At 46.9% G+C, this 116,414-nt stretch overlaps 1 protein-coding gene across 2 annotated transcripts; it reads left to right on the forward strand.

Moving 5' to 3' along the window:
- The first annotated feature begins 1,209 nt into the window (after nucleotides 1-1,209).
- Nucleotides 1,210-111,799, forward strand: DNAAF9 (dynein axonemal assembly factor 9). 2 transcript variants are annotated; one of them, XM_053253607.1, is made up of 37 exons: nucleotides 1,210-1,575; nucleotides 18,894-18,973; nucleotides 29,755-29,874; nucleotides 30,279-30,403; nucleotides 34,624-34,720; nucleotides 40,471-40,577; nucleotides 41,450-41,527; nucleotides 45,911-46,009; nucleotides 46,489-46,544; nucleotides 48,293-48,428; nucleotides 51,129-51,210; nucleotides 52,151-52,187; nucleotides 52,624-52,711; nucleotides 54,240-54,316; nucleotides 55,819-55,863; nucleotides 58,499-58,544; nucleotides 59,990-60,101; nucleotides 61,775-61,845; nucleotides 64,496-64,546; nucleotides 65,097-65,184; nucleotides 67,004-67,107; nucleotides 71,212-71,358; nucleotides 72,708-72,796; nucleotides 74,382-74,480; nucleotides 74,904-75,021; nucleotides 75,834-75,922; nucleotides 76,469-76,627; nucleotides 82,825-82,950; nucleotides 83,743-83,780; nucleotides 87,044-87,176; nucleotides 88,313-88,399; nucleotides 90,387-90,493; nucleotides 93,595-93,669; nucleotides 96,625-96,830; nucleotides 100,531-100,596; nucleotides 102,327-102,420; nucleotides 105,025-111,799. In XM_053253607.1, the coding sequence occupies exons 1-37, from the start codon at nucleotides 1,487-1,489 to the stop codon at nucleotides 105,135-105,137; spliced, it is 3,534 nt and encodes a 1,177-aa protein (XP_053109582.1). In that variant the 5' UTR covers nucleotides 1,210-1,486; the 3' UTR covers nucleotides 105,138-111,799. The 2 variants fall into 2 exon arrangements, with proteins under 2 accessions (XP_053109582.1, XP_053109584.1); XM_053253609.1 differs by lacking the exon at nucleotides 30,279-30,403 and having other exon boundaries at nucleotides 1,217-1,575.
- Nucleotides 111,800-116,414: the final 4,615 nt, after the last annotated feature.

The following is a 116,414-nucleotide window of genomic DNA, read 5'->3' on the forward strand; positions in this document are numbered from 1 at the left end:
CAGTCATGGTCCCGCTAACCCCGTGTCTCCAATAGATTTTAATGCCTCGCCAACCGCAAATTTGCTGTTTTGCCAAGGGACGACTGTGCTTGCTCTCCATGGTTTTCTCTACTCCTCCTTTAAAGTCATCTAAGCTAGTGGCTATCACTGTATCTTGTGGCAGCAAATTCCACACACTCATTAGGTTCCGTGTGAAGAAATATTTTCTTTTCTCTGTCCCTGCTAGCTGAGTCAAGACAGAGGCACCTTTTCTGTGGTGGCTCCCTCATCATTAGCAGAGGGAGAGCAGCTGTCCCTCTTCACCCCTGTGTACAGTCCCCGCAGTGGGTCTTGCTGGTGTCAAAGAAATCTCTCTCTCTCTAAGATGGAGAGCCCTTTTGGGACAGGCAGCCATCTTATCCCCTTTCCTATCCACACCACTTGAGGGTGTTTGGTTTTTTAAAAAACTGTTGTATACATATTCTTAAATCATCATCATCATAGGAACATAGGAACCATCATCTCTTACGCATAACTTTTACTACCCCCGCCTCCAACTTTAGAGATATTGGAAAGGGAGACTCTCTCCACTTTCTGGCCATCACTGTTGAGATAAAAGTACAGAAAGAGACAAGGAGCTCGATACCAGAGTTCTTAAACTTGGGTGTCTGTGTTATTGCACTACAACTCCCACCATCCCTAGCCATAACAACAGCCTTTTGGCTGGGGGTGATGGGAGTTGTAGTCAACAACTTCTGGGAATCCCTGTTAGAGGGAATGCTGCTCCCTGTTATTGGAGTACAACTCCCACCACGCCTAGCCATAACAACAGCCCTTTGGCTGGGGGTGATGGGAGTTGTAGTCCAAGCTTGAGCACCCTGAACCCCAGGTCCTCGACCAGGGAGCGGGAATTAGGAACTAATATAATTCGACAAAGACATAATAACTGGTTTCCTTGGCAGGGGGCGCACACGTTGTTGCGGGGTGCACGGGGCTTATCCACCCCGCAGCCAGCCAGCCCCTTAATCGGCTCCCCGCCGCCGGCCGGGGAGGGGGCCTGCTGCCAAGAAGAAGCCAGCCGCGGTTGCCAGGGGGCGTTGCTAAGGGAGGCGCTCCCCCGCCTCCGAAGGGCCTCGCGAAGGCGCTGTTGCTTAGGGGCGGGGCGCGCGTTGCTCGGCAGCGGTTGCTACGGAGCGCTTCCGGCTCCCTCCCCCCGCCTCTCCTGGAACAGCTGGCCCTGCCGGGCTGTACCATCGCCTCCGACCGGGAAGGGGGGAGAGCCAGGGCTGGCCGGGGCGTGGCAGAGCCTCCCCCCTCGGAGCAGGCCCTCCTCGAGACAGGAGAGGGTGGGAGGCGAGAGGCGGCTCGCGCTTCGCCTGGCCCTCTGCTCCCCCCTCCAGCTGTTGGGCGGTTGGTACGGCCCGCTCCTGCCTCGGTGCTGCGGCGGAGTCAGGAGGGTGCTGCCGGCCGGGAGGGTGGTTGGTCGGTCGGTCGGTCGGGCAGGACAATGGCGCTGCTGCCCCCCTCGCGCACCCCGCTGCTCCTGCCCCCGGCCCGAAGGGGGCGCGCCAAGGCTGCGGCCCAGCCCAGCGTCAGGTGAGGGGGTGCTGCCCTGGTGCAGAGCATGGGGGGGGGTTAATATGGGGGGGGTGAATGAAGGCTTGGGGAGTGCAGAGCTGGAGTGGTCCGAGTTGGGGGTGCAGCGGGGTGGGGCTCAGGATTAGGGTGCAGGGGGAATAGCCCTGGCGCAGAATGGGTGTGTGTGTGTTGGAGGAGAGCTGGCCTTGTGGGGGGAGGCCTGGGTTGTCCCCTTTGCTAAGCAGGGTCTGGCCTGGTTCTCATTTGGATGGGAGACGACATGTGGGAGCCCGGCGGGATCTTCCCCTTAAGGGATGGAGCCGCTCTGGGAAGAGCCTCTGCAGTCTTGCACGCAGAGGGTCCCAAGTCCCCTCCCTGGCGGCCTCTCCCAGGTAGGGCTGGGAGAGACTCCTGCCCGCAACCTGGGAGAAGCCGCTGCCAGTCTGGGTAGGCGCGACTGAGCTAGGTGGACCAAGGGTCTGACTCGGCAGAAAGGCGCTTCCTCGGTTCCTTTGAGGTGGTGGTGGTGGTGGTGGTGGTGGTGGTGGTGTGAGAGCTGGCAGGAGGAGTGGTGGAGGAAGAGAGGGAGCGGAGAAGTAGATGTGGGCTGGGGAGAAGGGGAGGGCTCTGAGCAGTAAGGGGGGGGGAATTGTAGGGGCAGGGGTGAGATGGGTGGGGGCTGCCCGGGTGTAATAAGGGGGGGATTAGAGGGGGAGGGGCTGCCCTGGTGCAGAATGTGCAAAGCGCTGATAGCAGTGAAAGGAGCTGGGAGTTGAGGGGCTGGGTTGGGGACTTGAGCTGTAGTGGGCTGGGGTGATGGGGGACGTGAGGTGTGGCGAGGGGTGTTGGGGGCTGCTCAGTTCCACGGTTTGTAGGGGCCAAGAAAATTTGGGAGGCTGGAGAGTAGGAGGAGGGTGGTAGGTGTGGGTCCAAGCCAGCGAGGCCTAGGAGGGAAAGTGACTTGGACTACAGAAGAGGGTGTGGGGAGCTGCCCCAGTGCAAAATACTTAGTAGAGGATGGAGTGTAAGGGGTAGGTCGTGGGTGTGTGTGTGGGGGGATGGGGCACACAGATGTTAGGGTGGGAGTAGCATAGGGGGCATAGAGGTCTTGGGGCAGACGCTTAGGGAGAACAAGGAAGAAAGAACTTCGGGAGACCCAGAGAGTGAGAAGGGGTATAAGTATATATACCCAAAGTACGAATAAGTATCTACCTTCTGCCTTTTCTGTGACACTCGGGTGGACTCTGTGCCATCTCTGTTTTGAAACCAAAGCATGCAAACGTGAACTCTAAATTAGTATGCTTCCACAAATGTTTCATTAAAAACCCAGTTCTAGCTTGTTTTTTAAGCATGCTTGGCTGGTTTAGGTGCTACCAACTTCACTGGCGCTTCCGGGCAAATAGTTTAGATTGTAGGTCAGATCCCAATATCCTGTCGACCTCTGCAAAACTTATTCTGACCACTAAGGGCTGGGGTGAGGTGGGGGGGGCAGGCTGATAAGCAAGTTGGAGATGAAGGGACAGTGTGAAAGAAGGGGGCAGGGGTGGCTATTGAGATACAGGAGTGGCAAGAGACAGTCTAGGGTGAGGTGTGAATGGCAGGAGATCCCTGTTGGGTAAGACACTCCAGTCTATCTGAAAGTGGTGTAACAAATAAGAGGCTGAAGAGAGATGGTTCTGGTTGGGTGCTGGAGGTGCTGGAGGTGGGAGAACTGAAACCCTCTGAGTGGCATCTCACAGGGAAGGCAAAAGGAAAAAGCTTAGTGTTGGTGCAGGGCTGGAAAAAGCATCTGGAGCGCGTGGTCTCCTGGGTGCCTAGAAATGTGATGCAGGCACTTGGGAACTGGAATTCCTTTCTCTTCCTTCTGAGGAGGTGCCTCGAATCCATGAGCAAGAGGAATTGAGAAAGACTGTCTCTCTTCAGTGGTGGCTATAGGAATTGGGGGGGCATGTGATGAACAAATGCTTTTATAAAATGGTTCCTTTGAGATGGTGGACAGGTTTGAAAGGTGAGGCAGTTTGGAGCTAAGCATGAAGTGGTGGCTTGAGGAGGATGTTTGCAGGAGAAGGAATTACAGAGGAGCAATGCTGCCTGTGTATGCCTTCAGGTAGGTGTGTTTGCATAGCGAGGATGCAGCAGGGATCCAGGGCTGGCTGCTTCTTCACCACTGTTGACGTGACCACTGAGCAGTTGGCTTGGGAATGTGTTGGACACTGAGGTACTGAGACCCTGCACAACGCGTGCCAGTCATATAAACAGAATAAAATGGGAATAAACAAACCTCCGTATTGTAATACAACATTGCTTTAGGTCTTGCATGCAAAATATTTTCGTGCAATGCAAGTGTCTTGTGTCTGCATTAAGCCTTCTTTCTTTCCCCTCTTCATAGCGAAAGAAAGAAATGAGAGACGAAATGCTAATTGGGCGTGTGTGCGCGCGGTGGAGTCTGCGCATGCCTCCTCAGCCCTCCTAGGCAGGCACAAAGAATAGTGGCCTTTCTGTTTGCAGTGTATTTACATGGCTGTCCGCGTGAAGGTTAAATTCCTCTTCCTTGTGCAGTGACAAATTAAATTAGTCACAAGGAGTGGGGTAGGGGGGAGTGGTAGCGGGGAAATAGCCAGGAGCAAAGATTTGCAGCAGGGCTGTGTTCTGCACCTGTTTGGCAAAGCAATGTTTGCAAATATTTCTTGGTCTTAGCAGACACCTCCCTCTCTTCCTCCCTCCCCTCCCCCCCACCCCAACTTGGGTTCTGAAATGTGTGTGTTCCAGTGACTTTAGTTGTCTTAGGTTTAAAAAGAAACCTGTGCCGTCTAGTGGAGCTTTTTAGCTTACAGGAACGGATGACCTTGGAGTCAAAATGAGGTAAGCCCTTATGGGCTTAGCACCTGTATATCTTCAGAATCATCTCTCTTGGCCAGTTGTATCCCTCCCTGTGAGGTCTTCTCAGTTGGCCCTCCTTAGTGTCCTGGGCCCTGGTGTAGTGCGCAGTGCCTGGGCCCATAGGAGGGCCCTCTCTGTGGCTGCCCCTCTTATTTGGAACACCACCACCACCCTGATTCGCTCAACCTCCTTTTTAGTGGCTTTTAAGGCCCTTCTCAAGATCTGCCTTTTTCGCCAGGCTTTTGCCCTTTAATTTTTTAAAAAAATTATTGCTATTGTTGTTCACCACCTAGAGTCTTTGCAGGAGGCAGTATACAAGAAGTTTTAAATAAATAAATAAATGTATGTATGTTTCAGAGCTGCCTTGGGCATTCCCTTCTTCAGAAACATCTGTAAGCCCTGAGCTCCATACCAAGTTGCCCACATCTTGTAACGCTTCCCCTTAAATTGTCATCTGCTCATAGTCTCCGGCATTCCGTTCCAATTTGTTTAACTTAACGGTTCTTTCCAATTCAAATGAAGCAAAACAGAGAAAAGAAGCCGTTGCTGCCTAGCAGTGAAAGTACTTCCGTCGGGTGCTGTATGGTATTTGAGAGCTGCTTACCAGATAGAACAAGTTTGCACAAACCGAGATGGAAGTGGAGCGGGTGGGGGGGAGGGTAGGGGGAAAGAACATCCCAAGATAACTTTTCTTGGTCCCCTTCCAGGCACTTAAAAACGCGTGGGCCGAACCAGGGTACTTGGGAAGCTGGCACACAACATCCCAAATCCTGGCTATGTGTCAAAGGAAAGTAACATTGCCAGTGCTCCTTAAATAACATTCACGATTAACCCGCGAAATGCATGGAGCTTGACCCCCTCTACAGCAACTTGCATTGTTTGCATTTCCCATGAAGTCTGTGTTCGTATGAATGCATTTTCCATTGAAATGAACATTTGAAGGACTGGTACAGTGATTTCTCCTGAAGGCAGCACAGACATCTAGTGCCTTGGGGGATGTTTAAGTTGTGTGCCTCCTCCCTTTGATCAGATTCTGATTACCCCCTTCCTTAGCCATCTTGCCTCTTGTTAGGACTTGCCAAGCTCTCTCGCTGCAGTGGTCTTTCTCACCTGGCAAACCCATCCACGCTGGAGCACCCTGCTTGTGTCTCGCCTGCCTCCCGGATCTCAGTAGGCCGTTATCTAAACATCGGTGTCTTGCTGCCTCTCTTTTCCTTGCGGCAATCCTTGGTCCTGGTGGAATGGTGGGTTTAGTGTTGGGTTTGGAGATGGGAAATTCGAGTTCAAATCCCTGCTGAGCTATGGAGTTCAAAGGTTCCTTTCTCCCTGCTCCATCTCTCAGGAGCTAAAACAAGATGAGGATTTGCTGTCGATTGGATAGAACAACTCAGCCCTCATTCACTCAACCTGTATCTCATTTCCCTACAATGGGGGTGTGAGCTGGTCCTGAGGGTGTCTCTGTGCTGCCTCTTCTCCTTGCTGAATCTCTCCTTCCTCTACAGCTCCTTGCATTTTTCCTTCCTGTCAGTCTCCCAATAGCCTACTAAACAGTTGCCTGAGCATGCCCTCATCCTGAGGTCCCAGACAGTGGTGTAGCAAGGTTGGAGGGGGCCTTGGGGCCAGATGTGAAGACAGGGGCCCCCTGCCTTCAATGGGCAGCAGTGGTGGGGGATAGTGCCTACCTATTGGGTTGTGAGCAATGTGTTCCCTGTAACAGGGATCTCCAGATGCTGATGACAACTCCCCTAATGGCCAAAGGCCATTGTAGTCAACCACACCTGGGCATCCCTGTTCCAGGCAACGCTGGACGTGAGCACTTCTGGCCACGTTGTTGGCCTTGCGGGGCCCTAACACTGCAGCAGCTGCTCTCTGGTCGAGCAACACAGCCTAATGCCACCACTGAGCCAAGTCCCGGCTTGGGAGGGCAGGGCTGCCCCAATGCCAGTGAGAACAGGCCAGCCTTAAAAGGGCTAAGGTGGAAGTTGGGGCTGAGTGCCCAGTGCAGGGGTGCAAGAACCCTCATCACCCTGGGTGTGGGGAGGCAGCCTCCAGACACTCCCCTCCTCCCACACACAGTGGCAGCCATGCCTCTGGGCTCAGCTCTTCCTTGCCACTGATATTGGCGTCTGTGTGGTGCTTGATGGTCAGTCCCCACAAGTGATTCATTCCGTGCCAGGCTTCCCACAGGATGCTGTTCAGCATAAACAGGAAGAGGCATACCAGTGACTTCACACTCCTTCACAGCCCAACAGCATCCCGGTCTTATCAGGAGACTGAACTTTACAGCTGCAGAGACTAAGTAGCCCCTTCTTGCATAGGATCATAGGAAGCTGCCATAGGAGACCATTGGTCCATCTAGCTCAGTATTGTCTACACAGACTGGCAGCAGCTTCTCCAAGTTTGCAGGCAGGAGTCTCTCTCAGCCCAATCTTGGAGATGCTGCCAGGGAGGAAACTTGAAACTTTCTGCTCTTCCCAGAGCGGCTCCATCCCCTGAGGGGAATCTCTTGCATTGCTCACACTTCTAGTCTCCCTTTCATATGCAACCAGGGCAGACCCTGCTTAGCTAAGGGGACAAGGCATGCTTGCTACCACAAGACCAGCTCTCTTCCTTGTCCGGTGTGTGTAGAAAAACAATGTGTTTCAGTGCCACAATTGGAGATGAAACAAATAACTATGAATACGACGAGTATTTATATACCGCTTTTCAACCAAAGTTCCCAAAGCGGTTTACATACAGAAATTAATTAATTAAATGGCTGCCTATCCCCAAAGGGCTCACAGTCTAAAAAAGGAAATATAAGGCAGATACCAGCTACAGCCACTGGAGGGATGCTGTGCTGGGGTTGGAGAGGGCCAGTTGCTCTCCCACTGCTAATTATAAGAGAATCGTCACTTCAAAAAGGTGCCTCTTTGCTCAGCAGGGGTTAGGATTGAAATGAAAAGAAGCCATGTCTGGAGAAGACTGCATGTTCTCTGCACTGGGGTGGGTGATACCTAGTGGCGCGTGTGACCACTGGTTGAGGTTTCGTCAGAAAGGCACACCCTCACTGCTGCTTGTGAACAGCAAGGCCGGGATGGTTGTGGGCAGGTCTGAGGGCCGGTGGTCCAAATTGAGTTAGACCTTGGGCTGTACCGTGGTGGATGATGCTCTGCCAGCGCTGTGTGGCACCATTGTGTCCTCCCTCAGCATGGGCAAAGTTTGGTGCCATCCAGGGTTGTGTGTGTGTTTAACATCTGTACCCGCATGTACAAATCGAAGTTTTCAAGGCAGCTGACAATATATTGAAAATGAAATAAAACAGCCAATGGGTTTGTAGGGATCTTTCACTGGGGGGCCCCAGCTGCCGATGAATGTCTGTCTCCAACAGAAGAGCTGGTCGTGTAGTAAAGGTAGAGTGTGCTGTGGAGTCGGTGTCGACTCCTGGCGACCACAGAGCCCTGGGGTTGTCTTTGGTAGAATACAGGAGAGGTTTACCATTGCCGTCGCCCACGCAGTATGAAATGATGCCTTTCATCACCTTCCTATTTCTCTGCTGCTGGAGAGATCTAGGAGTTTCCCATATTTTTGTAGGAGTTATGGGAAACTCCTATATTTTGAGAAAGACACCAGCTGAGATTTGAACCAACAACCTCCTGCTCCCTAGGCAGTTTGCTTCCCTGCTGCACCATTAGGTGACGCATGAATTGTTACCTTTACTAAGCTGGGTCTGCCTTGTTTGACATTTGGATGGGAGACTAGAAGTGTGAGCACTGTAAGATATTCCCCACAGGGGATGGGGCTGCTCTGGGAAGAGCATCTAGGTTCCAAGTTCCCTCCCTGGCAGCATCTCCAAGATAGGGCCGAGAGAGAGAGATTCCTGCCTGCAACCTTGGAGAAGCCGCTGCCAGTGTGTGAAGACAATACTGAGCTCGATGGACCAAGGGTCTGACTCAGTATATGGCAGCTTCCTAGGTTCCAAAGCTGTGTACAAAACTCCCCTGGTCCCTGGATGGTCCAGCTGCTGCTGCTGCAGTGCTGCTGGCCTGGAAGGATTTGAATACACCTCTGAGTACTGCTAGAAGGAGGTTCAGGCTGGGACACACCTTAGCCAATTTTGTGGGGGACCTACAATGCTTTTGATCATTCTTGGGGGAAGGGATTGGGGTGCGGGCTTGCCAGTGGTGCTTGCTGTGGCATGTTGGCTTACTTTTGCAGCAAATGCTGTGCCTCTGGGTGGCAGCGGCCAGCTGCCATTTTCCCCTGGAATGCCATGGGTAATCATGTTCGCTGTTCTCCAGGGCATTCTTGGTGGGGGGTGGCAGCCAGCAGTAGGAGCCGGCCGCTGGGAAGAACAGCAGTAATTCAAATGCTGCTGCTGCCGCTTTCAGAGGCCCAGCACTGGCTATAAAAGAAAGGAAACACACTACCACCATCGCCACTCTGGCAAGCTCCCCATCCCTGAACATGCATTGAAAACGGGCGGGGTCTCCCCCATGAAAGTGGCCGCCTCTTGTCCATCGTCAGCACCTGAGTGAAGTGGTCAGCATGTGGGGCAGAGGGGGCTCAGACTGGCACGAATGGCAAATGTAGCCCTGCTCCCTTTGGTGAGAAACCACTCTTCAGGGGGCATGGTGCCACTGCGTCCCCCGGCCACTGCAGCCTGGAACTCCCATAGTGCCAAGGCCCGGGGTGCCCAGCCTGGAGTCCCCAGATGGTGTTGGGCTACAGCTCCCATCATCTCCACCCTCACTGGCCTTGGGCTGGAGCTTTTTCTCAGCATCCTGTAAGTCAGTGTTAATTGCATGGCCCCCTGGCACCCCTGGCTTGCCTCCCCCCTCTGCCACATGTAGCCCCTCAGCCATTGTGCCAGGTCTCTCTCCTCTCCCCCCCTGCCCTCCTCCTCCTGCTCTTTCTCACTCCCCCACTGCTTGTGCTGCCGCCACTGCACACGTTCTCTCTCTTGCTCTCCTCCTGCCCCCTTCTCTCCCCCCCTGCCACTGCATTGGCCCACACACACTCTCTTGTTCCTCTCTTTTCTTTCTTTCTTTCTTTCTTTCTTTCTTTCTTTCTTTCTTTCTTTCTTTCTTTCTCTTTTTCTTTCTCTCTCTCTCTCCCCACTGCTGCCGCCTCCTGTGGCCACCACCACATCCTCCCACTTTTGCTCTCCTCGTCCTCCTTTCTCTGCCTCCTTTCCTCCCCTCCTCAGAAAGAGCCCTCTTGGCCACCGCCATAAAAATAGTGAAGAAGCCTGCTGTGAGTGCTTTGACTACAGCTGTTTTTCTGGGCATCTAACACCCCACCTCTCCCATCACCAGGCTTGCATATATACAACTGAGACTCCCATTTACAACTGTTCTTTTTCAGGGCCTCTTATCCTCAAGGATATTAAAAGGACTTCTCTCTATCATGCTTCAGCCTTGTAGATAAAGGAACAATAGCATGTTGTGTACATACTGTTCAAACTTGGCAAACACGGATAACAGGCACAATACACAGGACCTTGCACAAGATGCTAGAATCCTGCCTTTCAGAAACCATTCCTGGCATGGAAGGCGCTCCTGTTCGGGGGGGGGGGATTCCAGAGGACCCTGGGCACATCGAAGCAACTCAGATAGGGGGCCGGGGGTCGGGGGTGTGTGTGTGATGATGGGCACAAGAGTTTATGGCAATGGTTTTATTAGCTGAGCATTCCAACTTCTGTACACAAGTGTTCTCCCAGGCAAGGAGTTGAGAATAAAATTTAATGGATAATGTGTGGCTTCGGATTCAGGTTTAGTGTCTGTCATAACAGTGGCTCTGGGATGATGATACTTCAGCACAGGGGTTCCCAATATGTGGTCCTCCAGATGTTGCCAAGACTACCACTTCCATCACCCCCAGCCTTTTTTTTTGGTGTGGCTATGGGTGATAGGCATTGTATCTGGAGGACCACAGGTTGGGAACTCCTCCTTTAGCAAGAGAGTGTAGAATAATTGTGTACGGTATAAAAGAGCTGGAACAAACCAGAGAGCAGGCTACTGAAAATAATGTGGAATATATTGGTGCAATCATACTGGCAATAGTTTTTCAAATCTGTAACACAAGCTATGATATGAAATCACGTCCAAAACCATGATCCCAAATCATGGTGTGGTATGGCGCTCACACCATGGTTAATGGTAGTTATGAGGATGTTATCTGCAAGCTGAAATTTGGGGGTGTCTGCCTTAGAACATTATTTTCAATACTGAGACCTCTGAGTTCAGGAGAGTTTCCAAAGCAATACTCCGTTGCTACCTGAGACACGCTGGTTTATCAGCTTCTTACCCATGAGATCGATTTACTTGAATCCTGACAAAATTGACTGTTTTGTTTTCCTGGGTCAGTGAACTGCCCTGAGCCATGTTTGGCCACTATGTAAAAGAAATTAATAATATTAAACAGAACAGGCTATTACTTCTGCAGTTGCACAAGCGTGCATTTTGTGCTGCAGGTCTGCTGTGCATTGACAGTGGAATTCAGCTCTGCGATCCAGGCAGGAGCATGGTGCGTGTTGCTTTGTCAACAACTACCTCTGATTTGAAGCAGTCTTAACACCAAGCCAGACCATTTTTATTCCAAGGTGCAGTTTGCTTGACAGGATAGGAACAGAAGAAGCTGCCATATATTGAGTCAGACCCTTGGTCCATCTAGCTCAGTATTGTCTACCCAGACTGGCAGCAGCTGCTCCAAGGTTGCAGGCAGGAATCTCTCTCAGCCCTCTCTGGCAGATGCTGCCAGGGAGGGAACTTGGAATCTTCTGCACGCGAGCACGCAGGTGCTCTTGCACTGAGCTACGGGCCCATCCCATAAGGGGACTTACAGTGCTCGCAGATGTAGTCTCCCGTTCTAATGCAAACCAGGGTGGACCCTGCTTAGCGAAGGAGAGAATTCATGCTTGCTACCACAAGACAGCACCTTCTCCCAAGATATTGTGATGGCTGTTCTTTTAGATGGCTTTAAAAGGAGGTTGGACCAATTCATGGAGAACAAGTCTATTGCCTGCTAATAGCCATGATTGCTCTGTGGTGCTTCTAAAATTGAAGGCAAAATGCCACCGAATACAAGGTAGCTGGTGGGAGTAGTGAGCTACAGCAGAGAAGGGCTGTTGTGCCTTCATGTCCTGCTTATGGCCTTCCTAGAAGCAACTAGTTGATCCCTGTTGGAGGCTGGGATTCTCAATCTTGGGTCCTCAGGTGTTCTGGACTACAACTCCCATCATCCCCTCCCACCATGGCTGACAACATCTGGGGATCCAAGGTTGAGAACCCCTGGTCTAGAAGGACCTTTGGTCTGATCCATACCTATGTTCTGGACAACCATCTGTTGGAGATGCTGTTATCTCTGGATTTCCTCTGAGCAGAGGGTTGTATTACTCCCTCCAGTTCTGTGTTCTGGCTGCCCTCACTCCAGGCCACCATCATTCCAACATAGCAGAGAGAGGTACAGGCAGTGGACCTGTTGGCCAAAGTGTGGTTGAGTGTTTGTGGCCTGCCATTTGTGAAGGAGTCTTTTTAGACAAAATCCTTGTGAAACAACTCTGGAAATGATGCTTGCTAAAATATGTTGATAGGTATCCTCATGGATTAATTCAATGACCCACCCTACTACCAGAATAGTTGACCTGGAATACTCACCAGACCAGTGTTCCTCTCAAGTTTTTGAGTGGGGAGCTTATAAATTTAGACTCCTTTCTGGAGGGCTCCAACCCAAACAATCTGTTCCATAGGTGAATGTTCAAAGAATGCTCCTTGCATTTACTAGTATGCATGTAACTTGCTGACACATGGAGAACGTTGCTTGAGCTAGTAGTCCCATGCTGATATTAGAAGAAGAATGCAGTAGCCTATCCCTGACCTTCGCTTAAAGCAGGGCTTCTGCAGATGTTGGCCTGCAATTCTCATAATCCCAAGCTATGGGCCACTGTGGCTGGGGATTATGGGAGTTGTAGTACAAAAACAGCTGGCGGACCTAAGTTGAGCGCAAGGCAGAAACTCTCTCTGAATTCCTTTCTTCCCAAACTCTGGTGGGATGCTGGGGCAGTGAGTCATCTCCAAGAATCCAATGTAGATCAGTGAAGGTCCATTGCCAGGGAATTCTCCACACAGCAGGCTTTATCGGGAGTTTTCTGAGAGGCTTTACAGAGAACTCAAAGTTTATCCCAAAAACCTGACACAAGAAGTGGATTTTTTTTAACCCTGGATATAAATCGCACCCTAACACGCAGTGGAAAAACCCAAATTGTGTGTGAAGTGCTCCCTAATAGCTACCAGGGACTTCGGGGTAAATCTGCCCAATATCTGAACGCACCCCCTCCATTCTGGAGGAGATGCAAGATGAAGGGCTTTAGAAGCCCTGTGTGAAAATCCTCCTGGGGATATGGTTGGTCTAAGTCTTGGCCGGTGGAGAAATTACCATCTGCCTTAGAATGCTGTGCCTATCTGGGACTTCATTTTCCTTTCCCCAGGCGCCTTGAAGAACTGCTGCACTAAGGAATGTATCTGTTGTCTGGTGACTCTTTTATGTCTTGTTATATTACCTGTTTGCAGGGTCGGCTCTTACCAGTAAGCAGATGATGCACCGCATCGGGGCGCAGACTGCAGGAGGGCATTGAGCCAATGAGTTGGGGCCTTCGCTTCCCAACTGTGAGGCGCACCTGTGCAGTTAAGTCTCTTAACTGCACAGGCATGCCTCGCAGTTGGGAAGCAATGCCGAGCCAAGCAGCAGGCCACGACATTGCTCTGATATCTTCTGCCATCCGGGGCGGGGGGGGGGGCGGGGTAGAAGGACACACACGCAACCCCGCAGCCTTCCCCTCAGCCGTGCGGCGGCTCGAATTGGTGGGAGGTGGCGAGAAGAAAATGGCCCCAGACGCAGTGATGATGGAAGAGGGAGGAGGAGAAGGAAGCGGCCTGAGGCCTCATAAGGGAGCCTGGCGAGGGGTGGGCGAAAATGGCAGGGAGGGAGGGAGCCCGGTGGGGAGAGAAAGCGCTGTCAGGGGCGGGGGAAGCTGCCTCTGGCAGAATGTGGACAGGGACCTCCAGAACAATGGGTAACTGACTCTCTCTCTTTTTCTTGCCAAGAATGCTCCATTCTCTCTCTCTCTCTCTTTCTCTCTCTCATTCAAGCCAAGACTGCTCCATTCTCACTCACTCACTCAAGCCAAGACTGCTCCATTATCTTAAATACCCAGGGCCTAAGCTGTGTAGGGCTTTATAGGTTATAAGCGGCACCTTGTATTTTGCCCAGAAGCGTATTGGTAGCCAAATAGCTCTTTAAGTATAGGAGTAATATAATTATAATTATATTATATACATATTATGTACATAATTATATTATATACAATGTTATGTACATAATTAAGTAAAATCTTTGTGTATTAAATTTTGAATACACACTAATTGTAATTATTTTGAATTTTTATTTTTTACTATGTGTGGGGGGCGCTCAACAGAATGTTGCATCGGGGCGCCAGATCCCCCAGAGCCGGCCCTGCCTGTTTGGGCCGGTGAGTTGTGCATTTCCCAACTGCCTTGTAAGTTGTCAAACTGTGGATTTTTATTTAGAAAGAACCTACTATAAAATTCAATGCACAAGGACATTTGCCTCATTTAAAATGGAGCTGCAGAATAGTAACCCTTGTATGAGTCCGAATGAATGTTTGTGTATTGGCAGCCTTTCAGGCATTCAGAGCTTTGCCTTGAGTTTCAGGAGGGAGGTCAACTCAACTGGGTTCTTGCATGTCCAGACATGCCTGCTTTGCTACCTGGGGCTGCTTTGAGGTCTGTCCACCAGATTACATTTCATTGTGTTCTGCCCAAAGGAGAGATGCATAGCAGGTCAGATTTCTTGACTTCCAAATCTGGGACTAAACTGTTTCTGGAATGCTCCAAGTGAAGGGCGGTTCTTGGGACCCCATTTCCTAGCACAGTACACTTGCTGGAAGCCCATGCTATTGCTATGGGGCTTACCATGAGATCTGGCTCGTGCACAAATGTGGATTGACGACCTCGCAATCATAAAATCATAAAATGGTAGATAGATAAACTTTATTGCGGTCTTTGACCAGTACAGAAACAAACAGAAAAAACATATCATACACATACAGTACAGCAACAGCATAGCTTTACGAATATACAGTGGCATGATCAATCATTCCATCACAGTGGTGATTAGTTGTTGTATACTCATTGTTAAACAAAATTTTGCCACGTTACGAGCAGGGTGGATTTGATTTAAATCAAACTGATTTAAATCACTAGCAGGGTGGATAAAAATAAAAAAAATCCGATTTAAATCAAAAAAATCGGATTTTTTAAATTTAAATCGGATTTTTTAAATTTAAATCGGATTTTTTTTATTTAAATCGGATTTTTTTTATTTAAATCGGATTTTTTTGATTTTTATCCACCCTGCTAGTGATTTAAATCGTGATTTAAATCAGTTTGATTTAAATCAAATCCACCCTGGTTACGAGTAACGTGGGTTTGATGATCTGATAAAAGAAATACAACGTATGCTTCATCTCCTCTGCCTGGTAGATCCTTAATCAAGGGTAAAATTAATGATTTGCGTGAATCCCTGTAAAAATTACAATATAATAAAACATGACCCACATCCTCTATGGCCAGTAGGGATAGTAGCGTTCAGAGTAGGGAGTCCCACCATATCTGCCATATAGCACTGCTGAGGGCAACACATCAAAGCGGGCCAACGCAAATGCTCTGCGATATTTAGAAACTATTAGGGCTTGACAGTAATCAGCTGGCTTGGTGCTAAAGGCATGTCTCCATAATTTAAGTTGTTTTGGGGCCTTGCTCAACTCCTGTTGCCATTCTGTGTCCAATATTCTTTCTTTAACAGCCTTTTGCACTTGCTCATGGCCCATGGATTGCAGCACTTCAGGAGAAAAGCCACAAGAAGTGAGCTTTTATTTAACAGCTGACTTCCACTGTGTCTGAAAACGGTCTTCAAGCATCAGTGGGGCCAGGCCCATTGGTGAGAATACCACCTTGAGCCAGTAGTTAAGGGTGGTAATGCATACTCGGGATTCCACTCGCGTGACCCCCAATTCCAGTCTTAATGCTGTATTGGAGATGCATTTGGGGACTTGCATAATGGATCTTAGAAACTTAGACGGCATTGCCTCTGTCCGGGTAAGGTTGGAGTAAGGGCCCAGTTGCGCACCATTTAGCAGCTGCACCATTACTTTTGCCTCAAATAATTTCAAAGCCGCTGGGACATATCGCCCTCCCTTGGTGTAATAGTAGGACATGATGGCCGAGGCACTCCTCTGTGCTCCTTGTGAAACGTAATCTAGGTGTGCATCTCTTTGGCTTGAAGAGTGAAAAGCTATTCCTAGATAGTTAAAACAGTGGACCTGGGCTATTTTGTTACTTATGTACCAGCCATTATCTTTAACTCTCCTGGCAAAGGTCATTATTTTCATCTTTTGGTAGTTTATCAGCAACTTTTCCTCCTCACAAAATTGCGCAAAAGATTTTAGGGCTCTTTTTAGCCCAATTGCAGACCATGAAAGAATAACCATGTCATCGGCATATAGAAGAAGTGAGACATGCCTATGTGCTAGTTTAGGCAAGTGGAACTCTTTTTTTATCAAGGCATTGAACTACTGAGTTGATATAGTAGTTAAATAGTAATGGGGCAAGCACGCACCCTTGTTGAACTCAACACCTTGTAGGGATTGAATCAGTTAATTGTCCCTGAATAGAACATCTAACTCTCAATTTAGTGTTACTATGCAGCCTATATATCAGCAATAGGAGTCGTTTATCGATATTGGTTAACAGTAGTTTCTTCCATGACCTCTCTAGTGATGGAATCAAAAGCAGACTTTAGGTCTACAACAGCAGTGTGGAGTGGAATTTTAAAGCCATATGCATATTTCTCCACTAAAAGTTGGAGAATCATTGCTTGATCTATTGTCTGAATCCTGCTTGCTCTTCAGCTATAATATTGTTGTCTTCTATCCAATCATAAAACTTTGCAAATAGATGTTTTGTGTAAAGTTTGTTGGCCACATTCAGAAGACTGATTGGACGGTAATTGGCAGGATCTTTCCTTTGTCCTTTTTTATAGATTGGAATGATAATTGCCATACTCCAGTCTTCCAGGATATGGGTGGATTTATCAATATATGTTAAAAGGGCTGCCAGTACTGGTGCCCACCAGTCAATATTAGATTGGAATTCCTCATCAGGAATAGAATCATGTTTCTTTTCAACTACCCAATTAACTGTTTCACCTCCCCAATAGATACAGGTGACCAGTTTGTTAGTATCTACATAGATGGCTCTGTCTCTAGGGATATATGGTCCACTAGAACCATATAGTGCCGGGGAGTGGTGTATAGTGAGTGGGAGTGAGCTTCCGATACAGCAGCAGATATATGGCATTCCAATTTACTGCCTGATCTTTGAGTCACACTGTGCCAAAATGTGCGGGAATCTCTGGATTTTACAGCCTCTGTCAGCTGCTGCCAACCTTCTTTAGTTGCCTTCCCTTTTTTTGCTAAAAGTAGCTGCTCATACTGTCGTGTTTTTAACAAAAGGGCTTGTGCATTTGTGGTATCTGCGGTTTCTATATAATGCCTGTAGGAACTGATGAGGTGTTATGTGGCCTGTATACACTCCTGGTCAAACCAGGATTTCAACCTTGGACCCCCTAATTGCCTAGTCCTCACTTCTTTATTTACCAGGAGCCCCTTCAATTCATTAGTGAGACTTGTAAAAAATTTCTAGCTTGTTAACGTTATCACTCATTATATTTGCCTTAATTTGTTGTAACCTGTCTGATTGAACTAATCGAGTAACTGCTTTGCTCACTTCTGCTGTCCATTTAACCCACATATTAGCACGTTCCCCTTCCAGTTCAGTTTGATAGTAACTATCAAGATGTACATAACCTTCAGGCAATTTTAGGCTTAGAAGTTATTGGGAGATGGTCGCTTTTGGGGCGGCCCAATATCACCTGGAAAGAAGACGATAGATGGATCATGTTATGTGTGACAATCATATGATCAATTGTGCTCATCCCAGCCCCCCATAAATATATTCTGCAGGGATATCACCATCTATTGCCCCCATTGAGAACGTACAAGTTTGAGCAATAGGCCAACTGAGCCAGGCAGTATCCGGCAAAGTTTGCAACATTATCCTTAAATTGGCGCTTCGGCAGGAAGTTCATTTCATGTAAATCGGGGGAGCAATGGTGCATATAAGTTCATTTATTTAACCCCATTCTTGCATTAAAGTCTCCCCCAATTAGCACGTAAGCTGTGGAAAATTCAGCCAGCATTCTATCAATATACTTTTTAAAGTTCTGCCAGTTACTCTTACATCAGGCTTTTAGCTGCTGTGGGGGAAGGTAAACATTAATAAGCAGCATGTTGCTAATACCTAGGTGAATAAGAATAACACTTGCCATTTGCTCACACACTGGAAGAGTCTGGACTGCAGCATGTAGGGATGTGGATACCTTTATGCCCAAACCCACCCACCCCGCTAGCTCTGCCTCTCCTTTGGCTGGGTGTAGCATTTACTGTATAGGTATTGAACCCATGGCAGTCAAAATCCTTCGTCATCCAGGTTTCTTGCCGCAACACTATATCACACATAGTTAAGATATTCATGAAGCTGGGGTCATATCTCTTATTGCCCCATCCAGCCATACTCCAAGAAATAAGTTGTAGGGGGTGCTGGGTTGTAAAATGTCAATCCAATGAAAGGGAGGGGTCTGCACAGTACGGCTCCAGCGGTGAGGTATCAGCATCCTTGTCAGGAGGGCGATTAGGGACCACTGACCCTTTGCTATCTGAATCGATACAGGCAATCTGTGAAGTGATGACCTCTTGGGTTTGGCATGTCTCTGGGACCTGTAGGCAACATAAGGTGGTTGGGCTTTCCAGGCTCTGCGTCAGCCCAGAGGTTGTTTCCAGAGTGACCAAGGGCTCCTCACTTGGCGAAGCTGATGGATTATTTGAAGCCGGGGGTGAATCTATGACAGTCAGCAGAGTCATAAAATGGTGTTCTGCTGGTAGCTTTGCTGCACTTGCAGTGTCTGAAGCCTGCCTTAACAGGTACAGTGAACTGAATGAGAGGTGCTCTGACTCTGAGCATGAGCAAAGGTGGAAGACAAGTTGGCCCAGTTCACGGGCACGTTGAGAAAGTTCATGCAGGTGGTGTAGACAGAACCTTGGATGCAGAAGCTCCATGGAAAAACTGAGGGGGAAGCAGTCTGGGAGGAAGCATTTTGCAACCTGCTGTGCAAGGAAGACCTGATCATTCGTGCCAAGGGTATGCAAGTGCTGAGAATTTCAGAACAGCTAATACTGTATTGCCGGGTGTAGTGACTTTCCGTTGGAGCAGACTTGGGAGCTTTGAACTGGTACCCATTTGTAACGTCTCATCTAACTTGTCTCTCACTTCTCATTTCAGTTGCAGCCGCCTTCGACAAATCCAAAGCATTCTGATGCAGAGCAGCAAATCCCAGCCAGATGGAATACTGTGTATTTTGGGTAAATTATTTTTAGTTGTTAATATGCACGGGCAATGTTACAGAAATGTGCAAACTAGGTCCAGAGGCCTGTGGAATTTCAGAAACTTCTTCTGTATTTAAAAAGTTAATGAGGTGTGCAGATATGTTAAGAAATTCAGCTCGCCCATTAGCAGCTGGCATGCACCACTGAGCTAAAGGAATAGGCATAGTCTCTCTTTCGGTCTTTGACTGGCATAACAGCAAAATAAACAAAAAACAGTTAAGACCATCTACTCCTACAAAGTAATAAGGGATCTCTATAAAATTACCTACAAACATAGTATAGTGAGTAGGAGAAGCTAAAAGTTAAGACTATGAATATAAAACCATATGTAAAAATTAATCAACACTGGTATCAGAATGACACTGAGTATAAATGAGGCAAGACAGCAAAATTATGTAACTAATACAGAACGGTGTTAAATCTCATTCCATATTGTATTCTATACTATGTATGGCAACAGCATATCCAACAAGTGAATGCAACATACATCCAGGCACTAAAATGTTTAGTTCTTATTAAACTCTAAATGAATTTTGCTAACTATGGGGCGGAACGTGGCCGCATTATAGGATCTAAAGTCATTCTGATCTGTCAAGAGGAAATCAAGATAAAAAGAATCAGTGCAGTCTGGATATGCCCTAATATAGGGGGAGATAAGTTTATGCCGAATGTCACGATAGTACATAGGAAGCAGCCATATACTGAGTCAGACCATTAGTCTATCTAGCTCAGTATTGTCTGTACAGACTGGCAGTGGCTTCTCCCAGGTTGCAGGCAGGAAGCTCTCTCAGCCCTATCTTGGAGACTCTGCCAGGGAGGGAACTTGGAACCTGCTCTTCCCAGAGCGGCTCCATCCCCTGAGGGGAAGATCTTCCAGTGCTCACACATCAAGTCTCCCATTCAAATGCAACCAGGGTGGACCCTGCTTAGCTAAGGGGACAAGTCATGCTTGCTACCACAAGACCGCTCTCCTCTCTACTTTGAGCAACTCTGCTTCTAGCTGTAGAACAGCCCTAGGCACGCAGCTGGAAACCTGAAATAGATTCTTCAGGAAATTGGATGTGACCTAAAAGCAGAGCCCCTTAGAAATGGATGAAGCCAGGGAGTTGGTCCCCCCCGTGCCGCCAAGAGTGGCCTTAGTGGACATCCTGATACTGATGTGCAATTTAAATCTGTCATAAGTTCTTTTGGACTAGGATCAGTAGGATGCCCAGGATCAAAAGTATGCCTAAGAGGAGGCATGCTTATTTCAGATGATATTTTTATTTTAATTGCCCACCTCCCCTCCTCACCTTCCAGTTCCTGGGCTTGAAACTAGATTTTCCTCTGGTCCTTTTGTGGGCAAAAATGTGAAGTAGAGACCAATGTTTGCCTTCATCCAGAGGGCCAAAGGCCTCTAGGCTGTGTACGTGGGTCTGGGGTATGTTGTTTATATTGTTGCTGCAGTCCTTTGTAAGCTGCCTTGAGGACCAATGGAGCAAAAGGGGTATAAACCTTATGAATACATAAATGTGGATGAAACAAAGCAAAGAGGTGCCTCATAGAGGACAGGACTCATAGTGGGCAGGATCTCTGCCACAGGATGTGGGGATGGCCACTAGCTTGGATGGTGTTAAGGAGAAGTCTAGATCAGGGTTCTCTCTAGTTTTTTTCCATCTGTGTGCGGAATGAGTTTTGTTTTGTTTTGAATGAGTTTTGTTCTGGGCGGCAGTATGAAAGCAGTGTGTGCGCACATGCATTCAGAGTGGGGTCTTCCTGATTCAATCTGAGCGGGATCTAAAATTAACTGAGCGGACATCCAGAAACTTGTGAGCGCACGCACATGCTCATGCCTTAGAGGGAACACTGGTCTAGATAACTTCATGGAGCAGAGGTCTATCAATGGCTACTAGTTTGGTGGCTATAGGCCACCGCCAGCCTCAGTGGCAAGATCCCTCTAAATACCAGTTGCAGGGGAGCAACAGCAAGAGAGAGGGCGTGCCCTCATTGCTTGCCTGTGGGCTTCTCAGAGACATCTTGTGGGCCACTGTGGGAATCAGGATGCTGGACTAGATAGCCCTTGGTCCTGATCCAGCCGGGCTGCTCTTATGTTCTTCTGGCTTTGAATGTTTGTTGTATAACATTGACATGAAAATCCTGAACTGGCCCAGGTGTGTCTGCAGGTAATCTGCAATTGTTACAGGAAGTTGAGCCACTGTAGGCTGATACCCCAAACATAGTTGGGGAGAAGTATTGAAGCTAGAACCACGCTTGTGCTGAAGGTGGCGCTCCCAGGTTTTGGTGCTTGCAGCTGTTGCTGCTCTCATTTGATATGCATACTCTCAGGCAAAGCTATGGCTGCTCCCTTCCTCTCTGGGCAACCCTTTTGAGCTCTTACCGATAGCTGTTCTGGCCTTTCTGTCATAGCACAGAAACCACAGCTGGGATTGGGCCCCTCTCTATCTTATGGCTCTTGTGGCTGACAAGAATTTTATTTTTATTTTATTTTATTTTATTTTATTTTATTTTATTTTATTTTATTTTATTTTATTTTATTTTATTATGTAACACATTTGTGTACTGCCCAAAAAGCAAGAATGGCAAAGTGTAGCTGGGTGATGATCATCTGTGCATTCTCATAGTTTTGGGGCTAAAGTCTAAGTGCCGTCTACTAGAACAAGGCTGCCCAACATGGGCCCTCCAGCTGTTGTGGGATGATAACGCCCATCATTTCTGATGGGAGTTGTAGCCCCACAGCAGCTGGAGGGCCCAAGTTGCGCAGCCCTGTTCTAGAAGCACCCTATTTGCTTGGCTTCTTCCTTCAGCAACGCCTGATACTCCAACCCTTCAAAGAACTCCGCATGATGAGAATTCTGGCAGTGGGTTAAGATAGTCCTTGGTGTAATCTTAAATTGTCCTCCAATACCTTAAGGCTGAGCCACGTGCTTTTGATGTGGTCCGAATCTGTACCAGACAAGCTGGATGGTACAGAGCAACCTTAGTTGCTGCAAGACTGATACTATAGGAAAGAAGAGATCTCTCTGCGCCCTTAATAATGCAGCTGGCTTTTTGTCTGATCCTAAGAGATTTCTCTCTAAATATAGAGGCAGCAGACAGACTGGTTGTGCTTCCTGGACTGCTCTCAGTAAGGCTGGTGGTAGAGTGAGATGTGATATTCCTGTCGTTCCATCTAAAGTATATCACTAGGAGGTCTGTTTCTCTCTTGCCCTCCCCACCCGACCCCAACCCCCTGTATTTTGGTTTTGTAAGATTTTTGTGTTCAGACTTGTATTGCATTTAATTCTGAACAACCACTGAGGACAGACCACATGAAAAGGCCCCAAATACAAGGATTTAATTAGTTGCAACTTGGAAAAACATATTCATCGTTTCTCAGAGCACACAGGATATTATCCAGTCCTGAGTCAAGGGGAAAGCTCTGTAGTTGAAAAACAGTTATATATGTGTGTGTGTGCACAGAAGCAGCAGCAATTTAGGAATGCTTCTGGTGACAAGAGGGAAGCGGTCTGAACGGACCCTGACAAAGCAGTCTTTCTCTGTCTGGCCCACAGGCCCTGTGTGGCTGAGGCATCCCGTTTCTCTGGTCTGATAAATGATATGGAGAGCACCATCTCTGCCCTGCCAAAACCAGAGGCAGTCTGCAAGTTCTGCAAAAAGAGCACTTGCCAGAAAATATGGGTTGGGGAGTGAGGCTTGCTGGGTCCCTTCCCAGGGAGGAGTTTCAGTTCATCTTCATTACGGTCAGTAACCAGCAAGCCTGGGGAGATGTGTAAAGCATTCTCTGGGGATTTTGCCTGACTCCTTGTAGCCTTTCCTGTATCCTCCCACATAGTATTATCTATGTGCATAGTTCATCCACTGTGTAACAACAAAGAGGAAGGCTATTTATTTAAAAGATTTCTATACTGCCCAAAACTTGCATCTCTGAGCAGTTTACAATTAAAAGGCTAGAGTGGGAAGTCAACCACATCTCTAGTATTTGCTCCCCTCAACTTTGACTGGGTTAAAAAAAATACATCAAGATTTAGTAGCCTGTCTTTAGGAGACTCTTGACAGTATCAGCGGATATGAAGACATGAAAATAAACGGAGCTGCAGTGTAGGAGGCGTTGCTGAATATATGTCTTTGATGGAAATATAATTAAGGCAGAGCTGTCGTGGCAACGTTTCAGAAAGAGTGCTTGGCATAGATATGTGGGAACAGTTTAATTACCTCGGTATTATATTAACTGTTCTTTAATGCTTTTATTACTTGGATTTCGTACCTTAAATTAAAAATAGCGTACCTTAAATTAAAAAGCATCCTTAGAAAATCTGTAAACATTCTGAAACGCAAATGTGAAGTTTTAGTGAAGAGGTTCTAGATAAATAAGTCCTCATTAGTCTAGGCCAGAATGTAATCAACTGAAATAAGAGGAGAAAGAAGGGGTGATATTCTTTCAATATCTATGTATGACATAGCCCCCAAACTTTGCCTAATGTAGGACTGCTAAAGTTCTTTCTCCTAAAGGCAGGTGGCAGCCGGGCAACATGGAGGATGGGATTTTTTTCCCCCTGCTGCCCAGCAAGATAGACATAACCTGCCCCCTTGTTCTTGCTTCCTCCCTTACAAAGCACAGGGATACCCTGCGTTCCTTTTGTCTTGCTGGGAAGGATCTGTTGTCTGCTCCCTTCCTGACTTGGAGGCAGGTTTTGCTTTAACCCCAGATCAAAAGTATGGCTGGAAAATATTCCAGATTCGTTGCAGTCAGTATCGGGTGTCTTGGCTCTTGGACAACCAGGTGCCTGGGGGGAAATCCCAGAGCTGAAGTGATTGCAGTCCTCTAGGTTGGTGGTTAACTCCTGCTCCTTGCCTGAGGTGACCAGCCAGGGAAGCTTTGCACAACTAGATTCTTGGAGATGACATTGGGAAGCAGGTTAGTGTGCTGACTTGTGGACCTATTGACTAAGCGAACATCTGAAGTTGGAAAGTAGTGTTGAGTTTCTGCTGCCCTCCCCAACCAGTGTTTTTGGGCTTTTCTGGCTCAGCTGCCTTACTTTCGACATAGCGGATGAGACCGCAGCTCAGTGGTAGAGCATCTGTTTTGCTTGCAAAAGGTCCCAGGTTCAATCCCTGCCAACTCCAGGTAGGGCTGGAAAAGATCCTTACCTGAAAGCTTGGAAAAACCACTGCCAGTGAGTGTAGACAGTAGTGAGCTGGATGGACCCCGAGGGGTGGGTGGGTCTGATTTGGTATAAGGCAGCTTCCTATGAGACAGGAGACCAGACAACTAAACTGTTTCTTTTCCTTACTTCCTATGTAAAGTGGGTGTTGGCTTTTCAGAGCCATAAGAATGTTCCCCCAGATCCCAGTCATGAGCAGTGAGTCTAAAATATCACTAGAAAACTACTACATTCTATAAGTGTGGGTCAGGTGGCATTACAAACAATGGAAGCAATCCTGGCGCTTTTATACCATCATAAAACTGGTAGCTAGAAGCCATTATTTCCCCCTCTCTCCCCCACCCCTACCATTTGTAGCCAGTTCTTTCTTAACTGTGATTGAATCCATCCCTCCCCGAAGAGAGGGGGAAAGATGAAGCTTTAACAATGGAGTGAAATGCATCCTGCTTATTCTTTCTCTCTCCACCCCCACCCAACACATTTTAGCTTCTGCTCTCTGCTTATGAGGCATAGAGGGTTCTGTTTACTCTGAAATGGCATCTTCGGGGGGGGTGGGAGTCAAGACCTCTGGGTCTCTCTCCCAAGCCCATGGTTCTCACCTTGCCTCTCTGCTCTTGGTGGTATTTTCTCTTTTTTCTTGATATATGCATTCTACAAATTGGCAGATTCTTTCTTGGAGATCTGTCAGCTCCCTGTTACAATGACTCAGGGATTTGTGGCATAATTCCTATGAGCTGATGTTTAATCATAAAGCCTGCAGTGGAAGAACTGGGTCACCAGATTAGCTTATTAGGAAGCTTCAATCAACAGCCTATCAATTAGAGAGAGAGGCATTATTTTAGAAGCAGATGTGTAAAGGGGAATTACTGTGAGAAGATACCCTCAAGTTCTGCATTCTGGTTTGGACAATCTGCAGTATTCTAGCCCTCCACTGTCTAGGGAATTAGGCCAGAGATAGGATAGGCAGTGAATATTTCAACACATGTATCCTGCAGATGATAAAAGCATGGGGAGAGCGGCAGATCATGTGTGCATTGAAGAAGCACTGCAGTTGAGGGACTAGTTATTTGACCTAGTTGTAGGTCAGTGGGGGTTTCTCCCATGGCCAGAAATGCATTTCCCAACCTCAACTGGTAACACATCCCTTGGTGACACTGCATCTGGACTCCTGCAGTGCATTCAAGGTTGCCTTTTGAAAAGTGTTTAACTGTAGGTGGTCCAAAAGGCTGCAGTCAGCTATTAACTGGCGCCATGTTTGAGGAGCATGTTACTTGTCATCTTCACTGATTGCTGGTCTCTTTGGAGCCTAACTCAAAGCACTCGTTCTGTTTTTTCAAACTTGAAGTAGTTTGGACCAGCGTACTGCCCTCTTCCATATAAACCTGCTTTTAAATCTACTGGGGAGACTCTTCTCTGCCTCCCCTGGGACTCTGAGGTTTGTGTGATGGGATGCAGCAGCAGGCCTTCTCTCTGGCCATGGCTAGGCTCTGGAACTCGCTTGGCTGAGAGGCCCATCTTGCTCCTTCCCTGATACCCTTTCTCTGCCACATGAAGACATTTTTATTGAGGCTGGCTCTTAACCTGCCTCTTGGCTGAGAGATGTTCTGCCATATTCGTTGCTGAATGGCTCTTGACTGCTCTCTTCTCCTTTACTGTCTTGTTTTGACAGTCTTCTATATAATTAATTCCTGTAGAGGGGATGCTTGGGGATGTGGCATGCTCCATCCCCGCTGCAGCCGTGACCAGTGGTGGGCTCAGAGGGAGTGACACATGAAAGAGTGGGAGGGAGGAGCATGCGCCAGGAGCCAGTTGGGGCGGTGCGCACCAGGAGGAGGTTGGGGCGGTGGGCGAGAGGACAATGGGAGGAGGACAGTGAGGCAAAGGGAAGGCACTGGCGCCGCCCTGAGGAGGAGGGCGAGAGGATAGCAGCGGCGGGAGGAGGATGGGTGGCGGGCAAAGCCCCGTCACCCTGAGGAGGAGGACAGCGAGGTGGAGGGAGGCGGTGGCAGCAGGATGGCCTGGCCTTGGCCCCCCAGGATGAGGCGGCAGCATGGGGTGGGGACAGCTGGGCCCAACTAGAGGTGCAGATGCTCGGCGCCCGGGTCCTCTAGTTGGTTTTTTAAATTTTTAATAAACCGCCTAGGACATTATTTTATTTTATTTTTAAAATAAATAACATGTCTGGAACCTTGTGGCCTGAGGCCAAGAAAGCTAGATCTGATTTGGATGATACTACTCTGGCTCACACAGACAGAAAAGGAATGCAGTGTGAGAGCACAGCTATCCCAATGCCCACCTGGCACGTCACTTGATTGCAGGGACGGACCTTCGTGGTTGCCACCCTGAGACTCTGGAATGTGTTGCCTGATGAAACAAGAGCCTCTACAACTTTTAAAAAGTCTTTAAAGACTTGTTTTTTTCACGCAAGTCCTTTAACTGGCCTGTGGTTTTAAATTATTTAGTTTTTCATTTTAAATCTTTTTATGTGGTTTTAAACCACCCAGAGATGGAAGTTTAGGGTGGTCTACACATTTGAAAAAGAAATAAAATTGAAAACATGCACCCATCCCCCACTGAGAGGCCTGACTTTGAGATACCTTGGAAGGGTGCTGAACGCTGAAGAACAGCAACGTGAGCCATTCATGGTACCAAGATTTTTAAAAAGATGCCCACCTCCTCAAGGCAAAAGTAGGGCCCCGAATGCAAGGGGTGTTCCTGGAAAATGGGAACAGTTGACAAAATGTATCCCCATTGGAACTAAGCCAGTCTTCAGAGAAGATGAAGATACTAACTCCATGCATCAAAACAAATCTATAATCAAAGCTTTTAGCGACAACTAAATGTAATTTGATGGGTTATTTATGCATAAGGAGAGGTTTTTAAGGTAGGATTTAGAGCAGTTCTGTTCTTGCAACATTTTTAAAAACTCCTTGGTCCTCCTCTTCATCTGTTTTGGGCACCATCTGTCACTCACACGCTCATTCTCCAGCAAAAGCGACCTCTGAGCTTCTTTGGTTGCCCTTGTTCTTCAGATTAGTGTATAAGACAGCATCATAAAATCCTTGATCATTCCAAACCATGTGGGGGCCAGAGATCATCCAACATAAGCAATCCCCTTCTGTTTGGGTGTGTGTTGTGGTGTGCGTGCTGAGGATATATTGTCTGTCGTAAATCTGTACAGTAGTAGCCTGTCATTCAGTGCATTAGCTTCTAGGCCTCACAGCCGGGTGCAGATGTCTCTGCAAGGATCTCCACTCTTCTGTTCACCTTGTTTTCAATCCCTTGTTTTGGCCTAAGTAAATATCCTGTCGGAATTTTTTCGTTTCTGTTATGTGTTGCACCTTTTGACTGGTACAAGTCAAAAGGTGCAAAAAAGAGCCCAACTTCACATATATGCTGAATCTGAGCTGTTGGTGACTGACCAGAAGAGAGATCTTGGGGTTGTGGAGGACAGCTCATTGAAAGTGTCAACTCAATGTGTGACAGCTGTGAAAAAGGCCAGTTCCATGCTAGGGATCATTAGGAAGGGGATTGAGAATAAAACGGCTAATATTATAATGCCCTTATACAAAAGTATGGTGCGGCCACACTTGCAGTACTGCATACAATTCCGGTCACCATATCTTAAGAAGGACATTGTAGAATTGGAAAAGGTGCAGAAGAGGGCAACCACGATGATCAGGGGCCTTGAGCACCTTCCTTATGAGGCTAGACTACAGCATCTGCGGCTCTTTACCTTGGAAAAGAGGCAACTAAGGGAAGACATGATTGAGGTGTATAAAATTATACATAGAGTGGAGAGGGTGGATAGAGAGAATCACCCCCCCCCCGCGCATAACACTAGAACCAGGGGTCACCCCATGAAATTCAAGGTTGGGAAATTTAGGACCAACAAGAAGTACTTTTTTGCCTAGCACATAATTAATCTATGGAATTCTTTACCGTGGGATGTGGTGATGGCCACCAGCTTAGATGGCTTTAAGAGGGGTCTAGATAAATTGATAGAGCACAGGTCTATCAATGATGACTAGTCTGGTGGCTGTGGGCCACCTCCAACCTTAGAGGCACAATGCCTCTCAATAACAGTTGCAGTGGAGCAACAGCAGGAGATAGGGCATGCACATACCTTTTGCCTGTGGGCTACCCAGTGGAATCTGGTGGGCCACTGTGTGAAACAAGATGTTGGACTAGATGGGCTTTGGGCCTGGTCCAGCAGGGCTGTTCTTGTGTTCTCATAACAGCCTCTTGAAGCCTGTCTTTTTTTTTTTTTTAACCAAAACAAAATCATTGGCAGAAAATAAAATATACATTTCAGCACAGGCTTCAGCCCTTGGTTGAAAAGAAAATGCTGTGCAGTCCTGTGCTTCATATTTGAATTGTACGATGCCATTTGGATTGGTTCACCTTAAAATGCAGGAGAATTTCCCTAGGTCAGAAAGGACCGAGAGCAAGTGTTTGTATGTACATTGGCTGTAACAAACATCAAAAGATTTAGTCATGCTGGTTTGGCAGCTGCGAAAATAATTTCTTGTCACCTGTTGGGTAAATGGAAATTCAGCTTCTGGTTATAGCTGTATGTTGCTTGGCCACAGTAATGTGATGCAAGGAATGCCCTCCTGTTTCTGTGCTTGTTTATTGGGCTTAGGAATATAGTTGAATGGTGGACAGACTGGCCAATATTTGGCTAGTCAAGTGTGACGGTTGCTTCAACCAGGGTCACGTAGTTCATCAAGCCAAGCTGTATTCTTTATTGGCTTTATTGAGGCAGCGCCCCAGATTTCCAGCTGTGAAATGCTACTCCCTATAGTCATGGGTACAGATGCTTCATGCTGTCCTCCCAAACCTCAGAGTGGCCTATTAAGCTGTGTGCCATTTAAGCTGTGAGAGCCAGCGTGGTATAGTGGTTAGAGTGCTGGACTAGGACTGGGGAGACCCAAGTTCAAATCCCCATTCAGCCATGATCCTTGATGGGTGACTCTGAGCCAGTCACTTCTCTCTCAGCCTAACCTACTTCACAGGGTTGTTGTGAGGAGAAACTCAAGTATGTAGTACACCACTCTGGGCTCCTTGGAGGAAGAGCGGGATATAAATGTAATAATAATAATAATAATTTTGAAAGAGCATTGGTATCCTGAAATTAAGTGTGTGTGTTTAGACTTTGAAGTTAGACTTTGAAGTTAGACTTTGAAGATTAAATACTCATTGTCAGGGAGGAGAGTTGGTCTTGTGGTAGCGAGCATGAATTGTCCCCTTTGCTAAGCAGGGTCTGTCTTGTTTGCATTTGGATGGGAAACTACATGTGTGAGCACTGTGAGGGAAGGAGCAGCTCTGGGAAGAGCATCTGCCTGCTTGCACGCAGAAGGTTCCAGATTCCCTCCCTGGCATCTCCAGGACAGGGCTGAGAGAGACTCCTGCCTGCAACCTTGGAGAAGCCGCTGCCAGTCTGGGTAGACAATACTGAGCTAGATGGCCCAATGGTCTGACTCGGTATAAGGCAGCTTCATATGTTCCTGTCGTTCATTCCGAGACTTTGAATTAAACAGCTTCCATTGTTCTTTCTCTGGGATTTTACAGTGTGCACCTTCTTTTTTGCAGGAATTGATAGCCGGTACAATGAAGGCTGCCGGGAACTGGCGAACTATCTCCTCTTTGGCTTGTATAACCAGAACAACAATGAATTTGAAAGATCAGGGTTTCCTGAAGAAGTCCTTGATGGTAAGCCAGAGTTCAGAGCTCTGAAGACTGTTGCGCCTGCAGTTGGGACAGAGCTCTTTTCTTCTCCTCCTTCTTTTAAGTGAATGTTACGTTTACAATGTCTTGTCTATTTCATTTGATCTCCGTTATTCCCCAAATAATATTTTTTTTAGAGAGGAGCATTAACATTTAGGATGAAAATGCTGTGAGCCACCCTGAGCCCACAGGATAGAGCAGGATTTAAAAATTGGATCAAATGAATAAAGCAACCTTTGATCTCTGTAAAGGGGGTGGGGGGTAGTTATATGACCTGCCTCAAAAGCTGTGTAGTGAAGAGCGAGTAGATTAGTATTGCAAAAATAAAAGATAGTAATGCTAGTGAGCGTATTGCTTGCTCTAATTCTGGCTACTTGCTCTTCTTATAGATGCGATCTTACTAATAAAGCCGGACAGTGTCCATCTGTACTGCAACCCTGTCAACTACAACTACCTTTTGCCATATGTAGCGTTTTGGAGAAACTTGCATTTCCATTGTATGACTGAGAGCGAGGTGAGTGAGCGAGCATCAAACTTAATAAAAATCACGTTTCTCCCCCCCCGCTCCCCACCCCCTGACACTCCATGAATGTTGTGGAGCTGTGACCCTTCTGGCTTCCTATGAAGGACTTTAGCTTTATGACGAGCCTCTTGCTCCTTTGGAATCCTGTTGTACTTGCAAGCACTGTATTGCATCATTGGGTGAGATTCTGGCATGCTGATCTGCCTTATCGCCTCCCTGCTCTTTTGCCAAACAGAATAATTAAAGCTAAAGTTTGCCTGATCTTAAGATCAGTCTGTTGACTTTGGAAGTGTCACTATGATCAGTGGGGTTTCCTCTCAGTTAAGCATTCCTAGGACCATTGCTTTATATAATTCTTATATTGAGATATTAACAAAAAGCAACTGAAGACCTTGCTGGTGGTTCAGGCCTTTGCCACATAGGTCTCTCTGTTCTCTGGTCTCTCTATTCTCCTCCTGCTTGCTGTTCTGTCTGTGTTTAATGCTTTGTTTTGCTATTAGTGGTGTATTCAATGTGTCTTTTTAATGGATTTTCCTGTTGTATTTGAGATTTTGCAAACTGACTTGAGATGAACTTTACGATAGGCAGTAACTGTAGAAACAAAACTGTATATCCAGTTCTGTGCATGCAGTTAGTTCTCAGTGTTTGGTATCTGGATCATTTTGTGAGAATTAAAACAACAACAACATCATCATCAAGAGGAGAGGAAAAATGAAACAGGCTGACATTCTGACTGGATTTACTTGAGGAAGTCCCATTGAAGTTCAAAGGACACGTTAGGCATGCCTAATTTAATCGGCATGTCAGCTACTGACTTCTCAGCCGGGATCCTCGCCGATGCTTTTTAGACTGTGGTCACAGGATAAGTGCAGCAGCTGCAGGAGAGACTGCAAGCACAGTCTTATCCGATGCAAGTTGGCAAAGCATTCTGGGCCTGCATCAAAAACTCCCAGGTGGTTTAGGATGGTCTGACCTGCTAAAGGGAATCCCAGTGTGGTAGTTAAAGGAGTTGCTCTGAGTCTAGGACTGGGTACTTGCTGGCTGGGCCAGCAATCAAGTTCACTAGGAGCTGCTGAACATACACAGCCTCTAGGGACCCTTGTAACCTGAAGAACAACCCTGGTAATTGGTTGCTGGGGCCTGTAAAGAAACCTTTCTGGAAGAGAGCAGTTGCCAAATGCTCCAAGTGCATTCGTGGGGTTCCGAGGCTCATGAGGAAGTCCTAGCATGGATGGAGTTGTGCACAGGCAAAGGAGCTTGCTGGATTGTGGTCCTAGTTGCTCCTTCCTCTTTCCCTTTGGAGAAGGGATTTTGAGGCTTGATGCAACTGGATTAAATGCATAATTTAACACACACACCCTCCTTTGAAGTTGGATGGTTCTGGATTGGAAACGACTTGGTGGAGCCAAGCTCATTTACTTTTGCTCCACTGGGTGAAACCCAAAGCCTCTCCAGATGCATTGGTGCCTAAACTCCCACAGACTTTGGGAGAGCCGGGGAGTCGCTCTCCGTTATCTGCATATATTGTATCACTGCCTTAGTCTGGCTTGCCTTGAATTACTCACTTGAGCGGAGACTCCCTCGAAAATGGCCGGAGCTGTTCCTCTTGTTCTTGTGCACTCTGGCTGGGCTGCTCCGAACGAATGCCCAGCAGTTTCTGCTCCAGGCATGGTGTCTGCTCTGCTCATCAGAGCTAAAGCTCCTGCAGAAGTATTGTTAAGCCATGTTCTGACCACAGGCTTGGTTTTGAGTGATGGAATATGTCACGCTCTTCTCCGGGGTGGGTGATTTCTACTTTGAGGCCGGCGGGCCTCTGAGAATGTTTGCAGCTGGGACAGTGGCCTCCGAAAAAGGGTTTGTTAAGTTCACAAGGCTCCCTTGCTCCCCTACTGTTGACTGCCAGCTTGCCCAGGGATCACAGGGCTCCGTTGCCTCTGAGCCCTCCTGCCTGGCCGCTTTTCACGGGCCACCTGCCTGTTATAAAGCCCCTGGCAGAAGGGGCAGTCCTCGTGAGATCCCAGGCTTGGCCGAATTCTCTGCTCAAAGTGCTGCGAAACTTTCCCGAGGTCTTGTGATACGCCTGCAGGACCTCTTCAGGTGCCACACCAATCTTGCCAGTCCCCGGACAGGCCAGCACAAGAGGCCACAGGTGGGTGCTGGTCGTGACTGGGGTAAGCAACTTTGAGGGTGGCTTCCTGTGGCCGAGATCAGCCGATGGTGTTTCCAGACTCTCTGCCTCTTGCTCCGTAGCTTCCTGACAGAATATTCCAAGAGTTTATACACAGTTAGGAATTGTTTAAATGGTTAAAGTTTATTCCATGCTTCTCCAAGAAACTCAGGGTGGCCCAGGTGGTCCCCTTCTTTTATTCTCACAACAACCCTGTGAGGTAGGTTAGACTGAGAGGAACATAAGAAGCTGCCTCTAGTGGCTCGCCAAGGTTTCCGGTGGGAGTCTTTCACAGCCCTAGCTGGAGATGGCACGGATTGAAGCCTGGACCTTCTGCATGCAAAGCAGATGAGGGGGGATTTGAACCCAGTTCTCAGTAGTCCTAGTCTAATACTCTAACATCTCTAATCTGACTTTCAGTTTTGGTTTTTGCCATTGAAAGTGGCCCTTCTGGATTTGTGTCTTTGTAGGGCACATCACAAAATCCAGAGGACTTCTGGCCTGAATCTGAAAATTGGGGCGTGAAAGACCCAGTTCCAAAATGCCGTGCTTTTGTCTACCCAGTAGCAGCAACTATTACTCATGCACCTGACTAAAGGCATGGACCGTAAGCCTGTCCTACGGGCTCAAGGTGCAGGCACTTTGTGAAGCTTTGCAGGTCTGGGTCTGGTCAGTGTCGGTGCCTGGGTGGGTGACCACCTGGGAACTCCGTGTAAGTTGCCTGGCGCTCCAGGATGGAAGAAGTTAAACTGAGAGGGGAAGTCAGGCTGGTAAAGAAGGAGGCTTGCCAGGCTCTGCCTCGTGGGCCCTCTGACCCAGCACCTCTCTGGCTTGAAGCACACACAGTCCCAATGAAAGAGATGGCTTGTGGGCAACTTGGGTGGAAGGAACAACTCGGAATCCTGCCTTTCTCTCCCCCCGCCCCGTTTCCCCATGCTTTCACTCTTGGCTTCACTTGCCATCATCTCTTCTGCTGTCAAACATATTATTAGAATCTCTCTCTCTCTCTCTCTCTCTCTCTCTCTCTCTCTCTCAAAGCTGTTCGTCCTAATGGGTTTCCACAGAGGCCTTTATGGAATTCCTTGCATCTGTCAGCTGCTTCCTTTCCCATTCTAGCAGGGGAGCAGCTGGAGGGGCTGGGAGCAGAGCTGCAAGTTCCTCCCCCACTTTGTCCTCATTTCTCTCACTGCAAGTTGACACCAAGAAGATTGAAATCAGGTGGCCATCTCTATCCACCGTGGCAGAATTGCTCCACTGGGTCTGATAAACCAGCGAAATCTCTCCCTCTGCGGCCCCTGAATTGGGGGCTTCCAGAGCCTATTCAGCTGAGCAGACGGGACCAGTCTTCATATTGTATGTCTTGTGCAAGGCTTTGTTCTGAAAGCATGTGAGAAATTAGAATTCATATTGCTGTGTTCTGGGTGTCCTATGTTGTCAAATGGGCTCTCATGTTGGTTGAACTGGGACTGATGCTTGCAGCAAGAATATTTCCATTGTGTCTCTCCCTTCCCCTTTTCTCTCTCCCTTTCTCGCTCTTTTCTTTGCTTTCCCACATGATTTTTTTCAGTGGGCAGACTGGATTGTAAGAAAATGAGCACAATAAAAATGAGTTATTTCAAAAATCTTTGGTATCTGTTTAAAGATATTGGCCGAACAGTAAGCATGTGGATGCAGTGCTCCTTAAGAACCTTCTAGGATCACCACCCCTGCCATGACCAGGAATAGATTTTTTTAAAAAATTACGCTTCTGAGGGTTTGTTGGCAGAGGCCTCTTTTTCTTAATATAACACAATGAAAGGCATCACATGATAGCCCTTTTCCTGGTACCAAGACAGCCTTTCTGTGGTGTCGTGTAACTGCCGTATCCCCAAAGACACAGGCTTTTCCACAGGCCAAGTGCAGTGCTTGCGCTGACAGTGTTGGGGCTTGAAATCATAACAATGTGTCTGATGTAATCCATGTTTAATGGAAAATTCTTCCTGTCTTTATGCAGCTGTTATGTTGATTATTCTTCTAAACAAAGTTTTTCTATCTGTTTTGTCAGTATGAAGATGAAGAAGCTGCCGAGGAATTCAAGATTTCCAGCTTTGTAGACATGGTCCGTGACTGTAGTCGCATTGGCATTCCCTTCAGCTCACAAGGTGAGTTGAGAAGAAGAAAGAAAACCCCAGACTGAGCACACATGTCAGTCGCCGACAGCTGTCGAGTTCGCAGAGCTGTGCTTCTGAAAGTTCCCCACTGCAACCTCACGGGCACATCTGGTGGGGTGGGTAGAGCCTTGGAGGCAGGTTCCGACCCTCACGAAGCTTGAGCTGGAAACGGGGCTCGGTTTGCCGTGTGCACATGCCTCGAAGTGCACTTTAAAAACTATTCCCCCGTCGAGAGGGGGGTGCTGCTGGGGAGGGACCCTGGCTCAGTCACGGAGCCCCTGCTTTGTAGGCAGGAATCCCCAGCTTCAGTCCCAGGCGGCGTCTCCACGTAGGCCTGGCTGCCTGGGAAAGGCTCCTGTGTGGAATCCAGGACAGCTGCTGCCAGTCAGTGCGAGCGATACACTGAGCTAGATGGGCCAACGGTTTGAATGGGGGAAAGGCCGCTTTCTGTGTGAATCGAAATGGTAGATAAAGAAAGAGAGGAGCAAGGAGAGGGAGAAGGGGGAAACACACTGATGATGGACAGCTGTAGCTTTGCTCCACAAACCCGCCATTTTGAAAGGGTGACACTGCGGTTGCAGGGTGGTAGAGCCCCACCAGCCCCACTCCCCTTCCCCCTGCAGATGGCTTTCTGTGTGAGCTCTGGCTTTGACCCACCCAGTCTGTCCTGCGTCGTGGGCATGTGCCGGAGCCTGGTATGGTGGCACGTGGTGCAGCAGCTTGGCTGAAGCCAAAATAATCATGGGGCAGGAGATGACAAGTATGAGCCCTGTAAGATCTCCCCCTTAGGGGATGGGGCTGATCTGGGGAGAGCAGAAGGTTCCAGGTTCCCTCCCTGGCAGAATCTCCAGATAGGTCTGGGAGAGACTTCTCCCTGAAACCTTGGGAAAACAGCTGCCCATCTGTGTAGACCGTACTGAGCTAGATGGACCAAGGGTGTGACTCGGTGGAAGGCAGCTCCCTCTATTCCTAGGTGAGGAAAGGCCTTTGGACAAGACGAATCGATAGTCTGACTCTACGCAAAGCCGCTTCATGCATCCCAATAATGCTTTAACTCAATTTTCATTTATTTATTTTATTTTATTTTATTTTATTTTATTTTATTTTATTTTATTGTTAAATTTATATACCGCCTTTCATTAAAATAATCACAAGGTTATTATTCTATTAACACAGAAAAAGTTAAAACAAGACTATAAAAATTACACAATTAAAATATGCTAAAATATAAAAACAGATCTAGTTTTTTAAAATTTAAAATAATACATAAAAATAACATACAATATACAAAGAAGCAGCAATGGAGACAATCACATAAAAGACTGAGTAAAGAGCCAAGCCTTCACAAGTTTTCTAAAAGCCATGATGGAGACTGAGGAGCGAATAGCCACAGGGAGAGCATTCCAAAGTCTGGGGGCAGCCACAGAAAAGCCCCTGTCCCGCATGCACAACAGCTGAGTTTCCTTCATTGTAGGGGAGCAGAGCCCCCTCAGATTACCGCTCCTATCAATTTCAAAGGCCTTTCTTGGCTGACACATTACAAGAGAGCAACACCACATCGAACACAGTATTCAGCATGCAAGTCTTCACAAGAAAAAGATCTCTGTCTAGTGAAACAGTATCAGCCATGAGACTTGCTGGGTGACTCTGGGCCAGTCACTTCTCTCTCAGCCTAACCTTCTTCACAGGGTTGTTGTGAGGAGAAACTCAGGTATGTAGTACACCTCTCTGGGCTCCTTGGAGGAAAAGTGGGATATAAAATGTAAAAATTAAAATATATGGAACACAAAATGCGTTTTCAACACAATACCCATATTCCTGGCTATACAGCTGGAGGCATTTGAAGGCCACTCCCTTTACCATTATCAAAAGCAACTGCCTTACTCAAGAGTACCAAAACAAGTTGGGTGCATGCTGAGCTACGTTTGTGTTGTGAATAACAAAAATAAAAACGGAGAGGAGCTCAGAAGATATGGCATGTGGCCATAACCAGGGTGGTTGTTGGCCCCCAGAGAGTGGCTGTTGCTGGGAAACCCACAGTTCATAAAAGTATAATGTGTTGCTTGCTCTACAATGTTTTTTAAGAAAACGATTAGAGAAAACTGGCTTGCAGCTTTCTTGCATCAGCTCATTTGTGGGGTTATTCTCGGGAAAACAAGCCAAGTTTGCTGCTTGTATCCTGGCTTTGCATCATTAACAGGAAGTCACGAAGTTCATTCTATTCTGTTCTAAATAGGGAAACCAGCATAACAAGCAAAGTGCTGCTGCTTTCCGTGCATAAGAGACTATATGAAAGTGGCTCTCATCTGCATCGTGGTTAAGAGAAATTATTTCTGCGTCCAATTACTCACTGCAGGAACGCAGCAAGTTTGGAGGGGGCTCTGGGACAAACAGTGAAGATGGGCCCCTCCCCATGCCCCCCCTCCTCCTCCAGAGCAAAGTGCAAGTTGTCACCCAGCTGGCAGGCCCACCCCCCTGGGACATCTGCCCCCCTCGTTCAGCTATAGCTACTCACCTCACTCACCGGTCAGAGGAAACATGCAAGCAGTTTTCTCTGGCACACAAAGCGAAAACCCTTCCATTCTCCCTCCCCAAGAAATTCCGACTGCAAAACAGAGTTGCACACTTGAATGAACTTCATGACAAACCAAAGTTCATCCTCAGTTCTTTCGGCTTGGTATGTATAAGGCACAACACTTCTTATGGAGTGCACAGCCACAATATTGGATTGCCAGCAACATGCACAACCAGACAGAGGATAGAGAACATAGGAAGCTGCCATATACTGAGTCAGACCATTGGTCTGTTTAGCTCAGTATTGTCTACCCAGACTAGCAGTGGCTTCTCCAAGGTTGCAGGTGGGAATCTCTCTCAGCCCTATCTTGGAGATGTTGCCAGGAAGGGAACTTGGAACCTAGATGCTCTTCCCAGAGCGGCTCCATCCCCGGAGGGGAATATCTTACAGTGCTCACATACATCAAGTCTCCCTTTCATATGCAACCAGGGTGGACCCTGCTTAGCTAAGGGGACAAGTTATGTTTGCTACTACCAGGCCAGCTCTCTTCTCCTGAGGATATCCTCCAGCTCACTGAGGATATTCCTATGTGTTTCATCCAAACTATATTAGCAATAGCAATAGCACTTACATTTATATACCGCTCTATAGCTGGAGCTCTCTAAGCGGTTTACAATGATTTTAGCATATTGCCCCCAACATTCTGGCTACTCATTTTACCGACCTCGGAAGGATGGAAGGCTGAGTCAACCTTGAGCCCCTGGTCAGGATCGAATATTACACTGCTGTCCTGCTTTTCTTCCATGATGGGACTCAAGGCAGCATTCCATCATGGTCTTCCCAGCTGGTCTCCCATCCCAGCACCTACAGACACTAAATTTTGCATACACAATCCTGCTACTGAAACTAGCTGAATGAACTAAATGACACTGGAATATGCTGGGGGGTGGGAGAGTTCTTAAAAACGTATTTTGTAGCAGAAATTCTGAGTACAACAGTCAGATTTGAACTGTTGCTCTGAAGAGATTATTCACGCTCAATAATCGGAGCAATAATTCAAAAACAACATGCCGCAAATAAGCAGAAGATCTTTCTCAGATTCAAATTTACAGTTGTTCACGCTTACCATATATGTTAATCCTCTCTAATAAAAGCCTTGGTGTCCGTCTGTGGACGGACACCAAGGCGTGCGTTCGTGCCTCCCTGGCCTGTTCTGGGCATGCGCAAAGTGCATGCCCAGAACACGGCAAGGGAGGCACGACCGCCAGCACCAGGCGGCCATGTTGGGAAGCCAGGGAAGAGGCGGCGGGGGAAACGGCGACAGAAGAGCCCAGAAGCAGCCGCCGCAAAGCCAGGGAAGAGGCGGCGGGGGAAGCCGGCCGAGGTGGCGCCGCTGAAGCCGAGCGGGAGGGAGACTTTGGGGCCGAAGCCGGGTAATCGGCGGCGGAGGGGAACTGCGGCGGGGGAAGCTGGCCGAGGCAGCGAACCAGTTTGCACATCCCTACCTGCCGATTCTTCCTTGGATAGTAGAAGGGCATGCAGCGGGGCACGTCAAGTGATCTGAGTGGGCAGCAGTGTTCCCTCTAATAGTGATCCTCGGGTGTTGCTGACTACAACTCCCATCATCCCCTGCCGCAGTGCCCTTTATCTGGGGCCTATGGCAGTTATCATCAACATCATTTGGGAATCCCTGTTACAGGGAACACTGGTAAGCAGGCTCAAATGTGTGGTGATGTGGTTAGTGTTGGACTAGGACTTGAGAGACCTGCATTCAGATCCCCAGGCAGTGTGACCAGTTGCTGTCCCTGCTTAACCTACCTTACAGGGTTGTTGTGAGGATAAGTAGAGAAGGGGAAGGATGAATTATGTATGTTCCTCTGTGCTCTTTAGACAAAGAATGGAATATAAATATAATTAAATGTGGGAGGGAAGATGGTCCATATGGTAAATATCCTGGACTGAGCCATGGAGGGCCCTAGCTACGATAACTAGCACTCTGAACTGAACCCAGAAACTGGCAGCAGCCCCCTGAGTTCCCCAGGCAGAAAGCCTGCACCAAAGGAATTTCAAGCTAAGAGCAAGACAAGAGAGAACCTTAATTCAAAACCTGGGTGTGCGCTATTGTGGCCTAAAAATGCTATAGCAAGCCAAAGAGTACTGTTAGAACAGGCTTTCATGGATTATTGGATGCATGACGCGGCAGGGGTATGTGCGTGCGCATGTTTGCAATGTTGGCGTTGTCTTAGTCCTTGTGTATTTGAAGTGGGCTCTAGTTCAGAGTCTTCAGCCATGGGTCCCCAGAGTGTTGATTCAATGTGCAGCAGCTGTGAAAAAGGCCAATTCCGTGCTAGGGATCATTAGGAAGGGGACTGAAAATAAAACTGCTAATATTGTAATGCCCTTTACAAAACTATGGTGCGACCACACCTGGAGTACTGCATACAGTTCTGGTCATCACATCTAATGAGGCTAGGCTACAACACCTGGGGCTATTTAGTTTAGAAAAAAGACAACTTTGGGGAGACATGATAGAGGTCTATAAAATCATGCATGGTGTGGAGAAAGTGGAAAGAGGGAAATTCTTCTCCCTCTCACATAACACTAGAACCAGGGGTCATCCCATGAAATGGATTGCCAGGAAGTCTAGGACCAACAAACAGAAGTACTTTTTCCACACAATTCCACTTGTGGAATTCTCTGCCACAAGATGTGGTGACAGCCCAAAACCTGGATGGCTTTAAGAGGGGTTTGGATAACTTAATGGAGGAGAGGTCTATCAACGGCTACTAGTCGGAGGGCTATAGGCCATCTCCAGCCTCAAAGGCAGGAAGCCTCTGAGTACCAGAAGCAGGGGAGCAACAGCAGGAGAGAGGACATGCACATACCTGTGGGCTCCCCAGAGGCATCTGGTGGGCCACTGTTTGAAACAGGATGCTGGGCTGGATGGGCCTCCTTAGGCTTAATCCAGCAGGGCTGTTCTTACGTTCTTATGTTGGACTACAGCTCCCGTCAGCTTCAGGTGCAATGGCTGGCCTTTGTGGCTAGGGATGGTGTGAGTTGTAGACCAGCGTTGGGAGACTCAAGGTTGAGAACCCCTGCTCTAGTCCATGAGACCTTCTGTCACAATGAATCTGTTAGCCTCTAAGGTGCCGCAAGACTCTTAGTTGGTTGCTGCGAAAACAAGAGTTATGGCTACCCCTTGATTTAAATGTTTGGTTTTCTTCAGGTCACCTGCAGATATTTGACATGTTCATTGTCGAAAAGTGGCCGATCGTGCAGGCTTTTGCACTGGAGGGGATAGGCGGCGATGGCTTCTTCACCATGAAATATGAGGTAAGCATTGCCGAGTTGAAACGTGTGGTCTAGTTAGGCTAATCCCGCCGAGCTCTTTTCTCCAGCTGTGGCTGGCCAGGTGCTCCTTGAAAGCTCATGGGGCGGATGTGGAGCAAGAGAGGCTTCCTGTCGCCTTGATGACCCCTTTATGCCCAAGGCCATCCCAGTTTGCTCGGTCATAGTGCAGCAGCCCTTGTTTCAAACACCAGCACTCCAAAGTGTCTTTTTAGATGGAGATTTCAAAAAAAGTCTCTCTTGGTCTCCTGTGGAAGGAGGAAGCTCTTGTGTTGCTCTGTCTCAGGATGCTGTTACTTGAAGAAGAACAACATCGCAACACTGCACAGTGTTAAAGAACCGTCTTTCCTTTTGCAAACCTGAACTTCTTTAAATTTCAAAAAACTATAAAACGAGGTGATGATTATTGTTACAGGTGGTGTGATAGTTAGGTGTGATTTTAATTGTGAGCTGCCTGGACGCGCTCTGCAGAGCTGGAAGTCAGGACATGAACCTCTCTAAACACACGGGAGCCTGGTGTTCGTGGTACTTCTCCCCAGCCACAATGGCATATTGTTAACCTTCTCAGCTGAAAAGGGTCTGTGTGAATGGGGATCGTGTCATATGGCACCACTCGGCCCCAACTTCAGCAAAAAGCAACGGCGTTATTTCTCTATGTGCTTTTGGTCAGCACTGAGCTTTCTTCCTGTGCATTTCAGCAGCCGGCCAGAATATCCTGGCACTTCTGACTGCTTGCTCTTTTGACATTTGTAAGAGCCATACACCCACAGATTCCTGTTTCTCGCAGTGCATGAAAACAGGAGAGGAAAGCCCCCTCTGCATTCATATGCCTTGCAGAACTCTGCTTTCTTTTTCAGTTAATGGATGTCAGTGTGGATCTGTGGAAAACATATAGCAAAATGGACCCTGTTTCCTTGGAGAACTTACTGTATGAGGTAATGTGTTAGACCTCTCTTTGCCTTGTGACTCAGTTCACAGGAAAACCCACAGAGTGGGACTTAAACTTCTATTTATGCTGCAGTTGGGGAAAACTGGTATTTTCTGGTTCCTCATGCTGTGGTTTCCTTTTTGTTCCCTGTTCAAAAACTAAAATGACTTTCTGCAGTGCACCATTTGATGGAATTTTCAAGCTTTTTACACTCAGAGTCCTGGTGTCCTTTGGGACGGACATTCTTGGAGAGTTTCTGACGTGTCTCGAGTTGCCAGTTAGTTCATACAGATCACCAGCCAGGTCTGTTGGGCACCTGCAGGAATTGAGACTCCCACCCCAGAACACCCTCCTGTTTTGCATGTTACAGGGGACATCAGGCTCTCTAGGCTAATATCAGGGCAGCTTGTCCAGTTACTCATGCTCTGACTGAGGAACTCCATGGCTCCCCTTGGGATGCCAGGCCATTCCCATACTGTGGCATGGGGTTTCTTCTGATTTTGGCACCATTTTAGCACCGTTCTTTAGACTGCCTGAGCATAAACAGTTAGGAATCTTGGAATGAGTAGGACTTAAACAAGAGCATGGAAGGAGATGTCACCAAGGATTTTGCCCCCTTGTTTCAAAAAGATGCTGATATGACTAAGGCTTTCTTGCTTCTCAAGTACTGCCATAAACTATGCTCTGGTGATGTTGGGCTTAGAACTCCTGGACTTACTATGTCCAGGAAAAGTTGCACTGTTCCTTACCTTAATTATGTGTGTGGGATAGTCCATATCCCTTCCTTCCTTAGCAGACAAGGGTAGAGTATCTGTGGCTTTTTAGTTTGGAAAAGAGGCAACTGCAGAGAGACATGGGAGTGGTTTAGAAAAATATGTATGGAGTAGAGAGAGGGGACGGATAAATTTTTCTCCCTCTCTCACAACAGGAGAACCAGGGGTCACCCCATGAAACTGAAGGCTAGGAAATTTAGAACCAACAAGAGGAAGTACTTTTTCACACAGCGCATAATTAATCTATGGAATTCTCTGCCATGGGATGTGGTGGTGGCCACCAGCTTGGTTGGCTTTAAAAAGGGCTTTAAAAGGGGCTTAGATTCATGGAGGAGAGGTCTATCGATGGCTACTAGGCTGGTGGCTATGGGCCACCTCCAGCCTCAGAGGCAAGTTCTTTCTTTCTTTTCTTTCTTTCTTTTACATTTTATATCCCGCTCTTCCTCCAGAAGGAGCCCAGAGCGGTGTACTGCATATGTAAGTTTCTCCTCACAACAACCCTGTGAAGTACTTCAGGCTGAGAGAGAAGTGACTGGCCCAGAGTCACCCAGCTAGTATCATGGCTGAATGTGCACTTGAACTTGGGTCTTCCCGGTCCTAGTTCAGCACTCTAACCACTACACCACGCCTCTCAATCCCAGTTGCAGGGGAGCAACAGCAGAAGAGAGGGCCTGCACATACCTCTTGCCTGTGGACTTCCCAGAGGCATCTGGTGGGCCACTGTGTGAAACAGGATGCTGGACTAGATGGGCTTTGGGCCTGATCCAGCAGGGTGGTTCTTATGTTCTTATGCTTGTGTAAATCAAGAAGCCCCTAGAAACCCTCTTTCATTTCTATACGTTTGTTAAGATACTTGAGTTAGCGGCACATGAAAAATGGGCCCTCATAAAACTAAATAAATTGGATAAAAGGTCAGAAATCTGGAACAACTTCCTCGAGCTGTTCTTAGAATAAAAACCCCTCTGATCTACCCACACCTACTAGTACAACTGTATCTCTTCTCCTCTTCCTTCCCTCCCTCCCCTTCTGCTCTCCTCCTTCCTCTTTCTCTTTCCATCTCTCCTTTCTTTTCCCATCTCCCCCCCAGCCAGTGCTGAAAGGTTGGGCTCGGGGGTGGGGTGCGGGAACTGGGCAAGATGCAGTAAAATACAAAATGTAAACGAAAACATCACATTCAATTTTTAAAAGGATACAGATCTTAGTAGGTGGTTTGTACCTGTATGATAAGACAGTGCCTGGTTGGAAAACAGATCAAGGCTGCCCCCTGGTGCCCACTGACTGAATTTTCAAACATTTGCCTCCTTCCCAGTTTTTTTAAACAAGCCACATTCCCACAGAGCTGTGTTAAGAGCCTTGATTGCTAGCACAACCTTCCAGGACTCGTTGCCTCTCTCCATGATTTCCATGGAGTTGCTAAGGTTGCAGGCACATATTTGGGGTGGGGTTGGAGGGGTCAATCATGTGTAGCTGTGCTGACCGATTAGGGAGAAAAAACCCAAAAGCCACTATAGGGCCATAGCTTATTTTAGGACTAACTAGAATGTCACAGAGGTAGTGAGCAAACTTTTAGTTTCTCCCGAAATCATCTTCAGGCTGGATATTAAGCAAAGCAAAAAATGGGGTGGGGTGGGGAAGCAAAGTGGAGATTAAACCATCGTGCCCAGAAATCTGCAGTCTTGTAATAGGGGAGGGATTGCAGCTTCGTGGAAAGAGCATCTGTGTTACATGCAGAAGGTCCCATGTTCAGTTTCTGGCAGCATCTCCTGTTGGGGCTGGGAAGGACCTTCCACTGATACCCTGGAGAGCCTCTGCCAGTCAGTGTAGACAGCACAGAGCTAAATGGACTGATGATCTGAATAGGCAGCTTCCTACGTAAGTCTTAGGATGGAGTGCAGGAGGTATTAGACCAGGGCTTCCTAGATGTTCCTAGACTACAGCTCCCATGATCAAAGGCCATTGTGACAAGGGATGATGGGAGTTGTAATCAGCATCTGGGGACCTCAGGTTGGGAAGCCCAGGGAGGCTAGGTGTGAAAAGTAGGGATGTGCAAGAACCTGTTCGGAGGCCCTTTTGAAGGCCTCGGAACCGGTTCGAACGAACGACTGTTTGGCCGGTTCGAAGGCGGTGAGGGGCATACCAACAACAACAACAAAATATTTATATACCGCTTTTCAACAAACGTTTCAAATGAAGGGTGCCCTTTGGGCACAAAGGGAGGGTGCTCCTACTCCTCCTGCCACGTCTCTACCCCCCCACACTCCATTTTAAAAGTGTCTGTCAGGGTGGCAGGGCAGTACGCTACCGACTCGATGGACACTTTTGAAATGGAGCGTGGGTGGGGGAAACGCAGTGGGAGGGGTAAGGCCATCCTCCCCAAAGGTATGCCCCCCCCCACCTTTGAGCCGCCCCCCTCCCCCCCCCCATTCCGTGCACATTCCTAGTGAAAAAACTAAGCCCTGCTGGGGCAAGGACATTGCCATGGCAGTTGTTTTAAAAATCTAGTCATTTCTTGGATCTTTCTCCAGCACTAAGCAGAACATAAGGCAGGAAGCGAAAGTAAAGAGAGAGGTGTATGTTTTGACCAAGAGACAAGTCTCCTTTCTCCAGAGCGCATCCTGTTTTGCATGGACTTCTTTATATCCAAACTCTTAACCAGCTCTGTACCCAGCCACGATGGCCTCGGTCATGTACATCATCATACATTTATTATGGAGATGGCCATTTGGAAAGAATATGAGGGAAGTTCCCTGCCCTGAGGGGGTTACAGTGTAGATATTGACACAAGCAGGACTGTCACTAGTCCCAACAGTCGTTTTGCAGATCTTGCGTTTCTCCTTAGTAGGTTTGGGCTGTGAGCTACATTCCTTCTGAGCAGAGGGCACAGCTAGTAGCTGTGTAAAAGGCAGGAGGAGGGGAAGAACATCGGGGCTATTCCTACCCATGGTCTGGGGACAGGATATTGACTGTTGGTGTGCATGCACACAAACACACTCGGTTTGGGGTTTCTGGAAGTCTCATGCTTAGACTAGAGAGCACAATCCACCACCGGGAAGTTCTTCTTTCAAGCCCTTTTGAAACAAATGGGAGTCGTGTAAGAACATAGTCGTGGTTATTTTCTGGTTGTGTAGAAAGATGGCCTTGGTCCAGAGTGTGTGTGTATCCAGTTAATGTTTCTGCGTGAAACATGGCCACTGTGTGGAACAGGATGCCTCATTAAATAGGCATTGGACCTGATCCTGCAGAGCTGTTCTTATGTTCTTAAAGGTTTGTTAGAATGCGCATGTGACAGATGGGTTTATTGTACCTCACCCGAAGCCCTTGGAAAGGGTAAGGCGGTGGGGGGAGAATCTAAGTGCACACACACATTTTAAAATCTCATTAGGAAGACTTTTTCTCGGGTAGCTTGAGCCTTTAAAATATCCAGTACTTCTTTACAGCATTGCTCAAGGTTTAGTTGGGTAGCTCAGACCCTTCTGCCTTGCTGAAGCAGGATTTGACATTTACAGTGAGAAGACTTGCCTGGCATTTTGTGTTGTATTGATTGGGTCACGAATGCAAAGAAAGACCCTTTTGAAGAAATGCATCAGGGTTGACGGTAGATGTCTTTCTTTCCCCAGGATTTGATGACTTTTGAGCATCAGTGGACCAACTTCTTTGCCAATTTTGACACTGAAATTCCTTTCATCCTGGAGCTGTCAGAGTCTCAAGCGGGGGAGGTATGCTTATCACTACATGAAAGGGAAACAGCTTTGTTTTTTTGTTCCGGATTCCCCTATCACACACCGACGTGGATCCTGCTGCACATCTGATTCTTTGAAACGACCTAGTTTCAAGAGCATCGCCCACTTGATGGTAGAAGTTGTTGTTCTTGGAAAAACTGGATCCATCCATGCAGAACCTGTGGCTAGGTGCAGCCCCTTGGAAATGTCCATTGTGCACATGAACATGGGGAGGGGCCGTGGTTCAGTGGCAAAGCTCCTACGTGGCATGCAGAAATGCTCAGGTTCCGTGCTTGGCATCTCCTGGTGGGGCTGGGGAAGGAACTGCCTGGAGCCCTGGAGGGAGGGCAGCCGATATGGGGCCATTGGCAGTCAGATTGCTGATTGGCTAGGCTGGCTTGCTACAAGGCAGCTGTACGTGTTACTTCGCAACATCCATATTTCTTTTTTAATACTGAGTTTCTTTCGCTCCCTAGCCATTCCGGAGTTATTTCAGTCATGGAATGATTTCAAGCCATATAACAGACAATAGGTAATGCTTTTCTTACCTATTCCTGAGCACATTACAGTGTAATACCTAGTATAAAAGTAGCATGTCAGAAGGGACAATTCAAAGCGTAAAAAGCAATAGCTAAAAAGATGATTATGACTGTAGTTGTGATGAATATGTCTTGGTTCCTCTAAGCCTTCAGCTGCTTTGTCCTGGCAACGGCCAAAAGAGCAGCAGCCATGGACTTGGTCATTCGGGAGCAGGGCCTCACGCTGTGGTTGGACTACAGCTCCCATCACTCCTCATTATTGGCCATGGATGATGAGAGTTGTAGTCCAACCACAGCTGGAGGGCCAAAGTGGTGCAGCCTTGGTCTAGGGATGTGCACGGAACCACAGTGGGGCGGTTCGAAGGTGGCAGAGGTGCCACTTTAAGAGTGGGGGGAGGGTGCACTTACCCCTCACGCCGCTTTCCTCCCGCCGGCGTAGGTTTTTTTAAGAAGCCCATCAGGGTGGCAGCATACCTGGTACTTCCGGCAGCATACCGGAAGTGCCTGCCTAACGCCTATGAAGACCAGCATAGGCGTGCATGATGTGCGTATGCGCCCGTGCTGGTGCATGCAGGTGCGTCAGCGACTTCCGGTCAAATCCGGAAGACGAGGGCAACGGGGCGGCAGGGAGGTACGCTGCCACCCTGATGGGCTTGTAAAAAAACTGACACTGGCAGGGGGAAAGCGGCAGGAGGGGTAAGTGCACCCTCCCCCCTGCTCTTAAAGGGAGACCCCCCCACTGTCTTCGAACCAGCAGAACCGCTGATTCTGTGCACATCCTTACCTTGGCCTAGAGTCCAGATCTGAGTCGGGAGATGGTGGTGGGATGCATCCCTAAGAATCATTGCCTTTCCAGCCAGCAGTGTTTCCGGGTATCATTCTGGTAGTATCTACAGATCTCTATAGATAATACCTGATAGTTAACGCGCACTTTGCATTAAAGGTATTCTGCACCAAGGAAAACTGAATTCTGCACCTATATAAATCTTGCAAATTGAGCAACTGTATGTGGATTTTCTTAGTTTGCCTAGTTTTATAGCCATGGAAGGGCACAGGACATAGAAGCCTCACTGCTGACCATTGGGCATTCTGATTCAGAAACTTGTTTGGCTTCTGAAATCAGGTGTTGCTTATGCATTTTCAAGCACATCTTTGTGCCCATCAGGGCTGGGAACATACATGTTGGTTCTCTCTCTCTCTCTCTCTCTCTCTCTCTCTCTCTCTCTCTCTCTCTCTCTCTCTCTCCTCTCTGCTTTTATATATGGAATCCTGCACCTGCAACACAATCTGAGCTTTTCCTGCACTCCTACAAAACCATAGCATTTGTACTTCCTGACTAGTCCTATGAGCGGCACCGTATTTTTCCCCAGAGGGAATTGAATTGCTATTGCCTTCAGTTCTCTCTTTATTTTTAAAAGAGTGGAGACTATTCTTAAAATCCCAGTTATAATTTCTTTAACAAGCAGCTGATGACACTTGGTTGCAAAAGCACCTGTGTGTTCCCAAGTCTTTATCTCTTCATTTGATTGTATTAAGCAGGAGGAGAGCAACTGTCCCTATCCAACTCCAGCACAGCATCAGTGGTGGTTGCTGGTTCCTATTCTGTGTTTCTTTTTAGATTGCAAGCCCCTTGGGGACAGGAAAGCAACTTTATGTATTTATCTATGTAAAATGCTTTGACTTTTGTTGAAAAGTGGTATATAACTAGTTGTAGTAGTAGGTAACTCCATTTTATTATCAGTCCCAGCAGGCAGCCATTTGTGCTTTTCGGCACCCATTCCTCAAAGGAGAATCTGAACTCCGGCAATTTCAATTTTCCGTCTGAGGGGCATCTGGTTCGCAATACGGGCCTCGGTGGGAGCACTGCCAAGCACATGGTAAGTGTAGCTTGGGGGGATTTTAATAAGCCATCCCTAAAGTAACCTTGGAATGCTGCATGTTGTCAGCTCTCGAGCCCTAAGAACCATGCACAAAGAAGTTGAGGGGCAATGCTCCATGAACGCTGCAAAGGTGTGCTTTCCTCCCTGATGTCTTTGGTGCTGAAGCTCTGATGGTCTATGATGGGTTCCCAGCCTTGGGTCCCCAGACGGCGTTAGACTGCAAGTCCCATAATCCCTTTGGTGGTTGTGACTGGGAATGATGGGAGCTGTAGTTCAACAACATCCAAGGATCCGAAGGTGAGAACCCTCCTGGGTCAAGGGCTGTAGCCAGTGTGAACAAATTTCAATACTGCCCAAAACTTACATCTCTGGGCGGTTCACAATAAAAACACAATCAAAACAAAATTTAAAAACTCTTTTAAAAAAGTTTTCCAAGATGAAGAAGCTCTTATTTCAACACGGAGCTCATTCCAAAGCCTCAGGGCAGCAACAGAAAAGGCCCGTCCCTGAGTAGCCACCAGACAAGCTGGTGGCAACTGTAGACAAATGTCTCGAGATGATCTTAACAGGTGGTGGGAATCATAGCAAAAAAGACATTCTCTTAAATAACTGGGGCCTAAGCTGTTTAGGGCTTTATAGGTTATAACTAGCACCTTGTATTTTGCCCGGAAACTTATTGGCAGCCAGGGTAGATCTCTAAATATAAGGGTAATATTGTCTCTCCAAGATGACCCAGAGACCAACCTGGCTGCCGCATTCTGCACCAACTGCAGATTCCGGACTACATACAAAAACAGCCCCACATAGAGCGCATTGCAGTAGTCAAGCCTGGAGGTTACCACCATATGTACTACACAAGAGGAGTCACTGGACACCTCCGCATCAGACACTGCAGTAATTGAAGAGTCTAACTTGACTCAAATGCAAGAGAAGTTGTCCATAAAAAACTCATTGAAAATGTCGCAGCGGGTAACTGATGGTTACAAACACTGATTCAGCGGAGGAGGGGCACATAATAGCCCTCTCACAACCCTGGATAACTCCGCTGAATGTGAGCTTGCAGATGCAATACGGGCAGAAAAAGAATTGCTGCTTTGCTGCACGCATTGCCTAAGCATAGATCTTCAAATGCACTCTATGTTGTAATCTGTCGGGTTAGAGCCAAGTCTTTCTCCATTTGCGCTCTAGTTGTCTACCTTGTTGCTTCAGCCCCCATAGTTCTTCCATATACCAAGGGGCCCATTTTGAAGCATATCGGAGAGGATGCTTAGGAGGGATCATGTCTACTGCCCTGGTGAGCTTGCTGTTCCAGTTATCCACCAGGGCATTATCAGGATCACTGGCAGAGCCAACACTAAATTTCTCCAAGGCTCCTTGGACTCCTATTGGATCCAATAACCTTCTTGGGCGGACCACCCTAATAGGCCCCTCACCCCTGTGATGGTGGGACGTGGTCGTGAGTCCAACCCTAACCAGATGGTGGTCCGTCCATGACAATGAGGAAATCAGAGTTCCCCACCCACAGAACACCACCCTGATCAGAATGAAAGACCAGATCAAGCGTGTGACCAGCAATGTGCGTCGGTCCCAAGACCACTTGGGATAAGCCCATAGTTGTCATGGCTGCTATGAACTCCTGAGCTGCCCCAGACAATGTGAACATTGAATTCCCCCACCACTACAAGCCTGGGAGACTCGAATGCCAAATCCAAGACCAAGTCCATGAGCTCAGTTAGGGATTCTGTTGGGCAGCAGAGTGTTCGGCACACCAACAGAAGTCCCAGTCTATCCCTGGCCCCCAAACTTAAGTACACACATTCAATATGGTCTGACACCTTGACGGATCCTTGTAAGGGAGATATTTTTCTTATAGACAGCCACTCCACCTCCCCACCACCACATCCCCTCACCTGCTCCTCAACAAGAGAACCCTGGAGGGAGAAGCCAGAACCAGACTGGGCCACCAGCCTCCCCTAACCAAGTCTCTGTAATACATACCAGGTTGGCCCCTTCATCCAGAATCATATCATGGATTATTTCTGACTTGTTCTGAACCAACCTGGCATTACAGAAGAACAAAGTGAGGCCCTGTGTGTAGTTGGCACTGCTCCCTAAGGGCAAAGAGCAGTCAGGACAGCCGGAAGGGGAAACAGCTATTAGATTTCTAATTTCCCTTCCCCTGTAACGGCCCACTGGTGGGAACTTTTTCTGTTCCCACCAGCACCGGAATAGCCACCCCATAATCCAAGAATACACCCCATTTCCCCATCTCCAGACAAACCCAGACACTAAAGAAATCTCACCCAGGACTTTATTAAAAATGGAAGCCAAACAGTCAAATGCTCACCCACATGCGAGTACTTGGGCCAGGAGGCCTGGCCCTTGCCCTTGCCATCCCCCAAAGGGGCAACCCCCTTTGGTGCCGCCCCTTCTGTGGTGGTTCTGCCGCCACTGGCAGCGCCCTAAGTAGCCCTGAGCAGCTGGAATCCAGGAAACTGCCAAGTCACCCCCTGGGCCCCAGGCCTGCAAGGCCTCCCCACAGCTCAGCAGCCAGTTTTGGGGGGCAGATAGCAAACGGGGGCAGAGTCAGACAGGCAGTTTCTAATAGTGCTTCTTAGGGTCCAGGCCGGACAAGTGCGTTGTTCTGCTCTTCCTTACTGCCTTCCATTTGTTCCTTTTGTGTCTTCTGGTGATCAGGTGGTGCAGTGTGTCTCTCCTAAAGGACCTCTGGCTTGTTCAAGAACTTACTTCTTCGGAGCCACCCACACTCCTTACCTTGGTGAGTTCTTTGCGTGAACCTGTTGCCTAGCTGCGTGTACAAGAAAACACACCTATCCAAATAGAAACACAGAACAGGAGAAATGATCAAGAGGAAGGGGTAGATACACCAAGTCGTATGTCCTCAAAGCCTGCAATGTCCTCCTTAAGCACAATTGGTTTTGTTTTGGATTTCTGTTGAGTCCAAGTGTCTAAATTTAATCGCTAGCTATGGTGTTCAGAAACCTTTGTGTTGGTACAACAGAGCCCTGTTTCAGAGGGTGCCCAAGAAGTGGATGGTCACAGCCACCAGGCATTCACAAATCTGCTGGTGGCTCAGGGGCTGCTCACAATGACACCCAGCAGTGTGCACTCCCTCTCCCATGCTCTCTTTTGCACTGTGGTTTGGAGAAGGTCAGAAACAGCAAGACTCTCCTATTAGTACAAAATAGCAATAGTAACCAGCAAACGTGAGCAATTTCTGCCTCTCTCCAAGCGCTTTGCACATGGCAGAGGACCCAGGGGAGGGCGTTGGTGGTGAGTGCCCCTAGAAGCTGGCTAATAGCCCTCGGTTGCTTTCCTTGGTCTTTCTCTTTCCTGTGACACTCGTGACTCTGAAAGAGCGAAGTAAAAGCAAATGTGTTGTGCCGGAGCAGGCCGTTTATTCTGGCTGGGGCTGTGGAGAGCTGTACTTGGCCACAGCTGGACTTGTTGCCTATCCCTGTGACCTCACTCTTGTCACCACTTCCCACACTGTGTGGTAAAGAAAGCCGCCACTTGTGGGTCCCGCCTGCTGCCAGATCTGCATGCCATCCACTCTGTAAGCCTGTCTGGATCTTAAGACGCGTCGACCTTTCTCTGCAAAGTGCATTAGCCATACTTGAGCAATATACTGCCAAGATGTGTACGTGACATATATGATGGAATACAAAAATAATGGAAGTCCTTTGTACTTATGACAGGCAATGACAACGAGATGGAAAAGAAAGCAGACCAAGTGTGAGTTGACGTGTGTTGCATTTTTCTACTCCAAACCACCTTGTGCCCATCAGGTTGATACAATTAAAATAGGCAATCATTTATTTTGCTCATTGTTTTTCTATTTGATGGCACAACAGTGAAATATTTCATTTGTGTATTTCACTTTTCAATCCAGTGGGCTAGGTCCACTTCTCAAGTCTGAATGCTTCTAGCTTACCCAGGTAACACCTCAAGTCTCAAGTTCAGTGTTCAGCTTCCACATCCCTTTTCTAATAATGCACAGATTCCAGATCCAACCACTGGTGTATTATGTTTTTTAACCTTTGTGAAGCTTTTCTTTTTGTCTACTCCAACCTATTAAGAAATCCTGGATTGTGTTGGGTTAAAAGTCTGTTTCTTGGTTAAAATGCAATTATTATGACAAGTATTGTATTTGTTTTGCTTTATTTCCCAGGAAGCTGTTGTCCCAAATCTATGCTGCTGTTGTAGAGGCTGTTCTGGCTGGTATAGATGCCTATTCCAAAACGTCCAGTACCACCAAGGTACTCATTCCTCAGTATAACAGCTCTTTGTTTGCATGCATGTCAGGTCAATCGCCTCTACTAGACAGTGAAGGACAGTTTTGTTTTGTTTTAACCTAGGGTGCAGGCTTATTTGATAAGTATACAGGAAAGAGAAGTTCTGGAGCACAGAGCTCTGGGTCCCTCATTCCTTGCCACTTGCTAATCTCCTTCACCAGACTTCGCCCTTAGGGTGATTTGTCTTAGTCTGTCCATGTTGAGAGACGGTTAGGGCATTTCTGGAAGGAAAGGTGTGGAGGGCCTCAGTGCAGAAACAACAAGAGAGGAAACCCCTGAGGTGCACTGGAAATATTTAGTCGAACATGTTTAGAGTCAGTGACTCTTCTTCAGGGGCTCTGGTTAAACAGAGCAGTCTTCTCTACGGTTGTTCCGAAAGGTCTCCTTTCTCTGATTTTGTGTTTGCCTCGCCATCTCTGCTACTCTAGTCATTGGTTTCCCTCTTGGCTGGGGTGGCTTTTCCAGGATCAAGTTATCTTCAGGAGTTATGATCAGGGGCCCCACTTGCACTCCTGCATAAACAACTATGAAAAGATAATTCAGCTTCATTTAGTGGGCTTGTTACATTTTTTTCAGAGTGAGAAAACATTTTTTATTTATTCAGTTTCTATACTGCCTGTCATAAGACATCCCAAGCAGTATGAAAAAATTAAAATACAAATAAAAATCCATAAAGCACCTAAAAACTAATAAAAACCATAGAACACCAAAAAGCAACCATCATACAGAGACAGAATAGCAAAGGAGATAAGAAACCTTGCAGCCCCTACAGGGTAAAAGCCTGAACAAATGAAAAGATTCTTAGTTGGTTTTTTCAAACAGCCACAGGTGTCAAGGAGTGGACATGCACTGGGAGAGCATTCTAGAGCCAGGGGCAACCACAGAGAAGGCCCTGTTTCGTGTACATGACAATTTAGGCTCTCTCAGTGTCGACATGTGGAGCAAAGCCCCCTCCGATGACCTTGTTGGGAGGGCAGAAACTCTTGGGAACACACAGTCCTTCAGCTATCTGGGGCCCAAACTGTTAAGGACTTTAAAGGTAGTAACCAGCACCTTGAATTGGATCTGGAAACAAATTGGCAGCCAGTTCAGCTCTTTCAAAATAGGTGTAATGTGCTCAGAGTGAGCAGTTCCAGAGAGAACTCTGGCATCTGCATTCTGTACCAACTGAAGTTTCCGAATATTCTCCAAGGGCTGCCCCACATAATGCGCACTGTGGTAATCCAGTTGCAATGTGACTTAAGACATGTGACCATGGCCAGATCTGCCTTCTCGATTTCATGATATGGGGAAAAGGTCATTTAAATTATTACAGGTATCTGAGAAATAAGCAGTCCTCCATAAGTGGGACACATGAACGGGGGGCTCAGGACCACAAGAATTGCTCATCTTCTTGCACATCTAGCAGTTCCCTTAACTAGAGAGATTCTGATATAGATCTTGTTCCCTCTTCTTCCCCCCTCTTCCCCCCCTCCCCCCCTTGTCTTGGTAGGCAAAAGAAGTAGCTGAGCAAATGTTCTTCAATATGCTTGATGCCTTTGAACTTACATATTTCAAAACACCACTGCGGTATGTAGGTGTCTTCAGAGTCTATTTCTTCACTGCCTCATGTGCTTTGTTTATAGAGCTGAGGTTTTTTAAATATTTGGGATAACTCTCATGTCTGCAAAATGCAGAGATGTCTTGTCTGAATATATAATTATTCACTGTAACTCCAAGCTCTGAAAACTTCAGAACTGCTTCTGATAAACTGTAGGGCTTCATTCAGTTAGCTATACAGGAGATCCTCGTTATTAGTAGGGGTGTGTACAAAACTGGATTGCCCAGTTTAGTTTGAGACTGGGCATGTTTGGTTTCATGCAACACGAATCCCACCCACCCAGGTTCGGGGGGTTTGTGATTTTTTTTTTTAAGAAAAACAACTCACCGCCTCCACTCCAGGGGGCTTATCTGAGTCCAGGGGGTGGGGGGTTCCCCTCTGTTAATGGCCAAATCTCCAGATTCGAGCAGTCCTCGGCCCATTCCAGGCCTGCCTTCCATGGTGGTGGCCGTTTTGGAGGCCACCATGCATGCCCAATGGGGCATGTCATTAATGGAGGCCGTCGGGGGGCGGGGGAACCTCCAGAGACACACACACACCCCCGGCGGCCTTGAAGAAGCCCCTTGGAGTGGCATCAATGAGATGTTTTTCTCACATACACACACACAATATTTTATGTATTTATTCATTCATTCATTCATTCATTTATAAAAATTTTAACCTAGAGCCCCCGGAACGGGCCAGGGTTTTTGGTTCGATATTGAAAGTGGGGGGGTTAGTTTCAGTCCAATATCGAGCCATCGAACTGAACAGGTTTGATGTTGAACAGGTTCCGAATTGAACCTGTTCACACTTGGCTAGTTATCAGTGGTTTTGCAGATCACGGTTTCATGTATCTGTGCATGGGTCTTGGAGACCCAGTTATTTTATCTGCAGCAGGAAATCTAGGTGATTTTTGCCTATCCACAGTATCCTGAATGGTCATAAATGACTTCTGATGTAATTTCTGGTTGCCATTTTGAAGCACAGAGGCCATTTTTTAGATCTTTATTGCAAAACAAAACACTTTAAACAGAAAAAAAGACTATTTGGGCGGGCATTCCTGGAGAACGGTACTATGCTTTTTTACGCTTCTTGCTGCCCACTTCCTGCCTTTTTAAGTGTTTTTTCAAGCTCAAGGAACCTAAAATACCAATCCTCATAGACTAATATTCGCAGTGGTGTTGTTCACAGAAATTGGTGAGAACAGAACCCCCACAAATAACGAGGGCCACCTGTATATCTATATCACATTCAGAGAGATTTTTGGTAATTTTGCAATTCTTCAGGCTAATCTATTTACATTCAGAATTGCAGCCTCCTGAAGCTGCTTTTCTGTCGCAAAAGCACCTGTAGGTACATCATTACATGTTTCTGCGTAACATGCAGTATGATTTTCTAAACTGGCCTCTGAAACACTATCATTCATTTGAGTATCAGCCATATTTGTCACTCAGTATTCTGCGTCTCATTCTTCCCTCCTTCACTACAGCACCAGAACAGATTTTCAGATTCAAGCTGTGAACAACCATGGAAGGTCAGTGTCTTCATCCTTCTCTTTCTGAGAGCTGAGGGGGGTTTTGTAACTGAGACTGTTTCAAACAAATAGATTTCATCTTTAGTCTGTTTGCCTCCACTTTAAATAAGTGAAATTGGTGTAGAATGAATGATGTTCTTGTGCCATGGTAGCTGTGGCTACAAGATGAAATGGCTTGTCTTATTCCTTAACCATCTTAGTCTCATAAGCTTCAACAGGGCAGATTGATTAGTGCAGTATATGATTACAACTTACAAAAGGGATAACAAACAGTTCTGGTAAGAACTAATTCCCCTGCTTTCCATATGGCTGCCATCTTGAATCAGTGGGCATGATGTAGAGATGTGCGAATTGATTTAGCAGCGAATCGATTCAACTCACATCTGGCTGATTTGAGTTTTTCTCCCTTGAAATTAATCACCCCCAAAAGGGATGGTTTGTTTCAAGGTTGATTCGAAATCGATTCGACCTTCAATGTATGGGGTGGGCGGGGGAGGATAGCCTCATGATGTACTTTAAGAACAAAATGGTGCCAGGGCACCCAGAAATTAATTACCTTTATTCATTGCAGAGCCTGCAGCGGTGACCCAACCTGCCACCATCTCTCTCCCTGCAGCTGCCGGCTGCTCCTGTGTAGAAGATGTGCCTTTAGTACTTTTAACGGCTCCTCTGGCAGGAGTGGAGATATCGGTGGGCAGTTGGCGACTGCACCCACCATCCCTCCCTGCCACTGGTCTGGCCTGCCACTCACTACTACAGAATTGGCAGTAGCAGGGAGGTGGTTATCGGACCGCCATCCCACCCCATGGCCAGCCTCTAGCAATCACTAAAACTTAGTGCCGGGCGAAGCCTCCTTTAAATGCCCTCGGCACAGGCACAGGGAAGCCATTTAATGGGGTAGCCTGTTGTTTCTTCTTCACCGCTGCAGGCTCTAAAATGAGTAAAGGTAATTAATTTTGAGGCACCCCAGCACTGTTGCGTTTTAAAAGTACGTCGTGAGGCTATCCTCCCCAAAGCACAGGTCGAATTGATTAGAATTTGATTAGGAAAAGCAATTCTGAATCAAATCGACCTGGTTTCAAGGGGGTCAGATTCGTGGTTGAATCAAAGCATCTGGTTTTGATGCAACCACAACATTAATTGCAATTTTTGATTCGTGCACATCTCTAGCATGGTGTCAGCACAAACCACACCATTCAGGTGTCCATATGTGGCACAACATCTGTTCTAAATATGGTGCAAATCAGTGCAGGCATTACAGAGTTGGGGGTAGGGGGGCACAGACAGCAAGCAGGGGAATATCTAGGGTGGGGCAGGCAGGGCACGTGCCCTGGGCGCCACTTGAAGGGGGGCGCAATTTTTTAAAATTTATTTAAAAATTTAAAATAGCCACCAAAACCAAAATGGTCACCGCACTTGCTCAAATGGCCTCTGTGAGGCCCTAGGCCATGCCAGGCCTTGCAGAGGCCATTTGAGCATGCGCGGTGGCCATTTTGTTTTCAGCGGCCATTTAAATTTAAAAAAAAAAAAAAAATGGCCACCACACATGCTCAAATGGTCCCTGCGAGGCCCTAGAGGCCAGCGGGGTGAGGGGGAATCTTTGTAAAAAAAACCACCCCAGCCTTTAGGAAGCCCCCCAAAGGGGCTACGGGTAAAAATAATAATTATAAAAATATAATATAAGACACTGTACACATATTCAGATTGGCACAATGTACAGAGAATCAGGGCCTGTGAATACTGAGCTGAAGCTTATGAGCTAAGATCGTATTCATTTGCTCTTACTTTGCTTCTTATAAGTGAGTTAAATATGATGTCTTAATAATATGGCTATTAATGGTGAGTTTGTCTTTGAATCGGTGTGAAATCTTTAGTATTAAGGCCCAATGGGGGTTTCTTGCTCTCTTTCTCTCATTTTAACTGTCTTTCTGAAATACTAGAATATATTCCAAGCAGTGACACAGTTGACTCTGCATATCCTTTAATTATTTTCAGAGTATCTGGGAAAAGTCAAAGTCTCCATTTATTTTTAAAACTTATGTAATAGTGATGCTACAATGCATAGTAGAGAATTAGACAGGCACTTCTGTTTAGTTTTCCAAGTATACCTCCACAGAGTATTTAGGTATTTAATCAGCCCCAGCATACTGAAATTTGTAGTTTCCCAGCATTTTTTGGTCTGGCTATGTCCACTGCTAAATATTTTTTGAAAGGTTAAAAGATTAACGAGCCTGACTTGTATTTTTGAGCTGATATTATGGTAAAGTTATTTGAAAGATGGGTGTCAGATGTTTGGACGGGGGCGCAATTTCAGTGCTTGCCCTAGGCGCTATTTTCCCTAGATATGCCTCTGACAGCAAGGCAGGTCTCATAAGGGTACTTTCCATGCAGAAAGTAGGCTAAAAATGGTTGCACGTACGGTTCTAGACGCCCAACTGCAAAAAGGAAACGCAGTGCTGGAAATGGTGTGAAACAGAGAAGCCAAGAAGGATTTGGGAGCTGGAGTACTTTCACTGTGAGGAAAGTTGAAAGCCCTTGAAGGAACGCAATAGAGGTTTAGAAAATTAAGCAAGGTGCAGAGAGAGGAAGCACAATGTCTCATAATTCTTGAATATTCTCTTTTTCTCCCCTTCAGAATTATTCCACTGGGTAATGAGGATAGCCTCTACTTAGTGAAAACTGTAAGTAGAAAGGCTTGCTGTGGATTGATATACTTTTGTTAGCAAGCATGTGTTCTTGTTTAAACAAGAGAATACTCTGGGCTGCATTTGCAGTCTTGGGAGGTTCTCTGGAATTGAAGGAGGGAAGAAGACTCCCCTTGGACCAAGGAGAGATTCCAGGCAGAACCATTTCACTTGGCTGGTCTAACAGCTATTAGCCAGGATAGCTAAATGGAGCTGACCTAATCAGAGGCAGTGTACCTGTGCATAACAGATGTTTGGGACAAGCTGGGGAGGAGCATACTCTTCATGCCCTGCTGGTCAGTGTCTGAGAGGCATCTACTGGCTTCTTTTGGAAACCAAGCACTGGAGTAGATGGCCCTTTTTGTTCTGGACCATTCAGGCAGTGCTTATGCTTTCCATGTTGTACCTGGCAGTGTGTGGAACTCCTGTTACGGTATTGGTAATCATTCTGAGCATTGCAGGCAGGACAGGGATCACTCTCCGCACAGAGGGAGTCATGGTAATGTTCCCATGGCACTTGTAACATATGCATTAGTCCTTATCTCATCAAGCATATCTGATATTATCTCCTTTTTCATATTATTAAGGGAGGAGAGCGGGTCTTGTGGTAGAGCGTAGGGGTGTGCACAAAAGCATCATGGCCTGGCCATGCAGGGGCCCATTGCACATGTGCGGCAGCCTCCAAAATGGCCACCGCAAGGGGGGAAAGGACTGGAACGGGCCGAAGAACACCTGAACCAGGCAATTTTTGACATAAGGAAGGCAGAGGGAGGGGGAACCTCCACAGACACACACACCCCATCCTCGGAGAAGCCCCCCAGAGGGGATAAGTACTAAAAATGACTCACAACCCACTCATTCACCTCGAATGGCCGGGGGTGTTGGTCCAGGGTTGAATCAAACTGGGGGCGGTTCGGCTCGACCCTGAACCTTTGAACTGAACCGGTTCAATGTTGAACCCATTTGACGCTGAACCGGTTTGCACATCCTTAGAAGAGAGTGTGAATTGTCCCCTTTACTAAGCTGGGTCCCCCTTGGTTTGCGTTTAGATAGATGACTACATTTGAGCGCTGCAAGACATTCCCCTTAGGGGATGGGGCTGTAGCTCAGTGGGGAAAGCATCTACCACTTGGCATGCAGAAGGTCCCAGAGTCAGTCCCTGGCAGCATTTCCAAGTAGGGCTGGGAGAGACTCCTGCTTGAAACCCTGGAGAGCGGCAGCTCGTCAATGCGGACAATACTGAGTTAGATGGACCAATAGTCAGACTTGCTAGAAGGCAGCGGCCTGTGTTCCCTCTCTGTCTGAAGCGGAGTTGCTTCTGCCACTGACATTTGGTGAGCTATGTCTTCTTTTCTTAAGAAATCCTGGGGGTAAAAATGGGGATGTGACCCACACTTGCTTGTTCATTCCTCTTCCCCTCTCTGCTCCACCCTTTGCTGCAGGTCTCCATGACAGTCTATGACATTCCAGATTTACTTGGTGGAAGGGGCTGCCTAGGCTCAGTAGTCTTCTCAGAGTCATTCCTGGCATCACAGATTCTCGTAAAAGAAAAAGGTGTGTTGAAATGGTATTGAATTGTATGAGCCAAATGGATCTAGGATCACAGCCTTGGCAAGTTTTTTGCTTGCCCAGATGTAGGAACCACTCCAGAATGTGCCTCGTCAATTGGTGAATTTTCCTGGGGCCAAAATCCATGAGCAACCAGCTCCTGGCTGTGTTCTTTGTATGAAGAAATGAATTCTGCAAGGGAAATTGCTCCCTGCAGGCTGCTGGCACTTGCCTTTGTGCTAACACGGGGCCCACTGTGGCTGGGGATGATGAGAGTTGTAGTCCAACAGCATCTGGGGACCCAAGGTTGGGACCCATATGCTGATGGATCCATAGAAGAAGGCAAGGCCAGCTTCTCTCCTCCCTCTGTCCCTTTCCCTACTTCCTGGAATTCTAAAAGCCCTATGAATCATAAAAGCAGATCTGTTCACGCTTCTAAAGGTAAAGTGTGCTATCGAGTCGGTGTTGACTCCTGGTGCCCACAGAGCCCTGTGGTTCTTTGGTAGAATACAGGAGGGGTTTACCATTGTCTCCTCCCGCGCAGTATGAGATGATGCCTTTCATCATCTTCTTATATCGCTGCTGCCCAATATAGGTGTTTCCCATAGTATGGGAAACATACCAGCGGGGATTCGAACCGGCAACCTCTAGCTTGCTAGTCAAGTCATTCCTCCACTGTGCCAGCTACACCACATTTATTCAATGCGAGAACTCTTTTTTTGACTGCATGTCCTATGGAGAGGAGAGCTGGTCTTGTGGTAGTAAGCATGACTTGTTCCTTTTAGCTAAGCAGGGTCCACCCTGGTTGCATTTGAATGGGAGACCAATGTGTGAGCACTGTATGATATTCCCCTTAGGGGATGGAGCCACTCTGGGAAGAGCAGGAGGTTCCAGGTTTCCTCCCTGGCATCTCCAAGATAGGGCCGAGAGGGACTCCTACCTGCAAACTTGGAGAAGCTGCTGCCAGTCTGTGTAGACAGTACTGAGCTAGATGGACCAAAGGTCTGACTGGCAGCTTCCTATGTCCTAAATGACTTATATTTGTGCATTTGGAGGTAGATGATACCAGCAGCCTCCACTTTTTTCCATGTCTCGTGAGTTAGCTTCTTGAGTAGAGACCTAGCATATAAAATTCCTCCCCCCCACACACATAACCTCTCTATTGTCCTACAGAAGGTGGCCTCTGAGGGTGGGGAAGGAAACCCCAACCCTTTCTGCTGGAGGCCACTACACATGAGGGCTGAGATTAAATACATACATACATACGTTAACTGAGCAATGTCCCCTGTTACCTGAGCAAAGAGGCATCTTTTTAAAGTGGTAATTCTCTTTATTTAGCAGGGGGAGAGCAACTGGCCCTATCCACCCCCAGCACAGCATCCCTCCAGTGGCTGTTGCTGGTGGCTGTCTTATGTTTCTTTGTAGACTGTTAGTCCTTTGGGGTCAGGGAGCCATCTTATTATTTTTCCTGTTTTCTCTGTGTAAATCGCTTTGGGAACTTTTTTGTTGAAAAGTGGTATATGAATATTCCTTGTTTGCTTGCTAAATACATTCACACTCACACACCTCATTGATAGGCTACCCTGTAACTGGTCCAGAGAAATAGTGCTGCTTTGAAACAGAAACAGGTGAGCCCATGAACTCTGCTGCCGTGTCTGACTGATTTTGCTTTACTGCAGATGGCAGCATCAGCACAGAAACCAGCTACGTCGTTCTCACTGCGGCTATCCCGAGATCAGTTTCTTGGCTGGTAAGTAGAGTGCGATCCCTTTTGAACAGAACACTTTAGAACCCCTTTTCCCTTGGAAACAGAAACGCAGACTGCTGGTTTCAGAACTTGTAAGACTGCCAGGCTCGAGAAGGGGCAGGGAGCAGGAATCTGTTGAGGCTGCTTTAAGTGCCACTGAGCCGAGAGGAAGTGGGGAATTCCATACAGGGGTCCTTGCTCTGAAGCTGTGCTGGGGGAAGCCAGTCCAGTGAGAATGGAGAGAGCAGCACTGCTACCTTGCTCTGCCTCTGTTCAGCCCAAGCATGTGAGAATGTGGTTGAATGGGAAAGTCCAAAGAGAGGACCGTGTCTGAAGTGTCGAGTATTGCGTGGTTGGTGGGCAAGATAGAACAAAACAGTATGTTGCCTATTTGCCTGCCTGAGTGTTTTGCAATTCTTAAACTATTGGGAAGCTTGTTGGGAAGCTTGAAGCTTGTCATTACAGGAAGCTGTTAATTGTAAGCAATTGCATTTTATATTAGCTCACAAACATCCTGTGTGTTGTTGAAAAATACACACTGACCAAACTAGATGTAAAAAAGACAACCCTCCCCATCTCTGTTCCTTCTTAAAAAGCAGCCATGCTGGTGGAGGCATGGGGGGTCTGATCTTGGAGCAGGACTGTGGGGTGGGAGTGGGCAGGGATAGATCCCTTTATTCCAGGGTGAACCCTGTTCCAAACTGCAGCCGTCCCCCAGGATGTTTGTCAGTATCTGAAGTTCCAGAGCTATTGACAGGAGCAGGTGTTTTTTTGTTTTTTTTTAAAGGTAATATGAAAATAAAAAATGCAATTGCTTACAATTAACAGCTTCCTGTAATGACAAGCTTCCCAATAGTTTAAGAATTGCAAAACACTCAGGCATGTCCCCTTAGGGGGACATATTAAACTTAGTAGTTTTCTTCTGAGACTAAGACCAGCTCTAGTCTCTGGGTTGTAAGGGACTGTAACTGTAAGTAGAGAGACCTGCAGGGGTGCAGATGGTTTTAACTCCCCTCCCCCAACCCCCACCTTTGCCCTGATCCAAATAGTCTTCTGCATGTGATAGCTTTTTGAGAGCGGGAAGAAGATCACGGATGGTTCCGATCCTGTGACTCTCATGTAACATCTGCTTTGGCTCTTTGGTGTAGGGCGCGCATGTTGTTCGGACTTTGTACGACAGGGGTTTCCAACCTTGGGTTCCCCAGATGTTGCTGGGGAACAACAGTTCCCATCATCCTCAGCCAGTGTGGCTGGAGATGATGGGAGCTGAACAACATCTGGCAACCCCAGGTTGGGAATCCGGTCCTAGGGAAATACCCCAGTCATCTTGATGCTCCCGGAAGGCAGCCCTGCAAAACTTGTACTTGATCAGTTATTTCCTATAGTACTTCCAAGGGGGCTGACGATTGCTCATAACCACTTCTGCGTAGGCCACTGTTTGCATTTTATACATGGGGATCTAAATATAATGCAATAAAATAAAAATATTTTGAGTATTAAAGGTCCTTCATATACCTACTGTTCTTAGTTCTTAACAGATAATTGCAAAGTTAGGTCAGGATTAGCACCCCAGATTTGCTGCTCTGAGACTTGGGGGGCAAGTAGCTTGTTTTGTACTTGTTTTATACTGCCTGTATCCAGGTCTCAAGGTGGTTTACAATTGTTGGGTTTACTTATAGTAGAAGCACACCTATAAAGTTATGGGTTCATGTTTTTTAGGCACTTATACTGTGTCTTCCCAACATTCAGTGCCCAAGATGGTGTACATAAAATGCTAGGAACAATCAATAAAAGCAGCAAGCAATACTAAAGCAAGCAACCCCTGCTAACTGGGCAAAGAGACGCCTTTTAACGTGGTGATTCTCTTTATTGAGCAGGGGGAGAGTAACTGGCCCTATCCACCCCCAGCTCAGCACTCCTCCAGTGACTGTGGCTGGTGTCTATCTGATGTTTCTTTTTAGATTGTGAGCCCTTTGAGGACAGGGATCCATCTTATCTTATTTATTTATTATTTCTCTGTGTGAACTGCCCTGAGCCATTTTTGGAAGGGCAGTACAGAAATCAAATAAATAAAAATAAGGAACAGTGATTTTAAGAAAATAAGTGAGAACAAGCTTGGTCACAGATTTAAAAGCCTTGTAAAATTTAGAAAGGTCTTCCCTGGGCACTGAAAAGGTGTTGGAGTAGATGCCAGGTGTGCTTCTCTGGGGAAGAGGTTTCCCAGGAAGGGTGCCGTGACCCAAATATTATTTCCATCTCGCCTCCCCACTGAAGGTGGGGGCATTTGGAGAAGGTCCTCCAGTAATGATCATAGCGCATGACCAGGTTCATGTGGAAGCAGATCCTCAGGCCCCAAGCTAAGATTGGGGGAATTGAGGGGTTCCAGAAGTTAGAAGGGTCCACAGTTCAGTTGCTTGGGCACAACACTGGCGGGGAACTGTCAAGTAATAAAGTGGCTAAAAACCATTTCTTGCTCTCCAGATCAGTCCAGACACACTGATGGTCACTGCAATACACTCGTGAAGGGAGAGACTCCTCTCCGTCCAAACAGTTGAATGAATGCAGCATCAGTTCACTCCCAGGGTTGTATACAGGACTTTCATTGCTAAGGCAGATGAGCTAAATTTAAATCAATGGTTGGTTTTGGTTATAGGTTGAAGATAACGAAGTGAAGCTGTCTGAGAAGGCGCAACAAATCCTGAAGGTTTGTAATGTGATTCTACTGGTTTAATTGAGGTTGTCATAGTGCATGGGAGGAGAAGTGGTAGCAAGCATGAATTGTCCCTTCAGCTAAGCAGGATCTGCCCTGGTTTACATTTGACTGGGGAGACTACATGTGAGTACTATAAGAAGAATCCCTTAGGGCAGACCTGCTCAACTTAGGCCCCCCAGCTGTTTTTGAACGACAACCCCCATAATTCCCAGCCACAGTGGTCAATAGCCAGGGATTATGGGGACTGTGGGCCAACATCTGCAGGAGGGCCGAAGTAGGGGATGGGGTGAGTGGGAAGAGCATCTGCATGCTTGCATGCAGAAGGTTCCAAGTTCCCTCCCTGGTATCTCCAAGAGGCTCCTGCCTGTAACCTTGGGGAAGCTGTTGCCAGTCTGCATAGACAATCCTGAGCTAGATAGACCAATGATCTGACTCAGTAGAAGGCAGCTTCCTGTGTTCACTTCATTAAAGGCTACATGATGCTATTTGCAATTCAGAAGGATGGGTAGTGCTGCAATTGTCAGTTTTTCTCCTTGTTTAGGAGGAAGAATCTTTCCTGGGCACCTTCCTGACTGGAGGTGATGGGGCCTACATAGCTTCTAGCAATTCTCTGTGTCGTCCAGAGGAAGGTGAGTAATTTGTCCAGTAGTAGAGCAACATGGATATGCAACACTCGGTGTCTCTCTCGCGCACACGCACTCTCGGATCTGTGTGTGCACATACGCCTGCAATGCCATGTGCTTACGTTTCTTGATTTTTAAAATTTTTGTCCTACACTTTGGTTCCTGTTCCTTTTGTCCTGCAAACACAAAGAAGCTCTGCCTTTTCATCAAATTTGTAGATGTTCAAAACACGCTCCTTGGCACAATATAATCCTGCCCAATCGTGACCAGGATCCAAAGAACTCTGTGACTGGCTTCAGGAACCTAAAGATAGTTGGGGCCTACACACACGTTCAACAGCAGCTTTTATCTCCCCACTCACAATTGATGCTGCACCACAAATGTCTTTTGAAAATGGAGAGCTTCAGATGCGGCTCTTTATAGCTTGGGGGAAGTGAGGGGCTCGTCATGGTCTGCTGTTCCCAAATGAAGGTCAAAAATTGATCATAGTTCTTCAGATCCTGGTCGACACATTTCTGTGCCGTGCTTCTTATAGCCCTCATCTTTCTCTGCTGCATTAATGGTTGCTTTGTGTCTCGAGCATCTACTAGACAATGGACATCCTTTCAGATGAATCCCCTTGGCATTGCGTTTAGCAGCTTCTTTCCTTGAGGCCTAAACTGCTCTCTGGTACTGCCAGTGGGAGGCAAATCCTTCCCATGTGAACCGTGAAAACTCCACAAGCCTCTTTGACTTGAATCTCTCCCGTGTGTGTGTCTGCCTGCAGTGCCATGTGGGGCTGAATTTGCCCCTCTGGTGTCTCGCCTGACTTGCTCTGTCAGGCCCTCTGTGCTAAAATATTCATCCCAGGATCTGAATGAGATGCCCTCAAATGAGAAGGTGACACATTTCAGATAACCAACAGTGCACATGGGTTGCCTTGCCTTGTAAGAAGGCATTTCTGTCCCACTGGCAGCACTTCTTTTAAACAGCTAAGCATGCCTGAATGCTTTTGCTCCAGAGCCGTTGGTTCTAATAGGCAACTTCCTCCGAGTACCTCTTACTTTGCACTTAGCAGCCTTTAAGTGTAATTACTCCTCTGTTGGTCAGAGGCAAAGTTGTGGGGTTGGTTTGGATGATACTTTGCCCACTAGCCCCAGCTCACGTGGTAAGGAGAGGAGAGCACTTGTGTCCTTCCTTGCCAACACCTACACTCTCCGGTGCCTTTCCTTAATCACACGGGGGACGAGTTCATCCAAACAGCCCCTCTGGATATCCTGGGAAATGCTAGGGAGCAGAGGCACTCTTACCCCTGGACTTCAGGGCCCAGGTCCAGGCCCTCCACACCCCCGGGGGCCCCCCAAATCCTCTTCAGTCTGTCTTGCGCGGTGCAGTCGTTGCTTGCCCGAACGCACTGTTCCAGCGGCTGAGTGTGATTGTGACCTGTGTGGAGTACTTTAGAGACAGACCGGGGGGGGGGGGGGGCGGTGGAATATGTGGGTTGGGAGTATGTTAAGTTGCCTGTTGTAATGTTTCTGCTAATGCATATTTGCATAAATATGCTTGTTTTGTATTATTACATTCTCGCAAGTTCCGTTGCAGTTTGTGCCTTCAAGAACCCATGTGTTTAAAATACTGCACATGTCACTGTGTCTGTCTGTAGGGGGATGGTTCTCCACTTGCAATGGGAGTGGAGTCCAAAGGCCTTTAGTTCTGGGCTCCAAAATTGCCTAGGCGCACTTCTGCTAGGGAGGCTGTGTGGAATATTCAGCTCCAGCCAATTATTTGTCTGCTTTCAACTATATTGTATTTAGAATCTCATGTCTCCTTTTCCTGTCTGTTGCAGGGAAACTCTCTTTCTTCTCCGAGGGCATTCTGTTTTGCCATCCCCACTATGAAAGCATTACCATTTCGAAGACCCACATGACATCCATCAGGTTCTATGATGGAGTAAGTGTTCAGCCTTTCCTCTTCCTGTTCTTTGAAATGCTCAGTGAAAGCAGATAAGCCTTCTCTCCCTGCCCCCCCCCCCCACATTGTGTGGGACAACAATGTCTCCCAGAACTCTGTATCAGCGAGGGGTGCCCCAGCCCCCGAGTACTCCGTAGTCCAGATTTTGGTTTTTGCTTGTGTATCGATATCCTGTCACATCTCAGACTCCAAACCATATGATGCAAACAACACTAGAGCAATGCATAATAAAATAAAATCTATTTAAGACTACAGTAGATGATAAAAATCAAGCAGCAGCGTTATTCTCCAGAGGTTATTGCAAGATTTATTCCTGAAGACTACATATGAGGTGTGCTGACACGCGGCCTAGGCTTTTGCTGCTTCCCGCAGCTCATCTTATCTCCATGCAGTGAGGAGACTAGGAGCAGAACTCTTTACCTTTTGCGCTCAATAAGCTGGAGCCTGGGTCAGTGCTTCAGAGTACGGATGGGCCCGGACCGGTCCGGAGGCCATTGAAAAAGCCTCCGGACCGGTCGGGACCTGGGTGGTTCGGTTCAGGGTGGGGGGTAGCTTTAAGAGCGGCGAGAGGGTTTACTTACCCCTCCCTCCGCTTTCCCGCTCTGGCACCGTAATCTTAAGAGTAATTGGGGCGGCAGGATACCTCCCTGCCTCCCCTTCCCCGATGTTGCCGAAAAACCTCCCAGGAGTGCTTTGTGCGCGCGCACGTCACAGAGACGTGAAGTGCGCACACGATGTCTCTGTGACGTGTGCATGCGCAAAGCACTCCTGGGAGGTTTTTCGGCAACATCGGGGAAGGGGCAGCAGGGAGGTATCCTGCCGCCCCAATTACTCTTAAGATTACGGCGCCAGAGTGGGAAAGCGGAGGGAGGGGTAAGTAAACCCTCCCGCCGCTCTTAAAGCTACCCCCCACCCCAGAGCTGGAGCGCAGTTGGCGGTTCCGTGCACACCCCTACTTCAGAGCACTGGGGAAGGGGTTTGTGTTATTCTCCTGCGGCCTGGCTGGTGCCTCCACTCAGCCTCTCTCCTGGAGGAACTGAGTGCCCTTTCTCCTCCTCCTGCTCCTGCTCCTCTGCACAGTCTCCCTTAAATGTGCTTGTGCAGCTCCTACAGCTTTTGAGGTGCTGCCCTTCCTCCCCATCCAAATCCACCCTTTCCAGGCCTGTTCTTGGGGGCCTGTGGTTCTTTGCTCCCACCCAATGCTGCCCACCTGTGTGGGGTCCCGTTCGCCCCGCTGCCACTGCTCGCTTGCTGGGGAGGAGGCTCGAGCACGTTGTGGCGTGTGTGCTCACTGGGCAGGGCCTGTCTCGGGTCCCTCTGTCCCCTCGGGCTGCCACGACAGCTCCGCACTCTGCTGTGCACCATCAGTGGGCCAGGGACTGGCAACCCACCCTGCCTGGCCTCAGGCCTGACTGCTCTGGCTGTCATCCATGTGGGGGCTGGTGAGTAGCACCCCAACACCCTTTCTTTCTTTGAGTCCTGGTTGAGTGGGAGCCTAGGCTGTCTGCAGCCACACTAATCATGGCTGGCACGAAAGGGCTTATCCTGAGTCAAAGTGTGCAGGTGGAATTCATACCCTAGAAGGGAGGCAGTGGTGGCGGCTGCAGTGGCAGTGATCGCTCAGCCTGTGCCCCGTAGATGAAGCAGCCTGAATCTGCAGCCCCTGAGCATGGAAAGGCCGTGTGTGTGCTCCTGCCTTGCGTCTTGGATTGCTTCGGTCCTTCACAATCTGCTAGCACGCTTTCTATAGCCGTGCCTTATTTATCTACGGAAAACAATGCATAATGGAGGGGCTTGCTTCAGCTGAACGTAAAAAGCACCAGAGCCAAAGAGCCCGAGCATCCCTTTGCATTCCTACTCTGCCCTGCTGCCCCTTTGTGGTGTGGCGAGCTGTTTGGGCCCTGACCTTCCTGCTATTGTCCCACTCCAAGACACCCAACTTCCATAAGCCTGTGGCTATTTCTGGGGCTCCGGCTGCTGCTTCTGAACTGCTGCCAGGTATTCTGTGCCTAGCAAAAATCTTGAAAGAATTCATATTGTTTCGCTGACTTGGCAAGATGTGAGGCCAGCGAGCTAAAAATAACTTAAATGAGAGCAAGGTGGCGATTGTTGGGGACATCTGTAACGCAGCAATAATACAGATATACAGGAAAAGATAAGCATTTTAATCTCTAGGCAAAAAAGGACACCAGCCTGCATATTTTGTAAGCAGCCGTGTAACGATTTCCGGTGATAGCCTGGAAAAGTGGGGTGTGGTGGAAATGGCAGTCCTTGAAGTTGGTGCACCTTTCTGCTGCTGTTGCTGTGTGCCCAAATTCCATTTGGGCAGCAGGTGCTCTGAAGCCTTGGGGTAGTTTGCAAAGGAAAAAGAGCTCTGAAATTTCCTGTCAATTTCATTTTGGAGTACCTAGATGTATGTCACTTTCATGTCCACTTCATTCCCGATTTGCCTTAATGAGATGGCTCAGACATCCTGTGAAATTATGGTTAATAGCAATAGCACTTACATTTATATACCACTCTATAGCCGGAGCTCTCTAAGCGGTTTACAATGATTTAGCATATTGCCCCCAACATTCTGGGTACTCATTTTACCGACCTCGGAAGGATGGAAGGCAGAGTCAACCTTCAGCCCCTGGTCAGGATCGAACTTGTAACCTTCTGGTTACAGGGCGGCAGTTTTACCACTGCGCCACCAGGGGCTCCTGGTCCCATGCAGCATCCCCAAACCTTGGAGCACGTGGCCACTCCTGCCCCTGCCCGTGTGAGCCTCCCAGTAATTCTCCTTCCAAAATTAAGTTGAAAAGAAACCTAGATCAGCCGGTCCAGATGTCATGCCAGTCTTAGTTTATTCTAACCAACTTGCCCCAAATAAACCTAGAAATGAACGCAAGGTTTGAAGTGGGCTTTCATACCTTAAGTATTTCAAGGAAGCTGGCTGGAATAAACTAGGATTGGTTATGATATCTGAGCTGACCAGTCCTGGTTTCTTTCCAGTCTAAATTGGAAGTAGCCTCACACAAGCAGAGGAGGCAGGAGCACACCTGCAGCTTGGCTGCGTGGAACCCAGTGTGTGCTTATGTCAGACATGACCAGACTTTAGGCTTGCAGGAGCCACTTGGTTTTTCACTTGAGTCCTGAAGTCTTCCAGCTGGCAGTGCAAAAGAGTGGTGAGGAGAGCAGAGCCGGGTGCAAAATAGTGGTTCAGAGAGTGGGGCCAGTTATCTGCCGCACCTTATGAGCCATACACAGGCATAAAGAAGGTATATGCAGTTGTATAACAGGCATATACGAAACTTCCTCTGAGTTAGTGGTGGCCAACCTTCCCTCACAAGAGCAGCTTGGGTTGACATCATGGAGGATAAGGGATATCTGTACCTTTCCATCAGGATCAGAGGATACCAGGGAACCTCAGTGGGAGGGGGCACTGTCCTCCGCTTGTGGGCTTCCCAGATGTGCCTGGTCCCAAGGCTGAACTAGCTTTGGAGTTCTCTCATCCAAAAGGTGGGTTATAAATGAAGGAAGCCAGTCCAGAATGTGGTGGCTATTGAATGGATGCAACTTTATTTTTCTTGGCATGCATTCTGAATGCATATCGCAAAATCTGCCTTCTCCATCCCATTTTTGGTCATTTGCTTCTGCATAGGATCAAATGGTAGACTAACATCCTGTTTCTAAACTGGAGTGATGGTGTTGTATTTCTGCACCAATAGCTTTTTGAGGCCCTTTTGAAATGGCTGGATATATGCAAAAAGCTGTGGATGTTGCACATATGAAGTTGCCTTTTATGGAGTCAGGCCCTGGTCCATCTAGCTCAGCATTGTCTACACTGACCAGCAGCTGTTCTCCAGGGCTTCAGGCTCTGGGATCTTTGCAGCCCTACCTGGAGATACTGCTATGCTAGAGCCTGAAACTTGGACCTTCTGCATGCAAGGTATGTGCTCTGCCATTGAGCCATCTCACTTCCATGAGGGGCCAACCAAAATGTTAGTTTTTAGATAAAATAGAGACTCCTGGGTAAGCAGTCTGGGGCCCATTCTCTCCCCTTCAGAAATGTGACCTGTCTCCTTCCCTGCTTCCCAGGACTCCACAAGTGTTGTAGCCGCTCTCCTTATAGACTACAAGAGCTCCCTGCTGCCCCACTTGCCTGTCCAGTTTCATACCCCAAGCAACACTCTGATGGTCGCACTCTTCCCAAAGTCAAAGCTTTATAAAGCTTTCTATTCCCAGGTAATGTACACAAGTGATCTTTTCTTTTTGCTCTCTCCAAGGGAAAGTTTCCCGCTTTTGCATTTAGTCTATGTTTGACACAGAAACAAATTAAGGTGCCATAATGATCGATATCTCTCTCTCTCTCTCTCTCTCTCTCTCTCTCTCTCTCTCTCTCACACACACACACACACACACACACACACACACACACACACACACTCTCTCTCTCTCTCTCTCTCTCTCTCTCTCTCTCTCACACTCCCTCCCTCCCTGGAGTAGAAACACAGTTTTCTCTGTTATGAATGAGTGTTGAGCACTCTTCTGTCCTTTGCTAGTTTTTCTTCCTCTCTTTGATGCCATAAATTTTAAATATAAATTGTTTTAAGGTTTACATGTTTGTTTGAATCTGCTTTATGTTATTGTAAACTGCCCAGAGACAGCTGTTTGGAGCTCTCTTAGAAATGTGATAGGTAGATAGAACACGGGTCACCAGCCTTGAGTCCCCAGATGTTGCTGGCCATGGTGACTGAGGATGATGGGAGTTGTAGTCCAAGAGCATCTGGGGACCCAAGGGTGCGGACCCCTGCCAAGAAATAGGTTGGAATACTAAATAAATTTGGAAGAAAACCAATGCCATATTTCCTTCCCAAGCTGCTCCTAGCCCTCTCGGTTGCTGCTGCCACCGCAGTCCTCCATCCCTTGCTTTGCAACGCTGCTCCCAGAAGTGGCTGCCAGAGGGGACCTATCCAGATGTTCGTTCCAGAGGCTGTTCTCGCATACAGCCTCCAACCGCGTGTCACATTTTTCACTTCAGTGAATAATCTCCAGCCTCCATGGCCATAGCCATAGCGACTGGGAATGATGGGAGTTGTAGTCCAGCAACATCTGGGGACCCCAGTTTGAGAACCCCTCAGATAACCCAATCCAAACCACCACATCTGAAAGAAGTCTATTCCCATGACTGTGAGCAGTGCTGCCGTGTTATCCTGTTCTCAAGAGTGATGATTTAACTACTGTTAATTATGGGTTGGAGGGAGCTTGAAACGTAATTGCATTAACACTGAAGTGAAAAATGGTTCATTTTCCTGAAATGTTTAAATAAAGCATTTAAAGTCTGCCAAGTGTGTTTGGTTTCTCTCTCAGTATTGGGATTTATTATCTGAGATGATATCAGGCCCTAGCTATTCTGGGAAGCACCATTTAATATTTTAAAATGCCTTGCATACTGAAGATTTTTAATTAAAAATTTAATAAGTAACACCCTGTGAACCCTGTGGGTAATCATCAAACAAACGCTTCCTTGGAACTCCATTAGAGGCCATTAAATGCAATATTAAATTCTGTGACTTGGGTTTCCTTCTTCTTAGGTTTTTTCTGCCTGGCAACAGCGGGGGAACTCTGGAATAACGTTAAAGCCTACTCGGGATGATTGCCTGCCTACAGAGCAGAAGCGATTGTGAGCTAATGGCCCAATGCTGCAATACTGTGTGGAAGTTTGAGTCCTGTGGGATTCCGTTTTTGTACTTAGCACTGAAACAAACTCATCGATAATGAATAGCTGCATGTTTAGTATTTACTCTTTGGGTCTCATCAACTATCTATGTGATACTTTGCAAAGAATAAGAGGACAGATCCCTCCATTGTGGAGCTTGAAGTCTCGACAACAGCACAAGGAAGACAGCTGCAGGAATGGGAGGGAGATGGCCGTGGGGTAGATGAGAACAACGTGCAGTTATTTCACATAAATGTAACTCAGGCTTAGTTAACAGTTGTAGCCTGGTCAGGTCCAGAAAAAACCTCTAAAAAACCTGTAGGCATGTTTGTGGGATTGGTGGCAACCAGGAGTTTCTAAAATCCACTTGAATTCAAAACTCTATATTGACACATTGCTACCTGTTTTGGCTTCCATTTCTCAGAAATCCCTGAACCAATGAAGGGACGAGGAGCTTGATGTGTGCAATCTACTAACCTTGAGCTACTCCATACAATTGAAAGTCTAGTCTGTTTTGACCTGCCTTAATGTTCTGTTCAGCCCAATGCTTCATTTTGACACAGATCACTGAGGCTGAATAGAGATTAGGAAGCTGCCTTCTACCAAGTCAGACCATTGGTCCATCTAGCTCAGTATTGTCTCTCTCAGCCCTATCTTGGAGATGCCAGGGAGGGAACTTGGAAGCTTTTGCATGCAAGCATGCAGATGCTTTCCCCACTGAGCTATGGCCTCATCCCCTAAGGGGAATACCTTGCAATGCGTGCACACATGTAGTCTCCCATTCAAATGCAAACCTTGATTAGCAAATGGGACAGTTCATGCTTGCTGCCACAAGGTTGTGATTCTCCAGCCTTACCCTGGGCCACTGGTCTTCAGCTGGTGGGTTGAGATGGAGATTAATTTTCCGCCTCACCTTTCTATCAAAGATTGCTTGCAAGAAAAGTTCAAAACAAAAAAAATGCAAATCTCCAATGTAAAACCAAAAACCAGCCCTAAAAAGTAACCATGTAAAACAGATTGCAAGAACAAATGCAACTTGCAGTGGGCTTCGTTTCACAGTTTAGGTCCGGACCGTGGCTTCTGCCTCTGAAAAGGGTTGAATTTGGCTATCCTGGGCCATCGGCCTTGGGATTGTTGGATTGTGGCCCACAGCTGGGTTCTGCCTTTTTCAAAGATGGGTTATGTCCACATTGCCATGATCATGTTTGGGACTGGGGCTGGAAAGAGGAAAGAAGTGATAGGGAAAGTTGGATGCAAAGAGAGAGAGAGTTCTGTAGTAAGAAGAAAAATATCTCCTGTGCAAACCCCATTGAAATAAATGGGAGGAACAGAAGAGCACAATAGTTCCTGTTCATTTCAAGTCTTATGCAGGATAGCTTCCCTCTGGATCATGCGTCCATATTCTCACATTGGAGGTTAGGGTTGACAGTGGACTTTGGAATACTTTTGAGAAATGGAGGGCTGTGTTTTTGCAATAATGTTGATTGTGAAGGGAGAGAGCCTTCCTAAATCTGAGCCATTTAAGTATGTGTGTGTGTGTCTGTTCTAGACATTCCAGCATGCAGAAACTGTTTAATGTCTTGTCCTATCCTGCTGGGGAAAGATGGAGCCAGCTCAGAATATCAACAAGCCTCCCAGATCTGGACCGGTAAGGCTTTGCTCTTGCAGAAAGTTAGCCTCTTGGCATCTCAGTCAGATAATTTAGTTGTTGCTGCTGCTTTTAGGCATTTCTACCCCAACCTCCCCATCTTTCAGTGTCCAAAGCAGCTCATATCAAAATCACCAATACCAATTATTATATTACAAACAATAAAAAAGAGAAAAAAACAATAGCAACATGAAAAGGAAACAGAAGCTAATTCAGTCACAGAGGTCTGTGTGTTGTGGGGGGAAGAGTTTGGTCAAATGGAAAAGATCTTGGCCTGGTCCCAGGCAAGCCTCCCGGTGGGGAGACAGCACAATTAAGGGAGTGAAGCTAGTTGTACAGGCCACCAGAGACCACCTCTCTCCAAAAAGTAGGTTCCCCAGGAAGCAGCAAGCTACTTTGCCTTTTTGTCTTGTTCTTTCACAGATTTCTGCCGCACTTTGTGGTTGGTAGTGTAAGCCGTGAGCCAGTGATGAGAACCCACCTGCCAACCTTGTTGCAGCAGTCGGACGGCATTCCTGATAACCAGACAGAAAATAATAAGGTGAGGCTGGTGGGAGCCTTTCTCCATTTTTTTTAAAAAAAAGATGATGTGTTTAGTATGAAAAGGGTGGCAACTTGGTTGCGCAATTTTCAGGAGATTGTAGTTTGTCTTCGCTGCCTTTTTAAAATTGACTTTGTCACCCTGATAATAGGCCTGAAAATGTTCGTCTTGAAAATGTTCAGAAATGGGAGTGGTATGTCGAGGTTTCTCGTTGATGCATCTGGGCCGTGGCTGTAGGATATGGTGTTTCTGGTGAACTTTTTGATCCAGGCTTCTGCTGCATGTGCAACACTTCTATCTCCTTTAAAGAATAACCATTAATGTAGAAATAAGAATAATAACAGCAGCAACATTGAGAATAACATTCAGCCATCCCAGGTCCTTGGGAAGGGCTCGATGTCTGGATAAAACAAACCAGTCAATAACACCTGTCTGACTGTGTTAACAAACAATAATAAACACCTATCTGACTACAAATTGAAATGGAAAGGCTGTGGCAGAAAAAGACCAAAATAATCCCAGTGGTCATTAGCACCCTAGGTGCAATTCCAAAACAACTTGAAGAGCACCTCAACACCATAGGGGCCACAGAAATCACCATCAGACAATTACAAAAAGCAGCTTTACTGGGAACAGCCTATATTCTGCGATGATACCTATAACAATGGACAATAAAATTCAGCCATCCCAGGTCCTTCGGAAGGACTCGATGTCTGGATAAAACAAACCAGTCAATAACACCTGTCTGACTGTGTGTAAGTAAGTAAATAAATAAATATAATATAATATGACTCTTTTTTTTCTCATTCAAGGTGGTGATCACTATCTTAACAGGCCTTCCGGGATGTCGCTCAAGTGATCTTAGTTCTTTCCTGGTCACATTTAACAAAGAATACGGAAGGTCAGTTGCTTGGTGGTTTCTCCCTACTCGACACAGGACCCATGTTCCCTGTAACTAGGGTCCCCAGGTTGTGCCGGCTACAGCTCCCACCATCCCCAGCTTCAGTGGCTTTTGGATGGGGATGGTGGAAGTTGCAGTTAACGGCATCTGGGAATCCCTGTCACAGGGAACACTGTACAGGAGGCAGCGACATTTGGTTGTTGTGAAGAAAGGCTGGGTTGGGTGCCTTGTTGGTACCTCTTCTGTGTGACATCTAGTGCTCAGACTTGTTTCCACCTGTAATGGTTGCCCTTCCATTCTTTTCCATGGCGGCCAGTTCTCATGACATCCCACTGGTGGCACAGTCTTCTCTACACAACTGTCTGTTTCAGTTTTTCAACATAGGGAGAAAAACAAGTCTCACTTTTACCAAAGGACTGTTTGGAGGGAGGGTTTTTTCTTTTTCCGTGCTCCTGATTTAGACAGACAGAGAAAGAATGCTGCAGACAATACTGATTTAAAGGAAACAGTAGCCTGACTTGCTTCTCTTCATGGTGTGTGTTTTAGGTGGCTTGTTTATCGCCAGACTATGGATAGCCCTGAATGTTTCAGCGCAGCCCACTTCCAGAAATACCTGACTAGTGTTCTTGACTCTCAGCACAACCGTAGTGCCCGTCTTTCAACTTACAACAAGAAGAAAATGAGGTTACTGGTGGTTCTGCAGGGGTAAGATACTTATTCCACAAGATGTGTGTGAGCTGCTGCTACAAATTTCAGTAATAGAAGATAAATTTTAATTTTTCACAAATAGAAGATAAATTTGCCTGCAAGCTATTGGCTGCTTTTATGCAGATGTTTTAACACACTTTGTTGTTTGTTCAGTCTATTTGTTTAGCGTTGTTGTTGTGCCGTCGAGTCAGTGTTGGCTCCTGGCGACCACAGAGCCTTGTGGTTGTCTTTGGTAGAATACAGGAGGGGTTTACCGTTGCCATCTCCCACACAGTATGAAATGATGCCTTTCAGCATCTTCCTAGATCACTGCTGCCCAATATAGGAATTTCACCAGCGTGGATTCAAACCAGCAACCTCTTGCTCCCTAGGCAAGTTATTTCCCCGCTGTGCCATAGCGTAACAAATATATTTGATTCAGAAATTTAGTAGTTAAAACAATGGCATTAAAAAAAAATTCATGGGACTCTCAAAAACAAAAACATTGACTCAGAATGATTCCAAACACCTAGACAGATAGTCTCAGCATGGCATGTACTTTGATGACAGCAACTAAGAAGTTGGTGACTTTGCTTGTATCTTTGCTTTTTATTGATGAATAAAAAATTTCATAGAACCCCAAAGATCTCCCAGGAATCGCTCTGTGACAGCTGTGGCTGCTTTCAAAACAACCCAATACTTCTTTCTTTATTCGGGCTTTTGCCTCGGGGCTTCCGTTTGCTCAGCTTTCTTGTGATAGTTTCTTTTCAATTGTTTCTTGGTGTTTTATGGTTTTAATGTTGAATTGATTTTAAGATTTTAAATTCAACTTTTACATACTTTTGTTGTATTTTTAAACTTTGTAAACCACCTTGAGATGCATTATGAAAGGTGGTATAAAAATTGAACAATAAATAAAATTGAACAATAAATAAGGACTGAATAAACACACCACATAATAAACCATTGTCGAAATGACAAGAAAGAAACAAATGGAGCTAATCTCCCACTTACCCAGACCCACATGGACGCAGGCAGGCTGCAAGAGAAATTATGACCACATGGCCTGTCAACACAGCAGATGGTGAAATATTGAATCTAGCCAGTGAAAGGGTTTTTCTAAGGCTTAGCTCTGTCAAGTTTGATAAATAAGGTGGTGAGAATGACTACATTTTGTTGTTGGAGTCTGTCATCTCCACCACATAGTAACCCAGATTTGGACCACAAGAGCCTTAAAAGGCCTCTTGGTGTTCGATTATAAAATCAGTATCCTAAAGGGCCTGTGGGTATCACTTGAGAATGGTTAGATGCTTATCATTAAAACTTGTATTCCAGCCTTCTCCCCATCTCCCAAGTCAACCATATTTTCCCCTTATGTTAGGGGAAAGGTTTTTTAAAACAGCCTTAAAATGCATATCCAATTTAGGTCACAGACTTTTAATGTGTTTAGAATTAAGGAAAAAAATGTTGCAAGTGGCCCCAAGGCACCAAATAAAACGCTCTCTGGCTTCTTCCTTCATGCCTAAAGGCACGCCCAGACCATTGTATTTTATCGGAATGGGTAACACAATACAGAAAAGGCTCGGGCGGGCATTGCATGTTTTGGGTGGAGTACCATGAAATCCTTCTCCAAAGGAAGTGTTGTTTTGTCGAAGATCAAGCGTGGAAGTTTTAAATAATATCTTGAGGCACTTCCATTTTAAAAAATTTAAGAAGCCAATGCAAATATACTTTGCCACCTGTCACTTTTAAATGCTAAATGTCCTCTTGAGGGAACTGTCTGTAGCAGCTAAAATAGCAACTTTCAGCGGTCTGAGGATGAGAGGAACACACTGGAAACCAGGAATCCTCACTGCTGCATGGCCTTCTGTCCTTCATCATTGCTGTGCAGCATACATGCATTGTCATTCCAGCACAGCATCTTTTCTAGTGGGCATTGCAGCCTCTGGAACTAGAAGTTCCTTTTAGCTGTTGTGGGGGAAAGCTGTGGGTTGGTCGTTCCTCTCTAAATTTGTCTGATCCCTTTTTTAAAGTCATCTGAGCATAGTGGCCATTACTTCATCTTGTGGTACTTAATTATGTACTGGGTAGTGAATTCATTCTTTTTGTCACTTCTGAACCTACTGCCAGCGGTCAGTTTTATTGAAAGATGATGAATTCTGTGCAGGAGAATTGAATATAAGAACAGCCCTGCTGGATCAGGCCCAAGGCCCATCTAGTCCAGCATCCTATTTCACACAGTGGGCCACTAGATGCCTCTGAGAAGCCCACAGGCAAGAGCTGAGGGCGTGCCCCCTCTCCTGCTGTTTCTCCCCTGCAACTTGGATTCAGAGGCATCTTACCTCTGAGGTTGGAGATAGCCTATAGCCACCAGACTAGTAGCCATTGATAGACCTGTCTTCAGTATTATCAATTGCTTTGAGAACTTTTTCATCAAAAAGTGATAAATATTCTTGGTAGGAATGGAGAGATTCATATTCATTATCTCCTCCCTCTCCCCTGCCACCCTCTCTCTTGGCACTTGCCACATCATTCAAATATTTCTAAGCTTCTCTTAGAATAACTTACAAGTAGTTCTGCAGCTCAGGTGCCGTTTCAAGTTTGCTCTCCTCCTAATATTAACCAAATGTCATCCTGTAACAGATTACAGCCTTTGTCTCAGAGCAGCTCATGTGAAGGGGGGAAACTGCTGAATCATTCCTGGTGAGCTGCCTGGCTAGGTTTCTCCTAAAACTAATCTATATTTCCAGTAGAATTAAAATGTTGCCACCGCCACCACCCCTCTTATCAACAGAGATTGCAAGGGAAACTCTCTTTATTTTGCTGTTGGATAAATACAAAAACCATTCACATGTAGGCTTACACGTGATGAGAAAACTGATAGCTGCTGAGTGTCTGAGGACGCTTTTGCACCCGAGAAATCCCCCTTCCGCTCCCCACTTTTTTCCTGAGTTAAAAACCAACTCTGAGAGGCTTGTAAAAAGAACAGAAAAACAGTTTTATTCAATTCCTACAGACTGCTTCCATCTGAGGCTTCTAGCTTTCTTAGATACACTCAAAAATACTTAGTAGGTTAGAAAAATAGGTTGTCTTAGGCACGCTTAAATGTTTATAGAATCTTTTGCAATGCCCTAGTTGGGTTGAGCATAGGCTTGCAGGTAAACTATAATAGAACAGTATCAGGAATATGCAAAACACGCATACAAAGAAATATAAGTTCCTAACGCCTAGTCTGACAATAAAAACCATTCCCTATGCTGAAGTCCCTTTTCCTTGAACTCACCCAATTTCTGATGAGAATCAAGCATCCTGCAATCCTTTCTTTCAAGGATCTACAGAGTGATTCCATGAGAGAAACCTCCATGCTGGCTTCGACCATGAGGGAGCAAAACTCTGTTGCCCCTCACTAAGCCTTTCTGCACCTGCTTCTCTCCAACAAAGCCCTCCCTTCTTGTTCCCAGAATTCCCAGCAACTGCTCTCTAGGTCCCACCCACCTGGTGTACTGATTGGCTGCCCTGGAGTTTACCAGCCGAGACAAGGGTTCACTCCCTGTTAACTCTTTAGAGGGAGGGGAGGCTGATCACACCTCCCTTCTTGTCTGCATTCCTTATCCTTCTGTCTTCCTACTTTCCCCTAACAACCTTTTGTTCCCTCTTCAAGGCCGTCTTCAACAATGTCTTGGAGCACACACAGTGCCTCCTGACATGGTCTTCTGTCATCCCTCTCCCAGTATTTGCATGTCAGTCTCCCAACCACCTCTGTGTTTTGACTGTGGACCTTCTGGAAGAGTGTTCCTTGGGGCAGAATGCCATGGCTACAGAATACATATTAAGGGCTGTCCTGTTCAGCCTCTGCTTCATTACCTAAGGATGCTCCAGACCATGGATTCTCAACATTGGGCCCCCAGATGTTGTTGGACTTCAACTCCCATAATCAGTTGCCCGCTGTGATGCTTTTAATGAGTTTTTTGTGGACAAAGTCTCTCATATTCGGGTCGATTTAGACTCCACAGTTATCGCAGTGTCAGATGCAGAGGTATCCAGCAACTCCTCTTGTGTGGTTAGACTGGATCAATTTCAGTTTGTGACTCCTGAGGATGTGGACAAGCTGCTCGGAACGGTACGTTCTACCACCTGTCTGCTTGATCCTTGCCCGACATGGCTTATACTATCTGGCAAGGGGGTTGTTGTGGAGAGCCTGGTGGCAATTATAAATGCCTCTCTGAGGGAGGGCAGGATGCCTCCTTGTTTAAAGGAGGCAATTATTAGACCTATTCTTAAGAAGCCTGCCTTGGACCCCTCATAGCTTAATAGCTACAGGCCTATCTCCAACCTCCCATGGTTGGGCAAGGTGATTGAGAGGGTGGTGGCCTCCCAGCTCCAGGCGGTCTTTGAGGAAACTGATTATCTAGACCCATCTCAAACTGGTTTTCGGGTGGGCTATGGGGTGGAGACTGCCTTGGTCAGCCTGATGGATGATCTCCAATTGGGAATGGACAGAGGAAGTGTGACTCTGTTGGTCCTTTTGGATCTCTCGGCGGCTTTCGATACTATCGACCATAGTATCCTTCTGGAATGTCTGAGAGTGTTGGGGGTGGGAGGCACTGCTTTGCAGTGGTTCCGCTCCTACCTTTCTGGCAGATTCCAGATGGTGTCGCTTGGAGACTGTTGCTCTTCAAAATCTGAGCTTTTATATGGAGTCCCTCAGGGCTCCATATTGTCTCCAATGCTCTTTAATATCTACATGAAACCGTTGGGAGAGATCATCCGGAGATTTGGTGCTGGGTGTTCAGTATGCTGATGACACCCAAATCTATTTCTCCATGTCAACATCATCAGGAGAAGGCATATCCTCCCTGAATGCCTGCTTGGAAGCAGTAATGGGATGGATGAGGGATAACAAACTGAGACTGAATCCAGACAAGACGGAGGTAATTATTGTGCGCGGTCATCACTCGGGAAGCGATATTGATCTACCTGTTCTAGATGGGGTCACACTTCCTCAGAAGGAACAGGTACGCAGTCTGGGAGTGCTTCTGGATCCACACCTCTCCCTGGTTTCCCAGGTTGAGGCAGTGGCCAGAAGCGCTTTCTATCAGCTTCGGTTGATATGCCAGCTGCGTCCGTTTCTTGAAGTTCATGATCTCAAAACCAGTAGTACACTTGCTGGTCCCCTCCAGACTTGATTACTGCAATGCGCTCTATGTGGGGCTGCCTTTGTACATAGTCCGGAAACTACAATTAGTACAAAATGCGGCGGCCAGGTTGGTCTCCGGGTCATCTCGAAGAGACCATATTACTCCTATATTACGGGAGTTGCACTGGCTGCCGATAGGTTTCCGGGCAAAATACAAAGTGCTGGTTATAACCTATAAAGCCCTAAACAGCTTAGGCCCACGGTATTTAAGAGAGCGTCTTCTTCTGCATGATCCCCATCGTCCACTACGTTCATCAGGGGAGGCTCGTCTGTGGCTACCTTCATGTCGTTTGGTGGCCACCCAGGGATGGGCCTTCTCTGTTGTCGCCCCGAGACTTTGGAACGCACTTCCCGTGAGAATAAGAGTCTCCCCATCTCTAGTGGCTTTTAAAAGGGATTTAAAGACTCATCTTTTTATCTAAGCTTTTTAACTTTTTAGCTTTTTAACTTTTTAACTTTTAAATTTTTAAACTTTTGATTGTTTATTATTTGTTTTAAATTGTTTTTAGTATTTGTTGTTGTGAACCGCCCTGAGACCTTGGGTTAGGGCGGTATAGAAATGTGTTAAATAAATAAATAAATAAATAAATAAATAAATAATCCCCAACCAAAGGCCACTGGGGCTGGGGATTATGGGAGCTGAAGTCCACAAACGTCTGGGGACCCAACGCTGAGAATCCCTGCTCCCGTCTCATCCCTCCCCCCCATTTCAGGCCAATGGGATGGCTCTGCCCCATCACCTTGGCGGTTGGATATCACTTAAACAGAGTCTTGAAGCAAGAAAGATCACTGTTTTTTATGAAGTGTTCCTCCTTGTGCAGCTATATGACCTGAAGTCCCCCCCCCCCCCCCCGCTGCACAAAATGCTAGAGCAGTGCCACATTTTTCTGCCCAGGGAATGGGACAGCCAGCGCTCTCTTGGAATTGCAACTTACCACACACATGTGATCAGCTGGCAGCATTGTCATTTTAGTAACACCCTGTCACCTCACAAGTCTTTGCTTTGTTCTCTCTGCAGATATACCGATGTGATTGATGTTGTGCAGGCCCTTCAGACTCACCCCGATGCTGACGTGAAGGCCTCCTTTGTCATTGGAGCGGTCTCTACTTGCGTAGAACCACTTAGTTGCTACATGGAACACAGGTACACATTCCAGGCTCTGCCTCTACCGCGTTGGAGCTTGTGCTCCATATATGTTCATGTTGTCATGCTTTGGGAAGACGGATTCTCTTCACTCACATTGAAGTCCAGTTCCTACCAGGGAAGCCAAACAGTGCAAGGTTTTTCTGGATTTCAGTCGGAAAGGTTTGGCATAGATTAGCAAGGAGAAACCTGGATTATTAATAGGTCTGCTCTTAGTCATCTCTGAAGTGAAAGCTCTCCAGATTAAAGATGATAAGCTTCTTGGCAGGCAGCCCCAGATTGTGTGGCTGGAGGACAGGAAAGGAAACTCTGCAGTCCAACTCCTAGACTATCAGCAGTCGTTGACACCGAGCCAAATGCCAGGTGCTTTAAATAGCACGATGCAAGGGCTTTGTGAAGGTGTTCGGAGTTGCCCCTCCCAAGCTGCTGACCTTGGCAAAAAAGCTGGATGGGTTCCTAAAAAGAATGGACAATAGACTGACCGGCAGTGGTGTGCGTGAGGTGAAAGCAGCCATCGGCCAGCTTCTTAGTGGCTCTGTGTTCCTCCTCCCCATCACACAGTTGATGCTGGAGTTAAAGGTTTTGTGAGCATTTGATCACAGGCCCTCGAAAAAGCAAGTGCTTCACTTCCAAGACTTGTGAGCAGGTTTGAGGTGAGCACAGACCTACCTTGGTCCTTCAAGCCACCACTGCCTCCCTCCCCCATCCCCCAAAACCAAGTAGTAACATCTGCCTGCCTTCCTTGGTTTCTTAATAGTAAGTGTGTACATGTGTGTTCTTTGTTTTTGGTAGGTTTCTTTTCCCCAAGTTCCTGGACCAGTGCTCGCAAGGTAAATACTCTTAAAACTTTCCTGAATGAATGAAATGATAAGACCTGTAGAGATGGTGGTATGCGGTACGTTGCTAGCCAATAATATGGCAGTTAAAACTTGACAGGTCTGTGAATGGTAGGAAATTGTTCTTGATATAGTTGTCTCCAGCTCTGTGGGTTGCAGCATAAAACCAATTACTAAATATGCTAATACAAGGCTGTCTAAAACACCTAGGCTAAATCCCTACAAATTTAAATGAGAAGTTAATCAGTCCCTTCCCTCCTGGTCCCTTCCATGCCCTCTCATGGAGATCCAAGGAAGAGAGAGGACCAAGCATCCTCTCCATCTTAAAAAGGGGCAAGATGTTGACATGTGTTTCATTTTAACTTGGTTAAATGCACTCTCCAAGTTCAGGAATTGCACTCCTCTAATGGAAGCAAGTTGCAGTCTGTCAGCTACCCCACTTTGCACAGCAGTTGCAGGAATCAAGATTTTTCTGCATGGAAAAGGCCACTTGTGCAGTGATATGGTATCCTCTAAATCAGGTGTGGAAAGTCGTGGCTCTCCAGGTGTTGAACTACAGCTCCCATGATCCCCAGCCATGTGACTGGGGATTATGGGAGTTGCAGTTCAGCAGTTGGTGAGCCAGGATTGCCTGCCACTATTCTAGATGCACATCTTGGCAATGGAGAAAAGCCAGAGAAGGAAATCTGAGAGATCTTAAAGGAAAACTTTGAGAGTGTCACATTAAAATGGTGGTGTGGCTGATTTGAGGTATAGTGCGTAGTGGGGCAGCCACTAGAAACTTGAATGGAGAGCAACTCCTCACAAGCCAACTGTGTCGCAGAGCCATGGATTTTTAAAATGGTGCCACAAAAGGGAAAACTACCCCAGCTGGTTGGCAGCAGAACTAAATATGTTTCTGTTGGGTGACAAGAGAGATGAAGCTCATCAAAGCGTCCAAATGGCTGATTAGGTGCACCTCCCAGCTATGAATGGGCAGAGCAGAAGAAGCATGGCTATCTTGCATGGCTTGTCCTCTTTGCTAAGCAGGGCTAGCCTTGGTTTGCATTTGGGTGGGTGACTACATGCAAGCGCTATCTGCTGTAGGATATTCCCCTTGAGAGCCAGTGTGGTGTAATGGTTAGAGTGTTGGACTAGGACTGGGGAGACCAAATGTTGTGTTTTTCCAAAGAGAAGTTGAGCCCCGTTCAATAGTCCAGTGTTTACCACTCAACTTGAGAGACAACTTGCAAACTTCCTAGTTTAATTCGGAGACTGCCATAGAGAACAGAATGTTCTCCGAGTAACTGTCTCAAAGCAATTATTCTCATGTAGTGATTTTTATGGGCATGTAAATCAGACCATGGCATCCCTTTAATGGAAGTTTTGAGGAGACTACAGGGCCATCAAAAGAAGTTTTGTGTTGCATAGAGAATTTCATCATACTATTAGCCAAGCTCACCTCCTACATTTATGCATGCAAGTCCAGCCCTGATTAAAAAAAACCTACCACCCATAATTGCCATTGTAAAGTTATGACACTTTTTTTTTTAAGGTAGGAAATACTAACTTGAGAGTGTTTGGTTTTGATTCCCCCACCCCTCTAGCAACGAACCATTTTTGAATGGGTATTGTTGCTTCCAGTCTTCTTAAGGATGTATTTATTGCATATGTTAGCCACCCTTCATCATAAGCTCCCAGAGGAGGGAGGGAGTGATTGATTAAGTGCCGTCAAGTTGGTGTCGACTCTTAGCGAGCACATAGATAGATTCTCTCCAAGGTGATCTGTCTTCAATTTGGCCTTTAAGGTCTCGCAGTGATGCATTCATTGTTGTCGTGATTGAGTCCATCCACCTTGCTGCTGGTCGTCCTCTTCTTCTCTTTCCTTCAACTTTTCCCAGGGTAGTACACAACTTTAAAAATAACATGCAGTAAAATGCAACATCAGTGCAATAAAAGAGATCGCAACATCAGTGAGTCAATAAAACCAGCTGGACTAAAAAAGGCTATCGGTGTTTTTGGAATGTCTGTGCAAATCAGTCTCTGCCTTTGGGAAGGGCGTTCCATAGATCTAGAGCACCATGACTCAGAGAGCCACCTGTCTAGTCTCAGGGGGTGGGACTCTGAAGACCACAAGGCTTGGGTAGATTTTGGTAGTAGTAGTATTACTTTTACATTTATATCGTGCTCTTCCTCCAGAGAGCCCAGAGTAGTGTACATGGTTATGTATATCCTCACAACAACCCTGTGAAGTAGATGAGGCTGAGGAATAGGTGACTGGCCCAGAGTCACCCAGTGAGTTGCATGACTAAATGGAGATTTGAAATCTGGTCTCTTCGGTCTTAGTCCAACACTCTAACCTGGGTTGGGGCAGGCAGTGTAGGACTGGCCCTAAGCCTGTCTGCTGACTCCCCTCCACTTTTAAAAGTGTTTTTAAAGTTTTGTTTTTTTTTAAGGTTAAGATCTTAAAGCAGAAGTTGTCCCCAAGTGGGAGCAAAAAAAGAAATCAAATAGTTCTAAATAGAATTAATGGAACCTCCTTTTTGCTTTTTTTTGTGTGTGTGTGTGAGTAATTTTTATTGAAAGACATGATATGATTTACAATAATTGCCCTCGCAGCATCCCCAACTCCCCTCCCCATAGCCACCCTGCCTACTTCAAGCCAGCCCTCCCCACGCCAAACCTGCCGCCTTCTAACATTACTCTTATCTAGGCCCCCTCCCATGTGTTATGAATTTGGTTTGTCAACACAAGAGTTACAAAGTGCTTTGGCCACCATCTTGAAACATGGCATACAAGAAAAAAAACCAAAAAACCCACCACTCAGTGTCCCCTTGGACCTCCTGTCGTGTGCTATGTATGAATTGATTGGTATCAGACTGTAAATGCAAAAGTTCTTGGAAGGGAACATCTGGAGAGAGACATGGTAATCTGATATGCCTTCCTCCCCTCCGAAAGCAGGCTAAAAATGGTAGCTGCAGAAATGCCCTACAACAATAACAGTTAACAGAAGAGCTGGGGAGACACGACTGCCCTCTATGCTTTGATTTTCTAGTGGGGTAAGAAAGGTGTAACATCACTGCCTTTTGACCTAACCAAGGTGTACACAAAGGACTGGGGAAGTCAGCCAGAGAGAGCTTCAGCTCATCTAATGCCCATCTTTCGCCCTCCTGTGGAAGGGCCTACATTGCACTTTGAAAACCTCTTGATTCCAAGGAAGCCTAATCAATCCCCAGTGAATATTTGACTTTAAATGGTTTTTCGCCTTTCTCATGCAGGTTTGGTGAGCAACGTGGTCTTCACCAGTCACACTGAGCAGAGGAACCCGCTCCTTGTCCATCTCCAGCACCTTATTCGGGCAGCGAACCCTGCGGTTTCATTTATTCTGGCAGAAAGTGGGGTGGTGACTAGGTAATATTGATGTTTTGTGGCAACATGGACAACTTTGTTTGAAGTTGGGGCGTGGGGGTGGGGAACTGAGACCTATTGGTGTTTCACACAGGAATTAAAAATGTGAGAAATTCCGTATCCATTGTTTTGGCTGCCATTTTGCTTCTGAGAAACCTCAGCTGTTGTGTTGACATTTTCCATGCTGTCAGTTCCTCTTTTCCAAACAGATGTTCTGAGACTGAAATTCACTACAGGTTTTTCACTGCTCTCATACATTTAATTGGCTGGAAGCTACAAATACTCTCTCCTTTCAGGACTGAGGGCATGTTAGGCTTGAAATGTTTTGAAGAAGAAACTGTTCTTGGGCTTTGGAGAGTGTGTTGCCTCCAAATTAGGGGCTGGTCCAAGCAATACCATCCCTGCCCACATGATTAGCAAAAGGACATTCCAAGAGCAAGCTCATGGTGACCTATTGATGTCCCAGTGCCCTTCTGGCATGTCCCTTCATCACATGGGTTGGGGGCTGTTCGTCGGCATGGCTGCTCTGTACACACTCCAGATGCTTGTTGAAAGATTTCATTTGGATGAACGGTCCTCCACACACTAAAAGGATGTGCCAGCTGGGCTTGGGACACCTGTGGAAGACAGCACAACTGGCATGTTGCATCGCCACCTTCATTAAGAACATTTCAGCCCTGCTGGAACAGGCCCCCAAGGCTTATCTAGTCCAGCATTCTTTCCCCCCATAGTGGCCCATCCAATGCCTCTGGGAAGCCCACTGGAACGAGTTGAGGGCATGCCCTCTCTCCTGCTGTTGCTCCCCTGCAACTGGTATTCAGAGGCATCCTGCCTTTGAGCCTGGAGGTAGTTTATAGCCATCAAGACTAATAGCGATAGGTGGGGACGGTATCACCCGAACTGGCCCTTGGAGAACTAGGAGCCCAAAGACACCTGCCACAATGTTAAAACTGCAGGCCACAAAGTACTCACAGCAGCCCAGAACTGAGTCGCCTGGAGCAGTGGAGAGAAGGCTTAATCATGCACTTCCATCCACGTGTGACCGTGAGAGCTGCAGGTGGTCTTGGGCAATCTGAAAGGACACTTAAAGAGGACCCTTTTGTTTTCTGCAATTGAAGCCTCCATCTCTCTCCTGCTAGGAATGAAGACATTGAACTAATTCTCTCTGAAAACAGTTTTTCAAGCCAAAGGATGCTGACTGAGCGCTATTTGACGTACCCTGGCTGGCAAGTATTGCTGATTTTGCAGGATATTTGAATCCGATAATAACTAAACACTATTCGGTTTAATTTCCCATCTATTTCATCTCCTGATTAAATCTGGCTGTGAATGAAATGCTACGGTGAGATAAGCTTAAGTCACGTTGCCTTGTGCTTCTCCTGCCTCATTTTCTACTTAGAGTTTTAGCCTGTTGGTAGGAAACGGGACCTTGAAGGCCTTTCGTCCATTGTCTTGGGATGTGGCAACTGTTGCTAGGTCTGTTAACAGCTCTGAAATGGGAGAGATTTTGCCATTTCCTGAAAGTTGGTGGGGAAGTATTTGGGAGAACTCTTTTTTCATGGTGATGGTGGGGGGTGGGGAGTGTGGGTTAGGTACAGGATGCCCTTAGTGAAGGTAGTGATGGAGGGCAGGAAGACAGTTTATGTTTGGAAACTGGCACATGGTTGGGAGGCATTCATGAACTGTGGGATAGCAGTTGAATGGCAGGAGAGGAGAGCGTCCTTTAGATGTGGGCAAGGGATTGAGAACAGCAATGGGATCCTTGGCATATTTTTCTTATAAAACTAGTCCCTCCTTTTCATCCAGCCATGCTTCACGGATTGTTGAAGGGCCCATTGGCCCTCCAGTTGTTGTTGGACTACAGCTCCCATCATCCCTGACTATTGGCTGCTGTGGCGGTGGATGATGGGAGTTGTAGTCCTACAGCTGGAAGGCCAACGTTGTGCAGCCCTGACAGTGCAGTGCCTTGAATGCCACCAATACGACTTCCTAGGGGTGGGGGGCAAATCTTGATTATTCATTATTTGTAATGAATACGAATACAACAAATATTTATATGCCACTTTTCAACAAAAGTCCCCAAAGCGGTTTGCATAGATATAGATGACGGACTAATCTGCCTTTTGCCTCCTGTGAATTCATTGGGTGCCAGTGAAGCTGTCTTATACGGAGTCGGACCATCTACCCCAGTCCTGTCTCTTCTGATTGACAGCAGTTCACCAAGGTCTTAGGCAGGCTTCCTGTTCTCAGCCATGACATCCTTGAAATGGAGATACCAGAGACTGAGCCTTGGACTTTCAACATCCAAAACATGGGCTGTTGTTCTCATGGAGCTGCCATCTTTATTTGATTGATTGATTTAACGTATTTCTATACCACCCAAAACTTGCGCCTCTTATCTTACAACCAGATAAAAACACAAGTAAAACATTAGTTAAAAACAGGAACAAGAAATTTAAAAAACATGATAATTAAAAAGTTTGTAAAATAATATTCTAAAACATTAAAAACAATATCAATTAAAAGCCTTTCCTTTCTTAGGTCTGGTTTCTGTTTCCTGTCATGGGTCTTAATAATCTTGTTGGACAAAATAACTTGAGAATCAGGCTATAGGAACCCCAAACTGTCCTGGTCTTCAAAGTGAGGCCTAACCCAATTCCTGCCTCTTGTATCTCAAATGCAGTGTTCATACAGAGACACAGGGGTTCTCCACCTTGGGTCTGCAGAGATTGTTGGACTACAGCTCCCATCATCCACCACTGCAATGGCCTTTTACCATTGTTGTGGATGATGGGGAGTTGTAGTCCAACACCCTCTGCAGACCCAAGGTGGAGAACCCCTGAGTGAACGGACACCAAAATAGCATGTAGTTCTCTGTTCCAAAGCAGAAACAATTCTGGGAGGTTTTATTATCTTTAACTAGATTCCTCATCTGGGCCTAGAAAAGTGGTGCTTTTTTGTCCTTCTCCAAGCACTTGGGCGAATCCTTGCCCCCGCTCCCCGCCCGACCCAAGATTGCTTTTCCTGCCTCCCTACCGTTTCTGTCCTTGAAAGCTGTCTTGCTGTGAAAGGAATCTGTAGATGCCTGTTCAGGAAGAGGTGAAAAAAACAGCTTATCCAAAAGTGATCCTCTTCCACTATGGGTTCCAGGAGTCCTGTGCATAGCCTGAGTTTGGAGAAGTGATGCATGATCTTTTCCCCACTTTCCTTCAGGTATGATGGCAAATTTCGAGTGGGTTCGGTCTTTCCCCCGATGGTTCAGATCTGTGTGTGGTTTAGCCGTCCTCTAGAGAAAACGCGGTTTGTGTCCAAGTGCAAAGGTAAAGAGTGACTCTCATACACTGCAAAAAGGTTCATTTTAGCATGGCATTCTTTCTTGCAATTGGTAGCAAAGCACTTGTAAACTGAGATTCTTTTATTCCCTTCCCATTTTTAACAAGTTTTAACAATGTTTCACCAATGAAGCCTCAAAGATTGCAACTGAGGACATTCCAATTGTATATTCCAAAACTTATCCTGTAGGTCAATGAAAAAAAAATTCTCTTTGTTGCAATGAAACATAATCAAGGATAGTAATAATATATAGCAATAGCAATAGCACTTACATTTATATACCGCTTTATAGCCGAAGCTCTCTAAGCGGTTTACAATGATTTAGCATATTGCCCCCAACATTCTGGGTACTCATTTTACCGACCTCGGAAGGATGGAAGGCTGAGTCAACCTTGAGCCCCTGGTCAGGATCAAACTTGTAACCTTCTGGTTACAGGGCGGCAGTTTTACCACTGCGCCACCAGGGACTCATAATATATGTGAATGTTACTGAAAAAAAGAAAAATTGCTTAAACATGATAAGATACACCCAATACAGGAGGAAAAGCTGAGGGCACCTTAACCTAAGGATATAAATCTTATGTTCCAAAACAAACAATTCATTAAAATTCGACAAAATAGCTGAAAATTCCTGTTCTTTACCTTGCTGTCAGAAGAAAACCATTTCAAATGCTGACGAGGAACGCATGCCAGTTATCCAAAGTTGTATTTCAGGAGTAAATTTGTCCTTTCAGTGTTGTATTATAATCCTTTTGGTGACACCACCCCACTCCCCAAGCATGAAGAACCCACAATTCTTGGATATCATGCTAGATTCCATATGCTGGGGATATACCCCAATGATAGTTGCAATGTCAATTTGTTAACCTTATGGATTTCAAGCCAAAATAGTGCAATAACCAGACAGGACCAAACCATATGCGTAAGTGCAACTCCAACATCTAGAAGTCTGCAGCCAATCCTCTGTTAAATATTCCCTGAGGTGTCCAGTAAAAGCTGAATAAATGTTTCTGCTGCATTAGCCACAGTTGAGATCCAAGGAGGCATGTTTCACTGCCTTCAAAGCAACCTGCCATTGATTTAATAAGATAGAGTATTCACGGTCCTTGTTTAAAAGATCTTGGATATAATCGATATCAATCTTGTCAATATCTTTAAGCTTCTGATAGAGGAAGGTTCCAGGCTTAGGTGCATTTAATAGATGTTCCAGGTCTTATAATAGAAATGGAGTTTCAGAAGCTGCAATCGCATCAGGCACAAAGAACCGTGATAAGTAAATGCTTTAACTGAATAAACTGCCAGATAGCATTTAAATGTAGGTCAAACTCAGCTCTCAAAGTGCCAAAAGATTTTAAAACCACTTCATAAGAGATCAATTGATCTAGTTTAATGACATTGTGGGAGGTCCAGTTAGCCCAATAAAAAGATTTACGAGCATTCTTCAAACAGAGATTCTCCCACAAGTTAAGCTTTTCATGCTGGAAAAGATCAAAACCATGTCTAGAACCCAAAGTTCTCTATATGTGCCTTGTGACTTTAAACATCAGTAATGACCTAGATCTGCAAACAAATGATGAACCCAGCACCTGCAAAGATTTCATTGGGGTCAAATAATAACTTTCAAGCTGTGCCCAAGGTGAGACCGCTGTGCTCACTGTGGCTAAAACTTCATTTCCATAGCTTTGTGCACATTACTGTGATCTGGCACAAGTGTGGAATTTAATAGTGGGCCCAGACTTGAGCATCCCGAAACCTGAACTTTCACTTTTTAACAGCACAAGTTTCTGGAGCCAAGGATTTCCTACTCGTTAGCTCAGTCTCTTAGGTGATATACCATCTCACCTCTTTGTGAAGAAATTGAGAACTGGGTAGTGGAAAGTGTGATAGGCAACTGAGAAGCCATGAGTTAGATCAGTAAAGAATGTGAGCAGAAACAAATAGAAGTGTAGCCAGCAATTATGTTGGATTTGGAGGGACCACCCAAACAATGGAGCCTTTCACAAGCATTGCCTGACCCTTTTCTAACTTATTCCTACTGCCATGAGTGCTAGAAATGTTTTTTTTAACTAAACTGAGTAAATTAGTAAATAACAAGGGCAGACATCCAGACCAATGTTGCATGCCCAGAAAAATGTTGCTTGCACACATGCAAGAGGGGGAAAGGTGACTTCTGCCCCTCAACTTTCCCTCTGCAACTCTCTGTGGCCCCAGAAAATATGTTCTCAAGGGTTGCAGCATTCATAATTTTGGGGAGGCACAGGAGGCTGCAGAGGGAAGGAGAAACCGGCAAAAATTGCCCCTACTCTGCTGCACACACTGAATGCTTTTCAACATGTTCCACCTTAGTCTGGAGGGAAGGAATGTGAGGTGACAGATAGAACAGAGACATCTTATTTATTCTGAAGGCATTACTTTTCTTCTCCTTTTTGGTTTGTGGTGTGAAAGAATTTTAAAAGATCTTTAATATGGTTTTGTGATGATGTATATCTGTGTAGTCTCTTTTTTGATATTGACCATTTAATAAGTATTACAAAGAAATGCTTTTAAACATTAGTTGAGATTCTTGTGAATCTTAATTTCTGCATCAGATACCAGGCAGAGTCTGAACCCAAACAGACCACAAATAATAAATGCAGATATTGTCTTTCACAAAATGACACAAGGATGTATTATGACTGCTTGCATTAGATCTTTGTGCTTTACTCTTGTGATGTGACTTTGCTACTTATCCAAGGACCTTAAAGACATTTTTTGTTTTAAAGCAGAAGTGGGGGAGGTGAGTGTTTTTGGTTTTTCAAAAAAAGAAACTAGCTTCACATGTCTTGGTACATAGAATATTAAATACTTAAGACAGAGTTATCTTTTGCATAACATTGACATAATCCATTTTAATTTTCTCCTCCAGTATAATCTTCTAACCTGTACAGAATAAATTCTGGGGTGAAATAGGTATTTGTAAATTGACCTTTGACTCTTTTGCAGACTACATCACCCATACCTAATCAAAAACCATTAGGAATAACTCTGTGTGTGTGTGTGTGTGTGTGTGTGTGTGTGTGTGTGTGTGTGTGTGTTAATTTTCAAACAGCTTTGAAGACCTCCATCAAGTCAAGCCCCTTCTCTGGAAACATATACCACATTTTGGGCAAAGTTAAATTTTCAGGTAATTTGCAAGCTGTATTTTCCTTTGCTACTGATTGTATTTCTGATTGTATGTTTAAAACCTAAATTGTGGCTGGAGATTGTGGGAGTTGTAGTCCAGAAACAGCTCGAGAATCTCAGGTTGGCCACCCGGGGCTTGTTGGACTAAGACGGGAGGCGGCAGGGCCAGGGTTGAGTTCCTCATTGATCCCTGAAGCTCAACAGGTGATCATGGGGCCAATTCAGGATCTCTCAGCCTATACTACCTCACAAAGTTGCAAAGATAAGATAGTGGGGGGTGAGGATGGAATCTTGTGTGCTGCTCTGAGCTTTTTGGAGGAAGCATGGGATATAAACGGAGATAATAGCAACTCTATAGTGAAGTCCATTCTTTTGCATGCAGAAGGTCCCAGGTTCACACCCTGGCAGCATCTGCTAGTGGGTCTGGGAAAGACCCTGCCTTAAGCTCTGGAGAGCCGCTGACAGTCCGTGCAGACCAGACTGAACTAGATGAACAAGTGGGCTGAATCTGTACAAAGACAGCTTCGTACATTTCGGGGGAGGGAATGGACATCGGTGCTAGCATCCATCCTCTGCCTATAGAAAAGCCCAGCTCCACTTGGAGCTGGAAAAGGCTGGAAAAGACCCCTGCCTGCAGCTCTGGGGTGCTTCTGCCCGAGAAAGTCGGCAGTATTTGTTTAGATGGACCAATGGGCTGACTTGGTGGGAGGCAGCTTTCTATGTGCTCCGGCAATCTCTCCCCAAAGTCTTTGATGTTTTCGTCCTGCGTCCTGATGTCCTTTGTCCAGAGAAGCTCTCCTCAGCATCTCATCTGGCCCCTGCACTCCTAGCCCAGGGAAGACCATTTCACTTTCCTAGGCTTTTAGCATCTTTTAGTGCTGCCCTTTTTCTGCTTTTTGATGGTTGGTTGTGTATCTTTTGTAGTTTTTCCACTGTATTGTCTTGGGTACTGTGACACACTCAGAATCTCATTCTCTCTCTCCAAACCATGTGCGCTTCGTCACCAAGTTATGGCCTTTCCCAAAACTCCTTTGAAACTGCCTTACAGTGGCTCAGACCATTAGTCAACCTAGTTGTCCATGCCAGCAGACAGTGGCTTTCCAAGATCTTGGGCCAAAGGGAGTGTCTTGAAGCCATTTTGCTGGAGATGTCAGGACTGGGACCTGGGACCTTCTGCATGTAAAACAGGCCCATTTTGCTCCCAACCCATGTGATGTTGCTCGCTACGTGAGCTGTGTAGTCAACCCATTGTTGAAGTGGGCTCTTTTTAGAACTTCGTACTCAGCGTTTATATAGCCCTTTACATTTGTTACCTTATAACAACAACAACAACAACAACAACAAAAATTATATACCACTTTTCAACAAAAATTTCCAAAGTGGTTTTACAGAGAGAGAGAGAGAAATAAGATGGCTTCCTGTCCCCAAAGGACTCACAATCTAGAATGAAACATAAGATAGACACCAGCAACTGTCACTGGAGGTATTGTGCTGGGGGTGGAGAGGGCCAGTTACTCTCCCCCTGCTCAATAAAGAGAATCACCACATTAAAAAGGTGCCTCTTTGCCCAGTTAGCAGGAGTTATAATCCATGTAAGGGAGGCCAACGTTGTTATCCAACTCTGAGGGTGATCTTGCTTAAGATCACTCTTTGCTTAAAAGATTCAAACTAGGGATATCCTGATTGGTAGCACAATCCCTTAGTGTCTGGGCTTCACCTGGGTGAAGGTGGACTTAGCCAGGCAGCTAAGGAGAACATAGCCAAGGAGGTGGCTGAGACAGAGATGGCTAAGTGGGAACCAGGAGGTCTCCACCCATCTCCTGGCTCTACTGAGTCTCACCTTTCACAGCTGAGCCAGGTCCTCCTGTCTCCTCCTCATGAGGTGACCCTACCTCCTGAGGAGACCTTTTCAGGATCCAATTGTGAGCCACGAAGCAAGTGCTCTGTCATCACTGCTGTAGCTAGGCCTGGGCTCTGCAGTGGTGATCCAAGGGGTCTGACAGTGATCTTGCACCTGGGGTTGGATCTGGAGTTCTGGGAAGACGGTCCTCCTGAGGTGGACCTCCTTGAGGTGGCGGATAGGTCTCTGGTTTGGGATCAGGGGGTTGGTTGGCTGAGGACCCTCCCCCAGAGAACTTGCCAGAGTCCCAGTCAAGAGGTCTCTGACATTTAGCTACGTTTATTTCAAATTAACGAAGTGGGTCTGCATGGCCCCATCTCCCTTCCTTTTAGACCTGTGCCCAGATAAAAAGGGGACAGGTACAAGGAAAAAGGAGATACTCGGAGAATGATCTAGCAATGGGGGCGCTTCTGAATGAAAGGTTATTGCCCACATTATCATGCATTAACTGCATTGACAAATTCCAAGAGAAAGCATGTACATTCTAAAATAGCAGCTTCCTTAGAAGTTCAGTGGGAGAAGAATATAGAGTGTAACTACTTCTACAGGGACATCTCACCCCATATGTGCCACCCCCAGCTGCAGGATCTTTGGAGGAGGCACTCTTGAGGGCTCTGCTCCCCCCCACCACCACCACCCAAATTTGAAACACTGGGAAGTGACTAGACCTTGGGCCTCTTCTGTTGTGATGCTGGAACGGTGGTTTGTTCTGCCCGGCAAGGCTCCCCTTGTCCACTCAGCCCTCTGTTCTAGGAGAGTCTGGTCGAACCTGGAAGCAAGTTCGGAGTTTCTGCTTTTGGCTTTGTGCTTGACTGGTGGGTTTTCTCTTAGCTAACGTAATTACATATATTCCATATGTATTAGGTTACCGCTCCTTTTTTAAATTCTCTGCCTCAGAGGCTTAGAGCTTTCTTTTTGCTAAGAAGTACTCCCTTCAATAAAGGAAATCACACTATGGGATCAGTGTGGCTACCGAGATGGGGGTCTCATTAGGATGCAGTTGAGCACCTTTCATCTCCAAGGAATGTTAATGCTAACAATCTCCTTCTGCCTCAGATTCTGATCAGATGATAGAAGTCTGCCACAACACGTCTTCCAACTCATTAAGCCTGGTGCCTGTTCAGGAGGGGCCAACTCCTCCTCCTGATTCAAGAAATGACAGCCGAGACCACAGTGGGCTCCAGGAGTGTTTCCTGGTGTTCATTGGCTGCTCCCTCAAAGAAGGCGACGTAAAGGACTGGCTGCGACAAACGGCAAAGCAGGTGTGTGCTCCCAGGCCGAGGTCAGTAGGGCTTTCCTCTGTTCACTAGTTGGAAGGTCATCTTGAATGGAAGGACAGCTGCTTTCCACCCGGTCTGCAAGCAGCTTGGCTGTTGCACTTCCAGTTCCAGGCTGTGTTTCCAGTAGCCAACCACACCTGGAAGTCGATTGCCTTTGTGCCCCCCGTGTGCGTTTGTTGGAGGCCTGGGGCAGGCCCCTGTTCAGAATGGAATGTGGGATAAGACATTGGGCCCAACTTGCCTCCATGCTCAGCAGCGCTAATGGCAGTTCCGCATTCTAATACTTGACACCCCTCTGTTCTGAAAACTGTCTTTAGCCTCTTTGACTAATCTTGATCAGTTGTCGGGAAGAGAACTTGAAAGCTCTGCTTGCTTTTCTTTATGCTGTGTCTGAAAATGTTCACAGACGCCAGTCAATTAGCACTGTTTCCTAGAAGATGTAGCTGTCGCCTATTCCTGATGTGAAAGTTGCCATTGAGAGATTTAAGCAAATAAAGCCGGAGGGGGGCGGGATTCAACTGTAGGGTGCCTGAGAATTGGCCTCAAGATGCATCTGTTCTCTGTGGGAAGCAGGTTTATTTTGCTTTCCCAATCCTTGCCTAATGAATTAGTAAGTGGACTCCAAGAGAATAGTTGCCTTCATGGCCTGCTTGTGGGCTAGGGTTGCCAACTTTATGTTGGCCAAAACTGGGATACCGAGGGCGGGGGCTGGGGGGGCACCTAGGGGCAAGACTTGCATTCACTGCCCCCCCCCAGGTGGCAGCCGCCGGGCACACTTACCTGCTGGTAGTGGTCACCACCACCACCAGGTCCAGATGGTGGCTGGGGCTGGCGGCTGCTCCTGTTGCTGCGCAGCGGCAGCGGAGGGAGTGCAGGGAGGATGGTGGTGAGAGCTCCTCCTGCCTCCCAACTAGGTGGTGTCAGGCACATGCAGGCTGCTGCTCTCGGACGGGCGCACGGCTGAAAGCAAGGCACTGCAGGCGAGGCTTGGGAGAAGGTGATGAAGAGTCCCTACCCAGCCTGCCTTCTTTCCCCCAAATGAGGCAATCTGGGCGATTTCAGGCTTCTGTGCATGCGGGACTCTTCGCCGCCTTTTCCCAAGCCCCGCCTTGCTTTCAGCCACGCGGCCGCCCAAGAGCAGCGGCAGCAGCCTGCGTTGCCTGACTTCACCTAGTTGGGTCGGGAGGTGGAAGGAACTCTTGCTGCTGTCCTTGCACCACCGCCGCAGAGTAGCAGCTTTAAAAGTGTTTAAAAAAAAAAAAAAAGGCAGGAGAAAACTCGTCCGAATGGGATGAGCATTTCCCCACTGGAAGTCAGGACATCCAGCACAGTGTGGGACAGTTGGCAACCCTATTGTGGGCTTCCCAAAGGTACCTGATGGACCACTGGGAGAAGCAGGATGCTGGACTAGAGGGAGCTTGGTAGTGATTCAGCAAGCCTTTTCTTACGTGGTCTCTAGCTGCCTCCCTGTGCTTATGGACATGATAGTGTGTGGTTTGAGTTGGATGCTGGCTTATTAGTTAACAATTCTGGCAGTAGAGAAATACTGAAAGAGGGGTGGGTATGTACACACGGGTGCGGAGGCCCAGGGCGTAAGATCTATAGCCTATGTTTCAGGAATTCTCAAATTTGAGTCCCCAGATGTTGGACTACAACATCTGGGGACCCAAGTTTGAGAACCCTTGCTATATTGCTTGCAGTTCTTTTCCACAAATTGGTGGAGGGCATAAAAGCACCGTGGACCCTGAAGGATCAGTTGTGCAGTATGGCTGCTTCCTACACCACTCAAGCATCATTAATAAAACAATATATCTTGCTACGTTTCAACCCAATTTGCACATAAAGGATAACATTCCTTAAAAACTTGGCATCTAAAAAAAAATGTTCTAAATTCATAAACAGCACTTGTAAGATCACCACAATCCAGCAGCTGTGACTCAGATAATTAGTGCTTGTCAATTCTGCATTCCACATGAAAATGAATATCTGGGACCTTAATCAAGTTTAAAGCCTGAGTGCTCTACTCTTGATGTGTGCCAGAGCCTTTTGAAAATAAATTATGTCTTAAAAGTGCTTATTTCTCCATTGCACATTTGTGTAAAATAGCTATGGTGTGTTTATTTTTGTTTGGTTGCTTCCCAAGTTTAACTTGGAGTATTTTAAGAGCCTCCGTTCAGTTGGCCCAAATCAGTAAGCATACCGGGGGCTCAGTCAGCCTGGGGGCAAGTAACTTCTCAGCCATGAAGCCCTTTGAGCTGCACCCGTGGCACCACTTTCCCCACCCATAAAACATGAAGAACTTTAAAGAATTGTCATCGGGAACATACTGCCTGAAAGCAATAGGATTTAAGAGTGCAGTTACAGCCTCAAGGAACCATATAGATACTAGCATGTAAACATTGCATGCCTCGTTTGGAACATGATTGTTGGGATCTGTTGGAAACCTGTTCTAGTTCAGTTGGGGGCCTGGCAATGCAAGGCAGGGCTGGATGTAAGCAAAAGAGTCAAGAGGGAAATCTGTGGCCAGGAGAAGAGCCCTACAGGTTGCTCTGACCAATGAGCAGACTTGACCTGGGAACTCTTCTACGGGTCAATTAACATAAGAACAGCCCTGCTAGATCAGGCCCATCTAGTCCAGCATCCTGTTTCGCACAGTGGCCCACTAGATGCCTCTGAGAAGTTCACAGGCAAGAGCTGAGGACACGTCCCCTCTCCTGCTATTGCTCCCCTGCAACTTGGATTCAGAGGCATCTTGCCTCTGAGGCTGGAGGTGGCCTATAGCCACCAGACTAATAGCCATTGATAGACCAGTTCTCCATTAATTTACCTAAACCGCTCTTAAAGCCATCCAGGCTGTTGGCTATCACTACATCTTGTGGCAGAGAATTCAATAAGTTGATTATGCGTTGTGTGGAATTGGTCTTTTTCACAGCTGCCATGCACTGATTTGACACCTTCAACAAGCCGCCCACAAGAGCCCCATAATGGCTCTCCTGATCTGTCACCAACAGCTCAGACCCCATCAGTGTATATGTAAAGTTGGGGCTTTTTTTGTCCCAGTATGCGTCACTATACACTCACTGACATTGAACCGCATCTGCCATTTTGTTGCTCACTCTCCCAGTTTGGAGAGATCCTTTTGGAGCTCCTCACAATCTGTTTTGGATTTCACTACCCTAACCAGTTTAGTGTCATCTGCAAATCTGGCCACTTTTCTGCTTACCCCAACTTCTAGATCACTTATGAACAAATTGAAGAGCACCGGTCCCAGTACAGATCCCTGCGGGACCACACTTCTTGCTTCCCTCCACTGTGGAAACACTCCATGTATACCTACCCTCTGTTTCCTGTCCTCCAACAAGTTAGTATCGCCTGGCCTGCACTGTCCTGTTGAGAGGCTTCCTTGGCTAGTGTGACTCATCTCTTTGAGGTTCCCTCTTTTGGCCTGAGCTGAGCAGTGATACCCTGGCTTGAGTCACCACCTAACAACTCCCAGTTCTCAGTTTCAGTCCCTGTAGTGTAGGCTCAACTCCCAACAGGTGTTTGCTCTGCTGTGTCTTGCACTTCTCAGAGGCTCTGTCCCATTCCAGAGTCCCTGAGAGGCTGTTCTGTTTTAATTATGGCATTTGGTCATGTTGGTGGCATTGAACTGTTTTTTTCTGGTTGTCTCATCCCAACCCAGAAACCCCAGAGGAAAGCTCTAAAAACCCGGGGCATGCTGACCTTGCAAGAGATCAGGAGCATCCACGTAAGTATGAACCACTTTACTGAGAATGCTTCTTTCTTGTTCAGTGGGAGGAGGGCCAATTGATTCCTCTCCAAGCTCTAGGCAGGGCTGAACAGAGCACAAACATACACACTCCTCAAACCTCTCATAAGGAGCTCTTGTTGAAATAAGCAACAGCACTTCTTAGGCGCTCTCAAGTTTTGCTGAGAAAGTGGAGCAGCAAGGAGGGAGTCTATCCGGCCAACCTACTGCAAACTGGGAGGGGTCCCTTGCTGAAAAGCGCACACACGCACACGCACACACACACACACCAGTCTTGGCTGCTCAGAAGGGAGAGGGTTCATTTGCTTCATGATTCTGTGCTTTGGAATTGTGTTCCCCACGATGTCCTGCATCTCCTCTAACTGGGGCTCACTCCAAGAATAACTCTGTATCCTCCCCAGCTCAGTAGCAACGTACTCACTGCTTTATTTTATTTCGCAGCTGGTCATCTGTGCTGGCTGAATATGAAAAGTAGGGACGAATGCGGGCCAGTTCTGTCTCTTTGAGGCACATTGACTCACCCGTCCCCCCTGCAATCTCTTGGTCATGCTGGAGACTGACCAAGAGACTCTAGACCAGGCCTGCTCAACTTTGGGGCCCCCAGCTGTGTTTGGACAACAACTCCCATGATCCCCAGCCACATTGGCCAATAGCCAGGGATTATCGGGATTGTAGGCCAGCATCTGCAGGAGAGCCCTGCTCTAGACACTTGTATGTGCTGCAGCTCTTAAGAAGCCCTCGTCACCCATGTTTAATATTTTTGATTGAATTATTCAAAAGTCCTTGGAGTGGAGATGGGGACAACTGTTTTTTTGTAGCCTTAATATGTTTAGAGTCTTGAGGACCATCAGACATTAAGACTGAAGCTCTGAATGGGGAGATCTTGTTCAAAGAGCTGTATTGTTAGGGGATTTCCTTTGCTGGGCACTGTTACTGATTTTTGAAATGGGAGACTTCATCCCGTGGGGTGACCTGAATTGGTCCCTGAAATATGTGCATATTATTATTAAGAAGGTGAGGAAGGGAACACAGATGAGGCTCATAGCTAAATATGAGTGTTGAAATGATCTTAAACTGGTTTTAATTTTGTTTTAATGAGTTATTTATTTGTTTTAATCAGTTTTTATATTTGGGAACCACCTAGAACTATCTGGGTGAGTCTGTATAAAAATCAAATAAATAACTAAAATTGTGCATGGTGCGAACAAAAGGTTAGAGAGAAGTTTTCTCCCTCTCCCGCATTAGAACCAGTGGTCATCCAATGAAACTGATTGGCAGAAGATTTAGGAGGGAGAAAAAGAAGTGCTACTTTCACGCAACACATAATTAGTCCCTGGAATTTGTTGCCACAGGAAGTGGTGATGGCTGTCAGCTTGGATGGCTTTGAAAGAGTTGGACAAATTCCTGAAGAACAAGTTTATCCATGGCCGCTAGTCTTGGTGGCTATAGGCTATCACCAGGTTGAGAAGCCGGAGGCCTCTGAATTCCAGTTGCAGGGGAGCAATGGCAGGAGAAAGGGCAGGCCTTCATCTCCTGGCTATGGGCTTCCGAGGTCTTCTGGTGGGCCGCTGTGGGAAACAAGATGCTGGATTAGGTAGGCCTTGGGCTGATCCAGCAGGACTTGAAGAACAATACTTCGACAATAATACTTAAGTATTCTTTTTTAAACAGCAATTGGCCCTGAGCAATCTGTTTACCTTTGAATACAGGTGAAACGCCACTTAGATCCACTTCCAGCTGGCTACTTCTACAATGGGACCCAGTTTGTGAATTTCTTTGGGAACAAGATGGATTATCACCCGTGTATCCTTTAAAGCAAACCAACCAGCCCTTTTGTCGGTTGCAGCCTTCTGCTGCATGGGGTCGAGTCATGCACCATGTCCCATCCTCCAAAACATTTTGAAACTAGGACAGTAAAATAGGCCACATGTAAAAACTGCTGGGCCTCCATAGGCCGCTGTGCAGAGGGCTTGTACCAGGGTCTCTGTCCTTGAGCAGCAGCTGGTGCCTGCAGTGGGAAAGGCCCTGTATACTGGGGTTGCTCCCCGCCACCCTGCCCTGCCATGGTGCTGTAGGTACAGAACTGGGCCGGCAGGACCTGACAATCTTGTGGTAGAGATCTGAAGAGTTGTATCAGTTTGACACTGGAAAAGGGGCTGAAAGCGGGAGCACTGGAAGTTGGAGATCCAGAGTGTCCCGGGGATGGCAGAACTGGGTCAGTTCACAGATGTGAACTGATGAACAAGGTACAAAATGAGACTTCCTTAGAAGTGGGGCTGACCAATTTCTTTATCACCTGGCATGCAAGCATTTCCTGAGAACAGCTGATTAGCATTTGACTGTATCCAAGTGTTTAATATTTTATCACCTGCTCTGGGGAGTACAATTTATTCACACAAATGAGCAGAGCACATTGGTTGCTGCTCAGAGAACTTGATCCTCATTGCACACAGGACAAGGTCGAAAACTTCACTTCATGCGAATAAAGTTCAAAGTCATTGATTGATTTAGTGCCGTCACGTCAGTGTCGACTCTTAGCAACCGCATAGATAGATTGTCTCCAGGATGATCTGTCTTCAGCTTGGCCTTTAAGGTCTCTGGGTGGTGCATTCAAAGTACCGTTCCTTTTTATGAAGCCCTTTAAAGTAAGCTTTATCACTCTCTGAATGAGGTCATGAATGAGCTGCAGAGGCAACCTCATCATGATGGGCAACCACTGCGAGTGGCAGGCATTGGGTGCCAGTAAGGGTGATCAACTTACTTACAAAGTAAGGGGGAGCCAGCATGGTGTAGTGGCTAGAGTGCTGGACTAGGACCGGGGAGACTCGAGTTCAAATCCCCATTCAGCCATGAAACTAGCTGGGTGACTCTGAGCCAGTCACTTCTCTCTCAGCCTAACCTACTTCACAGGGTTGTTGTTGTGAGGATGCATGATGCTTTCTGCCAACTAACAAGGATGTTGTGAAAGACCTCGCTAACTAGCTGCAAGGCAAGTTTTAGGGGAATAGTTCTTCTGTTGCCTGTTGTCCTTGCTTTCCCCAAATAATTCCCTTCTAACTGAGCAAAGAGGCACCTTTTTAAAAAGTGGTGATTCTCTTTATTTAGCAGGGGGAGAGCAACTGGCCCTATCCATCCCCAGCACAGCATCCCTCCAGTGGCTGTTGCTGGTGTGTATCTTGTGTTGCTTTTTAAGATGGTGAGCCCTTTAAGGACAGGCAAACCACTTTAGGAACTTTTGTTGAAAGCGGTATATAAATATTCGTATATTTTTGACCAGTGTGTGACCCGGGGAAAGCTTTTGACAGCTGCACAACTATGGTTTGCAAGAAGAGCTAGAACAATATCTCGTCATCAAACAATCAGATCTTGTCTTCATACCTTCTTCAGTTAAGTAAACTTTGATGATTGTAGACAAACCTGCTGTGTGTGTGTGACAAATTCTAACATCCTGCCTCCAGAGGCGTAACTATAGGGGGGGCAGGGGGGGCACGTGCCCCGGGTGCCATCTTTTCTGGTCACATAGGGGGCGCCGCCATGACAAAAAAAATTTAAAAAAATTTTTAAAATTTTTTTTTGTTAATACAAATGTTTCCTGCTCAGTGCAGCAGCGCTGCAGCAGTCAAGGGAGCACGTCAGCGCCCCCTCCCCCATGAGTGGTCCCTTCCGCGCCGCCCGCGCCCCCCCCACATTGCTTTGCTGGAGCCTGGTGGCCAGTCAGTGGCCTGGCTTGGCGGCGGTGGCGGGCGCTTGTGAGGAAAAACCTAAGTATAATGTAGTATGTGGGGGGGGTGCGCGGGGGCGCAGGGGGCGCCATTTCAGTGCTTGCCCCGGGCGCCATTTTCCCTAGTTACGCCTCTGCCTGCCTCTCCTTCAGCAAGCGAAGCGGCAAACTTCTGTTTTGAGGTCCGAGTTGGGATGCTTAGATCGAGGACCTCAGGCCTCCTTTATATCAAATACTAATAAATGATAAAGAGAGAAGAATGCAGACGTCTCTCCTGCAAGCACTGCTAGGTTCTCGAGCCGCTCCAATTCACTTCAATGAGGTTTACGCCAGATAACTTCCCAATGAATTGGACTCCATGTTAAACAGTTTGGGGCTGGGGGGCCTTTTGAATTTCCTTTCAATAGGGAATTAAGAAGCGGGTTTTATGAGGCTGCAGACAGGAGTCTCTCGATGTAATCTCCCATTCAGATGCAAACCAGGGCAGACCCTGCTTAGTAAAGAGGGCAATTCCTGCTTGCTACCACAAGACCAGCTCTCTTCCCTTGCTGTCACCTCAGACAGCAACATGTTTTAAGCTGCCCCGATGAGCTTTTCAAAGTTAATTTTTAAGGCCCGCCTCTTCCAAATGGGGTGGGTCCTCAGCAACTTAGAAGAATTTCTTTTCCTTATTAGTTTTACACCAGTAATGGACCAGTTCATGAACGACTACTTGGAGGAAGCAAACCGTGAGATAGAAAAGTACAACAGAGAGCTGGAGGAACAGGACTACCATGACCTCTTTGAACAGAAGACCTAAACGATGAAGGAGGCCGCTGAAATGCCATGAAGCTTCAAACTAATTGTCAGTGGCCAAGACATGCTTTTTATTTATCTTTGCTGGTTAACAAGAAAGAAGGAAAGCAAATTCATCAGTTTTCAGTTGCTCTGTTGATACTGCAGCTCCGTATCTGTTAAAATCTGGCTTCTGTGCTTGTGCGTTTCCACACTTGCGTGGAGCTCCATGACCTAGAATTCGTTCTATGTCTTTTCGTGGAAATGTAACATATATTTGTTTTTTGGTATTAGTAACTTACAAAGCTGTGTTGCCTGGTTGCCAAGCTGGTCTGGAGCTTGTTCCTTCTGATGTACCATCACATTTGGAGAGGAAAGCATTTGACAGGGATGGGGGCGCAGCATGCAGACTCTGTGTCTGCTTCTAAAACGCAAAATGGGGGAGCACACGTGCTCTCTGGGGAGCTCTTGGTAGCCAACATGGTGGTTTCTTGGGGGGTGTTCCTAAAGCGAGAAATGGGGGAACACGTTCTCCTTGGGGAGCTCTTGGTAGCCAACATGGTGGTTTCTTGGGGGGTGTTCCTAAAGTGAGAAATGGGGGAACACGTTCTCCTTGGGGAGCTCTTGGTAGCCAACATGGTGGTTTCTTGGGGGGTGTTCCTAAAGTGAGAAATGGGGGAACACGGTCTCCTTGGGGAGCTCTTGGTAGCCAACATGGTGGTTTCCTTGGAGGGTGTTCCTAAAGCGAGAAATGGGGGAACACGGTCTCCTTGGGGAGCTCTTGGTAGCCAATATGCTGGTTTCCTTGGAGGGTGTTCCTAAAGCGAGAAATGGGGGAACACGGTCTCCTTGGGGAGCTCTTGGTAGCCAACATGGTGGTTTCTTGTGGGGTGTTCCTAAAGCGAGAAATGGGGGAACACGGTCTCCTTCGGGAGCTCTTGGTAGCCAACATGGTGGTTTCTTGTGGGGTGTTCCTAAAGCGAGAAATGGGGGAACACGGTCTCCTTGGGGAGCTCTTGGTAGCCAACATGGTGGTTTCTTGGGGGGTGTTCCTAAAGCGAGAAATGGGGGAACACGTTCTCTTTGGGGAGCTCTTGGTAGCCAACATGGTGGTTTCTTGGGGGGTGTTCCTAAAGTGAGAAATGGGGGAACACGGTCTCCTTGGGGAGCTCTTGGTAGCCAACGTGGTGGTTTCCTTGGAGGGTGTTCCTAAAGTGAGAAATGGGGGAACACGGTCTCCTTGGGGAGCTCTTGGTAGCCAACGTGGTGGTTTCCTTGGAGGGTGTTCCTAAAGCGAGAAATGGGGGAACACGGTCTCCTTGGGGAGCTCTTGGTAGCCAACATGGTTGTTTCTTGTGGGGTGTTCCTAAAGCGAGAAATGGGGGAACACGGTCTCCTTGGGGAGCTCTTGGTAGCCAACATGGTGGTTTCTTGTGGGGTGTTCCTAAAGCGAGAAATGGGGGAACACGTTCTCTTTCGGGAGCTCTTGGTAGCCAACATTGGGGAGCTCTTGGTAGCCAACATGGTGGTTTCTTGTGGGATAGCCAACATGCTGTTTTTTGCAGTGGTGTTCCTAAAGTGAGAAATGGGGGAACACTTGCAAAATATGTCTGCCTTGGTGGTTCACTGCTGCTCTGAACTCTCCACACTAAAAAAATCTTAGCTATATGATGAACCTTCTAAGCTTGGGTTTGGTACGTTTAGATTTTAGCAGCAACAGATCAGTACACTTCAAGTTGGGGGTGGGGAAATCACTGGAGACACCTTGGCTTCTCCTGCAAGAAACTTCTTTTAGTGCTGCTTGGGGTTGGCTGAGATTTGTTGGGTAATTTTGCACATTTTTCTCTATTGCAAGTTGAACAAAGCTTACTGGTACATTGGTGGAGACACTCTGTCCCTAGTATTAGCAAAGAGCGCTTACTTTTTCAAATGTGATGTGTCTTATCTGCAGAACTTCTGCAGGGTGGGGGTGCCATTCTCTGGCCTTGCACAAAATCAAAACATTGGGGTTCGGTTTCCTTAAGAATAAATAGCGCCCTGCCTTTAAAATGAAAGGCTGATTCAAAGGGACACGCTTCGCAGAACACTAAGCATGCCAGCATGGTTAAAATTAGTAGTATTATTGGCCTCTGTGCCAGAGTAAAAAAATTTAGGCCGAAAGTAACAAAGAAGCAGGAAGCAATCTTTTTTCTGGTGCAGCCTGGGAAACTGGGATTCCAAGCTTGAGGACTGAGATCCAGCTGAACCTCTGGGGTGCTGGCACGCAGGGGGACGACTCGTATTTGTCCCTGTGGATCTCGTCGCTGCTAAGCAGAACTCTAACCATAGAAGAGGTTTATTTGCTAGCTCCTGCATCACTACAGAAATTTAAGAACTAGAAGTCTGAGTTCAGGATTCCCACGTGTCAAAACTCACTGGGATACAAGTGTTGTGTACTTTCCAATGATGCAACATCCCACCTCTAGATAGCCTTTTTTTAAAGCACAAGTGGAATATCAGCAGAACAGCCTCTGCAATAGGAATAAGGCTAAGCTCTTTCATCCCATAGCTTCATCAGACTTGATGCTTTATGGGCAGAGATAAATTCTGGTCTCTTTCTGGCGTCAGTTGCTGAGGTGTCAAGCAGGGTCAAAAAAGTAGGAAGCATTTTCAAGAACGTAATGTGTGTGTCCTGCTGAGCACCATTGGCTGCTGGGGGTCTAGAAGATGCAACCATGGGTGGGAGCTCCAACTTTGAATTCTAGGCAGCGCAGCTTAGATTTTAAATGTCTAAGGTGGCTTCATAGTCGTTTTAAATCTTTTTGCAGGTGTTTGTTATTGTTGCACTCCTTAGGACCTTAATAGGATTAAAGTTATTTCCTTAAAATTGAAAGCTGGCTCTTAGTCACTAAATATATATATATATTATTTTAAGCTTTCTGTGGGTTAGTAACGCCCATATTACCAGTAATAGAATGTCCTTCTGAGGATCATGGATTATCTATGCATGGATGTACCTTAGTTATTCTTAAAATATACTAATAGTGCCTGGTAGGAAAAACATAGCAATTATTTTAAAGGAGCAGTTGGTGTGTTGAAGGCTAAGTTGATTTTGCTGTAACCGGTAAAAACGCAGCTTGTATTTCTCAGATGGCGTGATTTTAATGTGGCTCCAGCATCAGGCATGTGGAGCTCTCTCATGACCTTATTTCTGTACATCCTGAAACTAAGTAGTCCTCTGGGGAAAAGAGGAGCCTCTTCCCTGGAGCTAGGAACCTAACAGATACAGAGCTTCTGATTAAGGGCCTCACGTGTAGCCCAGAGAGCCCATGGGACTCCTCTCTCAGTTGGCCTCTTCCATTTGAAGCCCGTGGGCAACACCGACCCATGGGAGCATAAGAGCTCCTGTCAGAATCTTCTGGTGTCTGATTAATAACAAGCAGGAAATTCTGGCAAATGTGGATCAGTTGTCTGCCCTAGGGTGGCAAGGAATCATTTCCACTTTGCCCTGTAGTCGCTCCGTTTCCAGAGGCACTTTTTTGGGGGAGACAATTCAGGCAACGAAGCCTGAATTTCCATGGTGAAGTTTAAAGTTCACTGCACTCTTGGGCTCCACGCCGTAAAGTCAAAATTTTGAATGTGTGCTTGGTTTCCTACAAAAGGATCAAATGGAGGCAGAACTTTTTTGCCACTAAATTTCATCAGGAAACCCAGGGTAGATTTTTCCCCTCCCCATTTTTGGTGGCATTTTGTGTAGAATAAGGTACCTAAAATTGAGCCCCCAACTTGATTGCAGAAGCTGTCCCAAATCAAGATACCTGAAGGTATCCCAAAGGGGTAAAAGAGCAAAACCTAATGGGCTCAAGTTTGCTGAGAACTTGTTGTCCTTAAGGGGCTTCCATTTATTTCAAGGTGGGTTCTTGGTAGGGGTGGGACAGATGAGAAGTAGGCCATTAATTTGCCAGCCAGCATAACTTAGTGGAAACCCTGGTTGCTCCTTTCTTTGGCATAGATTGTCTAATGACCTGCAAAAGCCATATAATCTAGAAATAATCTTGTTGCTCTCCAGCATCCAGAAGCTGAGGCAAATGGTGGCTCAGATGCGTTGCCTCAGCTTCTTCCTCATAACTATATAGGTTTTAAGTGCAATTGTTGTTAAATAGGTGAAGAGATTGTAGCTTACTTTGCTCCGCTGAACTCTGAAACTCTCGAAAGCTGCAGGAGATGGAACAGCGCCCAACATGGTGAAGGCCACCATGCGGCATGATTCTGAGGGGCCCCTAAGTTGCAGCTAGAGAACATGCCCCAAACAAGCAGGCACCTTGTGGTCACCGCAGAAAAGACCCCAGGGCAGAGGTGGGCAAACTTGGCCCTTCAGCTGTTGTTGAACTACAACTCCCATCTTCCCCTGCCACAAGTGTTGCAGGGGATGCTGGGAGATGTAGTACAACAGCTGGCAGGCCACGTTTGCCCACCCCTGCTCAAAGGGCACCTCAGCCCTCATGTAGAGGATCTGATGCCTCATTTCAGTGCCTCTCCTGACCAGAACAGGGAGGGTGCTCCCAGAGTGGTCCCTGTGAGTTCACGGGCTGGAACTAATGTGGTAGACCAAGAGTTCCCAACTGTGGGTCCCCGGATGTTGTTGGTCTGCAGCTCCAACGGTCTTTGGCCATTGTGGCTGTGGATGATGAGAGTTGCAGTCGAACATCTGGGGACCCAAAATGGGGAGGCTCAGTGGTCGACCCTGCAGTCTGTGGAGGTGGGCTCCTCCTTTGTATACCTCGGACTTCTTTCAGGGGCCCCTTTCCTTGACACCAAAGCGCTGTTCAGGAAGTTGCTCCAAGGATGGCTCCTAGGCCCTGTCGCGTGGCTACCAGTGGCTGCTGGATTAGCCCCTCAACAGCCCACTCCTGCAGTGAACCGTAATTAGTCTTAGATGCTGCGAGAACCAAGCTGTGGTGGGGGACACAACTTACCCCCATGCCAATTTGGTTGCATGGGTCAGAGATTTAGCAGAGGGCCATGACAAAGGCATGGTAGATTTATATGCTGTACTGCATGTTAAGTGAAAACAATAACCGTCTTATGCTATGAAGGCCTTTCACCATCCTGGTACTGCTTAAACTTAAAATATTTTGATATAGGCAAAATTTTTGATTACCTCAACTTGTTAATGCAGAGGTTCTTGAACTTGGGTCCCGAGATGTGGTTGGACTGCAACTCCCAGCATGCCCAGCCACAAGGGCCAGAGGCCCTTGAGGTTAGACATGATGGGCATTGTAGTCCAACCACATCTGTGGACTCAAGTCTGAGAACCCCTGTGTATTAATGATTTAACTGTGATCTTTTTTTTTTTAATGGGGTGGGGCGCGGGGATAAAATAGCCAAAATGCTGAAACTGTAACAGTAGGATCCTGTTCAAGACATATCAGTGCCTTGTTTACGATGCTGCTGTTAACACAATGCAAATTGTAGAAGCAGAGAGCATCGTGGTTCCTAACAATTGCACCCTGTTTTGAAGGGAGAAGACCATTTTGGTGAAAGGACTCTAAATCTAGCGAGGAATATTTAGCACACATGGTTAAGTTCCGATTTTGTGTCTCTCTTTTTCTTAAAAAAGATAAAACTCTTTGAGGACTAAAACCAATGGAGAAATACTTGATCCTGCTGCCATTTTTGGAAGGCAATTGCTGAACTTAATTTAGGAATTGCACCAATTAACTGGCAGCATTTTTATAAGTGGGTGGCGGGGGGGGACCTAACTTTTTTTACACGAGAGGGAAACTTGCATTACTGATAAATATCTAGTTTTGGAAATTTTTAAGCTACTGTAAAACACGAAAATAGCACCGTTTCTAGCTGCAAATATAGAAAGTCAGAAGTGCGATTATACTGTTCTATTCACCGATGCTGTCCAGTGAAGATGGCAACGGTGCCAAGCGTTCAAGCATTCCTCGTGTTTCACGGAAGTGCATCAAGGAGTCCTCAAGGGGTTTCTGTGCTTGCTGACCTTCCCATTAGCAGCTTGTGTGGTTTCATATCACCTGAGAATGAGTGGTCAGAAGTCGCTGAAGTTATACGAAGGGTGGGAGGTGGGGGGAACACAGCCAACTTTAGGAAAGGGAACACTTGCAATCCAAACGGTGCTGTTTGAGTTGCACATGTTCTCTGCGTTTTTCTTCGGAATATTTTTTTTCCTGAATTTTGCACAGCTAATAAGCTTCAGAATACCGTTCAGGTGTTCTTGAAAGGGAAAACTGTAACTAGGGGATGAAAATATGTAAACTGTGAGTTGTTAGAACTGCGTTGCTAAACCTAATTTTAGATGGTTGAAAATGTACCTCAGAAAACTAGTAAGAAACTGCTTTGTCCTTTACCTAGTCGTGAAAGGCTTGCGTAACACATCTTTTTTTAACCAGGTGCCAAAATTTTTCATACTAGTTTTCATACACATTAATATTTGCAACGTTCAGTAAAATGTTATTTTTACAAACTCTACTGTAACTTCAGTTAAACTGAAATGTGTGGTTGAAGCTTTTTTGCTTATTATTTCTATTTATGACATTACTTGATTCAGTAAATATATAAAAGTACCTTTCCCTTTATTTTTGTATTGTTTTACACGTTTATACCTGCTGTTTGTGATTATTATTATTTTTTACACTTGGATGCGATTCTAAAATCCAATAAATTATATCCATCTGTTGACTTCCTTCGGCTTTGTGTTTGTGTGTGTGAGGGGCTGGAGGGAGGGAAGTGTGTGAGCAGGCGGGCTGGCTGGCTTGAATCTTCTTGTGCTTGTTCGCTCTGTAGATAACTTTTAATGGGATGCATCTGCTCTCTGCTGATGGTGTGCGGTGTTCTAGAGTCTGGATTTTTGGTCAACACAGTGGCATCTCTAGGGCAGAGACAGGAGCCCATGTTCACCCCTCTCCCTGACAGCTCCTCAGAGTGAGGGAGATAACGAACAAAATAGGGAGGGTTGGAACTGGCGGGGGGGTCCTTCAGGAGCTGGGTTCTTTGAACTCATCCGCTCAATTAGAGCTACACCCCTGGGTCAACATGTAGCAATGAGTGGATGGTTGCATTTTTGAGCTCTTGATGCAAAAGCTCATCCCGTAACCTTTTAAAATCTCACAATCAGCTGTCGGTTGGGGGGTGGCGGCAGGCAGGGGTGGGGGGCATCAGGTTCCAGGACGTAGGGAGCTGGGACCCAGAGTAGTGCAGGGGCTGTCCAGCTGGTCCAGGACAAGGTGTGTGGTTCCAAACAGGCAGGGGTTGCACTCCAGAGCTGCAGGAGATGATCAGGAAGAGCAAAGGTAGACCCATGATCCAAGACTGGAACATAGGGAGCAGCCTTCTTCCGAATCAGACCCTTGGTCCATCTAGCTCTGCATTGCCTACTCAGACTGGCAGCGGCTTCTCCAAGGTTGCAAGCAGGAGCAGGCACTTGGGCTGCGTCCTCACATGCGGGACCCGATGCTCAAATGGAAGAGCAAGCTTGAGGTCAGGGCTCTCCACAGCCTGCGGGGCAGGGTCTGACTCTGCCGCCTGCCTTGCAAATAACTGTGGCTGCGTTCCCTTCAGGAGACTCAACATCATTTCTTCTCTGTACGTAATGTATGATTAACCAGCTGATTTATTTAAAAAACACCAAAAAAATCTTTGTCTTTTGAGAAACCTCAATGCGTTTGATTATGTAGGTAAGGGGTTTTTTTAAAGTAACATAACCGTATCCTGTTCTTTTTCATGAAGCTAAATTAGGTTTTGAGCACCGGAAGCAGAGGGCATTTCTCAGAATGTGTTACTCCAATTGACACGTCCATTTAAATTTAAGAAAGTTTGTTTTTGTTAACTGTTGTCTTAATTCCATTGTCCTTTAGCATTTGTTCACTTTCTGGATTTGGGCCCCAGATACCCCTCCCTCCCCACCCACCCCTGGATCTCATTCACTGCCTTGAAAGCTGGCTGGTTCAAGTACACCTTAGTTGGTTGTGCCATCGAGATGGTGTCAATTCCTGGCGCCCACAGAGCCCTGTGGTTTTCTTGGTAGAATACAAGAGGGGTTTAGCATTGCCTCCTCTCGTGCAGTATGAGATGATGCCTTTCAGGACTTTCCTATATTGCTACTGCCCGATATAGGAGTTTCTCATAGTTGCATCTTTATTTTACAGAGAGCCTTCAAAAAAAGGGTCTGAAAGAGACTTTCTGATCTGAAGAGAGGATAGAAAATAGTCTCTCAGACACAAAATAAAGAGATGCAATTTCTTGTCCTTGGAACACCCTCCCAAAACATTTTCTTGCCCTTTAAATCCCACCTGGGTGCTTTCCAGGTGAGTGGCCAGCAAAATGCCTCCGTTCAGGCAAGTCGCATTTGAAACGTAAACAGCAGGGGCAGCAGTCTCGCGGAAACTAACAACGCCCCCCCCCCGCAAACCAGCAACTTTCTTACACTGGTTATATGACATCCTCGCTCTATCACAGCAATTAAATTTGAAACACGGCATTGGAAATGAGAGCAGCACCCTGCTGTCCATGTAGGGACTGGTGTCACAGCACAGGAAGTGTGGAAACACACTTCCGAGATACGTGACCCCGTTGCAGGGACTAAACTGGAAAGCGCCCTGCTGTTGAAATCTTCAGCACAATCTCTTTATTTATATACCACCCTTCATCCAAATACCCCATTGCAATTAACAAGATAAAAATAGTAATAAAACTTCAATAAAACAAACCACTGAAACAAAAGCATAGCTGTGTTAAAAATAGAGCCGGGGACCACTCACTGGCCAAGTGTCCGTTTAAGAAGGGCGGTCTTCAGATTCCTCCAAAAGGCTGGGAGAAAGGGAGCCATGTGGATTTCAACCACAAGCAAGTTGCACAACTTGGGGGCAATCACTAAGGAGGTCCTGTTCCATGGAGCAGAGGCCTCCTAGCTGATCTCGCCATCGTAAATTCAGCTGGGGCAGGTACCTCCTAAAGTTACCTCTTAGGAGTCGCCCCAGCAGAGGTCTGTGTATGTGTCACAGAATGCCAGGGGCGTGACTACCATTGAGCAGGGTGGGGGACTAATATCTCCCACCTGCCAGTGACCCAGGGCCTCTCAGGATCCCCCCTCCACAGGTGGTTCTTGTGTCACTGCTCTGGTCCTAACCTCCTGTTGTTTCAGCAATGACTTCTGGCCCTTGGCACCTCTCCGCTTCCCTTCACTCGAGCACCCACTTAGCTGGGTGCTTTTTCTTTCTCCCTCGCTCTGAGTGAGGAAGATCAAGGAAACACCCAGCCGACAAGCACTGGGAGAGGCAAATGGGTGGAACATAGGAAGCTGCCATATACTGAGTCAGACCATACGTCCATCTAGCTCAGCGTTGTCTCTCTACACAGACTGGCAGCAGCTTTTCCAAGGTTGCAGGCAGGAGTCTCTCTCAGCCCTATCTTGGAGATGCTGCCAGGGAGGGAACTTGGAACCTAGATGCTCTTCCCAGAGTGGCAGCTTCATCCCCTGCGGGGAATATATTACAGTGCTCACACTTCTAGTCTCCCTTTCATATGCAACCAGGGCAGACCCTGCTTAGCTAAGGGGACAAGTCAAATTCAAGACCAGCTCTCCTGGTGTGTCTGTGCACGATATTGACTGCGCCCCTTGACTCTCGTGTGGCAGTGTGCCTCTGATGCCAGCAGAAGCAGCATGATCAGGGCACAGACATGCCACCTATTTGATTTTATTCTATTTGCTCATTGGCATCTCCCAACCAACATCCGCTTTGCCTTAAACACTCACTGGCTGGGTGCTTCCTTTCTCACCCTGACTTGGGGTGGGGTGGGGGAGATGCAGCTGGCAACAAAATGCTCACCAGCTGGAAGACGCCAGCGGGCAGCATGTCTGTGCAATGTTGCGGGCTGGCCCCCTTGAAGCCAAAGCATCAGCTTGCCTTTGACCCCAGGGCAAAGAGTGTGGCTGGGATTAGGGCACAGACCTGCCATCCATCAGCCTCTCCGAGCTGGTCTTCTACACACAGTCACTAATGTTTGCAGGGTATGCGTGGGCGTGTGTGTGTGTGTGTCTTGCTACATAATCTGAAGTCCTTGGGAAAGCAATATGGTTCCCAATCTTGGGGAGAAAACCCTACGTCAGAAGCCCCAAACATCAGGTCCCCAGATGATGATGATGGACTACAACTCCCACCATTGGTCTTGCCAGCTGGGTTCTAACCAACCGTGGCAGGCAGGAATCAAGACACAGGAGCCAGAGTCCCCCTTAGCAACTATCCACAGCTCTTCAGAGAGACCCTGCATGAACGCGGAGACTTCTGCCTGAAAGGTGGCTTGAGCCGTGTCCTTACAGAGGTGAAGAGACTGCTTGCCCTGCCCGCTGGCAAGCCTGTCTTCTCTGGGCCCCCTTATCTCCCACGCAGGAGTGCTGCCAACCACCTCTTTGGAACCCTGCTACTGAAATGCTGCTAAGTTGCCTAGGGAGATAAGAAGCTGTTAATAAAGCAGCTGGGGTGAGACCAAGGGGAGGGAAGACCTTGGTGGCACCCAGGGTGGATTGGCTTGGCTTTCCTTCTCCAAGCTGATGGGGATAGGATCATTCTGTCTTGGTAGTGTATACACACTCCTTCCTCATGCCCCACTGGCTTGTCTCTGGGCCCGCATTTTCTTGGAAATAAACATAGGAAGCTGCCTTATACTTATACCAAGTGAAACCATTAGTTCATCTAGCTCAATACTGTCTACACTGACTGGCAGCAGCACCCCCATGTTTCAGACAGGAGTCTTTCCCAGCCCTACCTGGAGATGCTGCCAGGATTTGAATTTGGGACCTTCTGCATGCAAAGCAGATGCTCTGCCACTCAGCTATGGCCCCATAGCCTAAGGGGAATACCCTGCAGCAGACAGTGCTCACGTTTTATTTATTATTATTTATTATTAAAACTTTTATACCGCCCTTCCAAAAGGCTCAGGCTCACATGTAGTCACCCATCCAAATGTAAACCAAGGCAGAGCCTGCTTAACAAAGGGGACAATTCATGCGCACTACCACATGACCAGCTCTCGGCATGTGAAGGCTTGGCCACAGCTGGCCCTCGAAAATAACAAAAACTCAGTAGTATGGTAAAACAGGGTAACTAGGTGTGAGGTGGGAACAAAACAACAGACAGACACTAGTCTCTGCCTACAGTGAAAACAGTGAAAATCAAGAATAGGTTCACTGTAATAGTCTTCAGAAATTCAAAAAATTGTACAAGAACAAATAGGGAAATTAAGTTAGGCAAGAGTTCCAGCGGTGGAGCCACCATTGGGCCAATGGGTTCGAAGAACC

The sequence above is a fragment of the Hemicordylus capensis genome, chromosome 5 (genome assembly GCF_027244095.1).
Source record: "Hemicordylus capensis ecotype Gifberg chromosome 5, rHemCap1.1.pri, whole genome shotgun sequence".
Taxonomy (NCBI): domain Eukaryota; kingdom Metazoa; phylum Chordata; class Lepidosauria; order Squamata; family Cordylidae; genus Hemicordylus; species Hemicordylus capensis.

Bases quoted from the DNA above. Each gene is read 5' to 3' on its own strand.
- DNAAF9 (XM_053253607.1), top strand. From the start codon at position 1,487: ATGGCGCTGCTGCCCCCCTCGCGCACCCCGCTGCTCCTGCCCCCGGCC. The intron at 40,578-41,449 runs GTAAGCATTGCC...TTTCTTTTTCAG, and splicing joins TCTTCACCATGAAATATGAG to TTAATGGATGTCAGTGTGGA. The intron at 52,188-52,623 runs GTGAGTTGACGT...TTTATTTCCCAG, and splicing joins GAAAAGAAAGCAGACCAAGT to GAAGCTGTTGTCCCAAATCT.